At 45.9% G+C, this 144,179-nt stretch overlaps 1 protein-coding gene across 1 annotated transcript; it reads right to left on the bottom strand.

Annotated features, from left to right (window-relative positions):
* Positions 1-33,545: 33,545 nt before the first annotated feature.
* Positions 33,546-110,883, bottom strand: hivep3b (HIVEP zinc finger 3b). Its single transcript, XM_078237954.1, is given in 8 exon segments — positions 33,546-34,735; positions 40,249-41,375; positions 54,804-54,902; positions 63,441-63,616; positions 102,580-102,725; positions 105,298-107,854; positions 107,856-107,925; positions 107,928-110,883. Coding segments are annotated over 8 exon segments (7,812 nt in total). The 5' UTR covers positions 110,587-110,883; the 3' UTR covers positions 33,546-33,757.
* Between the last annotated feature and the right edge of the window lie 33,296 nt (positions 110,884-144,179).

The raw sequence follows: 144,179 nt of genomic DNA, 5'->3' as shown, positions 1-144,179 counted from the left end.
CCATTACACTACATAACAGATAGCATAGCATAGCATCCCTACAGTACAGAAGGAGGCCATTTTGCCCATCGAGTTTGTACCGACCACAATCCCACCCAGGCACTATTCCCTGTCATCCCACACATTTACCTTGCTCATCCCCCCGATACTGGGGTCAATTTAGTATGGCCAGTCAACCTAACCCACACACCTTTGGACTGTGCGAGGAAACCAGAGCACCCGGAGGAAAGCCACGCAGACATGGGGAGAAAGTGCAAACTCCACATAGACAGTGACCGAGGCCAGAATTGAACCTGGGTCCCTGGTGCTGTGAGGCAGCAGTGCTAACTAACCACTGTGTCACTGTGTCTCCCAAATATAAACAGTATCTTTAAAAATGGAGTTCTCCGTGAACTGTAATATTGATCATCTAACCTCAGGGAGGGGAAATGGCTGCACACATTGTGATAATGTGAAGCAATATAAAGACATGGAAGGAATACAATTAATCGTGAAAGTCAATCAAATGCTGCACAAAATAGAAACTGAACCTTCAAAATGATGAAGTGTAAAGTTGTACAAGTCCAGTAGGTGGCAGTCGAAGATTGACATTCATCACAGTTTGAGGAAGCCAGTCGATTGAGTTGAATTATTGCTCTTGCAGTAATCCCAGCCACAGACCAGGTCCTGTAATAAGTTCGGGTGAGGAACTTCACAGTCAAGAAGCAAAGTCACCACAGTACTCGCCATGTGGAATATTACTCATCTCTAGTTGAGTGGCAATCACACAGGCGAGACTGGGTAAGGGAATGGGGTTCACTTCCTTGTCTTGACCCAACTAGTCTCGAATAGCAATCCTAGCTTTCATGCTTGTGTTGGTCAATAAATTATCAGATTTATTACATTCAATTTCACAACTTGTTACACCAGAAATTGAATTCCTAACCCCTGGGTCAGCAGGACAATATCACAGTCACTAAGTTAGCATTTCAGTAAAGGGACAGGTGTTAAGGATTAGGGTCCCTCAGAGCAGTTGGCACAATAAATGAGACACCAACCATTCACCTCAAGGATCCGAGTTCCAATTCAGCCCAGACTGGTCCCTTTCTCTCTGTCTTGGTTTTAAGGTTTCAATCTGGAGAAAGATCAGATAGTTTCACTCCAGTTCTCAATGAGCATGAACTGACATCACAGATCCAGTATCAAGAGCTGTGTCACGAAGTCAGGCCCCAGGTCTCTCGCTATGACACATCCCTCACTATAAAGTAACAAGTTCCTCATTATAACATGTCCCTCAGTATAATTGTGTTGCTCGCAATGACACATCCCTCAGTATAACACATCCTTCACTATAAAATGTCCCTCAGTATAAGACATCCCACACTTTAGCACACCCCTCAGAATAAATGAGTCCCTTAGTATAACATATCCTTCATTATAATTGTGTTGCTTGCTATAAGACATCACTCACTATAAGACATCCCTCACTATAACACATCCCTCAGTATAAGACGTCCTTCACTATAACACGTCCCTCAGTACAACACATCCCTCAGTATAAGACGTCCTTCACTATAACACGTCCCTCAGTACAAGACATCCCTCAGTATAACACATCCATCACTATAAGATGTCCCTCACTATAAGACATCCCTCACTATAACATGTCCCTCACTATAACACGACCCTCAGTATAAGACGTCCCTCAGTATAAGACATCCCTCACTATATGACGTCCCTCACTATAACTCATCCTTCGCTACATAACATCCCTCACTATAACAGGCCCCTCACTATAATACATCCCTCAAAATAAATGCGTCCCTTGCTATAACACAGCCCTTACTATATCACAGCCCTCGCTATATCATGGTCCTCACAATATCATGTCCCTCAGTATAAACACTTCCCTCACGATAACACTTTCCTCGCTATAACTCTGTCCTTCACTATAAATGTGGCCCTTGCTATAACATGTCCCTCGCTATAACAGTTCCTCACTTAACATGTCCCTCCCTATAAATGCGCCCCTTACAATAACACATCCCTCATTATAACATATCCCTCACTATAAATGCTTCCCTCACTATAACACATCCCTTGTCATAACTCTGCAGTTCACTCTTAACGTGTCCCTCGCTATAGCGCATCCCTTGCTATTTATACACCCCTCACTATAACACATTCCTCAATGTAACAAGCTTTCACTTTCAGAAACTTTCCTCACAATATACAAGCCTCTCACTGTAATAAGTTCTGTTTAACAGATCATTCACTATCTCCTCCCACAGTATAACACACTCTTCATTATAACACACCCCTCAGTACGGTACACTATTCATGATAGTGCAACCCGCTCTATATCAATCATGTGTCCAGCATGCCACCCAAAGTTCATGCTGCAGACATAGTTTCACATGCTTAACCTTAATGTGAAGGTGGTGAATCAGTGTATAGTTTTGCCTCTTATTGTGCGATAGTTTGTTAGGTAAGATAAATCTGCCCGTAATAGCTGATTCAAAGGTGAAAATGTACCACAAGAGAATTTTGCAAGTGATTTTGCTGACATGATGATATCTATGATCAGAAATAAAAAGGGTAAATTAGCCTGTACAGGATCAGAGACTATGATTTTTGAATCTCCTGGAGGAGGAGGAGGAGATGACTTTGACAGAAATGATTTAGACAGGCAGTGACCTCAGAATGTCATAGAATCATAGAATCCCTACAATGCAGAAGGAGACCATTTGGCCCATTGCGCCTGCACTGACAACTATCCCACTCAGGCCCAATCTCCGTAACCCCATGTATTTACCCTGCTAATCCCCCCGACATAAAGAGACAATTTAGCATGGCCAATCCACCTAACCCCCACATCTTTGAACTGTGGGAGGAAACCGGAGCACCTGGAGGAAACCCATGCAGACATGGGGAGTACGTGCAATGTCCTGGAATGCATTGAGACAGTTTCACACATTAACAAATTACTGCCTTTTGAACCTATTACACTTATGGATCAAACACCTGTCTCAGATAAGATTAGGAGAACTGAGCAAGTGTCCAATAATCAATGATTGTGCCTTAGGAAGCCAAATTCCGATACAATGTTGTATTTTCATTCAAAGCAGAGGTCATTTGCCAGAGAAAATGTGAAGGGAACTCTTCCTTGAAGTAATTTATTCCTCACTGGGCTACTGGTCCATGTGGAGTGATTACCATTTAATGCTTTGAGATTATGTTTATGTGTGAGTCTTAAGAAAAAGTGGACATGGGTAGGTGAGGAGCTGAATTTAAAATAGTGCCCAGTCCTGTTATCCCCTTTTCCCAGGAAATACGTGTTTATTTATTAATTGGCCTGTATGTGTTGTCCATTCCTATTTGCCCTTCTAAAGTTGGTGGTTAGTTTTCTTGAACTGTTGTGGTCCATTTAGCAAGATACACCTAGAGAGCTTCAGTGTCCCTATGTCCTGGAACAAATATTTACCCTGTAACTAATATCACAAAAACAGATTATCTGGTCATTTCAATAATGCTATTTGTGGGAGCTTGCTAGGCGTGAATTGATCTTCCCTACATTACAAGTGTGATTGCACTTCAAGAGTATATCAATGACTATTCATGTGCATTGAAGTGCCCTGAGGTCATGAAAGGTGCCATATAAATGCAAGACTCTCTCTTTACGTATGTTCCAGATTCTAGTGCATAGACATTCCAAAACGAGATAAGAACCATTCTTTATTCACAACAGCTGATTCTGAGTTTTTTATAATAAGAACATAAGAACTAGGAGCAGGAGTAGGCCATCTGGCCCGTCGAGCCTGCTCAGCCATTCAATAAGATCATGGTTGATCCTTCCATGGACTCAACTCCACTTACCCGCCCGCTCATCATAACCCTTAATTCCTTTACTGTTCAAAAATGTATCTATCCTTGCCTTAAAAACATCCAATGAGGTAGCCTCAACTGCTTCACTGGGCAGGGAATTCCACAGATTTACAACCCTTTGGGTGAAGAAGTTCCTCCTCAACTCAGTCCTAAATCTGCTCCCTCTTAGTTTGAGGCCATGCCCCCATAGTTCTAGTTTCATCTGCCAGTGGAAACAACTTCCCTGCTTCTATCTTGTCTATTCCCTTCATAATCTTATATGTTTCTATAAGATCTCCCCTCATTCGTCTGAATTCCAATGAGTATATCCCTAGTCTACTCAGTCTCTCCTCATAAACCAACCCTCTCAACTCCGGAATCAACCTAGTGAATCTCTGCACCCCCTCCAGTGCCAGTATATCCTTTCTCAAGTAAGGAGACCAAAACTGTACACAGTACTCCAGGTGTGGCCTCACCAGCACTTTATACAGCTGCAACATAACCTCGCTATTTTTAAACTCCATCCCTCTAGCAATGAAGGACAAAATTCCATTTGCCTTCTTAATTACCTGCTGCATCTGCAAACCAATTCCTTGTGATTCTTGCACAAGGACACCCAAGTCCCTCTGCACAGCAGCATGCTGCAATTTTTTACCATTTAAATAATAGTCTATAATTGCTGATTGACTGGGAAAGTAAAATAAAAAGACTCTTCCTGACTTATTTGGCCTTGTTACGCATTTCCAGTCCTTCCACATGAATATTTCAAAAGGTCTATTCTGTGAACACAGGGAACTTGGCAGACACCTATCCTGTAGTAATCTCTGAAGAACTAGTCTCTGATTTACTTTTGATGAATATAAGGTTTCTTCCATGAGACATATGCCTGACCTACAGAGAGGTATCATTTTAAAATTGATGGTATTCTCAAAGTGAAATAATACCTAAATCTAGGATACAGGGCGGCATGGTGGGCACAGTGGTTAGCACTACTCTCTCGCAGCGCCAGAGACCCAGGTTCAATTCTGGCCTCAGGTCACTGTCTGCGTGGAGTTTGCATTTTCTCCCCATGTCTGTGTGGGTTTCCTCCGGGTACTCCGGTTTCCTCCCACAGTCCAAAGATGTGCGGGTTAGGTTGATGGGCCATGCTAAATTTATCCTAGGATTAGCAGGGTAAATGTGTGAGGTTACGGGAATAGAGCCTGGGTGGGATTGTGGTTGGTACAGATTTGATGGACCGAATGGCTTCCTTTTGTGTGGTAGGGATTCTATGATAACACTTGAGTGCAGCTTGCAGAGCGTGTTGCACTGTGGGAAGCTGTCTTTTGGAAAAAATATTAGTAAATTGAGACACCCCATCTGGTGAATGTAAAAGATCTCTTGACACCATTTCGAACAATTGCAGGGAGGTCTAATATCTGTCCCTCAAGCAAAACCTGAAATAACAGATTATTTGGTCATTATCACGTTGTTGTTTTGGGGATCTTGATCTCTGCTGCACAAATTTCTGCTGCACTTCTGAAATTACAACGGTGGTTACACTTTGAAAGTGCTTCAGCGGCTGTTAAATTGTTTTGGGATGCCCAGAGGTCATGAAAGGTACTATAAATGCAAGTCTTTCTTCATTCTGTGCAATGCTGGCCATACCAATGTGCCTGGATTGAAGCCCTGGTAGCCTTTGATCCCAAGTTAATCGAGTTATAGAGTCTCTGAAGGTCATATGGTGGCTTCATTTCAGCCACACAGCTGGAATTGTGTTTTCCAAATCCTGTCAGGTAATGAGAATTATTCTAACTGTGGAGGCGCAGACATCACTGAGATTCATTTCCTGCCCCAGTAAATGGATAATTTTCCAAAATGTAGATGTGGGTTAAAGTGGAACCTTCGAAGAGACTGCTTTGATATTGGAGAAAAGACACCCATGCAAAAATCAGGGAGAGTTTTGTTGGCTCCACTGCCAACAGCTGCCGGGTGCCAGGGGAAGATCCAAAAGTAATCATCTGCCTAATCCACTGCACCTCCCTCTCCTCCATCAAGACCCTCCTTCAAACTGCCCTCTTTGGCCATCTCTCCTGATGCTTCCTTCTTTGTGTGGGCACCCTTTGTTTCCTGATGATGTCTCTATGATGAGCTTTGGTGGAGTGGAGTGGAGGGAGCATAGAGCACTCCCCAGATTGGAAGAACTGAGTATGGTGGTGAGATATAGGGCTGAAGTTGATTCCACAGGTTATGAAAGGTCCAATCATGAGGAGTCTGGATAGACCAGATAGGGAGAAACTGTTTCCATTGTCAGAATGGTCAAGAACCAGAAGACACTAATTTAATCATAGAATCCTACAGCGCAGAAGGAGGCCATTCGGCCCATCGTGTCTGCACAGACCACAATCCCACTCAGGCCCTATCCCCATAACCCCATGCATTTACCCTAGCTAGTCCCCCTGACATGAAGGGTCAATTTATCATGGCCAATCCACCTAACGCGCACATCTTTGGAGTGTGGGAGGAAACCGGAGCACCCGGAGGAAACCCACGCGGACACGGGGAGAATGTACAAACTCCACACAGACAGTGACTTAGCCAGGAATCGAACCCAGGTCCCTGACCCTGTGAGGCAGCAGTGCTAACCACTGTGCCACCGTGTTGTTGATTGTTAACAGAAACAATCTCATGACACGTTACATTTGAGGGGCAAATAAAACATTTTAAAAATTATATATGGAGAAAAATATTCTTAAGTTTCTATTGTTCGGTAACCCAAATAAGGTTATCGAACAATAGAACAGCACGGCAGCACAGTGGTTAGCACTGCTGTCTTACAGCTCCAGGGACCCGGGTTCAATTCCAGCCTTGGATCACTGTCTGTGCGGAGTTTGCACATTGTCTGCATGGGTTTCCTCCGGGTGCTCTGGTTTCTCCCTACAGTCCAAAGATGTGTGGGTTAGGTTGATTGACCATGCTAAATTGCCCCCTAGTGTCAGGGGGACTAGCAGGGTAAATACGTGGGATTGCGGGGATAGGGCCTAGGTGGGATTGGGCCAAATGGCCTCCTTCTGCGTAGTAGGGATTCTAAGGTAAAATCAATTATTTCTGGTGATGTTTCTCATGCCAGTCTTCCTGACAGGCTTTCAAGTGCAGTGGGTTTCATTATATTTTTGGTGGGTCCTTTAGCCTGAGAAGCTACATTGGGCACTGGGTGCCTTATTCCCAGAGTGAAAAGCTGCAGCCTCACCTTGTGCTAAACACCAGTGGTAGTGGGAGGAGACCCTTAAGCGGCCATTAAATCGGCCACTGAAGGGTCTCCAGTGGGAAGCATGGGAAGGTAGACCGACACACCTACCTGGTCACTGTAAAATACCAACAGAGGTTGATGGGTAATGATCACAATGCCACTGCCATGCCACCCAATTTACCTTAACCCCCCCACCTGCCCACTTGCACCCAGGGGGTGGGAGAGATGCATAAAATTCCACCCCAAAATTGTAACATTGGCTGGTTTCTTTCCCCTCCCCAGATCGCAGATTTAGGCGGCACGGTAGCACAGTGGCTAGCACTGCTGCTTCACAGCTCCAGGGTCTCGCGTTCGATTCCCGGCTCGGGTCACTGTCTGTGTGGAGTTTGCACATTCTCCTCGTGTCTGCGTGGGTTTCCTCCGGGTGCTCCGGTTTCCTCCCACAGTCCAAAGATGTGCGGGTTAGGTTGATTGGCCAGGTTAAAAAAATTGCCCCTTAGAGTCCTGGGGTGCGTAGGTTAGAGGGATTAGTGGGTAAGATATGTGGGGGTAGGGCCTGGGTGGGATTGTGGTCGGTGCAGACTCGATGGGCCGAATGGCCTCCTTCTGCACTGTAGGGTTTGTATGATGTCTATGACAAGTACACTTACAGAACTCCCGAACAGCTGAGACAGGGACAGCTCAGGTGGGGGAAATTCAGCTGGGAACCTTCTTGCTCTGTCTTGCTTCCTCACATCGCTCTATTGCTGACCATTTTCCATTGGCTCTTGACCTGGAGGGGGGGGGGGAAGAAAAGCAACTGACCAATCACAATGGGATCCCTTGTTGCCAGGCAGGAAGTTTGTTTACCAGCCAATGAAAAAAAGAAACATGCTGATGATACACACTCCATTCAATGCTGATTAGCCGACTTCCATCCAACACATCCATCAGGTCATGGCTCCACAAACTGTATTGTGAAACACATCGACTGGATTCTAATAAGGTTGAAGTGGAGAAAATTGGGTTGTTGATGAATACAATCTTTAGCCCAGAAGTTCATTGAGAATAGGATCCTATCTTTTTCATAAAAAATATTTCCAGGAAATCATTATCTAATGTTCTGCCGGATAGGAATTTCCTGCAGAGGACCAGGCAAGGTGCCAGGAGACTGCAGAATAAACCTGTGGTAAACATCTGCAAAAATGCGAGTTTTTGCGAGTTGAAAACTGCCAAATATTCACCTCACACAAGGCGACGCCGCTTCCCAATGAACTCCATACACTTCATGGAAAGAGTGACATCACTGCGATGGAGATCCAGCAGGTATCTGACAGGAAGCCATGGACTCCATTCCATTTTGTGTGCATCAAGGCTATAGGCCAAGTGCTGGTAAATGGGATTAGGTAGGAAGTCAGAGTGTTTCTCCCGTGTCGAATCGGGGCAGGAATTCTTTGTTGGCCTGAGGTGGGATTTTAGGAGCCTCACTTGAGCAAGGTCATAAAATACCGGCCTATGACTCTATGTTGGTGGGGAGGGGCATTCTGTTTAATATGGTACTTGCTACAGTAACCTGCGCAATTTCTTTTCCCCAAAATTGTGGATCTTGACATGATCCACTTCAGGCTCTCGATGTCAAATGCATAGGCATCCAAGATGATTAAAGGACCAATGAGGTAGATAGAGAAAAATCATTTCCTCTGGCGAGTGGATTCCCGGAACAAAAGAGAACACAATTTTAAAATCATAGTTTGACGATCCAGGATTGATGTTGTGAGGCATTTTTTCACACAAAGTGTAGTGGAAATGGGGAACTATCGTCGCCCCTCCCACCCTCAAAAACTGCTGAGTCTGTGGGGAGGGATCAGTTGAGAATTTTGAAACTGAGATTGACAGATTTTGGTTGGGTGACGGTATTAAGAATGATGGAACCAAGCTGGAGTTAAGATACAGGTCAGCAACGGCGAACAGGATTGAGTGGCTGAAATAACAGAAAAAGCTGGAAAAACTCAGCAGGTCCGGCAGCAACTGTGAAGAGAAGCGGTTAACATTTTGAGTCAGCATGTCTCTCCTTGAGACGTTGGATTGCCTATTCCTGTTCCTATGTTCAGCGCTCCCAAGTAAGATTTTGCCTGAGGAGATGCACTTTCGCTTTGCCTCAGTCACTACGATTCATGCCTAACTTCATCAGAGTTCCCCCCCTGCACCAGTACGACAACCTTCCATTGCCAACGCTGGTCAGTACAGCATAGAATTCCTACAATGCAGAAGGAGGCCATTCGGCCTTCCGGGTCTGCACCAACACTTTGATGGAGTTTCTTACCCAAGCCCTATCCCTGTAACCCCACATATTTACCCCACTGATCCCCCGAACCCTTACACATCTCGGAACACGAAGGGACAATATAGCATGGCCAATTCACCTAACCTGTACATCTCTGGGCTGTGGGAGGAAACCGGAGCACTCAGAGGACACCCACACGGACACAGGGAGAACGGGCAAACTCCACACAGACAGTCTCGGGTCCCTGGCACTGTGAAGCAGCAGAGTTAACATTGAGCCAGTGGCCTGCTGAAAGGTGCGAAGTTGGAGACAGAGTTTGCTATTTGCCAGCACATGGAAGGAATTTGTCCCATCAGACTGGGCTGGGGTTGCCCACCCTGGGTGAATGTTGTTCCTCGATGTTTGATCAAATGACCTCTGAGCCTTCAACACCCTCTCTAGTCTGACAGCCTTTTCCTCTCACTGAAATTGTTTCACAACTAGTAAGTACAAGATTTCAAAGGAGATTTAAAGAAAACCACTTTATTTTCACATTTTTCTACAGGTTTGGCTCACAGCTGTCTCCTATTTAATTCTGGGAGACTCCAGTACTATCCAGTAGGGTTGGTAACCTGTAGACTGAATTTGACTCATTATCTTCATGGTGAAAAACCAATGATTAACTGATGATGCCATTGTGTTTACCATTGGGCATGTTAAAGCTGGTTGGAAGTTAAAGAGGAACATTAACATGGGGTAAGTATGAGAACTGAGCAAACTTACATATAGATTACTGCCAGTTAATGTTTTATTTCATAAGACCATAAGACCATGAGACCATAAGACATAGGAGCAGAATTAGGCCACTCGGCCCATCGAATCTGCGCCACCATTCAATCATGGCTGATTTTGTTTCTCATCCCCATTCTCCTGCCTTTTCCCCATAACTCTTGATCCCTTTATTAATCAAGAACCTATCTATCTCTGTCTTAAAGACACTCATTTCAATTATCCTAGTCCAATTTTATCCTATCTCCAATTTTCTCTGCTCATACCTTGAATGTACAGACTGAGGTGTCCAAGTCCAATTGGATGGATTCCAGGAGATTTCATCACATGACCATCCCCTTCAGTTGCCCCATATGTTAAATAATCTTTCCCCATTGCCTCTAATAAATAAAAGTCCTCAAATTAAATGAGAAAGAACACATTTTGCCTCAACAACCCAATGATTTTTCTCCCAGGTTTTCTGTGGCCAAGAGATTATCTTTAATTCGTGGGGACATCAGGACAACCCTGGACAGTTGGCGACTGTAACATGGACTCAGACTGGACACTCCATCTGGGGCTCTGATGTTTCACCCCAATGGCCAGTTCTTGGACGTGATCCAACACAACTTGGGTTGCCAGACTTTTTGACCACAGGATGGGATGGGGGGGAAGATGGGATGAGGAGGGAAATTCGAATCCCAGGCATTCCCACACCCCCACCCATCCCCATTGCAACTTGCAACTGAGTCATAAATGGTTCCAGGGCTTTTGATTTCATCACCCCTGTCCAATCTCAATTCCAAATGATAAAATCATAGGTTACAATAAAGCAGCACAGATGGAGGCCAAAGGCTCATCATGTCTGTGCTGCCTCTTTGAAAGTTTGTTTTTTATTCATTCATGGGATATGGGGCATCGCTGGCTGCCCAGGATTTATTGCCCATCTCTAGTTGCCCTTGGAAGGCAGTTGAGAGTCAACCATATTGCTGTGGCTCTGAAGTCACAAGTAGGCCAGACCAGGTAAGGACGGCAGACTTCCTTTGCTAAAGAGTGAACACAATGAGTTTTTCCGACAATCGACAATGGTTTCATGGTCATCAGAAGATCCTTGATTCCAGATATTTTTCATTGAATTTAAATTCTGCCATATGCTGTGGCGGGATTCGAACCCAGGTCCCCAAAACATTAGCTGAGTTTCTGGATTAATAATCTCACGATAATACTACTAGGCCATCACCTCTCCTTGTGTGCTATCCAATTAGTCTCACTCCTTTGCACTTTCTACATGGCCCTGCAAATTTTTACTTTTCAAGTATTTATCCAATTCCCCTTTGAAGTTTACTGTTGAATCCATTTCCACTGCCCTTTCAGAGAGTGTATTCCGGATCATAACAAATCTCCGTGTAAAATAACATCCTCATCTCCACTGACACGACCAACACTCTTAGTGTGAAGAGTTTCCTGGCATGGATCCTAAACACTGTTACGATCTCTCAACGAAAGGCCGAAATTTGCTAAATATTTAATATTTACACACATACTCAGCTGATAACGATGAATGCCAAGTAATTCTGGATCCATTTCATTCAATAATTTTGTTCCTCTAATATGAACTGTCGAGAGATTTTCAGATATGCAACCTACAGCACAGACCCATGAAAACAGGATACACTCTCAAATTATGTCTCGGAAACCATTATCTGACACTTGACGGATAATGCTTTCTTGCAGACACCCAGGCACACTGCCAGGGAATTGGAGTGAAATCTTGGAATTCCGTTCGAACCTTCAGCTTCCAGTACAAAACACAGAGGCAGCATGGGATCCAAAGGAAATGGAATGATGCAGGAGACAACCCGGTTACTGGAACAGTAAATGGAAGATATCATAACAATGCAGGACACAGTAGACTATAAGACCATAAGACATAGGAGCAGAAGTAGGCCACTTGGCCCATCGAGTCTGATATGCCCTCCATTCAATAAGACCATGACTGACCTGATATAATCCTCAACTCCACTCTCCTTCCTTATCTCCATAACCCTTGATTCCCTTACTGATTAAAAATTTGTCTATCTCAGCCTCAAACATATGTAACGACCCAGTCCTTACAACCCTCTGCAGTAAAGAATGCCACAGATTCACTACCCTCTGTGAGAAAAACTTCCTCCTGATCTCTGTCTTAAATGGGCAACCCATTACTCTGAGATTATGTCCTCTGGTCCTGGACTCTCCCACAAGTATCTTGGAATTCCTACAGTTCCAGAGGAGGCAATTCAGCCCATCGGTCCCGCACCGACTCAGTATCTTACCCTGACCTGTAACCCCATATTTACCCTACTAATTTCCCCTAACCTGCACATCTTTGGACTGTGGGAGGAAACCGGAGCACCTGGAGGAAACCCATGCAGACATGGGGAGAACATGCAAACTCCAGACAGACAGTGACCCAAGGCCGGAATTGAACCCAGGTCACTGGTGCTGTGAGGCAGCAGTGCTAACCACTGTGCCACCATGCAGCCCTTGAGTATTGGTGCATTTGTGCTTGCAGCTTGCAGTATTGGGTTCAATTTGGAGAATGCCCTATTTGCACTGCCTGGCTGGAGGTCTACTTGTCCTGCCCTGGAGAGAGAGGTCTCTCTGTGCCTGGTGACTTGTTGGCGCAGGATATATCTAACAGCATTGAAAATAATGTTCAGAGCAGTGTGAGAGGGGAGTCCCCACGAACAATTTAAATGAAAGAACAGGAGAAACTTTTTTGGAGGGCCGAAGGGCCTGTTTCCTGTGCTGTACTGTTCTTTGCATTTTCTAATGTGCCTGTCACAATCCCCAAATGTTCCAAAGCAGTTTACAGCCAATTAAGTACTTTTAGAAATGCAGTCAGTTTTGTAAAATAGGAAACGCGGCAGAGATACTTTACATAGCAACATCCCAAAAGAGCAATGTGATAATGATAGGATGATTACCTGCTTTTAGTGATGGTAGCTGTGGAGTAAATATTGGCCCAGAGGAGAATTTCCCTGTTCAACATGAAATTGAGCATTGCTTTGTACCATGTGACCCACATCACAGTATTCTTATACCCAGGGTGACCAACTTCTACAAAATAAAACAAGGCCCTTTGACAAGTATTGGGGAAGAATGGTAGGATAAAGTTTACCAAATGAATGGGGGAGGTCCACTGGCGAACATAGGAGCAGAGTTGGAGTGCTGCAGGGGGAGGAGGGGTGAGGGTGGCTGGGGGGAGGGGTTCTTGTGATCATAAGAGTGGGGTATCAGAGTGTTATTATCTCTGCTGGCTGTCTCACAAACTTGCAGTCCTGCTCATATCACTCAACTGGGTCTCAATCTCCAACAGGTTGTCCTAAAAGTGTTGGGCAAAACTCATCCCTGAAGAGGCATGGGACAGTCAAAATAAGGGGCAATCCCTTAAAGTATGGGACAGTTGATTATCCTGCCTACACTATGTGACCCATATCACAGTGCAATTATGGAGGATCATCAGGATTTGGTGAGGCGATGGCCTAGTGGTATTATCACTAGACTATTAATCCAGAAACTCAGCTAATGTTCTGAGGATCTGGATTCGAATCCCGCCACAGCAGATGGTGGAATTTGAATTCAATAAACAATATCTGGAATTAAGAATCTACTGATGACCATGAAACCATTGTCGGTTGTCGGAAAAACCCATCTGGTTCACTAATGCCCTTTAGGGAAGGAAATCTGCAGCCCTTACCTGGTCTGACCTACATGTGACTCCAGAGCCACAGCAATGTGGTTGACTCTCAACTACCCTCCAAGGACAACTAGGGATGGGCAATAAATGCTGGCCAGCCAGCGACGCCCTTGTCCCAAGGACAAATAAAAAAAAAGTCTCATTTTACGGAGCATTGCATTTTGCGAAATTCGACAAAGTAAAATTAGCAATATTCCAATCACTGCAGCTACACATTAACAAGGAGGGATAAGCTCCAAACCCCATGACTCATGACCATGTGACAATGAAGTGTGAGGATGTAGAATTTGAGCATACTCATTGTCCTGAAGAGTTGAGGTTCAGCCCGCAGTGTACTGTTCAGGGTTGCAGCTCAGATTCAAACTGCTGGGAAAGCTGAACTGCTGTGGAGGTTGAACTCAAATTGTGGCTGACGTAAGAAGGTTGTTCAAACCAAACTGGATGCTCACCTAACCATACAGGTGGCGAACAAAGACTAAGGGTGAGGATGGGAGCACAGATACTTTCTCTCTGGCACTGCTCACACAATGACTCCAAATTCCCTTCCTTTATAATTCCCAGTAATTACATTAACTTTTGTGATTATTTCCAGAAAGTGGCGTGCCTTGGGAATATATCGCTGGCTGATGGGTCAGGAATTATTTCCGCCATGTCTTCAAGAGGCAATTGGACTGCCTCTTGACTGGGGTAGTCCTACCGAAGGTAGGGTACTCAACTGTCCCATACTTTAAGGGATTGCCCCTTATTTTGACTGTTTGTCCCATGTCCCTTCAGGAATGAGTTTTGCCCCACACTTTTGGGACAACCTGTTGGAGATTGAGACCCAGTTGAGTGATTCGAGCAGGACTGCAAATTTGTGAGACAGCAAGCAGAGATAATAATACTCTGACTACCGCACTCATATGCTCTCCTTCCAGATAACACTTGGTCCCCCTGATCTCTTGGAATGCCTTGATTGCCTGAAGGGGGTCAACAAGAGATTTTCCAGAGTATTTTTCCCTTGTTTCAGAATCACAGAATCCCTACAGTGCAGAAGGAGGCCATCAAGCCTGCACCAACAACAATCCCACCCAGGCCCTATCCCCGCAACTGCATGCATTTTTCACCTGCTAATTCCCCTGACACTAAGAGGTAATTTAGCATGGCCTATCAACCTAATGTGCACATCTTTGGAGTGTGGGAGGAAACTGGAGCACCTGGAGGAAACCCACACAAACACGGGGAAGACGCGGAAACTCCACACAGTCAATCGCTGGAGGCTGGAATTGAGCTGGGGTCCCTAGCGTTGTGAGGCAGCAGTACTAACCACTGTATTACCGTCCTGCTAGATTCATCCTGAGATATTTCTGTGTTTTTTATTCCACTCCGAGGGGATTACAGGGCTGTGGGAAGGGGTGAGTTGGGAGTTGGAGAGGGTGGGGCAGCATGGAGAGGGGAGGGGAGTGGGGTGGAGAGGAATGGAATTAGGAGGGAAGGAGTATTCAGTCATGATACTCCAGCCGTCCTGGTGTGTGAGGTATGCCTGATGGATCAGCAGATCTTGTCCTGCCTGTCAATTTCATATGAATATATGAAAAAGTATTGAATAAAACAGTATGCAGGAATATATTTCACATCTGGGAGAAAGAACAAATAACATTTATGAATCTCTGAGCCTTCCTGTCAGCACGATGACTCTCTCTGATGCCTTGATGTGTGACAACCTTCAGACATAGAATCACAGAATCTCTACAGTGCAGAAGAGGCCATTCAGCCCATCAAGTATGCAATGACTCTCTGACAGAGCATCTTAATCAGTCCCTATTCCCCACCTATCTCTGTAACCTCACACACTTACCATGGCGAATCCATCTAACCTACACATCTTTGGACACTAAGGGGCAATTTAGCATGGCCAATTCACCTAACCTGCACATCTTTGGACATTAAGAGGCAATTTAGCATGGCCAATCCACCTAACCTGCACATCTTTGGACACTAAGGAGCAATTTAGCATGGTCAATCCACCTAACCTGCACATCTTTGGACACTAAGGGGCAACTTAGCATGGCCAATCCACCTAACCTGCACATCTTTGGACACTAAGGGGCAATTTAACATGGCCAATCCACCTAACCTGCACATCTTTGGACACTAAGGAGCAATTTAGCATGGCCAATCCACCTAACCTGCACATCTTTGGACACTAAGGGGCAACTTAGCATGGCCAATCCACCTAACCTGCACATCTTTGGACACTAAGGGGCAATTTAGTATGGCCAATCCACATAACCTGCACATCTTTGGACATTAAGGGGCAATTTAGCATGGTCAATCCACCAAACCTGCACATCTTTGGAGTGTGGGAGGAAACCGGAGCACTCGGAAAAACCCATGCAGACATGGGAAGAACGTGGAAACTCCACACAGACAGTTACTTGGGTCCCCGGCGCTGTGAGGCAGCAGTGCTAACCACTGTGCCACCGTGCCGCCCTCCTTTAGCTCTCCTTTCCTGCATATCATTGGAGTGGCACTGCTTCATTCACAATTTTCCCCTCAAGTTAATAATCAGGTTGTTGCTATTGAAATGAATGAAACAGTAGGTGGTGCTAGTAATTGTTTGCCATTCACAGTCACATCCTCGATGTAACCAGTTTTAACAGCGGAAGGCCCCGAGCTGTTTATAATGACCTGTTAATTACACAGAAATTATTGTTCTTAACTGCGATACATGCAGATGGTTAAAGGCAATCGGAGCAAGCATCTCATTCTGATCAGGCAGCTGACAGATTGATGTTTTGACACTCACTGCATCAGTAACAAGTTTGTGACAAAAATAATTTCCAATTGTAACGTCAAGTGATGAAACAACAATGAATGGAGAGGATGAATGAATGGATGAATGAATGAAGAGGAGTCCAGAACTCGTGACGGTTTGTGTAGATGGGGAGCTTTATGCGCCCCAGCACAGCGAGACTTTCAGTTTCTAGAAGTGATTCCCCAGCCTTTTCCTGTGAATATGACCGCCCTTTTCACCCATTCAAAGCATCAAGTTCCCACCCAGACTAAAACAAAAGCCCATTTACCAAGTCTCAGTACTTTCATGTGATATTTCTGCTATAGCTACTTTAATGGAAATATTCATCTATTTAACACCCACATTGATATAGCACTGGCCCACCTTCATCATGAAGTTTTAACCGAAGAGTTCACTTACTGACTCGTACTGTTGTTGGTTTGCTGTCGAAAGATCTTCGGGGAGTCGCTGCAGTGCTTCTTGTAGAGGGTGAGTTGAAGCGTGTTTTTCAATCAGGTCAATGCCAGTGTGGCAGAGGGAGCCACCAACCAGTGTCATCCATCATTGTCCATCCATCATTGGCGAGCAGAGAGGTGAGATCTCATCTCAGAATGGCAAGCAAGGCAGCTGCCGTTCCTGTGAACTCCTCTCATGGAGCCCCAGACGAAGGCATCAGCTCCTCCTTCTCTCGTTGCCAGTCTCCGCTCCATCCCAGGAGTCCGCATCGGCCATGTCATCGAATGGACCCTCCCTAGCGATGCCTGCTCAACCCTGATGACCGGAGGACAACCGCCAAGGTCATCTGTGCCAATGTCCACGAGGGGGGCAACTAGACATGGCACCCGAAAATGTAAGCTGAGGACACACTAGGTATATACAGGGATCTGCACTGGGTGCTGTTGACTGATTCAAAATCAAAATGTTCTGTTGTGATCCGGATGGATCTCCCTTCCTTTTGTATCTTTCTGAATTTATTGCCTTAAATATCATTATCCATTCAAGCCAGATGTGTCCCGTGTGCCGCACTGGTGTCAAACTAATCGCTGCCTGATCCAAAATGTCCAGGGTATCACGCTTTATTGGTGGGAGCATCCTCATGCAATAGATGAGTGTTATGTGTCTGGGAAGGTGATATTGCCCACTGGCGTTGCAGGAAGGAAAGGGATGCCACCCTATCAGAAGAAATACTGAATCAGTGTGTTCCTGGTGTTCCTGTTGCATTGCATCTTCCTCGTCCTCATTTCTAGCTGCTTGGCATCATCATCAGAGTCCTCCTCAGTGTCCATGTCTGAGGCTAGAGCTGGTGTATTGTCCTCCCCGTGCTCAGGAGGGTTCCCTCCTGGAGAGAGCGAGATTGAGGAGAGGGCAGCAGATTACCACGATGAGTGACGCTCGCTGGAGCGGGTACTGCAGGGTGCCCCCAGATTGGTCGAGACATTTGAACCTTATCTTCAGAAGTCCAATGATCCACCACCCTTGTTGATGCACAGCAACAGTTGTATCTCTCCTCAGCGTCTGTCCTTGGCCACCTGATAAGCATCAGGTATAGGTTGTGAGGCCGTAGATTTAAAATTGGGATGAGGAGGAATTACTTCTCGCAGAGGGTGGTGAATTTGTGGAACTCGCTGCCCCATAGCGCAGTGGAGTCTGAATAATTGAATGGTTTCAAGAGGATAGATATATTTCTAATAAAAAAAAGGGAAAGAGGGATATGGAGAACAGGTGGGGAGGTGGATTTGAGATCAGGGAGAGATCAGCCATGATCTGATTGAATGGCGGAGCAGGCTCGAAGGGCTGAATTTACCTACTTCTGCTCCTAATTCCTATGTTCTTATCATCAGCCACCATTTTAGTGGATAACCCTTGTCTCCAATCAACTGCCTGTCTAGACGAGCTGCAGTTGCGAAGAGCCTGGGCATTTCCGAGTGGCGAAGAGTGTATGCATCGTGCGAGCTGCCCGGGTACCTCACACACACCTGGGTCCTGTGGTCTCACACACAATCGGAACATTCTTCATCCTGTGAAGGCCCTTCCTGCTCTCAAAGGCTCCTGGCTGGCCAGCTGGAGCCTTGATGACCACATGGGTACAATCAGTGGCACTCTGGATACAGGGTTCCCTGCAAGAGGGGAGGCAATGGCCTAGTGGTATTATCACTAGACTATTAATCCAGAAAATCAGCTAATGTTCTGGGGACCCCGGTTCGAATCCCACCACGTCAGATGGTGGAGTTTGAATTCAATAAAAAATATCTGGAATTAAGAATCTACTGATGACCATGAAAAATTGTCAGTAAAACCTATCTGGTTCACTAATGTCCTTTAGGGAAGGAAATCTGCCATCCTTACCTGGTCTGGCCTATATGTGACTCCAGAGCCACAGTAATGTGGTTGACTCTTAAATGCCCTTGGGCAGCTAAGGATGGGCAATTAAATGCTGGCCAGCCAGCGATGCCCACACCCATAAATGAACAACAAAATGGCTACCCTCTCAGCCTGGCTGACCTGGTCTGTCCTGAAATGAATGAATCTACTCACACTCTTGAACAGGCATCAGCTCAGCCTGACACAGCTGTGTGCAGCTGGCTGAGACACTCCACATAGATCACCCACAGCGCCCTGGAGCCATCTGGAGGCAAAAAGATTGGTATCCCAATGATCTTCAGAGCCACAGGCATTGGGTATCCCCCCAGACAGTTTGAGGCTATCTTTGACCCAGTCATCTGGCAGATACTCATCACAGTTTCCCTTGAAAACTGGAGCCTCCTGTGCCACTAGATCTCAGTCATGTGAAGGTAGCTTGATCGCTGGTTGTGCACCCTGGCAGCTGGGTACTGTGTCTTCTCTGAGGGTGGGTTTCCTTGCTCTCTCTGCTGGACCTGGACCTGATCACCCTGTGCCTGGATCTCTGCGTAAGGTGGGATGTCTGTGACCCCCCCAGGCCTCCCTAATCTTTGTTCCCTCCCCTCAGAGTAGGAGGTGCTTCTTGCTGAGTAGACAATACCCATCTTCAGGTTGGCAAATGGGGTTTACCCACGTGCAAAGGGTGACAGAGGGACCCAAATCTCTGACACCAGAGGACAAAAATCTCAGCTGAGCTCCACACTGTGATGTATCCAACACAGAAAACACTCCATCAACACTCCAAAACACCACCTCACCTCATCCCTGCTAATACCTAACTCCTCAGCCAACGTTTGCAGAAGGAGCTTCTTATCCCACATTTGAATGAAAAAAGATCAATTCTGGTTGGTCTGCCTTCCCATGTTGCCCATGCAATGAATTTTAAATCGCACAGCCTGATCTGCGCCCAGCAAAATATCACGTGATTGTGCAATGATGTCAGAATGCATGCCTGACATCATTACGCGCTATTTCATGGGCTTCCAAGTTGGAGGCATGCCAACTTTGCCAGCGTAAAATTCTACCCCTGATGACCTTTGGCAGATTGAGGTGGGATGTCGGGTAGTCATGGAATATTATTTATCATCATTCAATGGTACAAGTGGTAGAACTATCCAAAACAAAAAACAGATGAGATAAGGGGAGTGTTTTTACGTGCGGTAAATTGTTGCGATCTGGAACGGTCTGCCAGAAAGTAACTTGCAACACCACAACGGATAAAAGGGGAAAGCATTTGTGAATCTTCGGGGAAAGGTGGGTGGGAGGAGGACAAATTGGAAAGCTCATTCATTGAGCTGGCATGAGCACGATGGCCGAATAGCCTCATCCCATGTTGTATCATTTTATTATTTTGTGAAGTGCATTGTGCAGGGGTTGGTGGGGGGGGGGGGGGGGTAAGTGGTTAAGCTGGCATAGCTACTTGTTCTTCCCGAGGGTTTGGTCTCTCTCACTGGCTGCCCTCGTGAGATGAATGGCTGACGGGGCAGGCAAGTCCCAGACACTTTTGGTAGCTTTCCAGCTTCCATGTAAGGCCATGCAACACCCACTCCCAAGTGGCAGATGAAAGGCACTTGAATGAATGCTGGAAAAGCTTGTGCTCAGCAGAGGGCTGTCACTTTGCTAAATGAGCAGAGAAATGTGGGTTAAAAGCCAAGTTGACTCTTGGAAAAAAAAAGCTGCCATTGAACATTAGCTGTGAGAACTGTCAAACAGTTATTAGTGAGGCTTTCCTGCTCTGTTACAATCCAAAGGCTCCTTGTCACCAAGAGGAAACTAATAGGGTTTGTTTGTATATAGAATACCATACCAATGAACTGGAAAATTGGTCTTTGGCCCAAACCGCTGGGCGATGAGGCCATGATTATGTAAAGGGTGGTGACAAGGTCTTCAATTAATAGCCTGTGAGGGGGTGGAGAGAGAGGATTCACACTGAGGGACAGATGCTCAGAAGAGGCTGATTACTGTCCAAGCACAGCTGCCGTTGTTTTTCTCTTCTTAAATAGTATTGTCTGTTGGATTGTCAATGAAAACTTGGCTGAATTTCATCATTAATTTAGAATCGGATACTGATTCAGCAGCAGAGGCCGTTTAGCCAACTGTGCCTGTGCTGACTCTTTGGAAAACCTCTCCAATTAGACCCTCTCCCTTGCCCTTTTCCTGTTGCCCCTTACAAATGTTTCCCTGTTTCAAGTGTGTGTCCCTCAAAGGAACAGAAAATCGTCTTTTTAAACTGAAATAAAAGCAATAATTGCTGGGAAAACTTAGCTAGTCCGGCAGCCCTTGTGGAGAGACACAGTTAACTCTTCATACAGTCGTACAATGCAGAAAGATCCCTTCAGCCCATCGAGTCTGCCCTGACAATAACTACCACGAAAGGCGCACTAATCCCATTTTCCAGCGCTTGTTTCATATCCTTGAATGTCATATTTCAAGTTCTCATCCAAATATTTTTTTAAAGGTTGTAAGGTTCCCGGCCTCCACTACCTTCCAGGCAGCGCATTCCAAATTCTCACCACCCTCCGAGTGATTTTTTTTTCTCAAATCCCCACTCAATCTGCTGCCCCTTACCCTAAAACCATGCCCCCTCGTGATTGATCCTCCCAACCAAAGGGAACAGCTGCTCCCTACTCACCCTGTCCATTCCCCTCATAATCTTATACACCTACATCATGTCCCCTCTCAGTCTTCTCTGCTCTAAAGAAGACAATTCAAGCCTATCTAGTCTCTCCTTATAGCTCACATGCTACATCCCAGGAATCATCCTGGTGAAACTCCTCTGGATCCCTTGTAGTGTAATTACATCCTTCTTATAGTGAGGTGAACAGAACTGCACACAGTATTCCAGCTGTGGCCTAACCAATGTTCTGTACAGCTCAAACATAACCTCCTTACTCTTATACTCCATGCCACGACTGATAAAAGCAAGTGTCCCATATGCCTTTTTAACTACCCTATTCACCTGTTCTGTCACCTTTAGGGATCTGTGAATAAGTACCCCAAGATCCATCTGTTCCTCTGAGCTTTCTGGTGTCCTGCCATTCATTAAATACTCCCTTGTCTTGTTACTTCTTCCAAAGTGCATCACCTCACACTTATCAGGGTTAAATACCATCTGCCACTGCTCTGCCCATTTGGCCAACCCATCTATATCTTCCTCTAACCTACAACTTTCTTCACCACTAACCACCTTACCAATCTTATCATTGCCCCCACATTATCATCTATATCATTTATGTATATAAGGGACCCATTACGTCACTGGACACTGGCCTCCAGCCACGCAAACCACCTTCCACCACCAGCCTTTGGGTGGCATTTTGTGGCTGCGCTCACCCCAAGGCTGGAAAATCCCACCCGAGGTCAAACGGAGCTTTGTATGGTCCATGTCCCACCCGCTACGATTCCTGCGGTGGGTGGGATGGGAAAATTCCACCCTTTGTGTCCTATTATTGAGCCAGTTTCGGATCCATCTCGCCAAGTTCATTAATTAACCTTCTCAATCAGTCCGTATGGCTCTTCTTCAGCGTGAACTCCGTTTCTCTCTCCACAGATGCTGCCAGACGTGTTGAGTTTTCCCAACCTTTTCTGTTTTTATTTCAGATTTCCAGCCTCTGGAGTGTTTTACTTTTATTTTAGTTTTATACACTATATGCTGGACTTTTAATGTCAAAAACAGCTTGGTCCATTTGCATTCATATAAGGCCTGTTATTCACGTACATTACCTTAATTTGAAGTGCAGTGACTGTGGTTACACTGGTAAATGTTGCAGTTGTATTGGTTAATTGGTTAGTATATTGGTTAATCCAAGGCAGCAATGTATCTTCATGACATTTACATTTTTCAAAACTGCGAATCTATTCAAAAATTGTACGTATCATGATCAATAAAAAATAAAGTCTTGGTTAGCAAAGTTATTGCAAGAATGATATATATATTGAAAAGTAGGCTCAACTTAAATAATAAATATCAGCGATTACATTACCAATTCTGATTATTAACAAATGTATTTGTCTGTACAGGCATCACCTCCTGCACTCCCACCCCTCTGCCCCCCACGATTCCCATTTGGAGTTTTTAAAAACACTGCAGCCAAACACTTCCCAAACATTAAGTGGATCTGCGTCACAGACAGTGGGTCACCTGCTTTGATCGCAGGTCCCAGCTCTGTCTGCCAATCCGGTCCAGCTGCTGGGATGGACCAAACCTTGTCAGCTCTGGCTTGGAGTGTCAAGTGACAGCTGTTTCCACCTTGTCTCCTCCCCCTCCCCCCCCCCCCCCCCCCCCCCCGTGGTAAACCACTGTTAGCTTATTGCCTCTGTGTGTGTGTGACATGCCTGGGCATGTCCCTGCCGGCCTTGCCTGAGACTCCTCCACCCCGGTCCAGGTATAAAGGTGACTGCTCCCAACCCCCCTGCCTCAGTCTATAACCAGTTCAGTAGCATGGGTGTGCTCCAAGTCTTTTGCAAATAAAAGCCTATTTGTTCTTGCATACAAACTAGTCTTTGCTTGATTGATAGTGCATCACTCCCGCCCCCCCCCATCACTGCATCATCTTGCAGAGCGAAATCAAAGCTCGCATCAATTTACCCCTGACTGAACAGAAACTGCCTTGCATGGACTGCCAAAGAGATAAGAGAGAGATCACGGGGAAGCTTGCAAACTCTGCTATCTGCACAGCAATGGACACCAGCAGTGGGCAGAGAGTTTGTTTGTACATTCGGTGTAAAGGAGGTTGGGTTCAAAACAAAAATACATGACACACTTTTTTAATGGGGGCTTTACTGGACCATCATATCATCTAAACTATTTAGGTCACTCCCTAGAATTCCTCTTAGAGTCAACAGTAGTGGGCTTAACTTAATATTAAACATGAAACTGCAGTGGGAAATAATCTTTTACTCTCTCTGATTTTGTTTAACAGGAACATAGGAAGAGGAGTAGGTCATTCACTCCCCTGTCAAGAACAAAAGGAATAGGAGCAGGGCGATCTGTGTCCTAACTCCATTAACCAGCCTTGGCTCCATATCCTTTTAGATCCTTGTCCAGTAAAAATCTCTTGCAGGTTTAAAATGAAGAGTTAAGCTAACATCTACTCTTTTGCTGGGAGAGAGTTCCACATTTCTCCCACCCTTTGCATGAAGCCTTTCCGATATTCTCTCCTCAGTGACCCCATTGCCGATTTTAGGTTATGTCCCTTTGTCGTAGACTCAACCCCACAAGCTGAAAAAAAATCATTCCTCTCTATCTACCCTGTCAATTCCATTCAAAATTCTTAAAAGACCTCAATCAAACCACCCCTTAATCTTCCACGGTCCAAGAAACACAAGCCTGTGTTATGTAATCCCTTATGTAAAGCAGCTCAAATCACAGTCCTTCCTCCAGTCCAGATGATCTCTGCCATTCAGCCAATATTATGTGCTTGGGTCACTCTACATCCAGACGGTATTCCCTACCGCCTGCAGCAACGCACCCCTATCCCTGCCACATGTCCACCCACTTTGTACTGACTCCCAGTAACACACAACTTCCAAACCTCCTTGCAAAGATAGCTATTGGCAGATCACAGCGAGGTGGGACCATCTGTATGCATGAACCCTTGTTCCATTAATCAAAGGATAAAGGCATTCAATCCCACAGCACAGAAGGAGGCCATTTGGCCCATCATGCTTGTGCTGGGTCTTTGAAAAAGCAACCAATTTGTCTCACTTACCTGCACATTTCCCAGAGCCTGGCTAATTATATCCTGTTTAAGTAGATATCCAATTCGCTTTTGAAAGTTGAATCTTTTCCACCATCCTTTCAGGTAGTGTATTCCAGATCATAACTACTCGCTGCGTAGAACAGTTTCTCCTTATCTCCCCTTTGCCAATTATCTTGCACCTGCATCCTCTGGATAACAATTGTTCTGCCAATGGAAGCAGTTTGGGTTGGATTTTCTGGCTGCGTTCGCCCCAAGGTCGGAAAATCCTTCCTGAGGTCAACGGACCTTTCGTGGTCCATGTCCTGCCCGCTACGATTCCCGTGGGCGTGGGGTGGTAAAATTTCGGTCTTTGTCTCTATCTATCAAACCCAAATAATTTTGAACGCAATTCAAAATCGTTCTCCCGAAAGTTTACTTCATCAACGGGTTGCTTTAGGCAGACACTTAAAGAGAAAATGAGCAACCAACCTTTCAAGAAGTCAAATTAGGGAATTGTACAGCAAAATAATGTGGTGTGAAAGAAGTACCATTTAACTCATGTGACCTATATTCCACAGACTATGTACAATCTATCCCATCGGTCTCTACTCTGGCCATTTAGTCTCCAGAGCTGATGAGTTCACCTTCGTGTTCTGGCTAATATTTATTCATCAATCAAAAACAGATTATCTGGTCACATTTGCTTCTTCTGGGATCTTGCTGTACTCAAATTGGTTTCCTTGTTTGTTGTAGCACAGCAGCGACTACAGGTGGGATTTTCCCACCCTAAAACCGACGGGCATCGTCACAGGCAGGACAGGAAACTTTGGAGAATCGCTAAAAGTTAACAGCTCTCCATATGTTCCCGTCCTGCCGATGACATTGCTGGACGGTGTGTGGGATAGGAAAATCCCGCCCTACATTTCAAGAATATATTATTGGCTGTAAAACAACTTTAGGACATTGTAAAATGTGTTAAATAATGCAAGACTTTCATTTCAAATGGGTGGCCATTCACCAACTTGAGTTGGGAGACTCCAAAAATGAGAGAAATTGTTGTGTTTTCAATTTTGAGACTTTCCAATTCATCCCATCAAAATACATCCCTTCAATAAAGCAACTCTCACAGACCACACCAACAATCTCAAACATAGTTGGCTATTTCAAATATTTTGTTGTGTTACCTTATCATAATGTTTACACCCTTGACATCATTGCAAGTGAGGAGAAGATGGGGAGAGCCCAGCTAAATAAACTCGCTTTGGATCCCAATCCACTGCTTCACAGTGCATGAAATTGAATGTTGAATGCGGACAGTGTAACATTCTGAGAGAGCTCGATAGTATAGATGTTGCAAGGTTACTTTCCCTGGCTGGAGAGTCGAGAACTTGAGGTCACAACTTCAGGATGGGGAGTTGTTCATTTAAATCTGAGATGAGGAGATCTCCCCGAGGATTGTGAATCTTTGGAACTCACTATTCCAGAGGGCTGACCAGATTCAAGGCTGAGATCAATGGATTTAGAATACTAGATTTAAGTTTATTTATCAGTGTCACAAGTAGGCTTACATTAACACTGCAATGAAGTCACTGTTAAAATGTTATAGTCACCACACTCCGGCACCTGTTCGGGTACACTGAGGGACAATTTAGCATGTCTCTCAGACTATGGGAGGAAACCAGAGCACCCGGAGGAAACCCACGCAGACACGGGGAGAACGTGCAGATTCAGCACAGACAGTGACCCAAGCCGGGAATCGAATCTGGGTCCCTGGCACTGTGAGGCAGCAGTGGCACCGAGCCGCCCTAAGGGAGTTGAAGAATATGGCGATAGTATGGGCCAATGGAATTGAGGTAAAAGATCAACCATGGTCTTATTGAATGATGGAGCAGGTTCAAGGAGCGTTCTGGCCAGCTCCTGCTCTTATTTGTAATGTTTAATTATTTGAAACCAGCCTCAGCTGTGAGATTCTCCATGATTAAAGAGCTTGGGGAGAACCAGGCCAAGTGGTGGCATGGTGGCACAGTGGTTAGCACTGCTGCCTCACAGCGCCAGGGACCTGGATTCGATTCCGACCTCAGGTCACCGTCTGTATGGAGTTCACATGTTCTCCCCGTGTCTGCGTGGGTTTCCTCCAGGTGCTCCAGTTTCTCCCACAGTCCGAATGATGTGCGGGTTAGGTGCATTGGCCATGCTAAATTGCCCCTGGTGTCAGGGGGACTAGGAGGGTAAATACGTGGGGTTACAGGGATAGGGCCTGGGTGGGATTGTTGTCGGTGCAGGCTCAATGGGCCGAATGGCCTCCTTCTGTACTGTAGGAATTCTATGATTCTAAGTAGTTAGAGGGAAAAGATGGGGGCAGTCAAATAGAGGAGTGAACTTGTCTACTCCTTTCCCACAGTGACCTAGCTGCCATTTTAAATTGCAGGGTGCCATGACACCTGCCTCACTCCACTAAGGTCTCCTTGAAATATGCAGATTAATCTCCAATGATATAATTGAGGCTCAATCTGCCATTTTAAATGGAGGCCTGAGGTGGAGAAAGAGTGCCATTAGCAGGATATTGAGCCAGAAGAGGCCCAAATTCTTAGGGCAGGGTTTGTCTAGGCCCATGTGGAAAACCTGGAGCCTTTCCTGATGACCACCCCCCACCATCCCTTGATTCTCATTGCTCCCTGAGCACACCCTTCCCCTTCCTACCACATACCTGACTTCCAGGGATCATTTCCCTGGGTCTCTGGCGGCGGCCTCTACTGCCCAAAGTTCCTCAGCCTCCTCCACTCTTCAGGTAGACATTGCTGCTGGCCTGGATTAGGGGCTGAATAGGGAAATGAGGTCCTGAAGTTAAAATTCCTTTTGGCATCAATAAGATGAATCTGTTGCTCACTCAGCCAGTCACACAGAACGATGCTAGCCCACAATCAAATCAAAGCCTGAATCTGCAGATACACATACAATGGCCTCTTGACTGAGGTACTAGAAGCCATCCCCTACATACTGTAATAAGGGCCAGTGGTGTCACAAGGAAGAGGAAAGGAAAGTAGCTATAGAAACAAGGGAGTTATCCTTGCTACTCAGGCCACATTATACCTCAACAAACATCACTAAAGCAGATGAACTGGACTTCTGCTGTTTGTGGATCATTGCTCTGCACAAATGGCTGCTTAATTCCGACCTTACCACATTGACTACATTTCAGATATCCAACACTGGCAGTGAGGCATTTGAGAAGTTCTAAGCTTGTGAAGAAGGTGCTAAAATACACAATGTTCGAAAAATTAAAGCAAGCTGTATCCTACAAACTAAATTATCAAACATTTCAGCTTAAATTGCCATCAAAGTAACCAGTGACAATTGGAATAATTGAACATATGGGTCCGGATATGTGGGAGGGTTGTCTTGTGAAAGCTGTGCTCAGGCTCACAATAGTTCTGGTGATAAGAATTCATATAATTGCTTTGGTCTACACCTCCCGGGTCCAGTTGGATTGATGTAATATTGGTTGTGGTCGTTGTCCTTTCCTGTGTATCAGTGGATGACCATTGTTGGTTTACTTCCACATTCATTTTAGAATCATTGAATGGCATCGCAGATGAAGGCCATTCGGCCCATTGTGTCTTCAAGAACAACTCATCTAGTCCACTTCCCCAGCCTATGCTCTGTAACCTTGATTTTTTTCCAGGTAGAGCTCAGATAATTAGGGGAGGCAGTTGCGTAGTGGTATTGGCACTGGACGAGTAATCCTGAGACACAGGGTTTGAATCCCACCATGCCAGATGGTGAAATTTGAATTTAATAAAAAAAAATCTGGAATTAAAAGTTAACTGATGACCATGAAACCATTGTCGATTGTTGAAAAAACCCATTTGGTTTATTAATGTCCTTGAGGGAAGGAATTCTGCTACCCTTACCTAGTCTGGCCTACATGCGACTTCAAATCCACAGTAATATGGTTGACTCTTAATTGCCTTCAGGGATGGGTAATAAATATTGGCCCAACCAGTGGAACCCCAATCCCATGAATGAGTATAAAAAAGAGATCCAATTTTCTTTTGGAAGTCTCAATTGGAACAGCCTCCACCAGACTCCAGGTAATGCTGTCCAAATCCTAACCACTTGCTGCATAGAAGTGGCTCTTTGGTCATGTTGCTGTTTTTTCTTTTGCCAATCACCTTAAATCGCTGTCCTCTGGTTCTCAACCCTTCCACCAAAGGGGACAGTTTCTCCCCAAGTACTCTGCCCAGACTCCTCATGTTTTTGAACAGTTCGATCAAATCCCCTCTTAGTCTTCTGTTCTCCCAGGAAAACAGAATCACAGAATCAGCCTCAGCTTCTAGTTTTCTTTCTATTGGAGGTGACTTAAGTGTTCGGAAAGGCAACTCAAAGCACCCCGTCACCGCCAGCGACCCCCCCCCCCAAACCCGGCAGACTGCTTGATATTTTCCCAATTCCGGATGGAAACTAAATGCCACATCTTTGGATTGGGATATGTCCCTTAGACAAGTCTTCACTCAGCCAATAGGGATGGAGCAGGAGCTGGAACGAATTGCAACAGTAACACTTCATAATGGCCCATTGGTTGTGCGAAGGGCTTTGGGACGTCCTGAAGTCATGATTGGTGCTATACAGATCCAAGTTATTTCTTCCTCTTGCAGCTACCGGGGTGGGGGTTAGTGGCCAGTTGTTTTGATGCAAAGGGAGCATTGGATGCAGTTAACTTCATCTTCCTGTAAGCAGGACCAGGTCACTGATCCAATCGATAACTAAAAAGTCTGGTCCTAATCTTTGTATTTTCCCAGGTGCCCATCATCCAGATCAATGTGTGCACGTGACCAAAATATTCACCAAAGTGTGGTGCTGGCAGCAACTCTCCAGGAAATATCCAGCGCAGAGAGGAAATATTTCTGGAGAGTGTTGGGGCAGAGGAGAGGTTGAGGGGAAATCACTTCATGTTGAAATTTGTGCAGAGTCGTTGCGCTCTGGAGCTGATGGCATTGGTTATAAGATATAACCTGACCCTTTGGAGAGGAGTCCAGTTGGCCTAGAGACCTCCTTTGTACATCAGGCTCTGAAGCTGGTTAAGGCAAATGCTCCCTGCTGTGTTTAATAGACCAGAAAACTGTTCAATAACTTAGATCAATTTGGTATGTGCATCATTAACAACCAACCTTCTCTGAAGAAAGGAAAGATCAGACTTGCATTTATGACCTTTTCACAACCTCGGGACATCCCAGAGTGTTTTTCAGCCAATTTGAAGCACTTTTTGTCTTGAAGTTGCAATGTAGGAAACGCTGTGGCCAAAATCGCTAAGTCCCACAGACAGAAATGACTGGATCATCTGTTTTCTGTGATGCTGGTTGAGGAATAAATATTGGCAGATACACCATAAAGAACTCTCTTGTTCATCTTTGAATAATGCCGTGGGATCTTTCGCAACTGGCTGAGAGGGTAGATGGAGCCTCACAGGTTAATGGCACCTTCGCTAAGTGCAACACTCCCTCGATACTGCACCCGAGTCTGAGCCGAGGCTATGTTTTCATTAATAAGTGCAAAGTGGAGTGGGACTTCAGTTAGAAGATATTTTGGATCATTAGGTTATCTACTTGGAGATCTGATTTGGTTTGCCTTAATCAGATCAGTAGTGACACTCTACAGGGCAGTTTCTGTTGCACGCCTTCCTTACACTTGAGACACGAGAGGTGCAATCTTACCACCCGTTCGCGCCACGCTCCCGCTGTAGCGAGGTCGGAGAATTTGGCGGCCAGCCAAATCTCCATTCGCTGTGGCGGGATGGGAAAATCTGGCCAACGTAAGCAGTGGTAAGATTCCAGCCTGGGTCTTCGGCATCCGCTTTTGGGATGTGTACTAAGCACATTGTGTGACATCCATTTGGTCTCATTCCCAACGGGTCTCACAAGGCACGATTTACAAATTGATGTACGTACAGGGGGAGGGAGAGGGAGCAGTAAGAAATCGGAAATTTGTAGACTTGAATCCTTTGTCACTCAAGAGTTTCCGTGGATCAACAAAAAAAGTTTAAGATAGCTCTTCAAAACATTCTGATATATTAGGGGGAAAAAAACAAGTAATGGAGCATTCAACGAGCAACACGCGGGGAGAGGGCAATGAGACAACCCTGGAAACACATCGAGTTTGTAAAATTTATTCCAACATGCTTTTTAAAAAATATGCCCAACTCCTTTACCAACTTTGAAACGTGGTAAAGACAAATAGAATACCTGTGAAAAACATTTTCATTCACAGTACAGATGTGTAGGTGTACAATAGGATTCACAGACATCAAATACTGACTTCTAGGTTTTTTTCTTCCATTTTTCTTTTTTTTTGCTCTTTCTTCCTTTTTATTTTAAAATTGCTTTTCTTTTACTTCACAATGAGCTCTGTGCTTTTGTTACCTGCATTTATGTACGGTTTTACCCCATACAAGTGTGGCAAGGTGCAGTACTAGAAATTGGTGTTTCAAAGTAATTACAGGCAAGTGTACCAATTACATAGTAGAACTATATGTATTTACAGTTGTCTTTTTTGGAATGTATTGCCTTTTTCTCTTAACAAAAAATGTATATAAACTTTTTTTTCTTTAGAACAGACAACATTATTACACATAACCTCTGAAAAGGAGAACGATCAGTATTCTTGAAAAATATCAAATTTAACAAGATGAATTTCACGTTAACACTACAGGAATTAAAGTGGGATTAAGTGCCAAACTGCTGATATCATGCAAGTGTACATTTTAAGATCTTGCTTTTTTTTTTCTCCCATTAAAAAGTCTCTAAGACCACCAAAATATATTGGCATCAAATTGATTTTTACTTTTAAAGAGACAGTGTCCCTTTCCACCAGCTCATTGCAGGCTTAGTTCTGAGGTTTACTTAAATGAAAATAGCGCTAATTTCAAAATGCACCCTTTTCTTTAGTTTTGAAAAATATTAACAGTCAGTAATATATTACATAAATTCATTCAAAAAGTCAGTCGGCTGGCTTTAAGCAGTAACGTTATACTGCAGTGTTCGAACTCACATCGAAGCCTGAATGAGACAGCACGGAAACTTCTGTTAGTTCTGAAACAGGAATCCTGTCTCTTTGAATTCATCACACACAGTGGAATGAGGTTTCCCTGGCTGTGAAAGAGCAGTTGCCAAGTAAAAACTCGTCGAGTACAAAGTAAGATTATGGACGGGATTTTCCGGCCGTGCTAGCCCCCAAGGCTGGAAAATCCCGCCCGAGGTTAGCACGGTCCTTGTCCTGCCCGCTACGATTCCCGTGGCGGGTGGGACAGGAAAATTCCGCCCTATGTTTCAATGCTAAAAGTGATTAAAGGGACAACATTTTCAAAGTGGGAAGCAGTTAGCGGCGAAAAGTGACGACATGTGTCGTTGGTAATAGAACAAGGACCCAGGTAAACCTTCAGACCACTGTAGTTTGATGGGGAACTTTTAAGTTTACAATAGCTAGCTAAATGTAAAATAATACTATGTTTAAGCATTTAAGTGCAGCCAAAATGATGGAATGTCATAGAGCAAATATAAAACTTAAGAACTCTTTCACATCACCTATATTTCACTTGAAAGTGTCTGAAATGCTTTTAAGTGCTTTTTATGTACATTACATTTACTTCTAAAATTACATTCAATAGAACGGATCAAAGTATTGCAGACTGCGGACAATTCTTTTTTCAATCGAGACAAAGGTACTAAAAAAAAAGACACAGCTGATAGGACAGTCCACCAGTAACTGTCCTCAGCTTCTAAACCCCCCCCCAACCCACCCCAACCCCAACCTCGCCCACCACACCCAAAAAAAGGCCACAGCGCACATCAAAAATAAACAAAAGTCGGAGGTTCTCCAAAAGCATCTTTGGACTTGGGAACTGTGCATCCTATAACTCATTCTGAAAAACTTCCGTGCCTCAAGGTTTCTTAACATTGCAAGACAACAAAAAAAAAAATCACAGTTCTTCTAGTTGACCTACGACCATCCTTGGTAGTTGCCCGATAATGGAGTTGTTGACTAATTGCGGCCTTCAATCTCATTTCGCTCAGTCTAGCCGGACATGATTCCAAAATAGTCTGTAGTGCTGGGCAGCTTTGGGAACCGTAGGTCTAAGATTACCCGTTCCTCCCAGGCATTAAGTAGCAGATTATTCACGGGGGTGCTGACGTGATTTGCAGGTCACAAAGTAGATGGTTGATCTGTTGGGTCAGTGTTTGATTAAAAACCTATATTCCAAAAAAGAAAACAAAGGACTACTGGACCCTCAGAGAACGGATTCTTGCTGCTGATCCTGGTGCTGCTATGCTGCAGAATTCATTTTGGTTGCTGTCTTCAAAGATGAGAAAGTCCATTTTGTCCAGACAAATCAAAGGCGTTACATGTGAAAGAATCCTTAGCAGGGTAGCCTAAGAGCCAAGAGTCAATCCTTGCAAAAGGGTAAACATAACCATGGTCAAAATAAAGCAATTCTTTATCGTGATAATTTCTGCTTAAGAAGCTTTAAAAAGCGCACAGAAAGACCACCAAGATGCTGGGAAAAATGTAGCCATTTATAAACAATTAAATACAGAATACAATAAATATGCTTCATAGAATTATTTCTGTACACAAGAGCTGTTTACATTTTCTCAATATAAAAATAAGTCTTCAGTGCATCATCACACCAATGTTTTAATCCCTTTTGTTTCATGTCATTTGACGCAATGTAATTCCAAATGAAAAAAAAGACAGCTACTCTGAATCCATTACATTGCTCTTAAAAATATTCACAGCCTCAATATTTTTTTCTCTCCCCCCCCACCCCGCCCCCACCTCCCCACTCTCCCATACATTTGGAGCCACAAAATAAAAGAGAAAGGCACAAGTAACTGTGTATGTTTAAATAATACTGGACTTGGATAATTTTAAACAGGAATTCTCTGATGATTTTGGTCATGTTTACAATATATATATGCGAATGTTTTGTTCAACCAACATTCATGAATATGATGAAGAAAAACTAGTGTTGACAAATGCCCGTCGCCTATTCTTCAAAGGTGGATCTGCATGGCTGTGGATGCTATGAACTTCCTGTCTCATTGTCCTTTTGCGTATCAAGGTGCACAATGCCTTCACCCTTAAGCTCAGGGCTGCTCCCCCTTTGCGTTCTAACTGGGTGACACTGTCCACTTGAAGCAGTCCTGCGAGCACCGGTTTGGAAAGAGTGGGAAGGGCTTGAAGACTCTGACGAGCTACTGCGGCTGCTTCCTTGTAAAGGATGTGTAGGTTGCTTGGTGGTTAAAGTGCGAGCTGACTCGTAGTAGGTGTCTGCAGACCCAAGCTGCTTCTTGCTCGACCCCTTTGAGGTTCCTTCCCCACTTGTCGAAGGCTTTGGAGAGTGCTCGTGGCTGGTGCTGGGGCTGTCCAGTCTGGCTGAGCCAGCATCTTTCCCCGTGTGGCTCAGAGCAGCGCTAGTGCTGGGTTCAGAATAAATTGGTACCCTGTATTCCTCCTGTTTGTATGCTTCCTCTTCTTCTAACTCAACTGTCTCTGTCCTCTGTAAAGTAACACTTGGTTTGCTACTTCTAGCAAGAGAAGGTACCGTCACAACAGGGGCTGCAGGACCTGAAGGTAGCGGTAAAGATAAAGATTTTGAAGTTGTTGCTTCAGCTGATTTGGGCCTCAGTGAAATCTGTTCTTCTAAATAGACTGTGGCTTCTGTCTTAGTTGCACTAAGGGGACATGGCACAGTTAGATTTACAGGAAACCCTGACTGTAGAGAGACTATTGGAGAAGGCACCAAGCCTGAATGACAGCCTGGCCTAGACTGAACCATCTGAATACCACCGATTGGAATCATGGGATAGGGCGTCCTAACCAGCTGTTGCGAATGCAGAGGAAGATGACTGAAAACGTAATCTTGTGCGGTCCCAGTCAGCCCACTGTAACTTTGTCCTTCCAGTGCAGTTTGAGTATGTCTCGAAGAAAAAAAATGCAAGGCTTGGGACGGTGTACTTGGTTCTTCATGTATCCTATGGTATCCCATTCTAGACATCTTCTGTACAGCAAAGAAAGAAGAGGAAATTACACATCCTTCTGTCTTACACTATGAAGTTAGTTCTTATGATCCAGTTATTACTGATCTCTGTACTCCTCCAATTCTGATTTTTTGGTATCTTAATTTTAATCACTTCACCACTGGCAGCAGTGCCCTCAATGATCTAGATCTTAAGTCCTGCAATTCCCCCCATTCACCTCTCTGCCTCTTTATCCATATTTAAGATATTCCTTAAAGCTTAACCCTTGACCAAGCTTTTGGTCATTGGTCCCCTATTCTCCTTATACCGCTGTGCCAATTTTCTGTTTGATAATGTTCCTATGAAGTGCCTTGAACTATCTCACATGTCAATGGTGAATACAAGTTTAAATGTTAGGTTGCTGAATTACACTCATGGGGAGGCCATTCACAAAACCCGAGAGCACTGTAAAATGTTATTAACCATGTTAACCAAATTGCAATTCTTGGCAGGAATTCTCCCAAAAGAATTTTAAGTGTCGAATTTGCGTGAAAACTGGAGAAATTCACGCTGGTTTTCTCAGTGGGAGTTCAGAGAAGAATCTCTCATACTCTGTGCACTGCAGAGGACACCAGCGCGAATATCATTCAATTTCAGGAGCGGGCCTATTCCCACTGGAGAGGCTGAAATCAGTGCACTGAGCGGGCCACTAAGCACGCGCCGATCTGTCAGTGCTGAGATTGGCGCACATGCAGTGGCCCCGCGCTGATGGCCTCCCAACTGCTGGCCAGCCCTGCGACTCCCGCAATACCGGCTTTCCGCTTCCATATGGCCCGATCGCTGGCCCCCCAACCATTCCCCAGCCCAGACCCAAGCCCCTCCTCCCAGCCTGCCGTGATCTCTCGCACCCCACCTGAAGTAACCCCTGACCCCCCCCGCAGTGCCGACTCCCCCCACGCCCCCGCAGCAGGTGACCAGATGGGCAATGCCAAGGTGCCACCTGGGCATTGGCACTTTGCCCCTTGGGTAGTGACAGGGGGCACAGGCTGCCACTGCCAGGGTGCCAATGCCCAAAGGGCACACACCCCGCCCTGGCACCTCACCCTCTGGGGGGCCCCAATTGCCCACCTCTCCATTCCAGTGGGATCGGGCCGCTACTTCCCCGAAAGTGGGAAGCTACTGTAAAACCCGCTGGAGTGAAATACTCCTGGCTGGGGGGTGTGGCGGGGGGTGCGGGGCGTGGTGGGGGGTGGTGGTGGTGAAGAGGCTAGTGGGCCTAGACACCTCAGTCCCGGGCTCACTAATTGCGTTTAAATTATATTAAAATGAGATTTAAACTACTTACGGCGCTTCCCCGCCTATTTCTGGCGTGAAGCAGATGCGTGAATCCCGCGTATCACCCGTCGTGGGATTCTCCCAGCCTGCTGCACTAAAGATTTAGCACAGCAGGTGGGAGAATCGCCCGCCCCTTATGTTTGACTTTTAATCCCATCATGGCATCATCCTTGCCTTTCTCTGCAACCTTCTCCCCATCTTCTTTAAAGATCCTTCTCAGAATTCACCACTTTAATTAAAGTTCTTGGTCACCACCCCACCACCCCTTGGTGTTTCCTTCTTGATGTTCTGTTTTCCCTGTGGAGTACCTTGGGATGTCTTCTACATCACGTTGCTATATAAATGCAAACTGCGCAGTCATTATATGTAACAAACTAAGTGGAAGCTCAGAACTGGAGGCCACAAATGCAAGGCAGTCACTACCAAATCCAAATGGAATTCGGGATAATCTTCTTTACCAGGGAGTAGTGAGATTGTGGAAATAGCTACCCCAGGGAGTGGTTGAGACAAACAGCATTGATCAGTGATGCCCAAAGTGTGGGTCGTGACCCTCCCCATGGGGTTGTAGAGGTCACAATTGGGGTCATGATGTGGAGTTGCCGGTGTTGGACTGGGGTAGACACAGTAAATAGTCTCACAACACCAGGTTAAAGTCCAACAGGTATATTTGGTAGCACAAGCTTTCGGAGCATTGCCCCTTCATCGGGTGAGTCACCTGATGAAGGAGCAGCGCTCCAAAGCTCGTGCTACCAAATAAAACTGTTGGACTTTAACCTGGCGTTATGAGACTACTTACTGTACATTTGGGGTCAAGAGCAACCCCCTCCTCTCAGCAACAATAGGACTGTGAAGAGGAGACCACCCAGTATGGATGCTGTGATGTGACAGTCCTGGACCAACTAGATTAATGCAACCAAACAGCAAAAGGCCCGATAGTTAGCTCTTTAGTTTCAGAAAACACATCTGGCAGCAAGTGGCGGGCAGGCCCGGGCTGTCTGTGCTCCAACCTGGCACAGAGGCTAGTGAGTGAAATTCAGTCACTGACTGAGCCAGGGAAGGGAGTGGCAGCTTCAAAATTGAGTGTTTTCCAATGCTAAACTACCTAACCTACACATCTTTGGACTCTGAGGGGCAATTTAGCATGGCCAATCCCCCCTAACCTACACATCTTTGGATACTAAGGGGCAATTTAGCATGGCCAATCCATCGAACGTGCACATCCTTGTACAGTGGGAGGAAACTGAAGCATAGAATCCCTACAGTGCAGAAGGAGGCCATTCGGCCCATTGAGCTTGCACTGACAACAATGTCACCCAGGCTCTATCCCTGTAACTCCACATATTTACCCTGCTAATCTCACCAACACTAAGGTCAATTGAGCATGGCCAATCAAACTAACCAGCACATCTTTGGATGGTGGGAGGAAACTGGAACATCCGGAGGAAACCCATGCAGAGACGGGGAGAACATGCAAACTTCACATGGACAGTTACCCGGGTATCTGTGCAGCCCTGCACCCAAAGGAAATCCACGTGGACACAGGGAGAATGTGCAAACCGCACACAAAAAACAGTGTATGTGTGTGTGTGTGTGGTGTGTGTGTGTGTGTGCGTGTGTGTGTGTATGTGTGTGTGTATGTGTGTGTGTGCGATTACAATGCATATATGGGGTTTGTGGGAGTGGGGCCTCACTGAGTCTTTTGTCACCAGGGATTATGGAGAGCTTGATTGAAAGCTACATGAGTACACAAAATAACAAAGTACTTTAAAAATTGGTGTTCATATTTCCATGATGTATTATTATATCTTAATGTATAATGTGCAAACCGTAATGATAATAGACTGAATGTTACTGGGCCCTTTTCTTGCTGTTTTCTGTTTGCTGATGTTTGGGGTCATGTTAATTTTCAAGTGTTAAAATGAAATTAAGTTTTGGGAAGCACTAGCCATGAATGCTTTCGAGGGGAAACTGGAAAAGCGCATGAAGGAGAAAGGAATAAGAAGGATGCGTGGATGGGGTTGGGAAGAGGTTTGTGTGGAGCATGAAACCGGAATGGGCCTATTGAGCGAAATGGCCTGTTTTTGCGTAAATAATCTATAATGCTGTGTAATGCCGGCATTCTGAGGGAAAGAAGCACTTTTCCAATTCCGAGAGACCATTGTCATTTTCCTGACTCCCAGATCAGGCACAGCACATCTAGATGCAGAGTTCAGCTCCCGTTACACACTGACAATAATGCAGCACTGCCCAGTGCCCCCAGTGGAAGCACGACGATGCTCTTCTGGGGCAATCGCTCTCTGAGTTACATTAAGCGCCTAAGGCCAAGCTATGGCAATTTTGCGGAAAATCAATAGGGAGCAAAAGGAGCAAAGTGAAATGGGCAAGAAGGAAAGGACAAACAGAGGAGAAATATTTTTTAAAAAAGAGGAGGAAGAGAAAGGAACAAGGGAAAGATGCAGAAACACACATGCATGTGACCACACTGAAATAAAGCAGGACAAGGAGAACGTGAATCGACATCAGAATGATCATCTCATGTGTACGGTTATCAGTGTGAAACTTGCTGAATGCCCAGAAAAAAAAAATCAGCAGCTGATTCCAACACAGACAAGAGGACGTAGAAAAATAATTGAAGCAGGAAACTTGGCTGTTTGCAGAAAGTGAAAGCTGCATAGGTCAAAATTTATCTGGGTTCTCGGCAATACAGCCTCGAATGGCACCAAGGTGGGAGCTGGCAAGGTTGCGGTGGCAGAGTGCTTACTGGACTAACAATCTGGAAGACAAGTTCAAACCCCACAGTTTGAGAACTTGAATCTGAAGAAGAAGCCACGAGCGATAAAAGACGACCACAAAGCTGTTGGAATGTTGTAAACAGCCAACCAGTTTGCCGATGTCCTTTAGGGAACCAACCTGCATTTGACTCCAGTTCCACTCCCACATGATTGGCTCTCAACTACCCAATGAAATGCCTAGCATACTACTCAGTTATATCAAGACACTGCAATGCAGCGGCACAGGAGAGTAACAGAAGCTGGGTTAAAAACACCAGTCTTTTCAATGCTGCCGACATCTTAAGAATGATTAGGCAAGGGCTGCAAATTTTTTGCTCACACGTTCACTTTTGGCCATCTTTTAGTTTTTAGTTATTTATCATTTATGAGTGTCACAACTAGGTTTACATTAACACAGCAACAAAGTTACCGTGAAAATCCCCTACTCACCACACACTGGCGCTTGTTTGGGTACACTGAGGGAGAATTTAGCATGGCCAATGCACTTAACCAGCACTTTCGGACTGCGGGAGGAAACCGGAGCACCTGGAGGAAACCCATGCAGACATAGGGAGAACATGCAGACTCCGCATTGACAGTGACCCAAGCCACGAATCGAACCAGATTTTTAAAAATTATGGCCAGCATTTATTGCCCATTCCCTAGTTGCCCGAGGCAATTGAGAGTCAAGCACATTGCTGTGGCTCTGGAGTCACAGACCAGATAAGGATGGCAGATTTTGTTCTCTAAAGGATATTAGTGAACCAGATGGGGTTTTTTTCCCGACAATCAACAACGGTTTCATGGTTATCAGTAGATTCTTAATTCCAGATTTTTAAAAATTGAATTTAAATTCCACCATCTGCCCTGGCGGGATTCGAACCCAGGTCCCCAGAACATTAGCTGGGTTTCCAGATTAAGAGTTTAGCAATAATACCACTTGGCCATCACCTCCGTGGCACTATGAGGCAGCAGTGCTAACCACTGTGCCTAGTTGTCCTTGAGAGGGTGAATACAATTGAGCACCTTACTAAGTCATCTCAGAGGATGTGAAGAGTCAATCACATGGCTTTGGGCCTGGAGTCATATGTAGGCCAGACTCGGTAATAATGGCAAATATCCTTCCCTAAAGGACATTAATAAACCAGATGGGTTTTTACAACAATCCAGTAGGCTTATGCTCATCATTTCTGATTTATTTAATACATTGAATTTAAATTCCCCAGTTGCTGTGGTCGGATTTGAACTTCCTCAGATATTTAGTCCAGACCTCAGGGTTACTAATGCTCCAGATTAACCACTTTTCTACTATTCCCCGCAGGATTGTTTGGAAGGCAGAGAAAGAATTCCACAGCTGAACTAGAATTGCCCAAAACTAGCAGTGGTTAAAGCAGTTCATCATCGCTGGGAAAACCATGAACATTATGAAGTACCTTTATCATGCTTACCAGTTTAGATTCAGATTGTTCCAACTCTTTGCTAGATATCCTTGGAGGTAGACCCAATGAAGATGAGCCACTGTGCTGTGCAGGGAAAGAGGAGCCTTGGGCGCTTTGCCAAGTTGGTGTCAGGCATCTACTTGGTGATTCGTCTTTTACCGGGGACAAGTGTCTTAGAGGTGACTCTTTTCGCACTGGTGACAATTGTCTCCTTGGAGAGACATCTCTTGCTGGAGACAGGTACCGTGAAGACAACATTTTCAAACCTGGTGACAACGTTCTCCCAGGTGATACTTCTCTTTCTGGTGACAAGTGCGTTCCAGGTGAAACTCTCCCAGGTGGCACTTCTATCCTTGGTGATAAACATCTCTCAGGTGACACCTCTCTTCCTGGAGACAAATGTCTCCTTGGTGACATGCCTTTCCCTGGCGACAGGCATCTCCTGGATGATAACTCCCTTCCTGGTGAGAAATGTCTCCCAGGTGACATCTCTTTTCTTGGAGACATGTGCTCTTGAACCGATGCCTGTCTCTCTGGCGATGAGTGTTTCCCCGATTGGGTGTCCCCTGCTGGGTATAAAAGACTACTGGGCGATGCTTCTCTCTTTGGAGACCATGGCCTTCTAGGCGATGTATCTCTTGATGGTGAAATATCTGCACTGAGCGCAGTCTGCCTTTTCATCACAGGATCTCGAGTCATTAAAAAATGCTCAGTGGATGTCAGTGATGGCATTGAAATGTTTCCTTCGAGTTGTGCCTGTGAGACACCACGACACACAGGAACCATGCTTGACTCTGAGGATTTCGTTGGCTGTGTGGCTTGAAGTTGAGATGATGACACTGGGTAACTTGTCAATGAATACTGACTGGTAAAACTAGACCCCTGCTTTGAGGTGGTCTCTAACGATGTGACTGCAGTTACTCCTCTGAATGGTGTTGAGGCAGTCCCCGCTGTTTGCTGATCGGTATTTGCAAACTCTGAAGACTTCACAAATTGTTCCTCTTCCTCCTCTTCTTCGTCATCGTCATCGTTGTCATCATCATCGTCTGATTCTTCAACATCCGAAAACTGATGCTCCTCTGCTGGGTCTGTGCCCTCACTTTCTTCCGCTTTCTTCAACTTTTCTTCACTGGTTCCTAAATCAGAGAAATGGGGAAAAACATTAAAACGAAGGATATGAACACCTCTTTGTTCCATCTTTTGCTGGAAACAAATTCACACATTCACCCCGCTCGTAAAAACAACATGCAAAAACACTCAAAGAGCTCAGAAAGTTTTCATTTTAATGGGGACTAAATCCAAGGTGACTGATCCAATATTGCACCAGTTTTTAGAAGCATGCCAATACTTACAGAAGGTCCCTTGGGACTGTATCAATTTCTGCAAAGAGTCTCTCCCCACCACCACCATCCCCCTTTCTCCCCTTTGCTATCCATAGATATTTGAAAACCACTGCTCTTTGTCAAAATAGTTAGAACACAATTGACAGAATGTTAAAACGTTCTGACCATTTCTGAAATCTTGCTCTGAACTTAGTCCATCCTCTTCGAGTTTTACTGAACAATCACTCATGCCTTTTCGCCCAAGCATAGCATTCTGAATCACGGCCTGTAATGTATTGCAGGACCGCTGAGGGAAAACTGACGAGGACTTTTTTTTATTCATTCGTGGGACATGGGCGTCGCTGGCTGGCCAGGATTTAATGCCCATTCTTAGTTGCCCTTGTTCAGAGGGCAGTTGAGAGTCAACTACATTGCTGTGGCTCTGGAATCACATGTAGACCAGGCTAGGTAAGGGTGGCAGATTTCCTTCACTAAAAGACATTAGTGAACCAGAGGAGTTTTTACAACAATCAACAATGGTTTCATGGTCATCAGTAGATTCTTAATTTCAGATTTTTTTTTTACAGAATTCAAATTCCACCATCTGCCATGGCTGGATTCGGACGCAGGTCCCCAGAACATTAGCTGAGTTTCTGGATTAATAGTTCAGCGATAATACCACTAGGTCATCGCCTCATATTTTCTGCCTCTTGGTAGCATTCTCTGGCTGGGCACAGGACCTCAAAGGCAGAGAGTGTGCACTGCAGTTCATGCAGGAAACAAAATGCAATCTCGAGCTGTTACTGGAAGGTTCTTTCCAAACATAATGCTGTAATAGTGGATGACAGCTTTTCAGTCCAGATGAGGCAGGCTTCAAGGGAGGAAGAGGGAGGAATTTCAGAATAATATGTGTTGGTTGGGCCAGTGGGTAAGTCCCACACTTCTCACCTCCTCGTGGTCTTACCAGAAGTGGCTCAGCATTGTCAGAGGCTACCCATCCAGCAGGCAAGGTAACCAATTTCTATAACTACACGCTCATTTGTGGGCTGATTGGTTAAGCTGCTTGACAGACGTCCCCCCCAATTGAGGGCAAGTCTGGCTGGTGCCTGGAGCTGGTGGTCACCCCCGGGGGCCCACGAGACCTCCTCTAAGCCCACCCACCCCACCGGAGCCGTGGCCACCCTCTGGAGACATTCCCCCCTCCACAGGGCTGGCTTCACGGCTGCGGCCACCATTCATTGCATTGAATTTCAACCTCTTCAGAGGGTAACTCAAAATTGAGGTGCCTTCCCGCGTCCCCTCCAAAAGTGGCAAAGCCCACCTCTGGGGAGTGAGGTGCAAACATAGGAATATAGGACCTAGGAGGAGGTGTGAGCCATTCGGACCATTGAGACTGGTCCGCCATTTGATAAGATCATGGTTGATCTGATTGTTGTCTCAACTCTACTTTCCCATCTGCTCCCCATAAACCATGATTTCCTTATCTCGCAAAAATTGATCTAACTCAGCTTTGAATAAAATCAATGCTTTGTGGGGAAGAGAATTCCACAGCCTGATGATTCCAAGAGAAAAAAATTCTCCTCATCACTGTCGTAACAGGGAGACCTCTTATTCTTATACTGTGTCCCCTAGTTCTAGTTTTGCCCACAAAGGGAAACATCCTCTGGGTATCCATCCTATCAGGATCTTATACCTTTCAATAAAATCACCTCTCATTCTTGTACACTCCAGTGGGTACAGGCCCAAACTGATCAATCTTTCTTCATAAGATAAGCCCTTCATCCCAGGAATGAATCGAGTGAACCTTCTCTGAACTGCCTCGAATGCAATTATACCTTTTTTTCAAATAAACATTTAACTGATTTATTTGAGGAAGTAACTAGCAAGGGAGATGAAGGGGAACCTGTAGATGTAATGGACTTGAATTTCCAAATGGCGTTTGATAATGTACCATATCAAAGGTTACACAAAACAAGAGCTCATGGTGTACGGCATAACATATTAGCACGGATAAAGGATTGGTTAGTCAACAAGAAGCAGAGAGACAGGATTAATGGGTCTCTTTCAGGTTGGCAAGTTGTAACTAGTGGAGTGCCACAGAGATCAGTATTGGGGACTCAACTATTTACAATCCATATCAAGAACTTGAACAAAGAAACCGAATGTATGGTAGCTAAATTTGCTGGTGACAACAAGATAGGTAGAAAAGTAAATTGTCAAGAGGAAGTATAGAGTACGCAAAGCGATATAGATAGGTTAAGTGAGGTTTCAAAAGATTCGGCCGGTCAAGTACAAGGTTGGAAATGTGTGGTTCCCAGCTTTGGCAACAAGAAGAGTGAAGCACTATGCTATTTAAACATCGAGAGATTGCAGAACTCAGTGGTACAGAAGGATCTGGGCATCCTGGTACAGGAACCACAGGAAGTTAGTATGCAGGTGCAGCAAGTGGTTAGGAAGGCAAGTGGAATGTTGACGTTTGTTGCAGGAGGAATGGAATATAAAAGTAGGGAAGTTTTATTGCAACTGTACAGGGCCTTTGGTTAGGCCACATCAGAAGACCTGGAAATAATCCTGACTCACACTCATATTCTAAGAGCACAAGATTCGGCCTGTGGTGTCAGATCACTGAATCTTCCTTTCCTCATACTGGCTACATTATATGCCCAGTCCAGCGTTGCTTCTGAGAAAATGGAATAAAAGATGGGGGTCAAGTGATGAAAGGAAATAATTTATTCATTATGTTAAAGTTTATACGAGACACTGACAGAAAGCAGAGCAGCTCAGGAAGAGCCAGATACATTCCAAAGCTGCGTCGCTTGTCCAAAAGCAACAAACCTTTTTTTATTCTGTCAGGGAAATGAATGTGTTCTTTGAAGCCTTCTTTTCTGCTGTCAAACGCATAATAGGAAACTCACAGCCAGTTTCAGACCGTCCCTTTATTCCTAAATGCCTATTTATAACTCTTAATGTCACAGCACTTCCCTAGAATCTTTGGGCTGGCGCGGCAGACACTCTCTACTCAAGAAGCTCAACACCAGACAAGACAAAGCGGCCTGCTTCATCAGTACCCCCGCCCACCACCATAACCATTCATTCCTCCATCATTGGCACATCGTGCCTACAGTGCTCAGTATCTACAAGGCGCACTGCAATAATTCATCAAAGCTTCTTCAACAGTGCCTCCCAATACAGTGCAAGGGTAGCAGGCATGTGGGACCATCACCACCTGAAAGTTCCCCTCCCAGCCACATGCCATCCTGACTTGGAAGTGTATCGCTGTTCTTTCACTGTCGACGGATGAAAAGCCTGGAACTTCCTCCCTAACAGCACTGTGGACGTACCTACGTGACATGGACTGCAGCGGTTTAAGGTGGCTCACCACCACCTTCTCAAGTGCAGTTAAGAGTGATGGACAATAAATGCTGGCCTTGCCAGCACTCCCACCTCCTTAGAATGAATGAATGAAAAAGGTTACACAAAATTGACAGCGCAGAAACAGATCATTTTGTCCAACAGGCCCAAACCACTCTTTCTCATTCACGCAAGCTTTTTCCCACATCTCTTCATCTAACTGCACTGACGTCTCCTTCCATTCCATTCTCCCTCAAGCATTTAGTTAACATCTTCTTAAATGCACAGATACTATTTGCCCCAAACATACCTTGTGATAGCAAATTCCACATTCTAATCACTCTCGGTAAAAAACATTTCTCCTGAATTCCAGAGTAGATTTATTAGTGATTAGCTTATATGTATGGCCCACAAATATTGTGGTGCATTTTAACTTTCGCTGAGAGTGTAGAACAATAGTTAATGTAATATTTATGAGAGGACACAAGTTAAAAGTGAGGGGTGGGAGTTTTAGGGGGGATTTGAGGAAAAACGTTTTTACTCAGAGGGTGGGACGGTCTGGAATGCGCTGCCTGGGAGGGTGGTGGAGGCGGGATGCCTCACATCCTTTAAAAAGTAGCTGGATGAATACTTGGCACATCATTACATTCAAGGCTATGGGCCAAGTGCTGGCAAGTGGGATTAGGTGGGCAGATCAGGGCCTTTTGAGCATCGGTGCAGACTCGATGGGCCGAAGGGCCTCTTCTGCACTGTAGGATTTTGTGATTCTATGAATATTGTGAAACAGAAGCATCGGAACAGGAGTACGTTACCCAGCTTTGGACCCCAATTAGAGTAAATCATAGCTGATCTGAACCACCTTAGCTGAGATCCCTTGAAATCTTTGGATAATAAAAATCTGTCAATTCCATTCTTCAATTTTCCACAGCACTTTTCCCATTACTCTCTGTGCAAAGATGCTTCCTGATCTCACTCCTGGATGGTGCAGCTCTCATTTCATGAATATGTCTCTTAGTGATGGATTTCCCCCACCAAAGGAAATGGTTTATTTGTATCATCCCTGTCAAATCCCTCTAACAGTTCAAACATGTCGCTGAGGTCCACCTCTTCTACACTCATTGAAACGCAAGCCAAGTTTATGCACCCGTCCTCATAATTATTGTGTCTCTGTACCGTAACCCCTCCAAGAGCAACGTAACTTTCCTAACTAAAAGCAAAACACTGCGGACTCTGAAAATCGGAAATAAAACCAGGAAAAGCTGGATAAACTCAGCAAGTCTTGCAATGTCTGTGGAGGGAAACAGAGTTAACTTTTTGGATCCAAAGGATCACTTAGATCTGAAACACAGGCCGGAATTTTACTGCTGTGCCCGCCATGGGAATCGGAGCAGGCGAGGGGCGGGGCATGGGAAGGTCCATTGACCTCGGGCGGGATTTTACAGTTTCGGGATGAGTGAGGCCGTAATGTCCTGCCCGTTAACTTTGTTTCTCTCCACGGACGCTGCCAGACCCAAGTTTAGCCAGCATTTTCGGTTTTAATATCTTTCCTGACTGGTGTATTCCAGATGGAGTCTGAACAACACTCTGTACAACTGAAGTAGAGCTCCCTCCCCTCTATATTCCAGCCTCCTTACAATAAAAGCTAACATACATTTGGCCTCTCGAATTGCTTTATTCACGCACCTATTCGAGTTGTCCATGTGGGTACTCAAATTCACCACGGTTCCTAGACTTTTACCAGTAAGAAAATATTCCAATTTGAATTTTTTGGATCCAGAGTGAATGACCTGCACTTCCAAATCCCTTGATGTGTCATCGCAACACGTTCCTTAATCCTAATACATTATATTAGCCTGCGAAGGAATTTCACCAGATCCATTGCACTGTCACAGAAAAAGAACTGCCAACATAGTAAGGAAATTCATTTCAGAGACTCCTCCGGGCAATTCGAGCAGCTCCGCACAGTGAAGTACCTGCTAAAACCGAATACCGATTCACTGATCTCTCAAACTCCCTCACCTCTGATGGGCGAAGCTGCCTCTCGAGGAACTGCCTGGCCCCTCTGGCTCTCAGCCCTGTGCCTCAGCACAGATGTTCAGCAGCCAAAAGAAGCTTTGGTTTCACCGCTTGGAAATGCAATCCGTTTTACAATTCACGACCATGTGGGGTTGGTGTCCCAATGAGCCCTCCCATTGGACTGCTCCCCACTTGGGCTGAGTTCCTGAAACCAAGTCTATTGTCAGTTTTTGAGTTTTTAACCATGCAAAGATGAGACACGGGGTATACGGGGTCCTTGCATTGTTTCGTGAGCATTTGTCATCCGTGCGATAACCCTTGCATCATTGTGTCAAATGGCCGCCCCCAGATAGTGGTTGGAATGTGGAACTCTCTATTGCATGGAATGGTTGATGTGAATGGTGTACAGGCATTTAAGGGGAAGTGAGATAAGTACATCACATCACTGTGTGGAGCTGGAGGAGTCTCTGAATGAATTTCCTTACGTTAGTAGTTCCATTTTTCTGACAATGCAATGGATCCGTTGAAATCCCAGGAATCGAAGGTTATTCTAATCTTCTCAAAACATGTAAGGGGGTTTTGGTAGTATAGATACCAGGAGGATGTTTCCACTTGTGGGAAAGATTAAAACCGGGGCGGCACAATTTAGGAATAAGAGATCTACCATTTGACGTGGAAATGTTTTCCCTCAAAGAGTCACCAGTCTGTGGAATTCTCTTCCCCAGAGAGCAGTGGGGGCTGGGTCACTGAATTTGTTCGAGGCAAAGTCAGACAGGTTTTGGATAGACAAGAGGGTCATGGGTTATGAGGGGGTGGGGGGGAGGTTGGTGGTGGTGGGGCACAGACAGCAAAGTGGAGTTGAGACCACAACCACATCAGCTTCAGTCTTACTGAATGGTGGAACAGGTTTGAGGGGCTGAGTGGCCTACTCCTGTTCTTAATTCCTAATAGAATTAGATGAGGTGTGATGGTGGTTAGTATGGAGCATAAGTGTAGACATGGACCAGTTCGCCCAGATGGCCTGTTTCTGTGCTGTGCATTCTATGTCATTCTATGGTACCATTATGATCACTGACAGTCCATAGATACTCACTGATGACCGACTGCCATGCACAACTCTGACAAAAGGCTCCATTTATATTTGTCTCTTCAGTAATAGCAGAGCGCTCTTCAGAATAACTGCTCAATTCTGACAATTTCCATGCCTCCGGCTGAGAGGAAGTTACCTTTCCATAGCTGCCAGGGGTGGTCATTCTGGTACAGGTGCTCAATTCAGCTTATCTGCAGTTACAGTAATGAAAAACTCTGCAGCAAAGCATTAACCTCGCGCACACATCACTCCTGTTAATGGATCAGATACACTCCGAACGGCCAGTGTTTTATTAAATCAGTAAGTAGAACATAGAACATAGAACAGTACAGCACAGAACAGGCCCTTCGGCCCACGATGTTGTGCCGACCTTCATCTGAAACCAAGATCAAGCTATCCCACTCCCTACCATCCTGGTGTGCTCCATGTGCCTATCCAATAACCGCTTAAATGTTCCTAAAGTGTCTGACTCCACTATCACTGCAGGCAGTCCATTCCACACCCCAACCACTCTCTGCGTGAAGAACCTACCTCTGATATCCTTCCTATATCTCCCACCATGAACCCTATAGTTATGCCCCCTCGTAATAGCTCCATCCACCCGAGGAAATAGTCTTTGAACGTTCACTCGATCTATCCCCTTCATCATTTTATAAACCTCTATTAAGTCTCCCCTCAATCTCCTCCGCTCCAGAGAGAACAGCCCCAGCTCCCTCAACCTTTCCTCATAAGACCGACACTCCAAACCAGGCAGCATCCTGGTAAATCTCCTCTGCACTCTTTCCAGCGCTTCCACATCCTTCTTATAGTGAGGTGACCAGAACTGCACGCAATATTCCAAATGCGGTCTCACCAAGGTCCTGTACAGTTGCAGCATAACCCCACGGCTCTTAAACTCCAACCCCCTGTTAATAAAAGCTAACACACTATATGCCTTCTTCACAGCTCTATCCACTTGAGTGGCAACCTTTAGAGATCTGTGGATATGGACCCCAAGATCTCTCTGTTCCTCCACAGTCTTCAGAACCCTACCTTTGACCCTGTAATCCACATTTAAATTAGTCCTACCAAAATGAATCACCTCACATTTATCAGGGTTAAACTCCATTTGCCATTTTTCAGCCCAGCTTTGCATCCTATCTATGTCTCTTTGCAGCCTACAACACCCCTCCACCTCATCCACTACTCCACCAATCTTGGTGTCATCAGCAAATTTACTGATCCACCCTTCAGCCCCCTCCTCTAAGTCATTAATAAAAATCACAAAGAGCAGAGGACCAAGCACCGATCCCTGCGGCACTCCGCTAGCAACCTGCCTCCAGTCCGAAAATTTTCCATCCACCACCACCCTCTGTCTTCGATCAGACAGCCAGTTACCTATCCAATCGGCCAACTTTCCCTCTATCCCACACCTCCTTACTTTCATCATAAGCCGACCATGGGGGACCTTATCAAACGCCTTACTAAAATCCATGTATATGACATCAACCGCCCTACCTTCATCAACACACCTAGTTACCTCCTCAAAAAATTCTATCAAATTTGTGAGGCACGATTTGCCCTTCACAAATCCGTGCTGACTATCCCGGATTAATCCGCATCTTTCTAAATGGTCGTAAATCCCATCCCTAAGGACCTTTTCCATCAATTTACAGGTTTATTTGGCAGCACGAGCTTTCAGAGTGTTCCTCCTTCTTCACTCAACTGAAGAAGGAGCGATGCTCCGAAAGCTTGTGCTACCAAATAAACCTTTTGGACTTTAACGTGGTGTTGTGAGACTTCTTACTGTGTTTACTCCAGTCCAACGCTGGCATCTCCACATCATTATTAAATCAGCACAGCGTAGGATTGACTCTCCCTGTCTCTGTAATCTCCTCCAGCCCCACAACTCTTCGAGAACTCTGCATTCCTCCAATTCTGCTTCTCATGTGTCCCCCACTCTCGTTGCCCCATGATTGCCGAGTTTGTCTTCAGCCGTTGAGACCCTAACCTCTGGACCACCCATCCTCAACCTTGTTGCTTTTCCTTTCTTCTTTTAAATGCTCCCTTCTGTCACCTGTACTGATGTTTGCTCCGTGTCGGAATCTATCTGATACCATTCCTGTGAAGCACCTGGGGATGATTTACTACATTAAAGGTGTTACATAAATACAAGTCATTCACTGAAATATCCCTACCTTTCACGCCGGCGGGATCATACGGTCCTGTCGACAGCGCACCCCCGCCGCAGGTTTCCCGGTGGCAAGGGATGCAGTTAACGGGAAACCCCATTGACAATGGCGAGACCATAAGATTCTGCCACAAGCGAGCAGCATACTGCCTTCCACTGCCGGCAAACTTACCACAGAGCGGGGAGAAAAATGCTGCCCATTGTTCTTGATCTAAACCCACAACCCAGTCTTTGTAAATCTCTGCCTCCACTCAATTATCTCCCCCTACTCTCCCAAAGGCAGTGCGTCCTGCTGGGATAAACTGCTCTTTCAGTCTCTGGCTAGAATCATAGAACCCCGACAGTGAGTAGGAGGCCCTTCGGCCCATCAAGTCTGCACTGACCACAATCCCACCCAGGCCCTATCCCCGTGACCCCACACATTTACCCTGCTAATTCCCCCTGACACTAGGGGTAATTTAGCATGGCCAATCAACCTAACCTGCACATCTTTGGACTGTGGGAGGAAACCGGAGCACCTGGAGGAAACTCATGCAGACATGGGGAAAATGTGCAAACTCCACATAGACAGTCATCCAAGGCTGGAATTGAACCTGGGTCCCTGGCGCTGTGAGGCTGCAGTGCTAACCATTGTGCTGCTACATGACTGCATTCATAGATACTATATAACTATCCTATAATACGAACAGCTGCTAAAGATATTGGGTGTCAGCTCCTCCAGTTTGACCTCAGGATGTCCCAGAGTGCTTTATGACCAATTTTCTGAAGTATCATCGCTGTTCCCATGTTGGGAAATATGAAGGCTAATGTATGCACAGCAAGATCCCACAAACAGCCATGTGACAATGACCAGATAACCTGTTTTAATGATGGTGGCCATGTTGTGGAGATGCCAGTGTTGGACTGAGGTAAGCACGGTAAGGAGTCTCACAACGCCAGGTTAAAGTCCAGCTTGTGCTACCAAATAAATCTGTTGGAGTTTAACCTGGTGTTGTGAGACTTCTTAATGATGGTGGTCAGGGGTTATATATTGACCAGGACACCACAGCCAGCTCTCTTGTTTTACGCCCCTTAGAGGGCGGGCAGACAGAGCCTTTCTCTGACATGTCATTCAAATGAACGCACCCCAGCGCGCAGCGTTCTCTCTGTACTGCACTGATGTGTCAGTCTGGATTCGACGCTCGTCTGGAGAGGGATTCTTATTGAAAGTCTACTCATTGTTTTGTTGTATTTGCCTCAGATGCAGGTTTTTAAATGAGTCAGCAACTTGCATCACTCATTTTGATCTCAGATCTCACCGCGAACATTTGCTTAATGAGGACATCTTTGAACTTCGCTGCAGAACACATCTGATAACAGAAGGTTCTGGGCTTGTTGGAGCAACGCTGAATTCCTTATAAGAACATAATGTTCTTTACTCCAAATAGACTTTGTTTACTGCAGAATAAACTGCTGCAAATTCTGTCATAAACCTGCCCATGCCCCCCGCCACACCCCTCCCCACCCCCCCCCCCCCCCCCCCCCCCGCCCCAACTCTTTGACTGGGTAATGGTGCCAATGAACTTTGTTTAGTTTGTTCTTGTGCTTGGCGCCGAGCAGATTCCCTGGATGTAGTGATCAGGGAGTTCTGGTACTGGGAAGCAGAGCTCATAATGGAGCCAGCCTGATTTTCCTGTTTTCCCTGGTAACCCAATACCAGTAACCCAAAGTTCTGCACTTTGACCTTTCACTTGAGAGGGGCCATGACGCCTCCGCCAGCTATTCCATTTCAACCCAAATTTACGATCTGCCGATTCCAAATGAATCTTCAAAGTTTTAGTTCCTTGTCTTTAGGCATTCCAAAATAAAGAATAGCTAACCAGTGATAGAGTACAAGAGTCAGGATGTCATGTTGCAGCTTTATAAAACTTTGGTTAGGCCGCACTTGTGTTCAATGCTGGTCACCACATTACAGGAAGGAGGTGGAGGCTTTGGAAAGGGTGCAGAAGAGGTTTACCGGAATGCTGTCTGGATTAGAGGGTATGAACTATAAGGAGAGGCTGGACAAACTAAGGTTGTTTTCTCTGGAGCGGCGGAGGCTGAGGGGAGACCTGATAGAAGTCTATAAAATGGTGAGAGGCATAGATGGGGTTGACAGTCAGAATCATTTGCCCCAGTATTGAAATGTCTAATACCAGGGGGCATGCATTTAGGGTGAGAGGGGGCAAGTTCAAAAGAGATGTGAGGGGCAAGTTCTTTTACTCAGAGAGTGGTAGGTGTCTGGAATGCGCTGACAGGGGAGGTGGTGGAGGAAGATATGATAGGGGCGTTTAAGGGGCTTTTAGATAAACACATGAATATGCAAGGAATAGAGGGATATGGACCAAGGGCAGGCAAAAAGGATTAGTTTAATTTGGCGTCATGTTTGGCACAACATCGTGGGCCGAAGGACTTGTTCTTGTGCTGTACTGTTCTATGTTCTATGGAAGTGGGGAAAAAGTAATCCTTAGACTTTGTGACTGTTAATCCCCACTCATGACAAAATGGGTTACCTCATCAACCAAGAGTGGCAACTGTTCAAAAGCAGCTGAAATATTTCTGGCATACTTGAGAATTTTCAGTCATCCATCAAATATTTCTCTTCCAGCACAAGCTCACTCAGCCGATGATTAACATGAGAGAGAAATTTCTGGGACGCGAGCATTCTGGGAGTTTATTTAATGGGCAGGTGGCCTCTGTTGGAATTGTGGGCAGGTCTCCAAATGACATGTGGTACCCTGGGTGCCAACAGCAAGCATCAAGTGTTGCTTTAGTGGTGTTGATATCAGCACAGATTTCTCATGCATGTGAACTATGCAACCCGTTCGCAGGGAGAGCAGATCCAAAGAATAAAACACATAACATTCATTTATATAGCACCTCTAACCTAGCAAAATATCCCAAGATTCTTCACAGGAGCAAAATCAGATGGAAATGGATAGAGCGCCATATGAGCTATTAAGACTAAGTAAAGAGGAAGGTCTACCGGGTTAAGGGTAACGGGCGGCATGGTGGCACAGTGGTTAGCACTGTTGCCTCACAGCGCCAGGGACCTGGGTTCAATTCCCACCTCGGGTGACTGTCTATGTGGAGTTTGTACATTCTCCCTGTGTCTGTGTGGGTTTCCTCCGGGTGCTCCAGTTTCCTCCCATTGTCCAAAGATGTGCGGGTTAGGTTGATTGGCCATGCTAAATTGCCCTTTAGTATCAGGGGGATTAGCTAGGGTAAATATGTGGGGTTACGGGGTTAGGGCCTGGGTGGAATTGTGGTCGGTGCAGATTTGATGGGCCAAATGGCCTCCTTCTGCATTGTAGGGGTTCTATGATACCTGTCCCTCGTTTTCCTCCTAGAAGCTGCTCCTTAAGACATACCTCTTTGTCCACGCCACTGGTCACCTGTCCTAATATCTTCTTATTGTCTCAGTGTCAAACCTTGTCTGATTACACGCCTTGTGAAGTACCTTGGGACATTTTACTAAGTTAAAGAGGCTTAATAAATGCCAGTGATTTGTCAACGACGTGTTGAGTTTCATTTTGTCCAGCAACAGTTTAGGCTTAAGAACTTCCTTGGCTGTACTTCCTCTTAAATTACACTGTCCCCAAAAGATTGAACTGAGTATCCCGCTGGAAATGTCAAGAGGCAGCATTTTTACGCTGGGGGAGAAGATCACTCAGCCGCCTCCTGACACATCCTGCATTACATGCTTCCAGTCTGCACCTCAGGTTTGTTTGTTTTGCATCTTCACACGCACTTTTCTTCCCCTTTAGGGAATAGAGGGGAGTTAGCAACAAGTTATCAACCTGTTGCAATGATGTGATGAATGCACCTTCAATGGCCAACAAGTTCCGGAGTGAGACTTGAACTCTTGCGTTTCTGGTGCAGGGGTGCTACCGACTGAGCCACAGGACCCCCCCTCCATTTAAGGTCGATGGAGTAGGAGCGTGTACGTTTACACACTGTCTGTACATGGCAAGGAGCGGCATGGCAAGGGGAGGCACGGTGGTACAGTGGTTAGCACTGCTGCCTCGCAGCGCCAGGGACCAGGGTTCAATTCCGCCCTCGGGTCAGTGTGTGTGGAGTTTGCACGTTCTCCCCATGTCTGCGTGTGTTTCCTCCGGGTGTTCCGGTTTCCTTCCACAGTCCAAAAATGTGCAGGTTAGGTTGATTGGCCATGCTAAATTAACCCTAGTGTCAGGGGATTAGGAGTGTAAATATGTGGGGTTACGAGAAGAGGGCTTGGGTGGGATTGTGGTCAGTGCAGATTTGATGGGCCGAATGACCTCCTTCTGCACTGTGATTCTATGAAGGAGGGCACTTTGGCTCCCAGGCATGACAAATACTGCAGACAAGTGCAGTTATTCCTACTGTTATCTTCCAACAGACTGGGAATCCAATGGTAACAACCTTCAGTCCTTTGGGGTTTGCCCTTTTGAAATGGTCTATGAATGCGCACAAACCAAAGAACTGGTTACCCCCGTTCTGCCCAAGAACAGTAAGCCCTGTTGTTAGATCGAAGGCTGCAGGGAAGCAACAGTTCTAAAGAAAATCAATAAATATTCCCGCTGCGATTAAGTGACACAACATGCCCGATTGATACCTTCTTCAGATTCCACGTCTTCCATTAATGCAACAGTCACTCCCATCTCCTGGCACTTCTTACTGTGAGCCTTTGACTTCATGTGTTTTGTCAAGTTCCCTGAAGAACACAAACAGTGATGAGTTTAGCTGGGTCGACGGAGTAAATCACACATTCAGCTACTGCTTGGCTGCAAATGGCCCGTTGCTGCAGTATTAACGTCCCAGTGAGGCTAACCTGATTCCTTGGGCAATCTCCTTCCAAAACGTCATAAATCAAAATCATGATACTGGGGTCTATTGTGGCTGGGCACTGGCTGGGTGAAGGGGCCAGCCCATTCATCACACCCAGTGACAGCAGCATTGTGAGCTGGTGATTCCAATGTTACAATTGGTTTTCCGGTTTTACATTTCACAGTGCACCTTTCATCGAGTGGGGAGATTTCTGCAATCGGTCTCTGACAATGCAGCTCCTGTGTCAGCCAAACACTGAGAGTTGACAGTTTTGTGTGCTCTATGTGTGAATGAATTTTCAGCACGCTGGCGGAGCGGAGGGGAGGGGAGGGTCAATAAACGTACTGCGTGATGTGCCGATGATCCATTCAGGCACAAGGATCCAGGTTCAGTTCCCATTCTATGCTTCAATTGTTTCATTTTTCTCGTACAGTAACGGAAAAGAAAGGAGTTGCATTTATATAGCACCTTTCCCAACTGCAGGACGTCCCAAAGCATTTTACAACCAATATAGAGTAACTTAAGCTTCAGTTACATAAACAGCAATGAAATAGTGGCCAGATTGACTGATGTTAGTGTTGTTGGTTCAGGGATCAATGCAGGACACTGAAGAGAACTCCCCTGTTCGTCTTTGAAATAGTGTCGCAGGATCTCTCACGTCCAGCTCTGAGAGCAGGAAGGACCTCCGTTTAACATCTTGTCTGAGAAGCAGAGCGTGGAACAGCTTGGCAACTGTCAGCTTGAATTTGGTGCTCAGGTGTCTGGAGAGAGATGCAAACTGACAACCATCTGATTCGGAGGTGAGAGTGCTATGGTCTGAACCACAGCTGACACCTCAGTCAGCTTTGCTTTGGTGCCAGAGTTAGCAGAGAACAGAATGCACACACGCGCACACGCACACACACAGGCAAGTGGGCAACAATCTTTGGTGTAATACAGATGGATTGCTGTGCTGGAGTAGGTCATGCTTTGCCTGTGCGCCCAGTGAGAACATCCTCAACATGCATCAAGGCAGCTGGGGCTCATGAAAAGAGGTAACTTGTAAGGGCGGCATGGTGGCACAGTGGTTAGCACTGCTGCCTCACTGCGCCAGGGACCCGGGTTCAGTTCCGGCCTCGGGTGATAGTGTGGAATTTGCACATTCTCCCCGTGTCTGTGTGTGTGCTCTAATTTCCTCCCACAGTCCGAAGATGTGCAGGTTAGGTTGATTGGCTATGCTCAATTGACCCGTAATATCAGGGGGTCTAGCAGAGTAAATAAGTGAGGTTACAGGGATAGTGCCTGGGTCGGATTGTTGTTGGTGCAGGCTTGATGGGCCGAATGGCCTCCTCGTGCACTGCAGGGATTCTATTCTAAATTTCACTCTGAGTTCCTCTGCCACCTAACCCAAATTCAAACCAGTCTTTCACACATCTTCAACTCTTATTGCAGTTTGACTTCCAGTTCCATTCCTTCACTAAAGGTCTGAGGAAAAGGTTTACTAATTTAACTTTCATACCAATAGAGCTCACTGAAATGCTGGTGATATTAACTGCTGCTGAAATTCCACTGCTATGTCCAATAAGTAACTGCTGAAGAGTTAAGGCTCAGTGAGTTTAATTATCATTACAGTTGTTTAAATTTGCATAAAATAGCAATACGTTAACAGGCACCCTAGAATTTGCAAGTAGAGGGAATTAACCTTGGCTCCATTTCTCACTCAACAGATGCTGCCAGATCTGATCAATATTTCTTGCACTTTGTATATTTATTTCAGTCTTCCATTGAGTTTTCTTTGCTTTCTGCTGAACATGGTACAAGCTCAGAAATCGTACGACTTTCCCGCTATCAGGTTATTATCAGAGGGGTGGCGCATCTTCTAATCCTTCACCTCAGTACGCTGGATAGGCCAACAGTGTACATCTTACACTGCTAGCCTTTTGTCTTCTTTTCTGAATTAATTCTTTCACAGAATGTGGCCATTAGGGACAAGGCCAGCATGTGCTGCCCAACCCCAGCTGCCCTTGAACTGAGTGGCTCGCTGGGCCATTTCAGAGGGCAGTTCAGGGTCAACCACATTGCTGTGGATCTGGAGCCATAGGCAAGCCGCACCAGGTAAGGATTGCAGATTTAATTCCCTAAAGTGCATTAGTGAACCTGGTGGGCTTTTGTAACAATCAAAGATCATTGTCATGGTTGCCATTACTCAGACTAATTTTCCATTCCAGATTTATTATTGGAATTTAAATTCCACCAGCTGTCATGGTGAGATTTGAACCTGTGCCCCTAACGGATTAGCACGGGATTCTGGGTTGCTAGTCCGGTGACATTACCACAACATCACCATCACTCCCTGCTAGGCACTCGGGGATGTCCAAAGCTAGAAAGATAAAGAGTGCGTAAAAGCAAATTAGTGCGGATGCTGGAATCTGAAATCAAAAGAGAAGATGCTGGAAAATCTCAGCAGGTCTGGCAGCATCTGTAAGGAGCTTTGACAAAGGGTCATCTGGACTTGAAACGCCAGCTCTTTTCTCTCCTTACAGGTGCTGCCAGACCTGCTGAGATTTTCCAAGATAAAGAGTGCGACTTTTCAAATTCTCCGCAGACATAAAACTAGTGGTGTGAAGAAAAGAAAGACTGTCACTTATACATGACTGAGAAAGCACTTTACAGCCAGTGCAGTACATTGTGAAATTTAGTCACTGTTGTAATGCGGTAACCCAATTTACACACAGCAAGCTCTCATAAACAGCAACATCACAGTGACCAGGTGTCGATTAAGGGATAAATATCGGCCCCGGACACTGGGTAGAATGCACCCGCGTTGAAATGGTGGCAGTGTGGGATCTTTCATGTGCACTTGCGAGAGCAGACAGGGTCTCGGTCTAACGCCACACCTGACTATACCTCAGACAGCCTTTCCCACATTGCCTGTCTTTTGTCCCAACAAATTTGAAAGTTGCGGGAAAAGGCATGAAGCCAATGGCAATGGCACGATTGCTCCAATTTTGCTGAGTGGGTTCAGAATCCTCCCCACCTCCCCCCTCCCATCACCCCCCCCCCCTCCCATCACCCCCCCCCCCCTCCCAATCTCCATTTCTAAGTGGAGCTGGTGTTGGGGGTACTGGCCACTTTTCATCAACTGCACTCCCACAATGGAAGAGCATCTTACTTCAGCCGGAATGATCCCAGGGATGTGGGACTTCAGTAACGTGGGGAGGTTAGAGAGGCTGAGTTTGTTCGCCCCAGAGAGTACAAACAGATTTAATAGCATTGTCTCAAATCATGAACAGTATTGATAGAACAAACAATCGAGGAGGCGATGGCCTAGTGGTATTATTGCTAGACTATTAATCCAGAAACTCAGCTAATGTTCTGGAGACCCAGTTCAAATCCCATCACGGCAGATGGTGGAATTTGCAATTTGGTGGAAGGGAATCTGCATTCCTTACCTGTTCTGGTCTACATGTGACTCCAGAGCCACGGCAAAGACTCTCAACTGCTCTCCAAGGGCAACTAGTGATGGGCAACAAATGCTGTAAGAAGTCTCACAACACCAGGTTAAAGTCCAACAGGTTTATTTGGTAGCAAAAGCCACTAGCTTTCGGAGCACTGCTCCTTCATCAGGTAAGTGGGAGTTCTGTTCACAAACAGGGCATATAAAGACACAAACTCTGAAAGCTAGTGGCTTTTGCTACCAAATAAACCTGTTGGACTTTAACCTGGTGTTGTTAAACTTCTTACTGTGTTTACCCCAGTCCAACGCCGGCATCTCCACATCATAACAAATGCTGGCCAGTCAGCATGGGTGGAAGCAGGTTCAATAATAGCTTTCAAAAGATATTGGGGTTAAAAACATGAAGTGACAAAAATTGTAGAGCTTTGGTATAAGAATGGAGGCACCAATTGGGTGGCTCCTTAAAGAGCTAGAACAGGCATGATGGGCTGAATGTCCTCCTTTTCTGCTGCTTCAGTCTATGAGTCTCATATCAGATGTCTTCAAGGAGGCAAGGTGTTCAACATAACACATACTGCTTAAGTTACTGAGTAACACACTTTTAGATTATGCTATGTTAAGTCGCTCCACGTTAACATCATGGATATAATGGGGCCAGTCTGCACACTTAGCGTTGAGATTTCCATTGTCGTGTTGTTGCCAATGTGGCATCTTGTGACCCGACTGGCAGCATTTTGGAGGAACTATTCCCGCTCACCACCTCTCCCACTGCCTGCTTCTCCCGCTGGCAGCCCATCCAGATCTCCCGCTCACCACCACTCCTGTTCTCTGATCCTCCTGCTCACCACCCCTCCTGTTCTCCGATCTCCCTGCTTACCGCCTCTCCTGCTCCTTGACTCCCTCCCTCCAGCTCGCTGCTCCCCTCCCAACCCTCCCACTTGCAGTTCCTCTCCCTCACTCGCTTCCTCCCGCTGCCCCAGCAAGGAATCAGGAGGTAGAAGCGGTGAATGGGAGAGGGATACAGTGAGCGGTAGAGAGAGGTGGGGAGTGGGAGTATTGGCAAATGGGTCAGGGAGAGGGAGGAGGGTGAGTAGGAGGTAAGTAGAAAGAGTTAACATACTTCTTTTTTATATTTTTAAAGTTACTTTATTTTAGAAGTTACTTAATTTATGAAAATAAGAATTTAGGGACATGTGGTATTTCAACTTAAAGGATCTAATGTTTTCATGTTTTTTTTTCTAATGTGTAAAGTCCTACAGAACCTAACTACAACTTTTACATTGGTTGTAATGGGAAAGTCTGATTCACTTAACATTGTCTCAATTAAAGTTGCACTTCTCAAGAATACATCTACGATGTTAAGTGAGGACTTACTGTAACTGCTTTTCACCCAAAGACATCATTGTGTGCTCACAGAGCAACCATGACATAGAGTTGGTACCAGTTAATAAATGGTTCTGATGAAAGGTGATCAAACTGAAACATTAACTGTGTTTCTCCTCCACAGACATTGTTTGACCTGCTCAGTATTACTCCAACATGCTCTCTTTCTATTTAGGAAAAGAAGGTCTCACTAATAACACGTGAAGCCAAGGACAACGTTAAGACACAGCTGTGATGTCTCAATCTCCTGACAATCCCTCTGGCACAGAATCAAAGGCCGGGATTGTCAAATTATCACTCAATTTGAGGTTGTTCTTATCCTGTGACTGTGGCACTCAGCTCTTTGGAAACCTAATTTGAGACTGTCAGAACTAATTTAGCTTGTGACCATGACCATCACTTTGAGAGAAAGGGCTGTCTCATCCTGTATTTTCATTGAATACAAGCCAGTCTTTGTGCTGAACACTGGTGCCAATTTCTCCTGCTAAAACGGGCAGCACGGTGGCACAGTGGTTAGCACTGCTGCCTCTCAGTGCCAGGGATCTCAGATCGATTCCGACCTTGGGTAACTGTCTGTGTGGAGTTTGCACCTTCTCCCCATGTTTGCATGGGTTTCCTCTGGGTGCTCCTGTGAGGGGCAGCACGGTGGCCCGGCGGTTAGCACTGCTGCCTCACTGCGTCAGGCACCCAGGTTCAATTCCCAGTTTGGGTCACTGTCGGTGCAGAGTCTGCACGTTCTCTCCGTGTCTGCGTGGGTTTCCTCCGGGTGCTCCGGTTTCCTCTCACAGTCTGAAAGACATGCTGACTAGGTGCATTGGCCTTGCTACATTCTTCCTCAGTGTACCCAAACAGGTGCTGGAGTGTGGCGACTAGGGGATTTTCACAGTAACTTCATTGCAGTGTTAATGTAAGCCGACTTGTGACACTAAATAAAAGACACTAAGCACTGTGCTACTGTGCCGCCCTAATTTAAGAAGGGTATTCCAGGGGATGGAACAAAAGTGACTGGGAGGGGGCAGGAGGTGCTGGGTGGCAAATAGAAGGGAAGGGAGATGCAAAGGTATATGGAAGGCACCTGGAGAGACACAAAGATGGGGCTTCCACCTGAAAGGAGTCTCCTGCTGAGCTACCGTGAGAAATCTGACTAGCATTCAGACACAGGTGACTGAGCCTACACGCACTGTGTCACAGGGGGCACCAATGCACCTGGGTGAGGGCACCTCTTGGGGTGTACTTTGCAAAAACTGCACCCAAATCCCAATCTGCAGTGTAAAGACACAGGTAAACTGCTCTTTAATGTGAGGGAAATAGTTGCCTGCAAGTGAGTTAGACGGAGTCAGAATGCTCCCTTGATATTGCTCCAGGTCTGCTGTCTCCCAGCATGCAGCTGGTGGCAATCCCAAATGACATGAGCCAGATTTGAGCTGATGCCACTGGGCTCAGTGGGGCCTTTGGGATTCCAGTGTTAATACAATACAAAGTACCTTTCAAGATTGTCAGGCCCTGGCTCAATGGTAGCACTCTTGCTTCTGAGGTACCAGTTGTTGAGCTGAAGCCCCACTCCTGAGATTAGAGTTGTAATAGAACATACAGCACAGGAACAGAGTCTTTGGCCCACAATTTTGTTCTGAACATGACGCCAAATTAAACTAATCGCTTCTGCCTGCCCTTGGTCCATATCCCTCTATTCCCTGCATATTCATGTGCTTATCTAAAAGCCCCTTAAACGCCCCGATCGTATCTGCCTGCACCAACACTCCGAGCAGTGCGTTCCAGACACCTACCCCTCTCTGTGTAATAAACTTTCCCTTCACATCTCCTTTGAACTTTTCCCTTCTCACCTGAAGTGCATGCCCCCTAGTATTAGACATTTCAACTGTGGGGAAAAGATTCTGACTGTCAGCCCTATCTATGCCGTTCATAGTTTTATAGACTTCTATCAGGTCTCCCCTCAGTGTCCGCCGCTCCAAAGGAAACAATCCTAGTTTGTCCAGCCTCTCCTTGTAGCTGACACTCCCAGTGCAGTGGCAAGGGAGAGCCACACTGTTGGGGGTGCTGGGTGAGACATTAAACCCGTCTGTCCTTGCAGGTGGACCCAGAAATCCCACATAATTGTAAAGATGGTCAGGGTGTCCTCCCCAGTTGCCTGACCGTTATATATCCCTCAATCAACCTCAGCAAAACATCAAGAACACATGCTGCTTGTGGTAGATTGGTATGTGCAAATTGGCTACAACATTTTCTACATTACAACCGTGACTACAATTCAAAAGTAATTTGTTGCCATGCAACGTGCTTTGGGTTATCCTGAGGTCACGAAAGGCACTATATAAATGCAGGTCTCCCTTTCCTTTCTGTTGTTGTTTATGTTGTCGCTGGAACCCCAGCCGTGACTGCTTATTCATTCTCCGACATTGCCACAGCAAAATATATTGACCAGGACGGAAATGGCAATGACATAATCACCTGTGAATGCAGGGAAAATGTTCCCTGCAGCAGCCTAGATGGAAACTTGCATTGGTAAGAAAGTTACACCAGGCTAATAATTTGTGCTAATTTCTGGGAAAACGCACATCAATAGAGGAGGGCAGTTCTGTGTGCACCACCCACAAGACAGATGGAGCTGCCAAAAAAAAAAAATTACTTCGCTAGAAAGGTCAGGTGGGCCTCTCAGTTAACAAAACAGTACAAAATACCATGTATTAGAACAGCAAGTGCCTTCAGGTTAAAGACCAAATTCCCTGAAACAGCTGCTTGGGTTTCGTTTCCAGTCTTCCAAAAAAGGACTATCAACTGGAAACTCAATATTTACTTTTCAAAATATATTCCGAAATTCTCAATGTATTGCTTTATGGCACGATACTAATCCCCCTGTGGTAGCCAGCTACGTAAACTTCGGTCAAGCAACACTGCTCTCAAGCTAAGAAGGAGTTTTTCACTGGAAAGACGGAGGCTGAGGGGAGACCTGATAGAGGTCTGAAAAATTGTGAGAGGCATAGACAGGGTGGATAGTCAGAGGCTTTTTCCTACGATGGAAGTGTCAATTACAAGGGGGCACAGGTTCAAGATGAGAGGGAGAAAGTTTAAGGGAGATGTGTGGGGGACGTTTTTCATGCAGAGAGTGGTGGGTGCCTGGAACACGCTGCCAGAGGAGGTGGTGGAAGCAGGCACATTAGCAACATTTAAGAGGCATCTGGAAGGGTACTTGAATAGGGAGGGAATAGAGGGATATGGACTGAGTGAGGGCAGAAAGTTTTTTAATTTAGTTAGGGCATCATGATCTGCACAGGCTTGGAGGGCCAAAGGGCCTGTTCTTGCGCTGTACTTTTCCTTGTGCTTTGTCCTTTGAGTGGATCCGATTGATGGGAATAGAGGAACAGGGGTTGCCCATTTGGCCCATCATGCCTTTCAGTGAGATCATGGCTGTACTGTAACTTTAAGTCCATGCACCTGCCTTAGGCCTGTGCGATGAAACCCTGAACCAGGCAATTAAGGTTCCCGAACGACCACATGGGATTTGGGGCGGGGGGCAGGAGGTTGGGAAGGGGGGGGGGTGGGGGGCGACTCCAGGTTTTGAGGCGAAAGAAAGAGAAAAGACTTTCTCACCTTTGGTTTTGAAGGCAAAGTTACAATAGTTGCAGACGTATGGCCGGAGGTCGGTGTGTGTGCGAATGTGTTTCTTCAGCATGCTGGGTTTCTTACAACGAATTCCACATTCCTCGCACACATACTTTCCCCTTCCCCGCCCTCGCACATAAACATAATCTTCGTTGGACTTATACCTACAAAAAAAATATACAAGAGCAAAACGAGTTAATGAACCTTCCTGAGAAAACTCAAAAGAGGCGAGTGGCAGGTGGCGGGGGCTGACGGTGAGGGGGTAGGCTGGGGGGTAGTATGATACTGGGGTAGAGAATGGGGGTGCTGGGGGGGAGAGAGAGAGGGCGGGATGCAGGAAACAAGGGGCACATCGTGGGGTCAGAGTCTTCGAAAAGTATCACCCTGTCGAGGGCGACCGATTTGTTAAAGTACGACTGTGATGGATAGGAAAGAAAATTGGATGCATGTGGTACAACAACCACTGTTCAAAAGGTAAGCTGCCATGGACCCAGTCCGGGCTTACACTAGCACTTTGTTGGGTAGATCGTTCAGTCCATTTCAAAGAAAAAACTAAAGCTGTTCTTTGCCAGCTGATCCAAGAACAGCGTCTGATGTAAACCCCGGCTAGCCTTTCTCTCCTCCCCTTACACTTGAGTTGGGCAATTAGAAAGACTTACATTTTTATAGCATCTTTCATGACCATCGACTGTCTCAAATGTTTTACAGCTCATGAGGTTCTTTTTCAAGCGTAGTCACTGTTGTAATGTAGATGGGTGGCAGCCAATGTGCGCACAGCAAGATCCCACAAGCAGCAAGATGGAAAATGTGCTATTTGTCTGCTTTTGTGATGGTGATTAAGATATAATTATTGGCCGGGGCACAGGGATAACTCCCCTGCTCTTCTTCACAATTTGATTTGATTTATTATTGTCACATGTATTGGGATACAGTGAAAAGTATTGTTTCTTGTGTGCCATACAGACAAAGCATACCGTTCTTAGAGTACACAGGGGAGAAGGAAAGGAGAGAGTGCAGAACATAATGTTGCAGTTACAGATAGGGTGAAGAGCAAGATCAACTTAATATAGATGTTCTTGAGTCGGTTGGTACGTATTCTCAGACTTTTGTATCTTTTTCCCGGCGGAAGAAGGTGGAAGAGTGTGTGTCCAGGGTGCATGGGGTCCTTGATTATGCTGGCTGCTTTCCGAGGCAGCGGGAAGTGTAGACAGAGTCGATGGATGGGAGGCTAGTTTGCATGATACATTGCGCCACAGAATCTTTTAGATCCACTGGGCAGGCAGGCAGGTAGAAGCCGCAGTTAAGCAAAAGATAGTACCTCCGACAATGCACCACCCCCTCAGTGCTGGAGTATCAGCCTTGGGTTTATGAGGTCAAGCAGTAGACTGGGATTTAAATTCCGAACATTAGGGCACAGAGGGAAGAGTGCTACGAATTGAACCAAACTGAGGTGATTCAACAGGTTATCAGCCAGGAAAATGGAAGTGAGCAGTAAAGGAAAGGATAACCGGGAGATCAGTGATAAATTGATTGGGCGGAGTTGTTGAAAGGTCCATCACAAACTTTTACATCTGTCGCTTCTTCCCCTTCTGATAAAAAGTCATTGCCCAGAAACAGAGACACTGGGCGGTATTTTGTGGCCTTGCTTGAGCGAGACCGGAAATTCTCTCTGGAGGTCAACGGACATTTCCATTGTCTGCCCCTTGCCCGCTCCGATTCTGTGGCGGGTTAGGTGGTAGAATTCTGGTGACCGTTTCTCTCCTGATAAACGTTCCTGAGTGTTCCTAACAAGCACCCCATGCCTTCACACTTGCCTCTTGCTGTGGCAAGGCCGCAGTAACGCCTTGGGGGAAAGCAACAACACCCTCTCTTCTGATAGCCCCACGCCCACCAACACACGCATGTGCACAGATGCATGCACGCACACACATGCACATGCATGCACAAATAATAGGAACATAGAAATAGGAGGAGACCATTTAACCCGCCCTCACAAACCTCACGGAACCTGTTCCATCATTCAGTGAAATCGTGAGTGATCTGTGGCCTAGCTCCACATGCGCGCCTTTTCCCCATGTCCCTTAACACTTTTGATTATTAACAAAACTAAAACAATCTTAGATTTAAAATTAACATTGATCTAGCATCAATCGTTATTTGTGGAAGGGACTTCCAAACTTCTTATCACCCTCTGTGTGTCAAAATGAATCCCAAGCTCACTTCTGAAAGGACTGCTTTAAATATTTAGACGATGCTCTTTAATCCTCAACTTGCCAAGTCACAAAAATAATTTCTCTCAATCTATCCTCTCTATTCTCCTTCATATCTTGAAAAACTTTGATTAAGTCACCCATTAACTTTCTAATTTCCAGGAAATCCATCTCAATTCTGTGTAATCTCCTTGTTATTGAACCTTTGGGATCCAGGCATCATTCTGTAAATCTATGCCATATTCCCTTTAATGCCAATGTATCCTTTCTCAGGTTGGGTTGTCAGAACTGCTCACAATAAAGTTGCCACAGTCCCAGATGACCATCAGCTGCTCTTCCCTTTGAGGGCTGGTGATTTAACCTGAGGATCACCACACCTCAGGTGAGGTTGAGAAGGCAGAACCTTCATGAATAACTTCAGCCGGTATGGGAATTGAACCCGCACTGTTGGTGTTGCTCCGTATTATCAACCAGCTGTCCAAGCCAACTGAACTAACCTTTCTTGGGTCTAGCTGCCAGAATTGCTCACAATACTTCAGTTATACAAATGCAATAGGCATTTGTATAACTGAAACATGACTTCGACCCTTTCGTGTTCTCATCGCCTCGAGATAAATGTTAGCCTTCCAAAAGCCTTTTTGGACATTTTCTGTCCCTGATCATGACATTTTGATGACCTCTTTACTACCCCCAAGTCTCTTTAAAGTTCTGTTTGTATGAGCTTTTCACCATTTAGAAAGCATCATGCTTCATTCTTTTCAGGTCCAAGGTTTGCCTCATATTTGCCTATATTGAACTCTATTTGCCAAAGTTATTCCCATTCATTCGATCTATTAATATCTCACTAACTTTATGCTTCCATCTACACTGCTTTTAGTGCTGCCTCTCCTTGTGCATGTTAGTTGGGAGTTCAGATGTTTCTCACATGTCGGGGCAGAATTGATGATTCTATGATTCTACAAATATGGAAAAGTTTTCTATCTTATCGAACACAAATCCTTGAGGGGCATCACCAGTCACATCCTACCGATTAGAGTATATGCCCATTTCCCTACTCTCTGCCTCCTACCATTCAGTCAATTTCCTAAGTGTGTCAATAAAACACCCACATCCTGCACTGCTCCCATGCGTCCGACATCCATTACCCACACGCGCGCCTCTCTCACACCCCACATCCACTCCGCACCCACTCCACACACCCACACCCTACATCCAACATCTCCCCACACACTCGCTCTACAGACACCTGTCACCTCACATTATCCACAATGGGAGCACTGACGACTTAACCCAGCATTTAGCGTGTTGTGCCCTCTCATCCAAATGCTGCAGCGTGGCAGCATACACCAGTAATTTAACAGCTCCCAAGCTAACCTGTCAGATACTAAACCACCTTGTGGTATGGGTGCTGAAAATTAGATAACTCTGGCTGCGAGCGAAGGGCGTGCTTGGCAGCTCAGTCGAGTTATGTTTGGCTGAACACACCACGTTTCGCCCAGATGCCCGTTTTCTCATCTGAGTTTATTTTGAGTTTATTCGTCTCCTAAATTTTTACAAGTCCTCGCTGGATAAGAAATAATTTTGTTTGTTCAGACTGCGCTCCCCCGCTGGCACCGCAGCATGCACTCATACACCGGATGGCAAGCAGATGGTAGGGCCGCAATGTGGGCACATTCTCCCTGCCCCACCAGAAAAATATTAGCTGGTGAGGGAGGGGTTTAAACAAGCCTGGAGCATTCTACTCAAAACAGCTTATAGTGCAAACAGAAGCACTGCCTGTGAAACTAGTGAATGCTTCCCCTGAAACATTTCCCTTTCTCTTTGGGCGTTGGGCCAGTACTCTTCGGTGTAACCGTAAGTACAAAACTCTTTCTTGAATGAGATCTTACTGCTCACAAGGGCAACAGATGCAGCCGTGAAGCTATTTTCTCTTGGGTTACAGTTCTAATATTTTCATATCATTTGCATCAGGCAAACAAACGCGATGACACAAGGTTCTTTATTTGAGCTCTGGGCTGTACAAAGGGGGTTTACAGTACGGCACACCATCTGTATCTGTGCTCTGCTTTTGAGTCAGCAAATTAGATATGCATCGGCAGACAGCGACTGTTCTAACTGGCAACACAGTGATCATTGTCAACTGAGCTCCAAGCATTTTTAACATACTTCACTCTGAACTGAGGCGCTCCTGACCTCTGCTCGCGAGGATTTTTCATATGGGGTTGTATTTTTTTTTCATTGGTTCAGGGGACGTGGGCACCGCTGGCTAGGCCACAGCGTTTATTGCCCTTCCCTAAATGCCCTGAGAAGGTTGTGGCGACCGATCTTCTTGGATTGCCACAGTCCATGTGGTGTAAGTATATCCATAGAGCTGTTAGGCAGGGAGTTCCAGCATTCTGACCCATCAACAGTGAAGGAACAGCAATACATTTCCAAATCAGGACGAGGTGTGACTTGGAGGGGAACTTGCAGGTGGGTGGTGTTCCCATGCATCTGCTGCCCATGGCCTTCTTGGTAATAGAGGTTGTGAGTATGGAATGAGCTAGGAGAGTGCATAATGTGGGGTATTTGCATGGTTTATCAGAGGAGGCGGGCTGGGAGATGAGATTAAGTAACTTATTTCTTGCTTATGCAAACTCATTAATTTATCAATGTCTCTTCCCATTCTACTGAATATGTCAAGATACAGTTCCATAGACATCTATAGTCATGTTCTATCTTGCCCATTGTCCATGCAATTTGTTAGGGGGCCAATTTATTATGGACTTAATTTGCCCAAGGCAATTTTGGTAACTGAACCATGGGTAGGGTGTGGGGCAAGTGTTATTCATTGGTTTCAATGGACAAAATGCATTGAGTAGTGGCTCTTTCAGAGTATCACCTTGTGATGCATGCTCACAGTCATTACAAATGATTGTTTGCAGAGAGTGATGGCAATTAGTAAGACCTTAAAAAGGATCAATGCCATTGATAAAAGCAAGGCTCACAAATAGTGGATGGCACAGTGGTTAGCATGGCTGCCTCACAGCACCAGGGACCTGGGTTTGATTCCTGGCTTGGGTGACTGTCTGTGTGGAGTCTGCACATTCTCCCCGTGTCTGCGTGGGTTCCTCTGGGTGCTCCAGTTTCCTCCCACAATGCGAAAGACGTGCTGGTTAGGTGCATTGGCCATGCTAAACTCTCCCTAGTGTACCCGAACAGGTGCTGGAATGTGACGACTAAGGGGTTTTCACAGTAACTTCATTGCAGTGTTAATGTAAGCCTACTTGTGACACTAATAAATAAATTTTAAAATCATCTTAAAAACTTAATGATGAACTGAGTGAGAGAGGAATGTTGGGCCTGAACAAGTTTATTCCCTTCTTCAGTAAACAGCCAGTGGGTCAGATAGACAAGGCCCAAGCTGAATGTTTCATCCAAAGAATAATACATCCAATAACTGATTGTTCCTTCAACATTAGGGTCGGCATGGCACAATGATTAGCACTGCCGCCTCACAGCGCCAGGGACCTGGGTTCAATTCCAGCCTTGGGTCACTGTCCGTGTGGAGTCTCCACGTTCTCCTCGTGTCTGTATGGGTTTCCTCCCACAGTCCAAATATGTACGGGTTAGGTTGATTGGCCATGCTAAATTGCCACTTAGTCAGGGGATTAGGAAGGTAAATATGTGGGGTTATGGGGATGGGACCTGGGTGGGATTGTTGTTGGTGCAGACTCGATGGGCCAAATGGCCTCCTGCTCTCTGTAGATGCTATGAACATTGCACTGGAACCCCAGTAGAGATTCCATGCTGAAGCTCTCAAGATACTTAGAGGGCAGAGTGTCACAAACTGGAGCAAAATGATGACACCAACAGATAAAATAAGGTTGAGATTTTGATATTCAAACAGGTGATTCTTGCTTTCCCTTTTCTGGAGACATACACCCTCCCTAGTGGACAGGTTGCATCTCTCTTGCGCCCACTGAAACCAGTCTTTTGGAAACGTGAGAAGATTTTCCTCTAATTTTTCTTCAATTCTCACAGGGAAGCAGTTGGGGGGGAAGCGTGGAGAGTGAACAGGCATGATTCAGCTTTACACCATGCTTCTTTGTCACACACTGGTGCCATAGGACAGTTAGCACAATGCTAACTGACTGACATTCATCTGGGGTGAATACATTAAGTACTTGCCTGGGCTACCATCTCAAAACCAATTAAAACCTAACCCAGTGACGAGATATTCAACATCTTGTAAAATCTTAACTGGGCAGCAGAGATTTACACTTGATTAGTCTCAAGTGCAGCCTGACTGTGTTACACAGAATCTTTTATCATCGATGTGTTCAGGGCTGCACTTGCCTTCTTCCCTGGACTGCACGGTCACTAATTTTATAACAAGCTGTCGCCCTGTTTGTGTGTTTATGTCTTCATCGCAATTTACAATCGACTTCCTTCTCCTGCAAAGTAACTACAAAGGGTGAATGAATGTGAGGTTTCTGCCAGCCCCAATCCTGGGGTGGGGGCTGAGGGCTCGGTGGGGCGGGAGTGGGGGGGGGGGGGGGTGCTGGGGGGGAGGAGGGGGTGGTATTGGTGGTGTTGAGGGCAGCATTGTCATAAAGCAATATTTCAAAACACTGATTGCTCTCATTTTCAACACTTGTTGTGTGGAATCTCACAGACACCTGTAATGACAACTTGTGGTTACATAATTAATGGCCCAACTCTCAACTCTGGTTAGCACTGCTGCCTCACAGTGCCAGGGACCTGGGTTCAAATCCCGGTTTGGGTCACTGTCTGGGTAGAGTTTGCACATTCTCCCCTTGCCTGCGGGGTTTCCTCCGGGTGCTCCGGTTTCCGCCCACAGTTCAAAGATGTGCGGGTTAGGTGCATTGTCCATGCTAAATTGCCCCTTAGTGTCAGGGTAAATGCATGGAGTTATGGGGATAGGGCCTGGGTGGGATTGTGGTCGGTGCAGACTCGATGGGCCGAATGGCCTCCTTCTGCACTGTAGAATCCTATGCTTCAATCGCTTGGGAATGGGATTCACATCACGTCTCATCTCTGTGAAGTGAGTTTCATAACATTTCTTGCGGAGTGTCCGACGTTGACTGTCCAGCTGAGTGGGTTTATGTCACAAGTGACATGGTTTCTATAGTCCCTTGTACAATTGTACTTATTGCCCATGATGCAGTCTGCCCTACACTGGGGAGACCACAGGCAGATTAGGTGTTTATTTTGATGATATTATGAGCACAATCTTCCAGCCCTTCACGCCAACAGGATCTTCTATCCAGGATCTTCAACAGGATCTTCTATACAGTGAACCCCGCCACATGTTTCCCGGCGGTGTGTGGTGGAATCAATACAAAATCCCATTGACAGCAAAGGTCCCGCCCCTGGCCAACAGTGTGGCACCTCCCATCACCAAGAAAAATGCCGCAGGGCAGGGGGAGGGGGTGCAGAGAATCCGGGCAATCACATATACATTGCAGCAGAATTGGGAGGAGATAGTGACAGATCGGTCATGTCACAAAACTAGTAACCCAGAGGCCTAGCTGAATACATTAAGTGACTTTGCCTCCACAGCATTCTGTCGTAGAGAATTCCACTATCCTTTGAGTGAAGAAACTTTTTCTCATCTCAGTCCTACCTTGTATCCTGAGGCTGTATCCCCTGGTTCTACATTTCCCAACAACGGAAAACATTCTCCCTGCATTTAGTCTGTCCAGTCCTATTCGAATTTTATCCATTTCAATCAGATCTCCTCTCATCCTATTAAACTCTCGTGAACACAGGCCCATTCGAACTAATCTCTCCCCATAGGACAGTCCCGCCAACCCTTCTATCAGCCCAGTGAACCTCTGCTGTATTCCCTCTATGGCAAGTATATCCTTTCTTAGATAGAGAGGCTATAGCTGCATGCAATACTCCAGGTTTGGTCTCACCAAGGCCCTGTTTAACTGCAGCAAGACATTCCTACTTCTGAACTCAAGTCCTTTTGCAATGAAGGCCAACATACATTTGCTTCCTAATTACTTGCTGCACCTGTCACTCCACTTCCATTGACTGGTATGCAAGTACAATGAGATCCCTTTGTACATCCACACTTCCCAATATATCACCTTTTTAAATAATACTCTTTCTTTATCGCAACAAAGTGTTATAACTTCACATTTAGCCATGTTATACTGCACCTGCCATGTGTTTACCCAGCCACTCTACTTGTCTAAATCACCTTGAAGCCTCCATGCATCCTCCTCACAACTCACAATTCCGCCTAGTTTGGTTTTGCCAGCAAACTTGGAAATGTTACATTTGGTTCCCTCATCCAGGTCATTTATATCTATCCTGAACAGCTGGGACCCAAACACTGATCCCTGTAGTATCCCGCTAGTTACTGCCTGCCACTCAGAAAAAGACTCATTTATTCCCACTCTGTTTCCAGTCAATCAATTCTAATGTATTGGTAATGCCAATACATTATCCTCTAACCAATGTGTTCTAATTTTGCCCACTAATCTCTTATGAGGAACCTTCTCAAAAACCCTCTGAATGTCCAAATACACCACATATGCTGGTTCTCCCTTATCTATTCTACTAGTTATATCCTCAAAAATCTCCAGTAGATTTTTTAAGCATGATTTGCCTTTCAGGAACCTATGTTGGCTTTGTCCAATCCCGTCAATGTTTTCCAAACGTTCTGTTATCACATATTTTATAATAGACTCCAGCATCTTCCCACTAATAATGTCAGGCTAACTGGTCTGTGATTCTCCCTTTTTTCTCTCCCTCCTTTTTGGGTTACATTTGCCACCCTCCAATGTGTAGGAGCTGCTCCAGAGTCTATAGAATTTTGGAAGATGACCACCAATGCATCTCTGGAGACATGGGTTCAAATGTGATGCTGACCATGACAACTATCAGTGATTGTTGTAAAAACCCATCTGGTTCACTAATGTCCTTTAGGGAAGGAAATCTGCCATCCTTACCTGGTCTGACCTACACGTGACTCCAGACCCACAGCAATGTGGTTGACTCTTAACTGCCCTCTGAAATGACCGAGCAAGCCACTCCGTTCAAGGGCAGTTAAGGATGGGCAACAAATACTGGCTTTACCAGCGACTAAAGAAATAAAATGATATATGAGAAACATTATTTGCTTGATGAAGTTATCTTTTGAAGATGCCTCCTTTGTTTTTGCAGGTCTTGATATCGAAAGCACCAAAGGTGGTTCTAGATCTACACCTCCTCCCCCAGGGACCACACTGAAATCAGTCAATAAACGGTCTGGGACAAGATCCTGGATAGAGACATCATGGTGTGCTGAACCACTGGTCTTATTCCAGAGTCTCCATCACTTACTGCTTCGTAACCTGAATATATTGCTTAATATTCAGGTTTTGATTTACACAGGAACAGTGCAGCTGACTAATCCTTAGATCATTCGATAACAGTGTCAAAAATAAATCTGGTAAAGATTCACTAGCACTTACTGAATTGAACATTACTTTTGAGATCGTAAGTGAAGAAGGTGCAATAGCCCTGTATACTAAACCACTTTCTAACTGGCTACTGACATTGGGTGATTGTGGAAGGGGACTATGGAAGGGGTAGTGTACGATATTCTAATTCTGAAGGTTTGCTGCATGTACACGTATGAACAAAGAGCGGGAGGAGGCCATTCAGCCCCTCGAGCCTGCTCCATCATTTAATAAAATCTTGGCTGATCTGATAGTAATTGCAAATCTGCACCCTGCCTACCCTTGATAACCTATCACCCCCTTGCTTACCATAAATCTATCCACCTCTGCCTTAAAAATATTCAAAGACTCTGCTTCCACTGCCTTTCCAGGAAGAGAGTTCCAAAGACTCATAAGCCTTTTAAAAATAGTTTTAACTAGGCCATAGTTTCCTGCTTTCTGTCTCCCTATTTGAATAATTGTTATTTTTGCTATTTTGGGACCGTCCCTCAATCGAGGAAGTTTTGGAAAATTAAAACCAAGGCATCAACTTTCCCATTGGACACTTATTTTAAGACCCAAGGATGAAGTCAATCAGGACCCAAGCTCCTGTCAGCCGCAGCTCCAACAATTTACTCAGCATCGGGGGGCACGGTAGCACAGTGGTTAGCACTGCTGCTTCACAGCTCCAGGATCCTAGCTCCTGTCAGCCGCAGCTCCAACAATTTACTCAGCATCGGGGGGCACGGTAGCACAGTGGTTAGCACTGCTGCTTCACAGCTCCAGGATCCTAGCTCCTGTCAGCCGCAGCTCCAACAATTTACTCAGCATCGGGGGGCACGGTAGCACAGTGGTTAGCACTGCTGCTTCACAGCTCCAGGGTCCCGGGTTCGATTCCCGGCTCGGGTCACTGTCTGTGTGGAGTTTGCACATTCTCCTCGTGTCTGCGTGGGTTTCCTCCGGGTGCTCCGGTTTCCTCCCACAATCCAAAGATGTGCGAGTTAGGTTAATTGGCCAGGTTTAAAAAATTGCCCCTTAGAGTCCTGGGATGCGTAGGTTAGAGGGATTAGTGGGTAAAATATGTGGGGGTAGGGCCTGGATGGGATTGTGGTCGGTGCAGACTCGATGGGCCGAATGGCCTCCTTCTGCACTGTAGGGTTTCTATGATTCTATGATCACTTCTCTGGTGATTGTAATTTTCCTGAGTTCCTCCTTCCCTTCTATTTCCTGGTTTACACCTGCTTCTGGGATGTTACTTGTATCCGCCAAGACTGATGCAAATACCTGTTTAATTCATCTGCCACCTCCCTGTTGTCCATTATCATTTCTCCTGACTCACTTTCTATCGGACTAACACTCACTTTATTTACTTTTCTTTTTAAAATATTTATAGAAGCTCTTAGTATCTGTTTTTATATTTCTGTCATCTTTCTTTCGTACTCTAATTTCTTCCTCCTTATTAATCTTTTAGTCATCCTCTGCTGTTTCTTATATTCTACCCAATCTTCTGACCTTCCATCCACCTTTGCACAATTATATGCTTTTTCTTTTAAGTTTCATACGATCTTTAACCTTTCTAGTGAACCATGGATGATGTGTCCGTTCCTTGGACTTTTTCTTACTTGTTGTATTGCATTCTGTGTATTCTTATAAATTTGCCACTGAATCTCTATTGACCAATCCCTGAATTGCCAGTTCACCTTAGCCAGCTCAGCTTGCTCATGCCGTCATAATTGCCATTATTTAAGTTTAAAAACATTGTCAGAGACCCACTCCTCTCTCCCTCAAACTGAATGCAAAATTCAATTGTATTATGGTCGCTGCTACCTAGGGTCTCCTTCACTATGAGATCATTAATTAATCCCATTTTGTTGCACAATACCAGGTCTAGTATAGCCTGCTCTCTGGTTTGCTTCAAAATATGCTGTTCTAAGAATCAACCCCAGGAACATTCTACAAACTCCTCATCTACCTTTGCCCATTTGACTTTTGTTGATCTGTCTCTACACTCTAGCTAAGACTGTAACACTACATTCTGCACTCTCTTGTTTTCTTCTCTATAAACGGTATGGTTTGTCTGTATGGCATGAGAGAAACAATACTTTTCACTGTATGCTAATACATGTGACAAATAATAAATCAAATCAAAATCACTTTTCCAGTCCTTATGTAGATTAAAATCTCCCATGATTATCGCCGTGCCTTTCTGACAACCTCCTTGTCCTTTTTCCACCTTACCATGTAGTTCGTGTTAGGGGGCCTGTACATGACTCCTACAAGTGATTTCTTCCCTTTGCCATTTCTCTCCTCTGTCCAAACAGTTTCCACATCCTGGCCGTCTGAATTTAAGTTATCTCTCGCTATTGTGTTCATACCATCATTAGTTAACAGAGCCACCCCTCCACCTTCCTATATATCGTGCACCCTTCAATATTCAATCTATGTCCTCTTGCAGCCATGTCTCTGTGATGGCAATCAAATTGTACTTACTTATTTCAATGTGCATTCTCAGTTCATCTGTTTTATTTTGAATGCTTCATGCATTCACTTATAGAATCTTTAGTTTTATCCTTTTATTCTTTTTGTACTCTTTAGTCTCATCTGTTGATTTACTGTTTGATTTGTACCCTTCCTGTCATGGTCTGATTTATTCAGTCCCCATATTAATACCTTTATTTCATGCCTTGCTTCTAATCTTTCATTTATCACATCTTCCCACATTTGATCCCTTGCCTTCACGATTTACTTTAAAACCTTCTCTACTTCCCTTGTGTAGGCTCGTAAGAATACTGGTCCCCAACATGGTTCGGATCTCACTTTCCCCAGTACTGGTGCTAGTGCCCCAATAACCAAAACCCACTTCTCCCACACCAGTCTGTTATCCATATATTCATCTCCCTAATCTGATTTGTCATATTCTAATTTGCCTGTGGCTCAGGTAATAATCCAGAGATTATGACCTTTGAGGTTCTGCTTCCTAATTTGGTGCCTAGCTCCTCATGTTGATGATGCAGAACTTTGTCCTGCCTATGTTGTTAATACCTACATGTGTCATGATGACGAGGTCCTCCTCTTCCCACTGCAAATTCCTCTCCAGCCCTGAGCAGATGTCTCGAAACCTGGCACAAGGCCGACAACACAGCCATCTGGACTCATGCTCCTTGCTACAGAGAACAGTGTCAATCCCTCTGACTATACTGTTTCCTACTATCACTACATTCCTTACAACTCCCCTTCTTGTCCCTTGCATGAATAGCTCTTCCACCCTGCATGAACTACTGCACTGTACAACATTAGTAGCACAGGTCAAGAAGGAACATAAGGAACAGGGGGAGACCATTCAGCTCTGCCATTCAATTAGATCATAGTTGAGCAGTACATCAACTCCATTTATCCAGCTTAGCGCTATCTCCTTCCAGGACAAAAATCTCAGTCCTGAAACGTTCAAAAGTACCAGCTTGTTGACTGTTCCAAATTTCCCCCACCATCTGAATACTCTGCCCACGATTTTCTGGACAATAATTGTAATTAATCATGGTTTCCAACTGCCATGGATGAGGCTGTTACGCAAAGTTGCAAAACCAGCCCTGGAATTTCCCTCGGTCACCTCTGCAACATCAAGTTCAAAATCCACCCTTGACTTGAACTCTCGCTTTGAGGTGCAGGAAGGAGCGAGATCCCACGGAACAAAACCTTTCTGGAACTGGCGCTGATTCAAGAATTCCAGACAAATTCGCCTCGTGCTTTAAAGAGCAGCGAACCAGACAAGTGGGGTTGGACGCATCTGCAGCTGCCATTGACGTATGCACTTAGCAAAGTGACAGGGATTTAGTGGCAATGAAAACTTGGAGCAGTTGTTGAATGGAGAGTTTAAGTTTACTTACTAGTGTCACAAGTAGGCTTACATTAACACTGCAGTGAAGTTACTGTGAAAATCCCCTAGTCGCCACACACCGGCACCTGTTCGGGTACACTGAAGGAGAATTTAGCATGGCTAATGCACCTAACCAGCATGTCTTCTGTCCTGTGGGAGGAAACCGGATCACCCGGAGGAAACCCATGGGGAGAACATGCAGATTCCGCACAGACAGTGACCGAAGCTGGGAAACGAACCCGGGTCCCTGGCACTGTGAGGCAGCAGTGCTAACCACTGTGCCACAGCGGGTTAAGCTCAGGCGTTGTCTTTTTTAAAAGAATCACTCAATGAATTAAAAAGATTGATTGTGTTCTGTAGTGTAAGAACTGAAGGAAGGAGCAGTCACTTTAGGCTATGCTCAGACTGAAATTTAATTTATCCATTGCATGGTAGATGCATTGGTTGGTTAATAACTAGTCTGGAAAACTATATAGGATTCCTTCATCTATTATTTTAACAGAGATGTTAAATTGTCAAAAACAATTTTGCTAGCTCATGAAGATAGGCATTTGGAGCCTCAGCTAGTAGCACCCTTGCTTCTGTACCAGATGGTCATGGATTCAAGACCTTCTCCAGTACATCAGCCACACAATCTCGGCTGACTCTCAGTGCAGTACTGAGGGAGATGCCATCTTTTGGATGAGAAGTTAAATCACGGCCCTGTCAGCTCTTCAGACATTTGCCAGGTCATTTGTGGACAAATTGACTGCTGTGTTTCGCTATATGTTACTCTGCCATATTACAACATTGCAAAAGTATCTCAGCAGCTGCCAAGTGCTTTGGGATGTCCGGATTTAGTGAAAGGTGCTCGACAAATTTAAAATTTCCACTGGATACCAACACGGGAAGTAGTTCGATTCAACAAGGCCAACACAGAGTACGAAGAAACCTCACAATCAACAGGGGGGAACTAAACCCAGACACATAAGTTTTCCATGGACTAACTCCCGTTAAATCATTGTCACAGTGTAAATATGCAATTATAGCAGAATAACAGATCCGCTGTCTTTTGTGATAGTAGAATAAATATAAAAGGGAAGATGGGCAATGTGCACTTAGATAGCCCTTTACCATATACAGAAGGCCCCAAATTGCTTTGTGGAGGTCCAATCAGAACAAAATGGAGACCAATTCAAAGAAGGAACTATTAAGAAGGTTTATTAAAAACCTAGTCAAAGAGGTGGGCTTGAAGGAGGGTCTTGAAGGAGGAGCAGGAGGTGCAGGGAATTAGGGAGCATCAGGTCTAGGTGGCTGAAGGATGTCTTCCAGAGGTGGGGCAAATGGAGGAGAGGATTAATTTGTCCAGAGTCGTATGAACGGAAAGTTATGGGGCGTAGCTAGCTCAAGTATCAGAGTTAAGAAAGAGCAAGGCTTTGAACAGATTTAAACCTGATGAAGGGAGTGCAGACTGTAGAATTGGGTGACTAGAAGCGCAGGTAAGTCAGCAAAGATACCAGTGCTGGGTGACTGGAACTTGCTGTGGGATTGGACATAAATAGCAGAGTTTGGATGGGCTGAAGTTTACAGAGAATGGAAGATCAAAGGTCAGCCAGGGGAGCATCAATGGGGATGAAGTGGAAATGGTTGAGAGCTTCAAGTTTCTAGGTGTCCAGGTCATCAACAACCTGAACTGGTCCCTTCACGCTGATGCTATAGTTAAGAAAGCCCACCAACGCCTCTCCTTTCTCAAGAGGCTAAGGAAATTCGGCATGTCTGCTAAGCCTCTCACCAATTTTTATAGATATATCACAGCTTGATATGGCTCCTGCTCTGACCAAGGCTGCAAGAAACTACAAAGGGTTGTGAACAAAGCCCAGTCCATTAGGCAAACCAGCCTTCCATACATTGCCTCCGTCTATACTTCCCGCTGCCTCGGAAAAGCAGCCAGCATAATCAAGGACCTCATGCATCCCGGACGTACTCTTTTTCACCTTCTTTCATCGGGAAAAAGATACAAAAGTCTGAGATCGTGTATCAACCGACTCAAGAACAGCTTCTTCCCTGCTGCCATCAGACTTTTGAATGGACGCATCTTATATTCAGCTGATCTTTCTCTACACTCTAGCTATGACTGTAACACGACACTCTGCACCCTCTCCTTTCCTTCTCCCCATGTACTCTATGAATGGTATGCTTTGTCTGTATAGCGCGCAAGAAACAATACTTTTCACTGTATCCCAATGCATGTGACAATAAACAATAAATCAATTCAAATCAAAAGCACTGGAAAGCTGTGTTTGGAAGCTGCAAAAGCATGGATGAGTTTATCTGCATCTATCGGTCTGACACGGGGACAGAGGGGGGCAAAATTCCAGGATTGGATGCTGGTGGCTTTCATGATGCAGAGGATATGGAGTTAGCCACTCAGCTCAGGGTCAGCAAGATTATGCACAGTCTTGTCACAGTGGTGGGGGAGGGGGTTGTTCAGGATCAGTGTGATGGGACAGTGGTGGGGGAGGGGGTTGTTCAGGATCAGTGTGATGGGACAGTAGATTCCTTGTGAGATATAGCAAACTTAAATGTTCCTTGTTCAAATTAAAAATAAGGAAAAGTGGTTTGCGCTTCAAATCAAAGGCTGTTAGAACGATATGGGAGGAGGTCATTCAGTTGTATTGTCTCTTTGCAATGACTATCCAATTAGACCCCACACCCCTGCTCTTTTCACAAAGTAGTACAAATTCCTCCTTTTCAAATATTTACCCAATTTTTGAATGCTATTATTCAATCCGCTCCCACCATTAGGCAGCGCATTGTTATTAGGTAGCCAAATTTGGCAGCCATTTTGGAACATTCTACAAACGGCAGTGAGATGATTTACTTGCTAAATCTGCTTATTTGGTTCTGTTTGTTGAGTGAGGAGCGGGGGGCCAGAACTCCTTGCTCTTTGAATTGTGCCACTCAATGCTTAACAGCCACACAAGCAGACACACAAGGCCTTGGTTTAACATCTTGTCCTAAAGACAGCTAGCACAGCACTCATTCCACACCAGGCTGCAGTGTCAGATTTCATTATAAGCCCAATCCCCAGAGTGGAATGTATTATTAATAACCAGAGTTTATCCTCCACATGATTTTCCTCCCCCTCTACTTCATCCAACCTTATCAGTATAACCTTCTCTCGCTGTATCCCTCACATACTTATCTAGCTTCCCGTTAATTTACCAGTCTCTCCACCTTCGCTTTTGACCTCATCTATTCCATGTGGCAGGAAGTTCCACATTCTCAGCACTCCCTGGGTGAAGAAGTTTCTCCTGAATTCCTTATTGAATTTATGAGAGTTATATTTGTAGTGTGATATTTATGACTTCCAGTTTTGGTCTCCCCTACAAGTGGAGAGATCTGCATCTACTTTCTCAAACCCCATTCATAATGATGAAAACCTCTATAGGGCTAGATCTCAGCCTACTCTTTTCTGGATAAAAGGCCCCAAGCTGTTGAATGATTCCTGGTGTTATACTGATCTGTGATCATAGAATCATAAAATCCCTACAGTGAAGAAGGAATCCATTCGGCCCATCGCATCTGCACAGACTCTCCAAGAGGGCATCTTACCCAGGCCCACCCCCAATCCTATCCCCATATCCCCTCGCATTTACCCCACTAAGCTACACATCTTTGGACCTAAGGGACAATTTAGAAGAGAATTATAAGTCCATTTGTACCTTCCCAATTCAAAGATCCTTCATCAATCACACTCTTTAAAAAAAATCAGGTCTTGGAACTTCTGTACCCTTGAGAGTCTGACAAATAAGAAGATTTGCAGCCCAGTATTTTGTTATTGGCCCAAACTTGGACTTACCAAATGTTCTTATTCCGTTTCACAGAATTTGGAGAACTGAGCAAAAGGGCGAGGGAAGCTGGGTGACTATTTTTGCCTTTGGTATAGATGCTGAGTTTTAATGAAGTTTAATTGGTTTGGACCTTAGGAGCAACACTCTGGGCCTACTTTGGCTGCTGTTTCCTCCATTAGACTGCGATGAAGAGCCAGAAACTGTCTATCCCTCCTCTTACTTGTAAAGAAAAAGCCTGCTCTAATATATATAGTTGAACATATAGTTGAATTATACACCAATGGAGATGCCCACAGAGGCTCTTTGAAGGTCCTGTCCAATTAGTTCCACCCCACCCCCTCCCACTCTTTCTCCATTGATCTGTAAACATTTCCCCACAAATATTCATCAAACCCCACTTGAAAGTCATCGTACGTTTTCGCCACCCTTTCAGGGTGCACATTCGAGATTATACCAGCGAGCTAGCTGTACCTCCAGTTGGTGTTAATTTATTTTGAAAAATTGTTCTTAAAAGTAAATTTATTTTGTAGATGAAGTCGTTCATCTGAAGTTTGTATGGTTACAAATGCAGTCCAAAGCCACAATCCATGAGCTCAACCTGTTTCCTGGTGTCACCTATTTCAGTGCAGAGTCGAAGGAGCAGTGCTATTGGGTCACGGAATTGAATCATGCAATGGTTACAGCACAGGAGGCCATTTGGCCCATTGAATCCACATTGACTCTCTACAAGAGCAATTTCCCCTGGTGTTTCCCCGCAAATCTCTGATCTTTAAGTACTTATCTAATGCCCTTTCGATTGCCATAATTAAATCTATCTCTACCACCCACTCTCTCGGGGAGTGCACTGGCTGAGATGTCAAGCTTAATGTGCCCGTGTAGATGTGAAAACTCTCATTGTGCGATCAAAAAAGCAGGGGACCGTTTCCAATGTTCTGCCCACATTCACCCCTCAGTCACCACCATCATGATTGAGAGCTTCAAGTTTTTATGTGTCCAGATCGTCAACAACCTGTCCTGGTCCCTCCATGCTGACGCTATAGTTAAGAAAGCCCACCATCACCTCTACTTTTTCAGAAGACTAAGGAAATTTGGCATGTCTACTACAGCTCTCACCAACTTTTACAGATGCACCATAGAAAGCATTCTTTCTGGTTGTATCACAGCTTGGTATGGCTCCTGCTCTGTCCAAGACTGCAAGAAACTACAAAGGGTCATGAATGAAACCCAGTCCATCACTCAAACCAGCCTCCCATCCATTGACTCTGTCTACACTGCCGCTGCTTCGGAAAAGCAGCCAGCATAATTAAGAACAACATGCACCCGGGCATACTCTCTTCCACCTTTTTCTGTCGGGAAAAAGATACAAAAATTTGAGGACATGTTCCAACCAACTCAAGAACAGCTTCTTTTCTGCTGCCATCAGACTTTTGAATGGACCTACCTAACATTAAGTTGATCTTTCTCTACACCCTAGGTATGATTGTAACACTACATTCTGCACCCTCTTCTTTGCTTCTCTATGAATGGTATGATTTGTCTGTATAGCGTGCAAGAAACAATACTTTTCACTGTATACTAATACATGTGACAATAATAAATCAAATCAAATCAAAAATGATTACCTGGCCATTACAGTTTGCTGTGTGTATGTTTTAAGTTAAGTTTATTTATTATTGTCACAAGTAGGCTTACATAAACACTGCAATGAAGTTACTGTGAAAATCCCCTAGTTGCCACACTCTGGCGCCTGTTCGGGCACACTGAGACAGAATTTAGCATGGCCAATGCACCTAACCAGCACACCTTTCGAACTGTGGGAGGAAACCAGAGCACCCGGAAGAAACCCATGCAGACACGGGGAGAATGTGCAGACTCCGCACAGGCAGTGACCCAAGCTGGGAATTAAACCCGGGTTCCCTGCCGCTGTGAGGCCGCAGTGCTAGCCACTATGCCACTGTGCTTGCCGACATAACGATACATGTGACAAGAAATTAATTAGCTGAGATTTTTAAAAAATGTCAGGTATTTATCAAGAACAAAACAAGTCAAAATGACCTTCTGCAGAGGGCACAGGGGTATATGTACAAATCCTGATTTTATCCAGCAAATTTAGCTTCGAAGTAGAGGGTGCCTGGGGGTTAGGTAATGTTTGCTTAGTGATGTGTTGTGTTCAGCCTTAGTCTCCTGCTACTTGTGGGTTCAGGGAAGGAGTTTCTCTTGTTCTGCATAATGTAAGAGTCAGAAATTCACAAATATTTCTTGGAATTCGTATTAAAGCATAAGCAATGATTGCCTGGGCTGGAACTGTTTTTGTATTCTGACTTCCAAGATTTGGCTCGATACACAGCTATGAATGGCAGAGTCATTTATGGCACAGAAGGCAGTCATTCGGCCCATGAAATCAAAGCCAGCTCTCCCGTAGAGCGGATCAGTCAGTCCCATTGTCCTGTTCTATCCCTATCGCCCTGCAGGGCTATTGCCTTCAAGTGGCCATCCAATTCCCTTTTGAAATTGTTGATTGTTTCTTCTTCCCCCGCCATGGTGCACGGTGAATTCCAAGCCATTACCGCTCGCTTTGTAAATGAGGCTGGAATTCTCCAGACACCCTGCCACCACTGCCAGTGAGAATGGAGAATTTCTTCATTCACTGCAGTGGGACTGGAGAATCCCAACCGTGGGCGAGGTTGGAGAATTCCAGCCTAAGTTCTTCCTCACATCCCTTCCCGCTTCTCCTGTCCACAACCTTAAATCTGTGCCCCCTCATCCCAGTATCATCAGCGAAGGGGAACAGTTTTTCCTTGTCCACCTTATCCAAACCTGCGACCCCCTCCCGCTCCATTCCCCCTACCATCAAACCTCCCATTAATCGCAGAAAATCTCAACAAGTCTGACAGCATTTGTGGAGAGAGAATAGAGTCAATGTTTCGAGTCTGGATGACCCTTGGAAAGGTCATCCAGACTCAAAACATTGGCTCTATTCTCTCTCCACAAATGCTGTCAGACTTGCTGAGATTTTCCAGCATTTTCTGTTTTTGTTTCAGATTCCAGCATCTGCAGTATTTTGCCTTTACCTCCCCTTCATCTCCTTTGCTCCAAGGAAAACAAACCCAGTTTCTCCTGATCTCCAAAATCAAAATCTGATTTTGTAACTAAAATCTCCCAGCTGTGGAACCATGCCGGCAAATCTCCTCTGCCCTCTCTCAGGGACCCTCATCTTCTCTGTTCTCCCTAAAGTGTGAGGACCAGATTTAGATACGCCGTGAACGAACAGAATGGCAGAACGGATTTGAGGGGCTGAATGGCCAACTTCTGTCCTTGAATGTTCTTCCATTCCAAAATGGTGACCTACTTGGATATCTCGTTTTTTTAAAATAAGCACGGCTCCATCTGTTTAAAGGGTTTGTAAGTTGGCCTCACTCGCTTTGAATACAAATCTCACTCTTGTGCTGATCATTTCAGCTGCATCTTCATTCATATTAAAATGATTGGAATTGGCTAACTTGCAAATCAAAATTCCTGTGTTGGAGCAAGGTCACATTTCATTAAATATTCACAGGCTCTATCACTGCCTATTGCTTCCTGTGTTGTGGCTGGTTATTGTGGCTGAGGTGGCACGGTGGCACAGTGGTTAGCATTGCTGCCTCACAGCGCCAGGGATCTGGGTTCGATCCCCGGCTTGGGTCACTGTCTGTGTGGAGTCTGCACATTTTCCCTGTCTCTGTGTGGGCTTCCTCCGGGTGCTCCGGTTTCCTCCCACAGTCCGAAAATGTGCGGGTTAGGTGGATTGGCCATGGTAAATTGCCCCTTAGTGTCAGGGGGACTAGCTCGGGTAAATGCATGGGGTTGTGGGGATAGGGCCTGGGTGGGATTGTGGTCGGTGCAGACTCGATGGGCCTTCTGCACTGTAGAGAGTCTATGAAGTGGGATTGGAACTATGCACAAAAAAAGGCATTTGTTTTGCTATTTTATATTTATTGGCTGGGATTGTACCGGCTCACCCCGTCCATCGATGGGCGGAGCGAGTCGGTAAAATCACACGAGAGCCGAGAAATCAGGATCAAGGCCGATTTCCCGACTCCTGCGATCCTATTAGATTTCCAGTGACTTCAGCCTCTCGTTCTAATTTTAATTTACATGTGTTTAGTGATCTTGGTGCTGAATCGTCCGGGCTCACTTGCCTTTATGGCCTTGCTGGGAGAGGTTCTCTCCGGTGAGGAAAACACCTGCTCCCCATGTACGGAGAACAGTCGTGTTGCCCTTGCCGGTGGAACCGCAGGCAATTGAGGCCCCCTGGAGAGGCCGAGAGCTGGGGGTGGGGGGTGTCCCTTGGGCAGTCCCAGCCTGGCAGTCTCACTCTGGCACCTTGGCACCGCCCACTGGGCAAGTGCAGAATCAGAGTTCTGCAAATGCCCAATAGCTCCTCCTGCAGGATGGCTGGTGAGTTAAGCCTCGCCCACTGCTTGCGGCAGCTAGAAATGGTCTAGTTCATATTTTCAATGTCCAAGTATGTAAGATTGGGTGTGAAAACGCGTCAAAAAAATGGATTGGGAACACTCCCATTTTCACGCCAGCTGGACACTTTGAATAATTCTCGTAAAATTCTGCCCATTGTCCCCTTCCTGTGCTTTCCCTTGCTCTCTTTATATCTCCCTCCCTTTCCTCCTTCTCACAAAAAGTGTCCCACCTAATCACCTAACTCAATCGTCACATTTTGATTCGCCTCACGATTAATTTTAACATCCTTGGTTAAAATGGGGGCCGGGTGCTTCCAAATCTGGGTCACGCCCAGCACCATTTTACCTGCTAGATTTTCAGAAACTTGAACCGCAATCCTGACCGACACGCCAATCCGGTCCTGAGGCTGCACCGCCTTTCACGTGAGTTGTTACACCCGAGGCCCCACCTGCCCTTTTCAGGCGGATGTAGTAGGTCACACATCCATCATGTTGAAGAAGGGCAGGGGGAGGTTCTCCCTATTGCTCCGGCCAATATTTATCCCTCAATCAAGAAGGCAAAAGAAACCAACTGATCTGGGTGTTATCACATTGCTGCTTGTGGAAGCTTGCTGTGCACAAGTTGGCTGCCCACATTTAACAGCGACTACACTTCAAAAGTCCTTCGTTGACCGCAAAGCACTCCTGCCACACTCAAATGCTTTATAAATACAAGTTCATGCATTTTGTCTACTGTAGCCAGACCTTGCTTTTTCACTACATTTGATTTTTTAAATTTATTCTTTCACTGCATATGGGCATCACTGGCAAGGTCCAGCATTTATTGCCCATCCCTATTTGCCCTTGAGAAGGTGGTGGTGAGCTTCCTTCTTAAACCGCTGCAGTTCCTGTGGTGTAGGTACACCCAGAATGCTGTTAGGAAAGGAATTCCAGGATTTTGACCCAGTGACAGCGAAGGAACGGTGACATAGTCCAAGCCAGGATAATGTGCGGCTTGGAGGTAATCTTGCAGGTGGTGGTGTTCCTTTGCAACTGCCCTTGTTAGGGTTGCCAACTCTGACAGGACATGTTCCAGAAGATGTCAGTAAGTTTAAAGTTTATTTATTATTGTCACAAGTAGGCTTAGATTAACACTGCAGTGAAGTTGCTGTAAAATCCCCTAGTCACCACACTCCGGAACATGTTCGGATACACTGAGGGAGAATTTAGCATGGCCAATGCACCTAACCAGCACGTCTTTCAGACTGTGGGAAACCGGAGCACCCAGAGGAAACCCACGCAGACAAGGGGAGAACACGCAGACTCCGCAAAGGCAGTGACCCAAGCCAGGAATCGAACCCAGGTCCCTGACGCTGTGAGGCAGCAGTGCTAAGGACTGTGCCACCGTGTCACCCTGTGCCATCATGCCACCCCAAGTAGGAAGGACATCTCAGAAAGCTGCTGGCCTCGCACACTTGGGGGAATGTCTTCACTTCTCATCCACCCCTCCACCTCACCCCCCTTCGCTTGGCCGCTGTCCCCGACACAGCTTTATGACATTCATTTCACTTTTTGGTTTTTCCTTTGCAACAATCACTTTGGGGTCTTTTAAATGTTTAATTCTGGCTTCCAACGTGATTTGTTTTCAACCTCCCCAAGTTCAGAGGAAAACAAATAAAGCAACACTGTGTTAAAAGTCAACCACACTCCCTGTCTACTGTCTCTTCAGGACTGAGGTAACGCACTCGAACCTTAACGACCGATACAGGTGCAGGAAAGGCCCAGGCTTTTAGCAGGGCCGAGGCTGTCAGGTCCTCCTCCACCACTGCCATTTCACCGCAATCCCAGCACCTGACAATCATAGAATTATAGAATCCCTGCAGTGCCAGAAGGAGGCCATTCAGCCCATCGACTCTGCATGGACTCTCTGACAGAATATCTTACCCAAGCCCTCAGCCCTGCCCTATCCCATACCCCACACATTTCCCATGGCTAATCCATCTAACCTACACATCTTTGGAGTGTGGGAGGAAACGGGAGCACCCACAAGGAACGTACGCAGACATGGGAGAACGTGCAAACTCCACACAGTCACCCAAAGGCCGGGAATTGAACTCTGGTCCCTGGAGCTATGAGGCAGCAGTGCTAACCACTGTGCCACTAAGTTGTTAAATTAGCAGCTGTGCCGATCACACTGTCATTAGACATGATCCTTTAACCAAAGTAATTTTTCTAGGCCGCAGTGCTCCCTCTTACCTCGAGTCACAGGACTTTCAGCCACATCTCGAGGTCGACTCAAGGTTTAGGCAGCAGCCCATGGGAAAAATAATCAGGCAGTAGCGACATTTGTGAGTGTAGTTTGCGTGTGCGGACATATTGGCTACCTCTATGCTATCATGCTATAACCTACATGGCTGCCTCAAACACAATCATCAACAGTCATGAATGGACTGTGGCTACGGTCTAGCAGTTACAGAATGGAATGGCAGAATTATCATTTTCAAATCTCCCAGATTGCTTTTAATAGCTGCCGGGAGACTGATAGCGAACCCAGTAGACTTCCGACCATTCTGGGAGGGTTGGCAATGCTAGCCCTTGTCCTTCCAGGTGGTAGAGGCTGCAGGTTTGGAAGGTGCTGTGGAAGGGGGCTTACTGAGTCGCTGCAGTGCAGCTTGCGGATGGTACAAACTGCTGCTACTGTGCATCGGTGATGGAAGAAGTGAATGCTTAATGTGGTAGATGGGGTGCCAATCAAGCGGGCTGCTCTGTCCTGGATGGAGTCGAGCTTCATGAGTGTTTTTGAAGCTGCACCCATCCAGGCAAGTATGGAGAGGCCAGGATGGAGAACATTCCATCATACGTCTGACCCGTGCCTTGTCAGACTTACTTGGCCACAGAATTCCCAGCCTCTGACCTGCTCTTGTAGCCGCAATGGTGTCACTGTTTCCTTGTGCATGAACTGTGACTACCGGAGCTCCTAGCTACCTAAGATCTGATTCATGTTTTTTCTGCGTCCTTCCGTTTTAAGGCACCTTACCATCACACCCCCACACCCGCCTCCTTCCCACACCCGCCTCCCTCCAACAATCCCCCCTCGAGGAATCTCCCAGAGCAACCCAAGAGAAAAACTACCTGGCCTGTAAATGATTGTGCCTTACAAAATAGTCTTTGAAGACTTTGTTTATTGGTTATAAAAATACCGGGAATGGGATAAAAGGCTGTTGCCTGACAGTGAAAGGTAATCTAATGAAGTTGTGGGGAATCTATTCACTTTTCAATGGGTGGTGGGTAGCTAGGGGAATCGGAGGGGACGGGGGTGGGGTGTCCACATGGATGGACAGATTGGCCAATCAATGGCACAAGTGTGCCAAAGATGTGCAGGTTAGGTTGACTGGCCGTGCTAAATTGCCCCTCGTGTCAAGGGGAACTAGCAGGGTAAACGCGTGGGGTTGCGGAGATAGGGCCTGAGTGGGATCATTGTCAGTGCAGGCTCAATGGACCGAATGACCTGCTTCTGCACTGTAGGGATTCTATGATTCTATGAAGTGTGGGGGCAGGGACAGAAGGCCATGTGATGGCAGCTCCAGACCACAAATTGAAACATTACAGCGATCGTTAAAGATAGAGATGCAGGTTCAAAAAGAACATATTGCAAAGTAAACAAAGGGCATGGTTCATTTCTAGAGGGATAGAAATGAAAAGTCGGGCCATTGCAAAGAACCTTGATGTGATCGCATTTGGAATACTGCAAACAGCTTGGGCCTCCAGATTATATAAAGCATTAAAGAGGCACTGGAGACAATGTAAAAAAGATCTAACCGAGTGATATTTAAACTTGATGCAAAAAGTTTCATATTGAAACTTGAGGTGTGATACTTATCAGGAAAGACTGAACAGGATGGCACTCTTTTTCGAGTAAAAAGACTGAGGGGTGACCTGGTCAAAGTTTTTAATGTTATGAAATGGTTTGCTGGGGTCAACGCAGGGAAGATGTGTCCACCTGTGGCCAAGACCAGTATCAGGGCCATAGATACCAGACAGTCATTCATAAATCCAATCAGGAATTCAGGGAAAACTTCCTTATCCAGGGAGTGGCCAAGTTGTGGAACCTACGACTTCAGGGAGTACAGGTGAACTAGGGGGGCTAGCAGGGCAAATACATGGGGCGACGGGGATAGGGGCTGGGTGGGATTGTGGTCAGTGCAGACTCAGTGGGCCGAATGGCCTCCTTCTGCACTGTAGGGATTCTATGATTCTAGATGAAGGGGAAGTGGGTAAAGGTGAGGGAGAAATTTGGAAGAATATATGCTGATGGGATTTGATATTAGGAGGGGTTGGAGGAGGCTTGTGTGGAGCATTGACACTGGTGTGGATCTGTTTGGTGCTTCTGCACTATAAATATTTTGAATATCTTCGACCAGCGCTGGTGAACCTGGCTGTCACAGACTGCTGGTGGGATGCACGAGTCATGAGGACTGATGGTGTCGGTGGAATTGGTTTTCCATCTGGAGTTGCTCCCTTCAGGCAAGGAAGAGAGAAAATAGGGGATAGAAATCAGCTCACCCTATCAGTATATTCCAATAAATACGGTAGTTGTAAGGCCTGCTGCCTGATGTGCCGTTGGGAGACTCTACATGGTATGCCTGTAACTGTGGAATGCTTTTAAACAAACTCTCACTGTAAGCCCATCTGCAAGTAATCATTTCCTATCCAAAGACTATGCACTTTCAAGAAAAAGTACTTACGCTGCACACAACAAATTCAACATGGTCTTTTGAACAAGAATCTTGCCAGCAATTAATAAAGGTTCCCTTGTGGAAGCGAGCTCAGTACTTTCATTCTGTGCTCCTCGATTACACCATGGCCCCAGCAGAGCCCCCTCTGATTACACAGACCATGAGCCAAAGGTCTGGTTTTGTGCATCCATGCTGAATCCCAAATAAGTCACCAGATCTGCCCGAGATTTGCATCAGCCTCATTTACTTAGTGCTGATGAAGTTAACCCCACCCGATTCTCTGAATCACTCTCTGACTTTTTTCAGAGAAAGAACTTGGCAGTTATAAAGATGGAAGGGTAGGTTTCAAAACACTGTTCGAAGAATTGCTGTAATTCCCCCGTGCCCTGGTTAACATTTATCCAATGAGGTTATCTCGTCATTAACACATTTCTATTTGTGGGTCCTTGCTTTATATAGCCCCTTTCACAACCTCCAAAATGTTCTGAAGTGTTTTCTAACCCATGAAATATAGAACAAGTGGAGTCACTGGTGTAATGTAAGAACTTAGCTGGGTGCTAATTGGCTGCTGAGTTCTCTACATTATACCAGTGACTACACTTCTAAAATACTTCACGGCTTAGAAAGCACGTTGGGACGGCCTGAGGCTGTGAAAAGAACTTGTTACAACGATGAGGTTTATAAGATTGTTATCTCTTGTGATTATGGGCAGAATTTTACTGGCATATCCGCCCAGAAGTTCTTACGATCCTGCCCGAGCCCAATGGAGAATGCCATTCTCCGAGCCTCGCCCACCCCCGGAATCGGGGGGGGGGGGGGGGGAACGCACCGGTAAAATTCCAGCCTATATCTTTAAACTAAGGTAAAATAAAAGCTGGGGGGAGAGGGGGGTTGGTGTTGGGGCCAGGTAGTGTATAACCTGATCTGAAGTCTCCCTGACAGCAAGCCTAAGCAGTTCGATTGTTAAAGATTAAAGGGGACCCACATTGTTTTAATGGGAAGAAGGTGCAAGGTGCTTATACTTGGAGGCAATGGCAACGGCCTGTGTGCTAACTGGATAGATTGTGAGTCTCCAAAGTCCTATAAAAGTGTTGAGAATGGCGGGCTGTAAACAGTTGTGCTTTAAACTGTCCGCTTACTTGCAAGATAAAAGAGGGGTTGGGGGGGTCTCCGGGATGGCTAATCAGCATGTCTACCTGGATACAAGGCCCTTGTGCTTCATGCTGCTATAGAGATGGGCTTTGAGAGGGGAAGGGCCGAAGATATTCTTGAAACTCACAGACAAGGTTGGTGTGCCAGGAACTGGAAGAGGAAGATCAGCTAGGCAGCGAGATTCTATGGTTCACTATGCAGGAATGCAGGTAGGAGGTCGCGCTTAGATTAAAGAGACTGAATTTAGATGGACTTCAAACGAGCCTGGAAAATTCACCCAGCCTACGCTAGAGGAAAATTCTCTGGGGAGAAAAACCTCACTCTGAGATTAAAGGTTACCCGGCTGAGGAAGGAAAAGAACATAAGCAAACCTTTGGGAGGTAAGAACCACCTGGGATTGGTTCTGGGAGAATTGACCACTTCAAGGACAGTGTAAAGTAGATCTGTGAAATGTGTTTTCAATTGTGCTAAAAGGAAAAGAGAATTATTCTGTTCTGCCATTTAAGAGTGTGACCTGACAATCTGTCACACCCACATGATTGAGACTGAGAGCTAACTATTGGCCAGGATACCAGGAAGAACTTGTCCACTTTTCATCAAATAATGCCTTGCAGTCCTTAGCGTCTACCTGAGAGGTACACAAGGCCTTGTTTCACAATATCTTATTCAAAAACATGGCACCTCTGGCAGTGCAGCACTCCCTCAGTACAAATCTTGTGCTTAAGAGTCAGGAGCAGGAGTTCTCAAATTCCATCTGAAACTCTTTGGTTGCGTCATGCTGTCAACAAGTCTCTAATAGCACTTCCAGAAAGAATGTAATTACAGTGAGGCCCGTTTATCGGCAGATTAGGATGTGGCTGGTGTCTCCCACTGCCGTAATACAGTGGACTATTTATAGAACACACAAGGGATTACCCGAGACAGCTGATATTTATTCCGTCGCTGACTTTACCACAGGGTAAAAACTCATTTGTAGAAAAATGTTTGCAGATGTGGTGCATTTGCAACCATGAAGGCATGAAGTAAATTATTTGCTGACGTTTAGGCTGGCTACGCTTCTACCTTCAAATGTGATCTGCTCCAAATGAATGTTCCTGTTTCACCTGTTCCCTCCACACTGTGGAACACGTAGCTCTCTCCAGGGGTGAGAACGACCAAGGAACTGAATGCAGCTTTCCTCCCAGCTGTGCCAGGAAGCCTGGCCTCCACTCGGCAGTTAACCAATCAGCTGAGTTAGATGATGGATACAGCATGGGGAGGATTAGGCTTGCCTTCCATCCACCGTGACACTATGTATTGGTGGGTGACTGTTTAGGGTCACTCATTGCAAGGTGGTTGAATGGCACCAAAGGCAAAGGCACAATGGGCCGAATGGCCTCCTTCTGCTTATGGTCTATCCAATTAGTCCCACCCCTCTTGCTCTTTCTACATTGCCCCCAGATTTCTCCTTTTCAACCATTTATCCAATTCCCTTTCAAAAGCTGCTGCCACGCTTTCAGGCTGTGCATTGCTGATCATAACACACAATGTAAAATAAATTCTCATCTCCAACATACCCCACGCTCCCACCACTCCTGATTCCTTGGTCAATCCATTTTGATTCTTCCTATTGCATGCACCAGGTCACTGGGCTCGACTGGGCTCCAGGCAGGTAGGCCGTATACAATCTGTCCCGCCGATGCCAAATGGCATGGCCATGGGAGGATATCGGGCACGCCGTCCGTGCCTCCCACACCAGTTTGCCAGCCGTCCTGCCTCCCAGGCTGCAAAAAGACCAAGGTGTATGTTTAACATATTTATTACGTGAGCAAAGGAGCGGCGGGCATTTTTCTAATAAATGCTTTAAAAAATCTATAATAAACACAGAATATGCTGTAATTATTCACCAGGTCAGGTTGCATCCATGGACAGAAAATATAAAACTGTATCTGAGAGACGGCACCTCCTACAGTGCAGCACTCCCTCAGTACTACACTGGAGTGTTGGCCGAGATTTGTGTGCTCAGGTCTCTGGTTTGGGACTTTGAACCCAAGGTCTTCTAACTTTGAAGCTATGAATCAGCTGATGAATTATATATTTTGATCTTACTCAGGGACACTAGTCAATGAGAGGTTATCTCAGTGGACAGTCCCCAGCTGCCTTAGCATTGACTTCATTTCAATTCCCAGAGGAATTAGCAGATCAGAAAGGTATTAATAAACGTAACAGCTCATTGCAGGTGGGTTAATTTTGGATAGCTTCTCCCTTGCTTCTTACTAAGGGTGCACTGGATAAAAAACAAGCGTGGCTCTTACAATGAAGTTAGACGGCATGCATCACAGATTAATTTGGTAACAGGTTTGAAACCCTTCTAAGAATAAGCAAATCGCAAAGTCAACATAAACCAAAGGTTTGCAAAACACCAAAACCACATCTAATCGCGCTTCGGTCAGTTGCTGTTAGTTCATCATGCGTCACTACAAAGGACAACACTAACTGGAAGTGTTCCAACTGGCTTTGGCTCAGCTCAAGCAGCCGTTGGCATTAGCTGCCTGTATTATATGACAAGGTCGCCTTCAATAATGCGCAATGAGGCCAGAGATGGCCCCAGCACTACAAACAATCCAGTGGTCTTGCGGCTGGAAGTGCTCACACATTGCTTCAACAGCTGACTTTGACTGGTGCCTCTTGCAGGGGTGCACAGGAGCAGTGCTGACATTACCAAGTGAGGATTCGCCAACCTGGAACCCAGGTCAGGCTACGCCAAGCCTGAGCACGTCACTGATCTGTATGGGGTGGCCACATGCCTCCCACATGACTGAACACTGACTTTGATGAAAATCCCACAGCCACACTGACAATCTAGATGCTAGCTGCCCAGGTGCCAGTGCCGTGCCCTCCTCCCGCATGGTAATGAAGGACATGTTAAGATATGATAGCAACTGGGTCCATTACTGAAGTGGTTTTGGCAACTGCATGATGCTTGATGATAAATCTGCGCAGAAAAAAAGAGACAGCAGACTGGGAATGGAGGAGTGAAAATAGTCGCTGTTAAGAACATGCCTCTCTGAAATGTGCAGCAGGACAGCTCATTATGTTAAGAAATTATGTCAAATTTCCTGTTGGTTCTTGCTTGACGGGAACAAGGGTTGGAGACAGGGCTGTAGCAATGCAGAGCCAATTCTGCGATTTGCCCGCTAGCCTGGTGAGACTCCAAGCTGCGAGTTCACCCATAAATCATTCTTTTAATTATCTGCTGATCCCATCCTGGAGCAGAAAGAGCTTCTGCAACTAGCAGAGCCCTCGCTGCAAAGAAACCTTTTCTTTTAAATCAGAACTGCTAACCCCGAAAGCCCGTTCCTGTCACTAGTTAAACAGGAAAAGAACAAACTGCAGACAGACACTTTTGGATTTTCCCTTCACAATCTAGTGTTTCCCTCTCTGACACTGTGGTTTTGCCAAAAGCCCTGTCATGGTGCTGTGGGCAGATTTCCCTGCCTCAGTGACGTACACTGTGCACTCAGTACAGTGCACAAACAACCACCTCAGTCCTTGAGTCAGAAAATGATCAAAGCATCATGTCATCTGGATTTCTGACTGGTTACTCTGCAAACCATTCCTTTTCAATCTAGTTTTAAAAATCTGAGCTTTTCCAATGTTTTAACATATATTTCCAACACTATTCCCACCTAAGGAGGAGGCCAGAACAAGGGGCCATAAAATGAAGAAAGGGCGGCACGGTAGCACAGTGGTTAGCACTGCTGCTTCACAGCTCCAGGGACCTGGGTTCGATTCCTGGCTTGGGTCACTGTCTGTGTGGAGTTTGCACATTCTCCTCGTGTCTGCGTGGGTTTCCTCCGGGTGCTCCGGTTTCCTCCCACAGTCCAAAGATGTGCGGGTTAGGTTGATAGGCCATGCTAAAAATTGCCCCTTAGTGTCCTGAGATGTGTAGGTTAGAGGGATTAGTGGGTAAAATATGTAGGGATATGGGGGTAGGGCCTGGGTGGGATTGTGGTCGGTGCAGACTCGATGGGCCGAATGGCCTCTTTCTGTACTGTAGGGTTTCTATGATTTCTATGAAGATGGTCACCAATATATCCAGTAAGGATATAAAAGACACTTCTCTGCCTCAGGGAATATATCAATAGTTCACAGGTCCAGTGAAATGCTTTACACGATTATTTACTCTGAAAGTAACTCCCCAGAAATTGTATATCCATTGGTGGAAATTTTCCAAAATTCTTTGGACTCTGGAATAGTTCCTACTGATGGGGAGGGTAGCTAATGTAAGCCCGCTTTTCAAAAAGGGAAGTAGAGAAAAAACAGGAAAATATAGACCAGTGAGCCTGATGTCCGTAGTAGGGAAATTGCTCGAGTCCATTATTTCATAGCACAGCATTTGGAAAGCAGTGTTGTAATCAGACAAAGTCAGCATCGAGCTAAGAAAGGGAAATCATGCTTGACAAACCTACTGGAACTCTTATAATATGCAACTCGTAGAGTTGACCGAGGAGTACTGGTGGATGTGGTTTATTTAGACTTTCGGAAGGTTTTTGACAAGGTCTCACATAGCAGATTACTATGTAAAGTTAAGGAGCGTGGGATTGTGACTAGTATCTTGAGATGGATAGAAAGCTGGTTAGCAGACAGGAAGCAAAGAGTTGGAATATTTTTTTCCGATTGGCAGACCGTGACGAGTGGGTTATCACAGAGCTCTGTGCTAGGACCCCAACTGTACACATTATATATTAATGATTTGAACAAGGGAAGTAAATGCATTATCTCCAAATTTGCAGATGATACAGAATTGGGTGAGAGGGCGAGCTGTGAGGAGGATACAGAGATGCTTCAGCGTGATTTGGACAGGCTGAGTGTGTGGGCAGATGCAGTGTAATATGGATAAATGTGAGGTTATCCACTTTGATCGCAAAAATAGGAAGGCAGATTATTATTTGAATGGGTGTAAATTGAGAGAGGTGGATACTCAGCGAGACCATGATGTCCTCGTGCATCACTTGCTGAAAGTAAGCACGCAAGTACAGCAAGTAGTAAAGAAGGCAAATGGTATGTTGGCCTTCATAGCGAGAGGATTTGAGTACAGGAATAGGGATGTTTTACTGCAATTATATAGGGCATTGGTGAGGCCACACCTGGAGTATTGTGTGCAGTTTTAGTGTCCTTAGTTGAGGAATGATGTTCTTACTATAGAGTGAGTGCAACAAAGGTTTACCAGGCTGATTCCTGGGTTGGCAGGACTGTCATATGAGGAGAGATTGAGTTGGTTAGGATTATATTCATTGGAGTTTAGAAGAGTGAGAGGGGATCTCATAGAAACTTATAAAATTGTAACAGGGTTAGACAGGGTAGATTCAGAAAGAATGTGCCTGATGGTGGGAGAGTCCAGAACTAGTTTGAGGATAAGAGGTAAATCTTTTAGGACTGTGTTGAGGAGAAATTTGTTCACCCAGAGGGTGGTGAATGTGTGGAATTCACTATCACAGAAAGTAGTTGAGGCCAAAATGTTGGATTTCAAGAGGACAGCACCATCCAAATCCACGACCATTACTATCTAGAGGGACAAGGGCAACAGATACCTGGGAACGCCACCACCTGGATGTTCCCCTCTAAGTCACTCCCCATCCTGACTTGGAAATATTTTGCCGTTCCTTCACTGTCACTGGGTAAAACTCCAGGAATTCCCTCCCGAACAACACTGGGCATGCCTACACCTCAGGGACTGCAGTGGTTCAAAAATGGCAGCTCACCACCATCTTCTGAAGGGCAACAATGGATGGGCAATAAATGCTGGCAAGTCACATCCCATAAATGAATTTTTAAAAATGTCAGGCTTCCTCTTATGGGCTAGATTTCCAACCCCGAGGCAGGTAGCAGAAGTTGGGAAAGTTTCTGGCTCACCCCACTCAGCTGGGGAGAAAGCGTCCGCAGGGATGATATGTTCATTGTGGTGGCGGGGCGTGGGGGGGGGAGGTGGCGATGGCGATGGTGGGTGCAGGCTGCCATCAGGCCCACTGACCTTGGAAAAGGTTTGGAGGCAGGTGCAGAGGCCTACCTCAGTGCTGTGGGACCTCCTCCCAGTTAATATAAAGAAATAGAAAGCCCCTCCAGCCCTCAACCCTCACAGCTCTTTATCTCCACACACTCCCCCTGCCTCATCCATCCCACTGCATGCTCCTCCTTCCACCACTGCCCCCCTCGCACCCCATAGCCCCTCATGGCACCCAAGCCATTTTTCTCCCAAACAACCCCAATGCGTTCCTCCCCCCCACGACTGAACTGGCTGCACAGTAATAAACAGAGCAGGTGGATGAATAACCTATCAATCTTTTATGCAAATTTTCCATGCAAATAAATCAGTTATCAAATTAGCAATGGCCTTTAATGGCAATGGTTCAAGTCCATGCCAATTGTCGCTACAGCTGGTGTTACACTTCACCGACTGAAGTAAATATTTATCTTCAGTCCATCTAATGTTACTTTTGCGGATGCCCTAATCTATTTTAACAGTGGGAAACCTGCCTTTTCCACCCAGGAAACAGGTTGCACTCTTATGAAAAAGATTGCAACATTTTGTGCTACAATACTCCAAGCTCCTTAAAATCCGAATTAACCCAGCACATTAAACACAGCATCGTCTCTGACATTCAAACAAATCCTTCTGAACTATCATTAGCGACATGACCTTTAAAGGTTATCTGCATCCTCCTAACTACTGTGATGTGTTTGTTCAGTGGGAGATAGTGTGGGCCTATTACGTATGCACGCACACACACGCAAATGCACACTTTGTGCACATTGACACATTACACAGTCACAACACGCACACATTACGCACATACACACACACACAGAATAGTTACTTGAACTTTCACAGTGGCTCAACATCTCCAAACCAGGGGCCCCCCTCCAGGTCATCGCTCTGAGCAATTCCATCAGTGATGTGTGTTCTCACCCAGAAAGAAATGGGACAAACCCAAGCTCTCCCCAATGTTGCTTACTTGGTGAGTGATGCACAAGTGCGGAGAATGTAACAGTCCTTCATGAAATCCTAACATAGAATGAAGGCTGCCAAGATTCTCTCTCCAATAATCACTTAAATGGACAGCAAGTGAACTTGCAATTTCCTGGAGTATATGGCCAAGGAGGGTGGATAACACGCATTCACACAAATCAGCTGAGCTTACAGTCTTCATTCTAATGTAGTTACTGTCCTCTTGTGACGTTGTTCACTGATGGACCAGGGCCTAAAGCACAGATGAGTTTGATCTGATTACAAATCTGTTTTTTCTGCTCAAGGCCACTGCTTGAAATAGCGCAATCACAGTGGCTTCTGAATGAGCGAGGGCAATCAAAGGGCAGTTATAACTGTTTGTAAATGACAGACTCCAGCTGAGTGATTGGCTGTCTTTGTCGTTTTACTGCATTTTTCCCTTCTAACATTAACCACTGAGCAATGTGCCCTCAAAATGCGCCAGTGCAGCCATGCACCAGTCCCTCAAGTACCGCACACTAATTATTCTCACTGCACACATCCCGATGCACGAATGAGGTTTACTGCCACTCTAGCCCTTGAGCAAATAAGCTGTAGACTCCCCAGGACAGGAAATTAGTGGACGAGTGCCAAGCGTGACATGATTAATCAGGTGGAATTAACAGTTGACATTCACTCTTGTCAGTTCCTGGATCCCAAAGTTATCACTTAGCACCCGTCTTTCCTGTGACCTTCTCGTCACTTCTGTCTCCTGACCCTCCCACTTGCAGCCTCTCTCTTGCTGTCCTCTCCCAAGCCTTCACTCACAGCAATGGGTTCAGGGGAGGGGAACAGCGAGTCAAGAGAAGGGGTGAGCAGGTGATAAGCTCAAAGAGTTGGTAAGTTATGAAGTGTTAGTTGTAAGTTAGCAAGTTGTTAAGTTACTAAAAGTTAGAGGATTTTTGGGTCAGTTAATAGTCACATTACTGCAGGTGGGTTTTGTAGAATTTTAAAATATTGATTCCAAAGACATACAACACAGTATAAGGGCATTTCTAGGGAGTTTGTGATTTGGATTCCTTGTCCAGATCACCAAATGTTAACGCAAAGCTTCTTGAAAGGTTATCTTGTGGGACACTTGTAACTGTGCATATTTCCAAATATCACTCTCCTCAAATTCACTTTTACATGTACTGTGAGAGACAGGTTACTTTCAAAATGGTGAACCAGTTTATGACTTCGCAATTAAAAGATCTTTAATCTTAAAAAGAACTGTAGGTGGAATAAATGCCTCTGGTTCCCCCAAAACCATCTCAGCAGTCACTGTCCCTCCTGGGATTCCATTGTATCAGCTTGCACAGTTAGGGATGGGCCTCTTGACGGATGGTGTCAAATGTTCTCTCCCACGGATTGAGTGGTGGGTTTGGATATTAAGGCAACCTGCGGAAGAAATTCGCAGGCTGCAAAATTCAATAAGATGTGAAAACAGACGCAGAGACTGCGATGCGCAATTAACTCATGCCCATTGCTTCCAAGCATGCAGAATGCAAATATTGTTTGGTGCTGAGTGCATCTGTGCAAGGGTTTAAATTCATGAGAGACTAGCACCAATTGAAATTGGCCTGCACTATTTAAAGCTGCCCTGTACTGTTAAAGGGGAAGCCACATGCTGACTGAAACATGTGCTGGAACAGGTTGCAGAAGAGAATGTGAGCAAGAAAAAACACAGAGTTCTTGCACAACCTGGCAAAGAGAGAGCTGCAAGGTTTTCAGACAAAGCACTGGAGGAGTTGGTTGAGGAGGTGCAAGGGAGAGACGCTACCTAACCGCAGGGGGTCAGAAGACCCTTAGGACAAATGCCCAGAGGACAGTGGGAGTAGGTAACTGTGGCGGGTAATGCCAGGCATTTAGCCCTGAGAATCTCTGTGCAGCACCACAAGAGGCTCAATGATTTCACATGAGTGGTCAAGGTCAGTAAATGTTAAATGTCATGCACATCAAGTGTTCAATTAGCATCACAAACTGCTCAATGCATCATACACACATTTCTCACCTATCAACAGTCTCTATCAATCCTGACTCACGCTATTCAGAGCTTCACCTCACCCTCATTGCTGGGAGCCTCACAACCACATCTCACAATTAAACAATTATCAGGAGGAGGAGAAACATTCTTAATAACCTGGGGAGCCTAGCTCGTTAATGCAAATAGCAAAGCTGAAGCATCTGTAAACACCTCCAGCCAGAGGTAGTGAGTGGCTGTTCTATCTCAGCCTGAGGTCCCATTTGATTCACTTTACGTGATGTCAAGAAACAGCTGAGGGCGCTGGATCCTGCAAAGGCTGTGGGCCCTGACAACTTCCCTGCATCATGCGGAAGGCTTGTGCTTCAGAACTAGCTGTGCCCCGAGCCAAGCTGTTCCAGTACAGCTACAACACTGGCATCTAGCTGGCAATGTGGAACATTGCCCAGATATGTCCTTTTCACAAGAAAAAATACAATCTGGACAATTCAGTCTATTCTCCATCAAAAGCAAAGTGATGAAAGATGTTGCTGTCAAGTGGCACTTACACAGCAATAACCTGCCTACTGATGCCCAGTTTGCATTACACCAGGGCCATTCAGTTCTAGACCTCATTACAACCCTGGTCCAAGCGTGAACAAAAGTGGAGGTGAGAGAGTGACTGCTGTTGACATCAAGCCGGCATTTGGCTGAGTGTGGCACCAAGGAGTATTGGCAAAATTGAAGTCATTGGCAATCAAGGTGAAAACTCTCCACCGCTTTGAGTCATGCCCGGAACAAAGGAAGATGCCTGTGATTGTTAGAGGAGGGTCGTGGGTGCAACGATCTTAAGCTGGTTCATCAATGACCTTCCTTCCATCCTAATATCAAAGGTGGAGATGTTCATTATCATTTGTGACCCCTCAGGTATTGAAGCAGTCCATTCCTGCACGCAACAAGACGTGGATGACATTCAGGTTTGCACTATTAAGTGGCAAGTAAAATTTGTGCCACACAAGTGCAATGTCCGTCTTCCACAAGAGAGAATTTCGCCACCTCCTGTTGACATTCACCAGCATTACCATTGCTGAATCCCCCATCCTGGAGGGTCAGCATTGACCAGAAACTGAACTGGACTAGCTGTATAAATACCATGGCTACAAGAGCAGGTCAGATGCTAAGCATCCTGTGGCGAGTAACTTACCGTCTGACTCTGAAAAGCCTGTCCACCATCTACAAGGCACAAGTCAGGCACAAGTGATGGAATACTCTCCACTTGCCTGGGCTCCAATAACACTCGAGAAGTGCGACATCACCCATGACAAAGCAGCTTGCTAGGTTAGCACTCCTTCCGCCACCAGTGCACAGGCAGCAAAATCTACAATGTACAAAATGCGCTGCAGTAACTTGAAAAAACTCCTTTGACAGCGTCTTTCAAATACGCTACCTCTACCTGGCAGCAGGCACATGGGTCCACGACCACCTTCACAAATCCCTCCAAGTCACACACCATTTTAAGTTGAAGCTATATTGCCATTCCTTCGCTGTGGCTGGGTCAAAATCCAGGAACTCCCTCCCTAACAGCACTGTGGGTGTACCTACACCATATAGACCACAGTGGTTCAAGAAGGTGGTCACCACCACCTTTTCAAGGGTAATCAGGGATGGGCAATAAACGCTGGTCTGGCCAATGATCCCGTGAACAAATAAGGAAAGAACTTGGGGGAAAAGGTGACTTTATGTTTGGATAAAGTTGTCCTTTGGTGCCTGGTTTAATTTTTTATAAATGTCCAGACATGCTGCCTAAAAGACAACACAGTTGCTGAAACAAGACCGTCAACATTTGAATTGAGGGAAATGTGGGTAACATTGCTCCATAACATTGACGATCGTTTGTGCTGGTCAAGCTGCAGGCAGGACCATGACATCTTAGCTGGAAAACTTGGTATGCAATGTGATGGATGGTCCCAATGAGAGTCAACAGTTTGCAAATGCCTCATTTTGAACCTGTGCTTATCAAGCACAGGCTGTGAAGGGGCAAACCTAACCCACAGTTTTTAATGCCGTGTCTCAGTCAGTTTTGTTCCTGTTCTGGTAACACAGTATTTAATAATCAGAAACATTCCTAAAACAGACAAAAGGGCCCATGTTTCACCATGTCACCATTTTGCTTCCAGAAACATAGTTGGGTACATTCCCCCACCCACCCATCATTTTAAGTATCGTTGCTGGCAATTTGCACTTTGGATCAGAGAAAAAAAAAAGCCTAAACCTTTAAGTCCTCTTTGAACCATGGCGGGGGGAAGTTTGTCTCAAGCCTGCGATATGCTAAAAAGTCTGTCATGTAACCATTCTAATGTCACTTGTCGGCTGCAGTGTTAAATCCCCACGGCAAATATTCTTCACTGCAAAGGTCACGCACTTCAGAGCAAAACCACCATCACTCCGCAATACGCAAATGTGTTGAAACACTGCCCTTACCCTCCTTCAAAGATCTTAACTCTAGTTGGCTCCACTCTCTTGGGCGTTGAGGTGTCTTCTTCATGCTTCTCCCTTCTATCTTCTTCCTTTTCTGTTTTGCAGACTTCTTTTCTACCATCAGCATGAAGCAGGGAAGGACTATGAATCTGTGCAGGAACATTTGAATTGAGTCGTTAGTACTATTCTGGGCAATACACTTCCCCCCCTCATGCCTCATTTCCTTCTACAACCTGCACGTGTTCCAAAAGAAAGGGATCATCAAAAGGGATCTGGGATGAATAACAGACTCGCAATGGTCAATGGTCCAGACAAATGAGTAAAGCAATCAACATAAGCTTATAGCATTTTGGCAATTATGGTCAGAATAGTAGAATACCAGTCGCCAGAAGTTACGCATTTAAGTGCAACAAAAACAGAAAATGCTGGAAAATCTCAGCAGGCCAGACAGTATGAAGAGAGAATAGAGCCAATGTTTCGCCACAGATGCTGTCAGACCTGCTAAGATTTCCCTGCATTTTCTGTTTTTGTTTCAGATTCCAGCACCCGCAGTGTTTTACCTTTATCTCATTTAAGTGCATTTGGTCAGTCCTCGCTTGGAGCACTGTGCACAATACTGAACATCCAGCCACAAGAAAAAAAGATATGTGTGCATAAGGGAGGTTCTAGGTTTTGTGTTGGGGAGAGTCTGAGTTGCATAGGACTTTGAGGTTGTGGAAAAGCCAACTCATGTTTGAGTAATGGTCGGGAAGCAGGCGTTGGGTCTGCAGTGAGGGTACGGCGTCTGAGGGACAAGACAATGGGTTTGCCTTTACCCATGTTTAACTGGAGGATATGGTGGCTTATCCAAACCTGGATCTTGGAGGAGTCATTGGACAGCACGCGGACACTGAGAGTGTCAGGATGATGGAGATTGGAGCTTGGTCTAATCAGTGCACATGGAGAAGCTGATTGCTTCTTTATTTGTGGATGATGTTGCCAAAGGCAGCATGTGGATGAGGATGATGGGCAAGGTTTAAATCCTTGAGGTTGTGCAGCGAAGGGGAAATGTCATTGGGAAAAGTACTCTGGCTAAATAACAGAGGAAGAACAAGGAAAGATTTGCATTTCTATAGCACCCTATTCACTATTTCAGGGCACCCGAAAGCACTTGACACCCAAATTTGGTCACTGTTGTAACTTTGGGAAATGCCATGGCTGATTTGAGCACAGTAGGATCCCACAAACACCAATGTATTGATGTAATAAGAGATGGCTAAATCCTCTTTTTTTGGTGTTGCTTAAGGGGTAAGTAATGACCAGGAGAATACAGGTGAAAGCTCCTGTGCCCTTCTTCAAAAACGTGCCACAGAGTCTTTCACATCCGCTTGAGAAGGCAAATGGGCCCTCAGTTAAACGTCGTACCTGGCAGTACTGCACTCCTTTAGCACTGCACTGAAACACTGGCCGAGACTTTCCCCAGAGGTCTCCTCAGTGGGACTCGAACCCACAACCTTCTGACTCAGAAGTAAGACTTGCTGCTCACTGAGCCACAGCAGACTGAACCAAGTAAAGGGAGACCTGTGTGGAGTTTGCATGTTCTCCCCGTGTCTGCGAGGGTTTCCTTCGGGTGCTCCGGTTTCCTCCCACAGTCCAAAGATGTACGGGTTAGGTGGATTGGCTATGCTAAATTGCCCCTAGTGTCGGGGGTTTAGCTGGGTAAGTGTGCCGGGCTATGGAAATAGGGCCTGGGTTGTACAGACTTGATGGGCCGAATAGTTCCTTCTGTACTGTAGGGATTCTATGATTCTACAAAACTGGACAATGGAAGAGAAGGTATTGGAAGGGGATGATGTGATGATTCATAGAAACAATCTCTGCTCCAGTAAAGCCATGTTTCAGCATTTTGAACCACAGCCATCCTGTGAGAGGTCTTTCTGCATTACACTGGCAATCGAAGGCTGGCTTTTTGCTGAGGTCTCACAACACCAGGTTAAAGTCCAACAGGTTTGTTTGGTAGCAAACGCCACTAGCTTTCGGAGCGCTGCTCCTTCGTCAGGTGAGTGGGAGATCTGGTCTCCCACTCACCTGACGAAGGAGCAGCGCTCCGAAAGTTAGTGGCGTTTGCTACCAAATAAACCTGTTGGACTTTAACCTGGTGTTGTGAGACTTCTTACTGTGTTTACCCCAGTCCAATGCCGGCATCTCCACATCATTTTTGCTGAGGGACAGGCTTAGACTGGCAAAACTCAATTCATGTTAGGCAGAGGCCATCTGTAACAGTTGCTCAAATACAGTTCTGTCTTGTACACAGAGATAATTACCCATTAGTGAAACTTACTTAGAACTGTATCAATAAAGTTTACAAAGGGGTATTTGGCAGAACACGTGAGAAAAAATAAATAAATAAAATGCTCAAGCTCAGGGCTTCTTATTTTTAGGTCTCTGCACACGATGTGGTTTATGTTTTAACATTTATCGAATATTTATGTCTATTCCCCTTATTGGAGTTTATATTTGTCTGAAGGCCCAGGATGCTGCGGATAGATAAATTTTTGAACAGTAAAGGAATTAAGGGTTATGGTGAGCGGGCGGGTAAGTGGAGATTGGTCCATGAAAAGATCAGCCATGATCTTATTGAATGGCGGAGCGGGCTCGAGGGGCCCGATGGCCTACTCCTGCTCCTAGTTCTTACGTTCTAAACCGTGTTAAAATCAAAGCCGTATCTCATTACAGCCTTACCTCACTAACTCTGAGTTTCCTTGTGCTCGATGGGACCAGTTTACCAGTCTCTCGCTGTGGGACTGCTGCCATGGTGTAGATTTCCTTGCTGGTCTTCTGCTTCGATCTCAGAAGTGCGAGGCTTAACTTGGTTGACATGCCGGGTAGGTTGGGGTTGTACAAGCTGATGCACCAACCAGCATACACGGAAGATCTTGGGTCAGTTTGCTGCATGGGATTTGGCTTGGTGTACTTCAGATAGCACCAACTGACATTAGTGGTTGTGTGAAGACTCGGGAAGTGTAGTACCTGTTGGGTATCGCTAACCTCTGTGGGAAGGGCACTGGACTTTGCAGGGCTGGGACTGACGGGCGGCGGCGGCTCAGGTAAAGTGCTGGCGGTGAGCTGCTGAAGCTCTGGCATGTGCAGAGGGCCTCTCTCTTGGATCATCTCCTGGGAATCTTCCTTCTTCACTGGCCCTAAAGGCGGTTTATTCCTGTACTGATGCCCGGGCCAGAGTTTGTATTTCTCTGAAGGCCCCGGATGCTGCGGGGAGGACTGCAGGAAGGACAAAGTTGGCTTTGAGCTGGAATCCCACTCTTGGGAGGTTTGAGTAGATGAGGCCTTCGATTCAGCTGGATGTTGCCTTGGTGGCTGAGGTTTCTGCAGCCTCGTGGCGTCTTCTGCCCTCGAATGCATCGCACTTAGATGTTTAACGAGTTCGGTGCTCTCTTCCGATTCCTCTTCAATCTCTTCCTCCTTCACGCGCTTCTGTTGCTGGGTTTCCATGGTCAGTTCTAAGCTCCCTGCTGGAGATAACATTCGTTTACTCCCACCAATGGTAGATGGATAACTCTCTGTTCCACATGTACCCTCTGTTGGTGAAGTAAGTGGTATGTAACCCTTTCTTTCCGTCATGGGTAATGGTATTCTTAAGTATGATGTTTGGAAGAAGTCCCGGTGGTGCCCGGTAATGACCTGTGCCAAGTCGAGCCCTATGCCGTGCATCGCTGCAGTACGTACAAGGCTGCCTTTGGGCCTGCTGTCTTCCACTCTGCAAATAACCACTGCGGAAGGGCTTTCGACAGACTGTGTCACCAACATCTGCGACAGAGTCGTGTACATCACGCTGCCGTAGGTGGGCATGTGGGTCTGGACCCTAACGGGCACCACTACGGAGACCACAGGCTGCAGAGGCTCAGGATATTCAATGACTGAGGGCTGCGATGCTGAGAGCGAAACGGTGCCGGGGGACGAGACGGCCGAAGAGAGGGCGGCGCTGGCTGAACTGTACTCGGGCGGCGGGTGGAAGGGTGGCGAGTGAGAGGGGACGCGGATCGGGGGAGAGAGATGGGACGGAGGCTTCTGTTCTCGGAAGTGAGCGCCAGCTTCTGCCTGCAGCTGGAAGGCGAGCTGTGAGCGCCGTTGCAGGAAGGCAGCCTGCGAAGGGGACGTGGGCGCCGGCCGCTGCACGTGCGCCAGCGAAGATGGATGAACCGGCAGCTCGACGGGCTGTTGGAGAAGCGGTTGCGCAGCCTGGAGTTGGGCCTGTCTAATGGGTTGCTGCGGCGTTGGGAACAGGGGATAGGGGACATGAGGCAGAGCAACGGGAGTCGAAAGCACCTCGGGTGAGGAAAGCTGAAGGTGGTGCTGGCCTGGAAAAGGGGAGAGCTGCGGCTGCAGGTATTGCTTCTGTTGTGGCACTGGTTGTGGTAATGGCTGCTGGAATGGTGGGAAGGCCTCGGTTGGTGGCTGGCTGTAGAACGCTTGGGCAGTATCAGACTGTAGCTGTGAAACACTGGGCTGGCAGCAGAGAGGCAATGGAGGAGTGGGGGGAGAATGATAATGAGAACTTGGACCGTGAGCAAAGGATTTAGCGACAGCATGCACTTGCTCGTGCTTCTCCAGCTTTGACAGGGATTTGGCCTCTTGCTCAGATTCTGCGTATCCGCTCAGTGAAGTCTGGCGAACCAGGAAACATCTCCTCCGCTCCTTCAAAGGGGAGGGCAGCTTAGAGCCGGAGGACGATTCAGAAGACAGGCTCCCGTAATCAAAAGACTTGCTGCGTGCTTCAGACGCTTCGGCAGGGTGTTGCCCGCTGGACGCTTGTTCCGAAGAGGACCGCCTCATCTCACGCTGGTGGTGGTAGTGAGCGGGTACAGTCAGCATGTGAGAGCCCGGAGGCCTAGCGTGGACCTCAGACAGCTGCCCGGCAAGTTCCTTTAAAGAGGCGGCTTCCGGCTTGCAATGCTCTTCCCTCTCGAATGACGCCGAGTGACTGGAAGTGTGGGAGACGCTGCTTTCCTGACTTGGGCTTCTCGCCAGCGTGACAGACTCGAAGCTCGACTCGCCTGAAGACTGCGACATTTCCGCCAAGCGCAATCTCTTCTTTTTCGGTGGCAGTTTCTCGGTTGGGAACTGCGAAAGCGTTTGACTCCTCTGGGGCCACTGAAATTCCTCGGGTGCTTTCTCCGGCTCTTTGGCGCCAGTTTCCTTTTCCCTGTCCGATTTCTCCGGCTCCTCCGTTACCAGGATCTCGGGGACCTGGATTTTGCGTTGGCGGACTAATCGGGCCTGCAGGGGGTGATGGTGATGATGGTGATGATGATGATGATGATGATGCCGAGGATGTTGGGAGACCGGCTGCCAAGATACTGTTGGTTCCACCTTTGCGGCTTGTGAAGGGTACTCGACTGGCAGGCTTTCCTGGGAACTCACGCTGCCTGGGAGCTCTTGAGGTTCTGACTTTTCAAAAGAACTGGGCCTGCTTAACGCGTTGGTGTGCTGAATGACAGAGATTTCCTTCCCCGTTGTTCTTTTGCTGCCGCCGTCTGAACTCAGGGCCTGAGAGAGGTTTTCGGTTGACGGGGGCCTGGTTCTGATTGCCGGGTCCAAGCTTGCCTCCGCGGCCTGCGTCGATTCACTTTTGGCTACAGGCAGGGTCAGTACCGTCGGGCCGCCGGCGGTCTGAGATAACAGCGGCACCGAGGGCTGACTTGCTCCAGCACCAGATGATGCGCTTGGCACCGCAACAGAAGAGGAGGTGGACCTGCTGCTGTAGTCACTCGGGGCTTCCTCATCATCTCCAAGGCTCTTCTCTTTCCTCCTCTTCCTCGCCGGTGTGAGCTCCAGTGACGGACGCAGCTTGTAGTGCACTATCTGTGGTTGCATATCATGAGGTAGAGCTCGATGTTCTGCTTCCCGGGGGACGTGTGCCAGGTAGGGCCGGGATCTTGGCGCGTGCAGTTCCGAGCAGTAATATTTCTTGTGGGTTTCGTAGTTGTTTCGTTTCCGGTAGCGCGCCCCGCAGATGTCACACTCGTACATCAGTCCTTTCACCCGTGGGCCCTTCTTGGTCTTTTTGCTGGGGTCAGTCTCAGCGGATTCCTGCTCCTCGCCAGGTCTGCTCGGCAGTGGCTGCATCTCTTTCCCCAGATAACCGCCTTCCTCCGTCTGATACTCCATCCCCGAAGGCAGCTCAATGGCCTTTTGCCTCTTCAGCATGCGGTGGTGGGATATCAGCCCATGGCCATGGCTGAAAACTTGCTCCGGGTCCGCCATCCGATCGTCAAAGGAGTAGCTTCCCTTGAACGCTGGCGGGAAACAGGCGCTACTTGCCGAAGGCATGGAGTTGCTTCTCGTCAGAGGCACAGTTTCGGTGGCACTGTGGGCGCGGCGCGCTGCTGAGAAGGCGTGCCTGCTTGGGTCTGAGCCCAAGCTACTGGAGCCCAGCGACTTCAGGTCGAACTGAAAGGATTCTCTCGAGGTACATGGCTTTGGAGACTCAATGCTGCCGCGTCTGGACAATGAGGTCCTCCGAGGCTTGACACTGTCGATCTGACTGGTGTCCACCACTGCTTCGTTGATGGTGATGAGTTTTGTGATGTGTTCAATAACGTTCTGTTCCATCTGGGCTTTAGGCATGGAAAATGAAAGTGCACTAGGCTTGTCTTCCGGCTGGGTCCTCTGCGTTGCGCTCGCCGCGATCATGGACGTTTTCTGACCGTATCGGCCGTACTTTCCCAGAATAATCTCAGCGTAAGACTTTGCACTGGTCTGGGGAGGGCTGATTTGCAGCTCCGCACTTTCTGAGCGAGAGAAGTAACCCGACTCGGTGCTGCCTTTGCTCCCGGGGCTCAGGAAAGTCTGGGACTGTTCATCAGCGAGCGCCTTCCTCCTCTCACTTAACCGCAGCGCTAGCTTTTGCTTGATAGTGTGAGAGTCTTCGGGCTTGTGGCTGAAGGAGAGGTCGAGGGAGGACTCGGAGATCTGGGAGCCTTCTTCAAGGCTGGGCGTTTCGCTTTGCTGAGCTAACGTGAAGGCCGCCTGCCTTGGACTCAGCTCCTGTGTGCCAAATGAGCTGGAGCCTGGAATGTGCTTATGCTTGGACGGCAGGTCAAGCGACTGACCTGACATCCCAGACGTCTCGTCCTCCGAGTCTGTGCTTTCGTCTCCTTCTGTCTGCTCCTCAGCCTCCTCCCCGCTCAGCTTCTCAATCTCCAAGCCGGAGGTGCTTGTAAACATCTCTCCTTTTGTGCCCGTTACCAGCCCTGCTTTGAGTTTATGAGCGTGAGATTTCCTATGTTTGTACAAATTGCTTTTGGTCTTGAATGAGAAGCCGCAAGAATGGCAAGGGTAAGGGCGCTCCCCTGTGTGTGACCTGATGTGTTTCTGGAGCACGCTGGGCTTTGCGCAAGGCCGACCGCAGAACTGGCAAATGTACTTGCCGGGCTTCTGAGGCTTCTTGTCCTTTCTGGGCGCCTCCTCGGGTTTCAGTGAAACCTGCGGGGCATGGTGGCCGTAAACAGGTTGGACAGGCTGAGCCTCCTCTTTAGGAATGATGGCGGAACGGGAGGGGAGAAGGTGCCCGTGGGAGTGTAGCCCGGTGTGGATGAAAGGCCCCGAGGCCACGGGCCCCCGAGGGTCAAACAGCTGCCAGGAGCGCCTCTCCAGACCCAGCTCGGGTTTGACCGGGGCCATGAATGCTGGTGGCATGGGTTGTTGCAGAAGCTGTGGAGAGGCGAGGTGCGACTGCTCATAGGGGTAAGCGCTGGTGTGCTTTGGCTGCTCCGGTGCTGGGGCTTGTTGGTGAGGGCGCTCCGAGGGAAGCTGCAGCGATCCCGGGAAACGCGGCTGAGGTGGGACAATGTCACTGCTGAGGCTTCCTTGAGGATGAAGCTGGACTGGCTGATAGGCAACGGTTGACCTTACACTTGAGGGAGAAGCTTCGCCTCTGCTCGACTTCCTGCCTGGACTCTGATCAGACCTTCCTGTACTTTTCTGGCGTGCAGTGCTTGGCTCAGGCTCCATGACCCAGCAAAAGGCTTCAAGTACTGTTGCGTTGGAGTTTGGCAGGATTCATTTGCTAAACTTTGTGTCTTTTTAGAAAATCCCTTTGCAGCTCACATTTGCTGAGAATATGTTCCCCTGCTCCAACTGTTTATGAAAATCCGTAGAAAGTATTCCTGCTGGATACTGATGCAAAGAAAAGGGACATTTATTTAAAGTTCACTTCATGGTGAGTTCCTTTGAAGGCAATTATCAATCACATACAACTTCAAGATTGTCATTCCAAACAGTTTCTCCGGAACCTTCTTCACAGCTCCTCTCTCCTTCCATTGTAATCTGGCGTCGACAGTGTTCCTTCAAGATAAAAAAAAACACACAAACGACAGGTCAATTTTTTTTTCATTTGCGTGACATCTTCCAATACAACAACTTACATTTGAACTGCGCCTCCACTGTCGTAAAACATACCAACGCATTTTGCACACATTTGACTTTTCCCCAAGGCTTACAATGAAAGGTTTCTGGAATTCACTGCTTAAGGTACTTGGATCTGCACCTGAAGTGCAGTAACCCACAAGGCTAGGGACCAGGTGTTAGAAAATTGGGATTAAAATGAGCGTCTGGTTTCTTTATTTTCGGCCAGTGCAGACACAGTGGGCTGGATGGCCTCTTTCTGCACTGCAACCTTTCTATGGTTCTATGATAGAATCATAGAAACCCGACAGTGCAGAAAGAGGCCATTGGGCCCATCGAGTCTGCACCGACCACAATCCCACCCAGGCCCTACCCCCACATCCCCACATATTTACCCACTAATCCCTCTAATCTACGTATCTCAGGACACTAAGGGGCAATTTTACCATGGCCAATCCACCTAACCCGCACATCTTTGGACTGTGCGAGGAAACCGGAGCACTCGGAGGAAACCCACGCAGACACGAGGAGAATGTGCAAACTCCACACAGACAGTGACTCAAGCCGGGAATCGAACCCAGGTCCCTGGAGCTGTGAAGCAGCAGTGCTAACCACTGTGCTATCGTGCCGCCCGCATTAGGGCTGGTGGCCAAAAGCTAAGTAGGTAGGTTTTAAATGAACATCCTAAGGGTGGCATGGCGTCACAGTGGTTAGCACTGCTGCCTCACAGTGCCGGGGACCTGGGTTCGATTCCAGCTTCGGGTGACTGTCTGTGTGGAGTTTGCACATTCTCCCCGTGTCTGTGTGGGTTTCCTCCAGGTGCTCCGGTTTCCTCCCACAGTCTAAAGATGTGCAGGTTAGGTTGATTGACCATGTTAAATTGCCCCTTAGGAGGGGGAATAGCAGGGTAAATATGCAGGTTATGGGGATAGGGCCTGGGTGGGATTGTCGCTGCAGGCTCGATGGGCCAAATGGCCTCCTTCTGTACTGTAGGGATTCTACTTGATCTTAAAAGGAGGATGAGGTTCACAGAAGAAACTCTTGAGTTAGGAGGCCAGGCAGCTGAAGCCATGGTCGCGGTGAAGCGATGGATGCTGGAGATGCTCAAGAGTTCAGAATAGCTTTTTGCAAGTCTCAGCAACCCTGCCACTTCCAAGTAATTTTAAAAAACCTGCCAAGATTTGCCACCTTGGGTTTTCTAAATTGTTTAAATTTGGAAGGTGGTTTTGCCCTGCAGATATTACCAAAGAATGGAAATGGGAAGCAAATCAGTGATTCACACCAATGTATTTGACCTTAGCTCTTGTTCACTGCGTCAGTTTTAAAAGAAAATATCAGACACCAGTGGGTAGATTTTCCAGTCGCGCCAGCCCCGAGACTGGAAATCCCCACCTGAGGTCAATGTACCTTTCAACGGTTTGTTAAATTTTTCCGGTCACGCCCGCAACGATTCTCATGGCGGGCGAAACTGGAAAATTTGCCCCCATTGTTTTCTGGTCCTTGGGGTCAAGGTGCCTGCACGTGACTCCAGTCCCACAGGGAGTGTTTGCCCCTTGAAGTGGAATGATACTTAAGAAAGTCGCCGTCAACTCCTCAGGACCACCGGGTTTGGCAGTAAGTGTGGCTGTGCCCATATTCCAAGAACAAATGTTTTTTTTTAAAGTCCAAGTCCTCCAATCCTTTACATCAATATTGAAGTGCTTTTATGTATAAGTCTTAGTAGTCCTGTTAGTTTATTTGATTGGTTGCTGAGATCATTTCACAGGAGGTGAAATGATCTCAGCAACCAATCAAATAAGCTAACTGGACTATAAACAGGAAAGGCTGCAAATACTGAGTAGGTCAGGCAGTGCTGATGGACAGAGAAACAAGATTCATGTTATAGCCTTTCATCAGAACCAGAACAAGTTTGAGATTATAGAGTCATAGAGGTTTACAGCATAGAAACAGGCCCTTCGCCCCAACTTGTCCATACCGTCCTTTTTTTTTAAACCACTAAGCTAGTCCCAATTGCCCACATTTGGCCCAGATCCCTCTATACCCATCTTACCAAAGTAAGTGTCTAAATGCTTTATAAAAGACAAAATTGTACCCGCCTCTGCTACTACCGCTGGCAGCTTACAGATTTTAAGCAAGTGCAGTACCAGAGAAAAGGAGGAGTGGAGGAACAAAGAAAAAGGACAGTGAAAGGAATCATAGAATCCCTACAGTGCAGAAGGAGGCCATTCAGCCCATCGAGCCTGCACCGGCAACAATCCACCCAGGCCCTATCATCGTAACCTCCATATATTTGCCCTGCTAATCCCCCGACACTAATGGACAATTTACCAAGGCTAATCAACCCGCATATCTTTGGAGTGTGGGAGGAATCGGAGCACCTGGAGGAAACCCACGCAGACACAGGGAGAATGTGCAAACTCCACGCAGACAGTCACCCAAGGCTGGAATCGAACCCGGGTCCCTGGCGCTGTGAGGCAGCAGTGCCAACCACTGTGCCACCCCACGGTGTGTTTAAACGATTAAAGAGATGCTGGTGCAAACACAACAGAGTTTGAAAAGGATAAGAAAGAAAAGAGGGGGAGTAATACTGGAAAACCCAGCAGGTCAGGTGAGGCCTGGGCTGGCAGCATCCATGGAGACAGGAACGGAATTAATGTTTCAGGTTAATGACCTCTCATCACAATCGAATCATTCAGTTCCAAGGAAAAGTCGATTTCTTTCTCCACAGATGCTGCCCGACCTGCTGAGTGTTTGCAGTATTTTCTGTATTCATTTCAGATTTCCAGTATCCAGAGTTTGTACTGGAGAAATGATTGATCTGGAGGTGCTGTTAATGGCAACAGCAGCCTCTACTCGCTGGCTGAAAGAATGTGAGCGGTCATTATGATCTGAGGTCACTGAAGTCACCATTGAGTCGGGAAACCTCACTGAAAATTGTCTGAGTGTCCATCGCGTTTCATTTCAGCAGCCTATGAGGCAGTGAGCAGACAGGTCAGATTGGGAGATGGCCGGAGAAAGCAACCAAAGGTTCAAGGTTACAGCTGCGGACTGAAAGGGAGTTTTCAGCAAAGCCATCATCCAATCAGTTAACTACAGAGCAGCAAGCCAGCTTGGAAATAAAAGCAAATTACTGCGGATTCTGGAATCTGAAACCAAAAGAGAAAACGCTGGAAAATCTCAGCAGGTCTGGCAGCATCTGTAAGGAGAGAAAAGGGCTGATGTTTCGAGTTCTGATGACCCTTTGTCAAAGCTAGGACAGATTCCTGGTTGAAAATTTGAATCAGCTACAGGTGGGGGATTGGATATAGACTTGAAAAAGTCAAATGTGCAGAGTGAAGGGGAGACAGCTGGGATGAATCAAACTAGTTAAGTCGATCTTTCCCCTTCTGGGAGAGTCGAGGACCAAGGGGCAGAATCCCAGGCATCGCCCATTTAAATCAGAGATGAAGAGGAATTTCTTCTCTCAGAGGGTAGTGAATCTGTGGAATTCTTTACTGCAGAGGCTGGGTCGTTAAGCATGTTCAAGGCTGAGGGGTAGACATTTTTAATCAGTAAGGGAATCAAGGGTTATGGGTAAGTGGAGTTAAGGATTAACATATCAGGTCATCGAATGGCAGAGTACAGTCGACAGGATGAATGGCCTGTTTCTGCTCCTGTATCTTATTGTCTTATGGAATTAGGTCATAGAAAATTGGATTATTTCTGCAATAATCTTAATAGCTTAAATCAGTATACTGAGCCAGGAAGCATGTTCTTGATGTTAATTAAATCCTGCTGGTTAAAATAGATGACATTGAAGCTTCAACACAAATTGGCAAGCGGGGGTGATTATGATCTGTTGCCAGGTCATAAAAAAGTCAGGACATAGTCATTTTTCCTTATTACCCTTTTTCAATACCTGTTGGCCGCGAAAGCTTATTGTATAACTGGCAATGCTGCTTCTCATCCACCATTTTGGTACAAAACAGGGACCCGGGTTTGATTCCAGCCTCGGGTGACTTGTCCAAGTGTCGGGGGATTGAATGCTTTAATTTCAAGGCAGGTGCCTGGCTCAACAAGTTTTGCTGAGGAGGATGTTGTTGTTGTGAGGAGGATACAAAGATGTCAGCAAAAGGATAGAGTTTGGTTCAGTGAATAGGTTTACAAGATTATGAGTGGCATGGACAGAGTGGATAGTCAGATGCTCTTTCCTAGGGTAGAAAAACCAAGTACTAGGGGACATAGCTTTAAGATGCGTGGAGAAAAGTTAGAGGAGATGTGCAAGGCAAATATTTTTACACAGAGGATGGTGAATATCTGGAATATGCTACCCGGTGAGGTGGTGGGAGCAGACAGCGGCATTTAAGGGGCAAATAGATGAATACATGAATAGGCTGGGAATGGAAGGATACAGACTCTAAGTGCATACATTTTTAGTTTAGGCAGGCATCATGATCGGCGCAGACTTGGAGGGCCGAAGGGCCTGTTCCCGTGCTGTACTGTTCTTCGATTATTTAAATGGAGAAAAACTACTGAATGCTGGAGTACAGAGGGATCTGGGTGTCCTTGTGCATGAATCACAAGACGTTAGCATGCAGGTACAGCAGGCAATTAGGAAGCAAATGGCATGTTGGTCCTTATTGCAACGGAGGACAGAATATAAAAGAAGGGGAGTCTTGCTATAACTGTACAGGATATTAGTGAGACTATGTTGAGAGTATTGCGTACAATTTTGGTCTCCTTAATTAACAAGCAATAGATTTGCACTGGAAACAGTTCAAAGAAGGTTTACTAGGCTGATTCCTGGGATCAAGGGGTTGTTTTATGAAGAAAGGTTGGGCCTATGCTCATTGGAGATTAGAAGAATGATAAATTTCTAGGGCCAAAAGAGAAAATGCTCGAAAATTTCAACAGGTCTGGCAGCATCTGTAAGGAGAGAAAAGAGCCGATGTTTCAAATCCAGATGACCCTTTGTCAAAGCTAAAAGGCATAGAAAGTGGGAAATATTTATACTGCAGGGTAAGAGAATGAGTCATAGATACAGAAACCAGGAGAAAAGACTGCTAATGGCAGTCCCATCGGAAAGCATCTGATTCTGGGGGCTTGGCAGGGTGGATGCTGAAAGGATGTTCCCCTTGTGGCGGAATCTGGAACTAGGAGACACATTTTAATAATAAGGGGGTCTCCCATTTATGACAGAGTTGAGCAGGTGTTTCTTCTCTGAGGGTGGTTAGTCTATGGAATTGTCTTCCTTAGAGAGCAGTGGAGACTGAATCATTTAATACATTCAAAACTGTGTTAGATTGATTTTTGATCAACAAGGGAATTAAGGAATATAGGGGCAAAGTGGAGTTAAGGCCGCATACAGATCAGTCATGGTCTTATTGAATGATGGAGAAAGCTCGAGGAGCTGAATGGCCGACTCCTGCTCCTATTTCTTATGATCTTATGAAGTTGCTAAATGGTATGACAGTCAACCACAGATTCCTATAGAACATAAGAACATAAGAAATAGGAGCAGGAGTAGGCCATCTTGCCCCTCGAGCCTGCCCCGCCATTCAATAAGATTGTGGCTGATCTGAAGTGGATCAGTTCCACTTACCGGCCTGATCCCTATAACCCCTAATTCCCTTACCGATCAGGAATCCATCTATCCGTGATTTAAACATATTCAACGAGGTAGCCTCCACCACTTCAGTGGGCAGAGAATTCCAGAGATTCACCACCCTCTGAGAGAAGAAGTTCCTCCTCAACTCTGTCCTAAACTGACCCCCCTTTATTTTGAGGCTGTGCCCTCTAGTTCTAGTTTCCTTTCTAAGTGGAAAGAATCTCTCCACCTCTACCCTATCCAGCCCCTCCATTATCTTATAGGTCTTGAAGGGGCTGGATAGGGTAGAGGTGGAGAGATATAGCTGTAGGTGTTCACACACTTCAAGCTAACTGGAAAATATTTGGCCCTTTGCCAACCGTACTCAAAATAAAAAGATTATTTTGCTGTTTGTGGGATCTTGCTGTGCTTAATTGGCTGCAAATTGCTTTGGATTGTTCTGTAGTCATGTCTTAGATCTCACTTCCTGCGGCACAGTGGCACAATGGTTAGCACTGCTGCCTCACAGTGATGGGAACCCGGGTTCGATTCCCGGCTTGGGTCGCTGTCTGTGTGGAGTCTGCACTTTCTCCCCGTGTCTGCGTGGGTTTCCTCCGGGTGTTCCAGTTTCCTCCCACAGTCCGAAAGTTGTGCTGGTTAGGTGCATCGGCCATGCTAAATTCTCCCTCAATGTACCCAAACAGATGCCGGCGTGTGGCGACTAGGGGATTTTCACAGTAACTTCATTGCAGTGTTAATGTAAGTCTACTTGTGACACTAATAAAAAAAAACTTTAAACTTTAAAACTTGAGAGACAAATGTTGATCAGGACATCAGGAGGACTCTCTTTTCCCCCTCCAAATGGGAATGTTTACCTCCACCAGAGAGGGAAGATGAAAAAAAGCACCACTGACAGTGTAGCCTTCCCTCCGTACTGCACTGAGATTTCAGTTGGATTATGTGTTCAAGTCTGTGAAACAAGATTTGAACCCATGACCTTCTGTCTCTGAGTCAGGAATGCTGCCAACAGAGCCCGGGAAGATGTTCAAATTCGCTGCTCAGATTGGCTAAGTCTCCTGTTCACTGGGATGAACTGATTCGCAAAGGAGAGAAAAGTGGATTCACAAACTAAATATAAAAGCAAAATACTGCGGATGCTGGAAGCTGAAACAAAAACAGAAAATGCTGGAAAATCTCATCAGGTCTGACAGCATCAGGGAATAGAGCCAATGTTTCGAGTCTGGATGACCCGTCATTTTGTGAAATTGAGAACAAGTTACAACGCTTAAGGTTTGCAATGTTCCAACTCTGATGCATTGTAAGCTGTGCTGGTCTCTACTGAGTCCAATGTTGCTGAAAAAGCCTAACAGCTACCCTCATGATCAAAAGTATTGAGAGGGGCAGGGTGGGCAGGAGTTGGAAGGGACAGTGGAGGTGACGCCCGCATAGGTCGGTGGGTGGGAGAGCTGTGAGAGGAGACATCACACAGAAAATCAGATCTAATTAAAGGAATTTTGTGGAGCAAACAGGAATAAAATGAACTAATACAAAACTGTCATCACTCATGGATTATGCTCATAATAGATCTTATCATGCCAAATTATGGGCAGCACGGTGGCACAGTGGTTAGCACTGCTGCCTCACAGCACCAGGAACCTGTGTTCAATTCCCAGATTGGGCCACTGCCTGTGTGGAGTTTGCACGTTGTCCCTGTGTCTGCATGGGTTTCTTCTGGGTGCTCCGATTTCCTCCCACAGTCCAAAAGATGTGCTGGATAGGTGCATTGGCTATGCTAAATTCTCCCTCAGTGTACCCGAAAAGGCACCGGAGTGTGGCGATTAGGGGATTTTCACAGTAACTTCATTGCAGTGTTAATGTAAGTCTACTTGTGACACTAATAAATAAACTTAGACTTAAGTATATTAAATGTTTAAGCAAACAACTTACGGATGGGGAGGAGAGATAAACTGAAACCCTCAATTCCTTTCCCTTCTGTCTGTGATCAGTATGGTTTACTTTTGAAAATGTAGATGTGCGTGTTTTTAAATCTTGTTATTGTGTGATCAGTTTATTAGTATCAGCAGCGGGTTTAAACAAAACGATTATTTATTCACACACTCACCCTGAAATATCAATGCTACGTCAGTCACACACCTCACGCTCAAGAAATATACAATTAAAGAAGTTGGTACACTTCCACAAATATAAACCAAAAGAATAGTTAACAGTTTGAGTGTCTTTGCCTCTCCAGCGAAGAATGAATTTTTTCCACTCTTAAATTGTAATTCAGGTAAGGTCAGATGGCTGGGGCGTCAGATGTCATGATTACTGCAGGATTCCTTCAAAGAGAAGAATGTTCAGCAGGTCATGAAGTCAGGCATTCATGGCTGTTGTTTCAGGAGGTCCCATTATTTTACAGGTACACCTGGAAATTTGGGATCAGACTGGGAGGCTTTTAAAGAGACATTTAAGTCTTTTATGTTCTGAAAAGGCAAAGGCGGCATTGCCCTCTTCTGCAGCTGTCATCTTGTCCGTGTTATTCTGCAGATTGCCCCCAGGTTTCTTCTGAGTTTTGGGATGAAAGGATTTCAGTATCACAGAACCAGTTTCAGTCACATGGTCACCAGCCATTGATACACAATAGAAGGTAAATGGTGGTCTATCAGGATCAGAGAACCAATTGCAGTCACATGGTCAATGGCCGTTGGTGTACAATAGGAGGTCATTCACTATCAGAGAACAAAAATCAGTCACTTGATCAACAGCCACTGACATACAACAGAAGGTAAATGGCGATCTTCCACACTTAACTTGTGGATAACTAGTCTCGTCAGCTTTCCTTTGTTACATTGCAAACCTGGAAACATGCAGTCCAAAGTCCATTAACTTTGTGTTTCTGAGTAAGCTTCAAACAATGGCAGGTGTGAATTCCACAAAGGAGTACCATCTAGGCATGTCCATTCAAGGGAAAGACCCCCAACCAGTATGATTCAATTCAGAACTTTCGGAAAGCTTGGACAGTCTGGGTTGAAATTGTAGAGATACCTGACACCCCCTCCCCCCCACCTTAACAGTTCCCCATTTCCATTTTTGGATAAAAGCAGTTCCGGAAGCTTCCATGTGAGCACAGTCAATGTCCATGAATATGACATGCCTTTTACTGAGCATGACACAACATTAAGCAATTTCAAACCAGCACAAGTCAAACCTCATGCTTCGCTCCATTCAATTGAAGATTTCCAATTCCCTGTGAGGATTCCAGGATGAGTATACAACTCATCCTCTATCCATGTGATATTTGATTTCCTTTCACAAAATGCCAACACCTCATTCAACATGATTCACCCAGAAAAGCAACTATTCAACACTTGGTCTTCTAATGGGCAGCACGGTGGCACAATGGTTAATCCTGCTGCCTCACAGCGCCAAGGCCCCGGGTTCAATTCCAGTCTCGAGTCACTGTCTGTGTGGAGTTTGCACGTTCTCCCCATGTCTGCATGGGTTTCCTCCCACAGTCCAAAGATGTGCGGGTTAGGTTAATTGGCCATGCTAAATTAACCCTAGTGTCAGGGGGATTAGCAGGGTAAATATGCGGGGTTACGGGAATAGGGCCTGGGTGGGATTGTGGTCGGGGCAGACTCGATAGGCTGAATGGCCTCCTTCTGCAATGTGCGAATTCTATGATTCTAAGGTAGACTTGCCATTCTGTACTAATTGACTTCTGTGTAAACACAATACCAATGGTCAGGTTATTTATTTAGTAATAGAACTGGGTCTCAGCTGCTGAGACTGAACTTTTATGGCTGCCTCCCCTCTGGTTCACCCTAGGATTATTCTTGTTTGAATTTATAGAATTGAACCGGCTACTTGGTTCAATGTTTTAAGCCCATGTTTATGCTTTGCCCCTACTTCCTCTAACCCTATCAGCATCACCTTCTTTCTCCTTCGCAATACTTATCTAACTTCTCCTCAATCGCGTCTATGCTGTTTGCCTCAACTACGTCATGTGGTAGCAAGTTTCGCATTTTCACCACTACATATCTGACCACATATAAAGCAAGTGAGCACCTGCATCTCAATCATTAAGGTAAATAGATTGGAAATCACCAGGTGGAAGCACAATGTAATCTTCAAATTACATGCCAGTTACAGGTATTATTCAGAAATTATTCCTCAGTACCCTGCTAAACCCAATCTGCCTATAATGTGTTGAGAGTTCTCGTGTGCAGCCTGCCCTTTGGGTAAGTGTCGCACCTACATCCTGCCAAATGTTCCCCATTGCATTCTCGATGTTTGTTCAAAAGCAGCAAACGTGCTGACAGTGAGAAAACCCCATGGCAGCTAACCTCGTTCAATAAGCACATCAAAGAATTCCAATGCATCGAATTGTACAGCTCAGAAATAGATCACTAGGTTCAAAGTGTCCAAGTTAATCTGTTTGCTCAACATGCAGCAATGCTCCTTTATCTAACCCTATCCTTCTATTTCTTTCACCCGAATACAGATAGCAAGTCGGAGGGAGCAAGAAAGACATTTCAGATTGAGGCTGGTAATGGTAATTAGCCATAATCCATGAGGAGCCATAGGTATGAGCCTCTGTGTAAGAGAGAGAGAGAGAAGTGGTTATAGCTGCAGGTGCAACACATGAAGCATTGGGCAAAGCAAAGAGGCAGTCCAGCGAGAACTACCACACCCAGTCTGGGGATTGAACCCGAATGGTTGCCATCAATTTGCACCACATTCTAGCCATCTAGTCAACTGAGCTCACCAATCCCCACAGGCTGTGACTAATGGCCAACAGCCGTAACCTGTTTAGCTCCAAGCGCAGGTATCAGATTCTTAATGTATTCCTGAATGCAAGCGTTCGGATCAATCGCAGAGCCTGTCAGTGTGTACATTTCTTGGGCATTGTGATAACCTCCATGAGGAATCACTGATTGATCTCCTTGGGGGGCTCGTTGGGTATGAGATTCCCTGGTAACGGGCAGTGGCCTACCCAGCTGGGACTCATTACCTGAGCCATTTATAAGGCAGGCCCAGGACTGGGCCTGCTGAACAGTATTCTCAAGCAGGACAATGTGTATACCACTGTCGTGGTTTTACTTGTATTCTATGATGAACTATGTTCTTTTCCAGTCAGGCTTCCTGAGTCATACAGGTCCGTATACAGAACTCCATTTGCTATGAGGCTAGCTTTTGTTCCGAGAACATGGGTAGTCATGATCATAGAATCCTTAGAGGCAGAAGGAAGTCATTTGGCCCAATTACAACAAATTGCGTGTAGATAGTCCATCTAACACAGTAAAAAAATACCCAAGATACTTCGTGGGAACATTTTATCAAACTAAGTTTGAAACTGAGCCCTGTTAAGGAGATAAACGAAAGGGTGACCGAAAGCTTGATCTAAAGAGTAAGTTTGACAAACATAGAATCCTTACAATGCAGAAGGAGGCCATTTGGCCCATTGAGTCTGCACCGACTCTCTGATGGATCATCTTACCCAGGCTCTCACCCCTGCCCTATCCCCATATCTCTGCACATTTAGCATGGCTAATCTACCTAACCTACACCTCTTTGGATAGCAAAGGGCAATTTGGCATGGCCAATCCACCTAATCTGCATGTAATTGGAGTGTGGCAGGAAACCGGAGCCACTGGAGGAAACCCACGCAGACATGGGGAGAATGTGCAAACTCCACACAGTCAACCAAGGCTCGAATCAAATCCGGGTCCCTGACGCTGTGAGGCAGCAGTGCTAATCACTGTGACACTGTGCCACCCATGGGTCTGACTTATGGGTCTGATTGGAGCCCGGCCCTCCAGGTAACTGTTATGTGGATCCACAATAAAGAGTGTGATCCAGTGGGAAGGCAGGACACCGTTAGGCCGGACATGTCGGCTGACCAGTGGCAGGAGTGTGGAGGTGGCCGGTTGGAGGTCACCTGATGAAACCTCCAGGAATACGTCCAACCTGAGCTGGCAACCCTGATCTCAGCAATTCCGGGTACTTTCCTTCTGTCTGCACTTGTATTTTGCATTTGATGCTCTGTCCTGAATGAGTTCTGCAAGGCCGGGAGATAATTCTTCAACTGATTTCAGATATTTGTGATTACAATTTGGTTCAAACACTAGGTATGAAAATTTATCAATTAATTTCATCCTAGCCATATGGTTACTGTCCATCAGCCATGCTCCATCAGCTGTATGCTATATCATGTATTCCACAAAGCAACGCATCACAAGGGTTTATCCATTCTCAAACATACAAGTCATTTGGCTAATGTGCTCATGTTGATGCATTACTACGATCATGTCCCAAAACCAGTCAATACCACTTAAGACTAAAGGGATTATTCAATTAAAAGGGAATCAATTGTAGATTGACTCTGATTGCTATAGACAATGAGAATTTTGTTGGATTCTTTCATACAAACATGGTCAATACAGACATGTTCAGCCTAATCTGCAGAGTGATAGCTGCCCATTTTTTAGCACGTTTAGTCTAGAGGGTGTTTTAATTTTTTTTTCTCCCTTTTCATTCAGACCTGTACACAATCTTTTTAAAATGATTCAGTGCTGATCCCCAATCACCAGCTCCGTCCAACTGCAGAGTAAGGTGCAAAAAGCACCTTTAAAAAAAGCTTCAGCTTTTTGTTGTTAATAATGAGCATTGTCCTCACTGTCTACAGGAGCTGTGCTTTGGGAGACAACAAATTATCGTAGAGATTTACAGCACAAAAAGAGGCCCTTCGGCCCATCATGTCTGCGCTGAGCATCAAGGACCTATCTATTCTAATCCCATTTTCCAGCATTTGGTCCATAGACTTGTATGCTATGGTGTTTCAAGTGCTCATCTAAATGCTTCTTAAATGTTGTGAGGGTTCCCGCCTCTACCACCCTTTTACACAGTGAGTTCCACATTCTCAGCACCCTCTGGGTGAGAAGGTCTTTCCTCAATTCCCCTCTAAATCTCTTGCCCCTTAACTTAAATCTAGGACCCTATGCACCCCGGACACACTCTCTTCCACCTTCTTCCATTGGGAAAAAGATACAAAAGTCTCAGGTCATGTACCAACCAACTTAAGAACAGCTTCTTCCCTGCTGTCATCAGACTTTTGAATAGACCTACCTGCCACTAAGTTGATCTTTCTCTAAACCCTAACTATGACTGTAACACTACATTCTGCATTCTCTCCTTTCCTTCTCATAGAAATCATAGAAACCCTACAGTACAGAAAGAGGCCATTCAGCCCATCGAGTCTGCACTGACCACAATCCCACCCAGACCCTACTCCCATAGCCCTACATATTTTACCCACTAATCCCTCTAACCTACGCACCTCAGGACACTAAGGGGCAATTTTAACATGGCCAATCAACCTAACCTGCACATCTTTGGACTGTGGGAGGAAACCGGAGCACCCGGAGGAAACCCACGCAGACACGAGGAGAATGTGCAAACTCCACACAGACAGTGACCCAAGCCGGGAATCGAACCCAGGTCCCTGGAGCTGTGAAGCAGCAGTGCTAACCACCGTGCTACCATGCCGCCAATCTCAATGAACAGTATGCCTTGTCTGTATAGCGTGCAAGAAACAGTATTTTTCACTGTGTCCCAATACATGTGACAATAATAAATCAAATCAAATCAAATTCAATTGTTGTAAAAACCCATCTGACTCAGGGGAGGAAATCTGCCATCCTCACTCAGTCTGGCCTACATGTGACTCTCGACCCACAGCAATGTGGTTGACTCTGAAATGGCCCTAACAAACCACTCAGTTCAAGGGCAATTAGGGATGAGCAACAAGTGCCGGCCCAGCCATCAGTACCTACATCCCGTGAAAGAATAAAAGAAAGAACTCAGACCGTTCTGAGTTAGAACTGCGGGACTATGCAGCTTCCTGCCACAGATTTTCTGTTCAATGTTCCACTAAAATCAGTCAGGTCTGAATTGAGTTCTGTGTCATCCTGTTTGTCATTTACCTTTGTGGAGAGTAGATTTTGGTCTGGGAATTCGATGGCATTGTACCTGTTCTACAGACGGTGGATCCAATAGTGTGAGTGCCACCCACTGTTATTGGTGATGGCTGTTCGGTTAGTGTCCAGTGTGTCCGCCTGAAACTAATATGAGACCCACTGGAAATTGGGTGCTGGAGCCTAATACCTGTTGCACGCCCATTTGCCAAACTGGCTCACAAATGGCTTCAGAACGTGCAAAGCCGTGACCAGTTTCTTCCAGTGCTTGGTGGAATGATCAGCCTTCATAGAAAAGACCAGTGGAGGGTGCTACCTACTTTAGCCCAGTTTGCCCATTTGTCCCTGGTTTCTTATGAGGCACTCTGGTGAGTTGCCAACCTAGGCCACAGCGAATGGCACCCTTAGCTTGCCGACGCTACCTTCATTAGGACAACCATTCCCTGGTTTGGCCCCATACCTCCTCGGGTCACTATCCCCAACACCTCACCTCCCATTTGGCTCATATTTTCTCATAATTTCTTTCCTTTGGCTGCATGAATAGGGCCTGGGTGGGATTGTGATTGGTGCAGACTCGATGGGCCGAATGGCCTCCTTCAGCACTGTAGAGTTTCTATGGATTCTACGAGGGAGCCTTGTTTTCCCTCAGTTTTTGGGAGCGCTGCATAGTTTGGAGTTGATCAGGCTGTTGAGTTGGATGACCATGATGAATGGCAGAGCAGGCTCGAAGGGCTGAATGGCCTCCACCTGCTCCTATTTTCTATGTTTCTGTGACTATCACACTAAAAATAAAACTGGGTGAGATGTGTATTCAATCTCCAGCATTATGACTGAGCCTGTTGGCCCACGGTTGATTGGTCTTGGTTACTGGTCTCAGTGAATGCTGATATTTCTTGGCCTCTGAAAGCTAACCTTGGGGGATAAAAAGGAATGCTCATTTCTTGCACCTTGGCTGGACTCAGTTCTGGACAGGTGCAACCTCTTTCTATAGTTTGCCAACAATGTGTCTCAATGTTAAACGCTGAGTGGCTGCAGCAAGACCGTTCCATTTCCTTGAAATGTGAGACTGCCCAAACAAATATTGAACTAGTCCACACTCTGCTGCAGATATTCGTCCATCAGAGCTGAACTGAGTGGGTCGAAACTCATTTCCCGTACGAGCACTGTCCTGCAGTCAGCTGGAAGGAGAGACTTTGCTAACGGTGAATTTTGGCTGAACCAAGGCTCTACCTTCTGACTCCACCAGTTCGGTGGGACTTGAATCTTTGAACCCAATCCGGACTAAATGAGGACCATGATTCTCTGTGAGAAATACAAATGGTCCAACGTAAACCAAGTGTTGCAAAGGATTGACGTTGGTCCCAGTCCAGCTCAGTAATCGGACATCAAATGGCTTTAATTCATATTAAAAGTAAAGTTTATTTATTAGTCAGAAGTAAGGCTTACATTAACACTGCAATGAAGTTACTGTGAAAGTCCCCTGTGAAAGTCGCCACACTCCGGCGTCTGTTCGGGTCAATGCACCTAACCAGCACGTCTTTCAGAATGTGGGAGGAAACCGGAGCACCCGGAGGAAACCCACGTAGACACGGGGAGAACGTGCAAACTCCACACAGACAGTGACCCAAGCTGGGAATCGAACCCAGGTCCCAGGCGCTGTGAAGCAGCAGTGCTAACCACTATGCTATCGTGCCTATTATCATACTATCATATGCGAGAGAAAGCATACATAGCAGAATTTTTATTTTTAATTCTTTACTCTATTTAAGTTACAAAATCAATGCACAGATAGGCGAACTCAAATCAACCTCCTTGCTTGCTCCAAAAACCAAATTCAAATTGAATCCAATTCATAGCCCCCACAAGAGGAACAAGCAAGATCCAAGCTGACAAGATAAGGCATTGCACCCCATCTTGGGCTTGATCCACCACATACACAGCAGAAATATCAGGCTAGTGGCATCATTCTAAAGAAAAGCATCTATATCGCACCTTTCTTGATCTCAGGGTAACCCAAAGCACTTTACAGTTAAGCTGTCACTGGTATTGATTGAAGGATTCATATTGGATAGGTATTGGAGAGGGCTCTTTGGTGAAAAAATGCTGTGAGACCTTTTGCATCCACCCGAGAGGGCAGACGGGCTCTCGGTTTAACAGCTCAACTATAACGGGTGCACATCTGATAGTGCAGCACTCCCTTGTTACCGTGTGTCAATCGAGTGTATGGGCTCAAGTCCCTCAAGTGGAACTCAAATCTTCGGAGACGATTGCGCTAACCAACCTGAGCTACTGGTTGATGCTATTCCGAACATTTGGATTTGGTACAAGGTCAGAACTGAGTGGGGGAGCAGACCTCTCTGATGTTGTACAAAAATGACACATTTGCAAAAGGGAAAAAATCAGAGGGGTCATTCGAATGTAGTAACTGCAATAGGTTGGGTACCGGCATTCCTTGTAATCTTGCATTGCAGAAGATAAAATACAACTTGGTGCTAAAAGTCCCTTTTATTGTAGTAACACTCGGGGCAAGATTTTCCAGCCACGCTCGCCCCAAGACTGGAAAATCCTGCCCAAGGTCAACAGACCTCAGCATAGTCCCGTCCAAAGACGCGCAGGTTCGGTTGATGGGCCGTGCTAAATTGACATTAGTGTCAGGGGCATTAGCAGGGTAAAAGTGTGGGGTTACGGGAATAGGGCCTGGATGGGATGTGGTCGGTACAGACTCAATGGGCCAAATGGCCTCCTTCTGTACTGTAGACATTCTATGATTATCTATCCCGCCCTCTGCGATTCCTGTGGCGGGTGGGACGGGAACATTACACCCTCAGATTGCCAACTCTGGCTGGATGTAACACGGGACGTTTCAGTGCATGTTCTCCTTTCCAATTGCACCACCCCACATTGGTTGCTCAACATGTTAACACTGCTTCCTGACATTCCACAGCCAATTGAAAAGTGACCTGACTCTTGGTTATCTCAGTAAGAGTTTTAACAACACCAGGTTAAAGTCCAACAGGTTTATTTGGTAGCAAACGCCAATAAACCTGTTGGACTCTAACTTGGTGTTGTTAAAACTCTTACTGTGTTTACCCCAGTCCAACGCCGGCATCTCCACATCATGGTTATCGGACAGGACGATTTTTGTCTGTGACCCAAAGAGCCTTTTCTTTCTGAACTAGTACAGGTATAGTATCTCAAAACCAGCAACCTCGGGACAAAGTGCATGCCAGATTTCTGTTCTTGCCTTCCAGGTCAGGCCAGGTTGGGTTGAGTTGAGACGGGTCAAAGGTCACCTGGACCCTCTGGATGGTGGGAAAAAACAGGTGCGTGAAGCCGATAACTATTTGGCGTACCACTACGCCAATTCAGCACCTAGTCTAGCAAGCCAGTAAGTTAGTTTACTTATCAAATAATCATAAAACCCTGTGCGTGACAGTGAAATAAGAAGTCCAGTTTTCGGACATCATCAGTTCTCGGATTTGAGGCACTGTGACCTGTGACAGTCACTAATAAAGAAATAATTTATTTTTAGTGCTCCTCTGATTTTTATCCTGGGTTTTATTTGTAACAGTGTCCTCGAGGTTAATCTTCAACTCCCGTAGGCTCCAGTGTAATCCTGGAGGTTTGGTAACCAGAACCAAGCTGCTCAAGTGATCTGAGGTCCAGGCTAATTTGAACTGAGCTTATTCTCACACTGGGAGAGGAAGAGAAAGAGGGAGAGAGAGAGTAGTTCATTTACCACCAGTCACCACACAGCCAATAGTAACAAAAAGAAAGTGGCAAAATAACTGATGGACAATTACAATCATGCACTATTACCATACATCAGATGAAAACTGCTCCTGTACCTGTTCTTCCCGAGCTCCTGTTTTAGTTATCGCTGCAAAAGGAAAACATAAATCTCGATCAGGGAAAATAGGAGAACCTTCTGACGGTTCACGTACTGGGACTATCGCAATGTGGAGATGCCGGCGTTGGACTGGGGTAGGCACAGTACTTACTTCGTGTTATTTACTGGGACTGTCGCAGCACAGAGCTACTTCAAGCCATTTATTTACTGTTAACATCACCTGGCACCTTCACCTTGCAGATTTGCCAACTCTGGTTCAAGTTTAAGTTTATTTGTTACTGTCACAAGTAGGCTTACATTAACACTGCAATGAAGTTACTGTGAAAACCCCCAAGTCGCCACACTCCGGCGCCTGTTCGAGCACACTGAGGGAGAATTTAGCATGGCCAATGCACCTAACCAGCACATCTTTCGGACTGTGGGAGGAAACCGGGGCACCCCAGGGAAACCCACGCAGACACAAGGAGAACGTGCATACTCCACACAGACAGAGACCCACGTTGGGACTCGAACCCAGGTCCCTGGCGCTGTGAGGCAGCAGTGGTAACCACTGCGCCACCGTGCCGCCCTTAGCGCAGGGAATTATGCAAGGCAGAACCTGGGAGGACGGCTGGCAGAGAGTGAAGATAGATAAAACTGCAGCTGACAAAATTGCAGACTCAATATCCAACTCCCAACTCACAGCCCCAACGCATTGGAGCTGGGTCCTTCCCAAGCCGGGAATTGAACCCGTGTCCCTGGTGCTGTGAGGCAGCAGTGCTAACTACTGTGCCATCATGCCGTCCAATGTAATGGCTCAACGTATTCCTGAGGGAGGGGGGGGGTAAAAAGAGGGGGGTGGGGGGAGGGGGTTTCACCACATGACCTCCTGCCGCCAACCAGCCCCTGTCCTCACCATGGGCCATCCCAACACGCCCCTCCTCAGGGTGCCCTGCCTTCCTGGCCAATTTTAAAGCTGGCAAACGCTTTGCTACTCAATTGGATGCTGTCTGACTGTCAGTCAAGCTGTTTAGCTTTCATCTCATTTCCAATATTTTTACGAGTAAGGGAAATTAAAGCAAAGATGCACAGTTTTAAAAAATGCTGCTGGAATGTTGCTGCGGGGGGGGGGCGGGGGGCGGCGGGAGGGACAGGGGGATGGAGGGGGGTGGGGGAGGAGGTTGATATCGCTTGCAGCAATGTTTTGGAGATTCATTTTCTATTAATGGTGACTTGAGGTCAATCTGGGAGTGTTGGCAACATTACGGCAGACGCTCCTCAATCCAGGAATTCCCCCCTCCCCCCTATTCCCCTCGCCATCCAATCAACCGTCAGTGGAAGAATAGTTTGAAAAAAAAACCCCCACAGTAATTGAGGAAGAAAAAGAGAGAGAAAATGAACTGCTACCAAAACATATCAATGCAAATATTTCCTGTTACTTCACCACAATAGTTATTTCAGCAATCATCCAGTCTGACAGCAGATGTGGCCAATACAAATAGCCATTCCAAAGCAAAGGGCCAATGAAAACAACTGTACCACTTTCAATTTACAACATTGTAGATTTAAATCAGTGATCCACAAAACAGAGTTATGCCTAAAAATGCACACCGACCACACAGCAACGTCACATGCAGCCTGCACCGAGACACCAATATCGCAATTATCTACTTGATATCTGTGAAAGAAGCACTTCCACATGCTCTTAGTTCTTGGAAGAGGGGCAGATGTTGAAGTCAGCTAATTTTGCTGCATTTTTTTTTCTTTTTCCCGTAAGTCTTTTCAAGCAAGCTGGAGTCGACTTTACTTGGCATACTTTTTCACAACTCTCGGCATGTAGTGTCTGATGTGTGAGGCAGAGAGGGAGGGAAGGGAAGAGGGTGAATCAAGAAATGAGAGAACATAGGAGGCGCAAAGAGAAACAAAAAAAAGCAAGCAGAAGTGTGCACGCCAACCCAGTTGAGTTGGGAACAGTAGGTCCTTGGAAAGTTAATGAGTTAATGGTGCGCACAATGGGTAAGGGACCAGTCATCTGGTCCATCACGATCAGGAATAATGGAATTGCTTTTCACTTCTCGGCCTTTTGGCAAAGTTCAAGCGTTGGATCAAGCCCAAGATTGGGTGCAATATCCTAGTTTGTCAGCTTGGATCTTGTTTGTCTCTCTTGTGAGGACCTTGGATTGGATTCAATTGGATCTTGAATTTGTTTTTTGGAGCAAGCAAGGAATGGATTTGGGGTTGCCTGGTCCACTCTGAGCATTGGCTTTGTAATTTTAAGGATGGAGTAAAGATTTTTTTTAAAAATGGATAACTAGACAAAAACAGAGCAAAGTCCATCTTTTTCACCTTCTACTGTCCTGGCAGTCACATGATACAACGGTAAAAGAGTTTTTGACCCAACACAATCAATTAGTCGGCGACATACCCAAACACGAGCTGTGGAAAAGCCCTAGTGGTGGAGAACTTTGGGAACCAGAGTTTCAAAGTTGCTTGTTCTTCCCACAAAATGCCACGTTTAGCACGCACCAAGTCTCGAATTACTCACACGCTGTTAACCAAAGTATCATTTTCTGGAAATAATCCACCTAATTTGCATTTCTGAACATTGAGCAGCTTTGCAACGTGAAAGTGATTGCCTTCCAACACCAACAAGAGTCTGGCTGGCGAAATTAGCACAGAAATACCCCAAAGACAATGAAACCACTAGATGTGATACAGTACGTGCTGGAGTGAGATTCCAGAGCATCGCTGTTTCCGGTGTGGACCTCCAAGGATGAGTGTCAAATGAGGACCATCAATCACGTCATCGTCAGTGACTGACAACATGAAGTATCAGCCCAAAATGGCCACGGCAGGAATAATTCGTAAATCCAGCAATCTCATCGTCAACATTCACTTCAACTGGGGAGTCTGATGGTGGGAGGGGTCTTTTCTGTCCTGGCTAAATATTTACCTGTCATGGACACCAATAAAATGGATGATACAGTTATTATCTCATTACTATTGGTGGGAGCTTGCTGTTTGCCAATTAGCTGCCATATTTCTCACATTATACAGAAAGATAGAAGGAAGAGTTGGCCATTTGGCTCTTCCAGTCTGCTTCGCAACAATTTTTGGCCTCAATTACTCTCTGTGGTGGCGAATTCCACAGGCTCACCACTCTCTTGGTGAAGATTTTTTTCTTCATCCTTGTCCTAAACTGTGACCCCTGGTTCTGGCCACCCCACCAGCGGGAACATCCTTCTTGAATCTACCCGGTCTAGTCCTGTTAGAATTTTATAGGTTACGACGAGTCCCCCCCCCCACTCATTCTTCCGAACTCCAGCGAATACGATCCTAACCTACGCAATCTCTCCCCATACTTCAGTCCTGCCATGCCAGGGATCAGTCTGTTAATTACAACAGTGACTACATTTCAAGCATATGTCAGTAGCTGTAATGTGAATCATAGAATCATATAGCACAGAAGAGGCCTTTCTACCCATCGGGTCTGCATCAACACATTAGAAACACCTGAACTCACACCTAATCCCATCTGCCAACACTTGGCCCATAGCCCTGAATGTTATGATGTGCCAAGTGCTCATCCAGATACTTTTTAAAGGATGTGAGGCAACCCACCTCTACCACGCTCCCAGGCAGCGCATTCCAGACTGTCGCCACCCTCTGGGTAAAAAAGTTTTTCATCACATTCCCTAAACCTCCTGCCCCTCACCTTGAACCTATGTCCCCTCATGACTGACCCTTCAACTAAGGGGAATAGCTGCTCCTTATCTACCCTGTCCATGCCTCTCATAATCTTGTACACCTCGATCGGGTCACCCCTCAGTCTTCTCTGCTCCAACGAAAACAACCCAAGCCTACCCAACCTCTTTTCATAACTTAAATGTTCCATCCCAAACAGCATTCTGGTAAATTTCCTCCACACCCCCTCCAGTGCAATCACATCCTTCTGATAATGTGGCGACCAGAACTGCACACAGTATTCTAGCAGTGGCCTCACCAGTCCATACAACTCCAACATGACTTCCCTGCTTTTGTAATCTATGCTTGGATTGATAAAGGCAAGTGTCCCATATGCCTTTTTCACCACCCTACTAACATGCCCTTCCGCTTTCAGAGATCTGTGGACGAACACACCAAGGTTCCTTTGTTCCACAGAACTTCCTAGTGTCCTACCATTCACTGAATACTTTCTTGTCAAATTACTCATTCCGTAGTGTATCACCTCACACTTTTCAGCGTTAAATTCCGTCTGCTACTTAACTGCTCATTTGACCATTCCATCTATATCTTCTTGTAGCCCAAGACACTCCGCCTCACTGTTAACCACCCATCCAATCTTTGTGTCAAGTGCAAACTTACTAATCTTCCCCCACATAGTCATCAATGTCATTTATATAAATGATGAATAATAGGGGGCCTAACATAGATCCCTGTGGTACGCCACTGGACATTGGCTTCCAGTCACTAAAGCAGCCTTCTGTCATCACCCTCTGTCTCCAACAACTGAGCCAATTTTGAATCCATTTTATCAACTTACTCTGTATCCCAAGTGAATTTACCTTCTTTTACAAGTCTTTCATGTGGGACCTTGTCAAAGGCTTTACTAAAAGCCATATAAACTACATCGACTGCACTACCCTCGTCTACACACGTGATCACCTCCTCAAAAAATTCAATCAAATTTCTTAGACATGTCCTCCCTCTGACGAAGCCATGCTGACTATCCCTGATCAAGCTTTGCCTCTCCAATTGGAGATAGATGCTCTCCTTCAGAAGTTTCCCTACCACTGATGTGAGATTCACTGGTCTGTAGTTCCCTGGTTTATCTCTACAACCCTTCTTAAATAGCAGAAACACATTAGCCGTTCTCCAGTCATCTGGTACCTCCCCTGTGACCAGAGAAAAATTGAAAATTTGGGTCAGAGCCCCTGCAATCTCCTCCCTTGCCTCCCACAGCAGCCTAGGGCACAATTCATCTGGGCCTGGAGATTTATCCACTTTTAAGGTTGTCAACACCTCCAATACCTTGTCCTTCCCAATGTCAATTTGCTCAAGAACCTCACAGTCTCTCTGCCTGAATTCCATACCATCATCCTCATTCTCCTGGGCGAAGACAGATATGACGTATTCATTCAACAATCTACCAATGTCCTCTGGCTCCACCCACAGATTGCCCCCTTTGTCCCCTAATGGGCTGTACTCTTTCCCTGGCCATCCTCTTCCCATTGATATACTTAGAGAATATCTGAGGAGTTTCCCTATTTTTACCAGCCAGAGCTTTCTCATATCCCCTCTTTGCATTCCCAATTGCTTTCTTAAGCTCCACCCTGCACTTTCTATACCTCTCTAATGCCTCCACAGATTTACTCCCCTTATACTTTTTAAAAACCTTTCTTTTCTTTCTCATTGTATCCTGAATATCTCTGGTCATCCATGGTTCTCTGGGCTTGTTATTCCATCTTGTTACCCTCGAGGGAACATGCTGAGCTTGCATCCTCCCCATTTCCTTTTTGAATGCCTCCCCCCCCCAGTGCTCTCTTGTAGATTTTCCCATTAGTAGCTGTTCCCAGTCTACCTTGGTCAGATCGTGTCTTACTTTAGTAAAATCCGCTCTTCCCCAATCCAAAACTTCTTTTTGCAGCTTGTCTATTTCCTTGTCCATAATAAATTAAAATTGTACCATGTTGTGATCACTATCACTAAAATGCTCCCCCACCACCACCTCAACCACCTGTCTGGCTTCATTCCTCAGAATCAGGTCCAGCACAGCTCTCTCCCTTGTTGGACCCTCCACATATTGATTCAAAAAGTTCTCCTGTACACATTTCAAGAGATCTACTCCATCCAAGCCTTTAACACTATGTATATCCCAGCTAATGTTGGGAAAGTTGAAATTACCCAACAATAATGACCCTATTGTTCTTACACACCTCCACACACTGAGCACATATTTGCTCCTCAATATCCCTCTGACTATCTGGGGGTCTATAATAAACACCTAACAATGTGGCTGCCCCTTTTTTATTCTTAAGTTCCCACTCACAAAGCTTCATTTGATGCCCCCTCCAATATATCATCTCTCCTTACTGCAGTAACTGACTCCTAATGCAATGCCTCCTCCTCTTTTACCTCCTCCCCGTCTCGCCTGAAGATTCTATATCCCGGAATGTTGAGTTGCCAATCATGTCCTTCCTTTAACCACACCTCTGTGATGGCGACTATATTGCACTTCCACGTGTCAATCATTGCCCTCAACTCATCCGTTTTACCTGCAGTACTCCTGGTGTTAGAATAGAGACCATCCAGCCTGGCCTTACTCCCTTGAAACTTAATACAGCTGCACTCCTCTGACTTGTTTGTTTTGTTGTATGTTTCTGTGCCCTTATTCTGCTGACAGTCTATGTCCCCTTCCCCTGCCAAATTAGTTTAAACTCTTAAGTGCTTTGGAATGTCCTGAATTTGTGAAAGGCACTATATGAATGCAGGTTATTTCTTCATTTCATTGAATAAATTTGATTTGATTTATTATATACAATGAAAAGTATTGTTTCTTGCGCACTATACAAAGCATATCTTCATAGAGAAGGAAAGGAGAGGGTGCAGAATGTAGTGTTTAGCTCAGGTGTAGAGACAGATCAACTTAATATAAGGTAGGTCCATTCAAAAGTCTGATGGCAGCAGAGAAGAAGCTGTTCTTGAGACAGTTGGTACACGATCTCAGACTTTTGTATTTTTTTCCTGACGGAAGAAGGTGGAAAAGTGTATGTCCAGGGTAAAAATAGGCAAATGGTAATTTGCAGAGAATCAGGATTCATGGTATATCTCTTTTACTCCACAAATTGCTGGGTTCTTTTTGTGCATTAATAGCGATGAGCACTATTAATGCATCAGTATAATTTGCGGAATTTCTAAACTTCTACATTGGCAATGCAGCAGAATTTGGGAAAGCAAAGGTGCTCCTCCCAGGTGTACCACCAGATGGCGCCAGGATGCTCATTCAACTTTTATCTACAGGCATACCATGTAGAATCCCTACAGTGCAGAAGGAGGCCATTTGGCCCATCGAGTCTGCACCGACCACCATTTCACCCAGGCCCTATCTCCTTAACTCCACCTATTTACCCTGCTCATCCCCCTGACACTATGGGACAATTTAGCATGGCCAATCAATCGAATCTGCGCATCTTTGGTGTGTGGGAGGAAACCGGAGCACCCGGGGGAAACCCACACAGACACGGGGAGAACATGCAAACTCCACACACACAGACAGTGACCCGAGGTCAGAATTGAACCCGGGTCGCTGGCACTGTGAGGCAGCAGTGCTAACTGCTCTGCCACCGTGCCATCCATATATGTTGCATATATCCAGTTAGCAATTGTAAACTCTTTGGAAACTCTTTACTTGTTAACTCTTTGGAAAATCTGTCACGCCATGGTTGGTGGACAGAAGCTGGGTGATATGGGGCTAGTAGCCTGCAAACAGCAAGAATGGCCCAAACATCAGTCAGTGGTGCACTTCCCATCTTCCAATGGAGGAACGCAGGTCAAGGGTCACACTGCAGGACAGCGCCCCACATGGTTAAAGAGAGGAGATTAGTTAGTGGCCAGGAGATATCGTAAGGTTTTCAACAGAATGCAGGTGGAAGAAGAATGTTGTTCCTCATGGTGTGTGTGTTTCAAAACTCAAATCCGTCCTTCTAAGGGGTTAATTCCACATATCCAACAGCCTGCCATCCCTCTGTGACATCATTATCATTCTCAAGGGGGCACCTCTCTTTCGTGCCTAACAACTGGCACAGAGCCACAGCCGTGAAAGTTCATCGATTGCCGGGAGATAAATAGAAATCTACCCCAGATGACAAAACAGCGATTCCCTGAGGCACCGTGTGTTCTTGTGATAAGATTCAAATTCCCCACAATGCGATGCTCGCTGAAAGATTGTCAGCAGAAACTGCTGAACGTTACCACTCCACCACTGTATGTTTTAACTCGCTGCCAGTCTATCTTTATGGCAGTGCCTCCTACAGGGGAATCTCACAACCTCGGGATGCCACTCTGCAGCCAATGAGGTATTTCTCTGAACTGCAGTCACTGTGTGTAAAGTAGGAAATGTGTCAGTCATAGAATCCATGCAATCCCTACATTGCAGAAAGAGGCCATCTGGTCCATCGAGTCTGCACCAACTCTCGGAAAGAGCATTCCACCCAGGCCCTCCCCTCTGTCCCCTAACCCCGTTCATTTACCATGGACCATCCACCAAAACTACACATAACTTTGGGAGGAGACCGGAGCACCCGGAGGAAACCCACACAGACACGGGGAGAACATGCAAACTCCACACAGTCACCCAAGACAGGAATCGAACTTGGATCCCTGGCGCTGTGAGCCAGCAGTGCCAGCCACTGTGCTGCCAGTTTGCACACGGGCAAGCTCCCAGGAATGTGATATCTGTCTTTAGGTAAATGCTTGTCGGGACACTGGGAAGAACATTGTTCTTTGAACAGTGTTGAACAGTAAAAGGGGACTTTTTACCTCCCCTGAGAGGGCAGATGAGCCTTCAGATTAAAAGCTCACGCCTCCTCCTACGGTGCAATGTTCTCCAGGTACTGTGTGGAAATGCCAGCCTAGAGCTTAAGAGTAAGGTTTGAACTCACAACTTTTGGACTTGAAGACACAGTGGCACAGTGAATTAGCACTACCGCCTCACAGGGCCATGGACCTTGGTTCGATTCCCGGCTTGGGTCACTGTCTGTGTGGAGTCTGCACATTCTCCCCATGTCTGCGTGGGTTCCCTCTGGGTGCACTGGTTTCCTCCCACAGTCCGAAAGATGTACAGGTTAGGTGGATTGCCCATAGTTAACGAGCGGGGTTATGGGAATAGAGCGGAAGGAAGGGACCGAGTGGGATGCTCTTTTGGAGAGTTGATGCAAACTCAAATGGGCTGAATAGCCTCCTTCTGCACTATAGGGATCCTAAGAGCCATGCCCGCCCCGGGCCACAGCTTGGCACGCAATCGAGAGCAGGAAACCCTGATTCAATTTTGTGCCCTGTAGCCCTGGGATGCTATAGTGTCTCAGTCTCCTAATCCAATCATTCTTTCCCTTTCTTTATTTCTCTTTCCATAACTGATTTGATCCCAATTCATCCCATTTCCTTCTCTGTCCTTCCTTCTCAATCCTTAGATCTTATTTGCTGAAGAGGTGAATTGTTTGTCCTGTCACTCACTAAGGTTTGAGTTGTCCTCGTTCTTAGCTCACACTTCCAGCAATTCACACCACAAAATTCTTGCAAGTTGCATGATTCAGGGGCATGCACTGTTCCAGAAAACTCTAGGCCAATACGTACTTTGGGCTGGCTAAACGCCAAATCTCTGGGCCCTTCCTTCCCTCATAGGTAACCAGTCATATTTCTGGGGAGTGGGTGGAATTTCCCTCCCTCCTCCACCCTGAAGGTCATTAGGTTTCAAGTCGGGAAAGTGAGCAGAAGAGCTGACAACTCCCCCAACACATTCATATTGAACTCCTCCATAATGTGACTGCTCAAGCCACCACAGTCCTGTGACAAACCACAGAGTTTGACCCGAGGTGAGTTGTAGTACAGACTTGATGATGACAAGCCAACTCATTTTCCAACAGTGCATGTATGCAGACTTCTTCAGAACATGCCATGACTGAATCATTGTTCCCGTACCTGCAATCAAAATGATCTTCTTGCAGAAACACAGACATCAAAAGATTGTCCTGCAATACCAAAATCAACAAGAACAGGCTATGGGAACCTGACTATGTATCTCCTGCTCACATGCACTCCGACCCCCACATCCCAGAGAGCGCATGCTTTACGTCACTATGTGAAAAATGAAGAGGTGGATGTGTCATTGAGAGACAAGGCGCGAGACAGCTCTGACGTTAGTCTGTTTTTTACTGAGAATCAGTATAGAGCACAGGGGCAGACCCATGCCAGTTACGTGCTCCTCACAAGCCTTCTCCCTCTCAATTTATCCATTTTACCCTATCAGCATATCCTTCTTCTTCCTGGGGCAGCATGGTGGCACAGTGGTTAGCACTGCTGTCTCACAGTGCCAGGGACCTGGGTTTGATTCCTGGCTTGGGTGACTGTCTGTGTGGAGTCTGTATGTCTGCGTGGGTTTGCTCCGGGTGCTCCGGTTTCCTCCCACAGTCCGAAAGATGTGCTGGTTAGGTGCATTGGCCATGCTAAATTCGCCCTCATTGTACCCGAACAGGTACCGGAGTGTGGCGACTAGGGGATTTTCACAGAAACTTCATTGCAGTGTGAATGTAAGCCTACTCGTGGCACTAATAAATAAACTTCAATTCATATTTTTATCCAACTTCCCTTAAATGCATCGATACTATTTGCCTCAACTGCTCCTTCTGGTAGTCAATGCCACATTCTAACTTCTCTGGGTAAATACATCACTCCCTGTTGAACATAAGAACAGAAGAAATAGGAGCAAGAGATGCCTACTTGGCCCTTTGAGTCTGCCCTCTCATTCAATAAAATCATAGCTGATCTTCTGGCTCAATGTCACCGTCCTGCACTACCCCATATCATTCAATGACGGAGCATCCACAGACCCCCAGGGTAGAGTTTTCCAAATATTAAAAAGCCTCTAACGGAAGAAATTCTCACCGTAGTTCAAACCCCTTATTCTGAGACCGTGGACCCACATTCTAGATTCCCCACCACCCAGTCTGTCACAAGCCCCTTTGGAAATTTGTTGTAATTAGATCAACTTTCATTCTTCAAAACTCCAGGGAATTTACACCTAGCCTACTCAATCTCTCTACGTAAGAATATCCGCCCATCTTAGGAATCAGTCCAGTGAATCTTTGGTGCACTCCCTCGAGGCAAACATGTCCTTTCTTAGGTGAGGATTTATTAGAGACTAACTTATAATTATTTGGCCCTTATTTATGGACTGGCGCACAAGTGGAAACATCACCTTACCATGTACCCCATCCAAAATGCTTCATAACGTCAATGAACTCGACCAGATCACCTCTTATCTTTCTCTTAAGAGCCCCAGTCTGTTCATTTTTACCCAGCATTTGTAACCTCTCAATTCTGATTTAATTCTTGTGAATCCTTTGTGTACTTTTCGATTTGATTTGATTTGATTTATTATTGTCACATGTATTAGTATGCTCCAGTGCTTCCATATCCTTTATGTAGTCTGGAGGCCAGACTATCCACTGTTCCCAAAGTGTGGTCAACCAACTTAGCTGGTTGGTTTAACAAATCAGATTTTTTTTTAAATAGAGTAAATACTGGAAATCTAACATGTTGGAACTTGACAGAAGGTTCATCACCAACTGAGGGATAGACACAAGAGGTTGATGTTTCAACCATCATCAAAAAGTCCAGATCCAAATCGTTGTGGAGAAATAAGTGGTGTAGTGATTATGTTAGTGATTATTCTAACAGAATTGTTATGGTGCAGAAGTAGGCCATTTGGCCCCATTGTGTTTGCACCAGCTCTCTAAACGCGCACATGACTCAGTGCCATTCTCCTGCCTTTTCCCTGCACAGTGTTTCTCTTCAAATGATCATCTAATGCCCCCTCTTGAACATCTCGATTAAACCTGCAGCCACTGCAATTCCAGGCAGTGCATTCCAGATTCCAACCACTCATTGTGTGAAGAAGTATTTTCTCACAATCCAGTTGCTTCTTTTGCAAATCACTTTAAACCTGTGCCCTCTTATTCTCAATCCTTTACGAGCTGGAATCATTTCTACCTACCTATTCTGTCCAGCTCCCTCATGATTTTGAACTTCTCTAACAAATTTCCTCTTAGTGGCACCCAGAACTGTACACAATAATGAAGTCTAAATAGTGTCTTGTATAAATTCAGCATAACCTCCTTGCCCTTGTACTCTATGCCCCTATTAATAAAACCCAGAATATTATATTATTTATTAACTTTTCTCTCCACCTGCCCTGCAACCTTTATTATTTATGCATATATACACCCAGGTCCCTCTACTCCTGCACAGTCTTTAGAGTTGCACTCCTTATTTTGTATTGTCTCTCCACGTTCTTCCAACGAAAATGCATCACCTCACATTGAACTTCATCTGCCACCTATCTGCCCACTCCACCAACTTGTCTATGTCCCTGTGAGGTTCCGCACTGTCCTCCTCACAGTTTACAGCTCTCAAGTTTTGTATCATGTGCAAACTTTGAAAATGTTCTCTGCACACCAAGATCTGGGTCATTAATATATATCAGGAAAGGCAAGGGTCCCAATACCAGCGCCTGGGGAACACCACCACAAAGCTTCCTCAAAATATATCCATTGACCAATATTCTGTGTTCCCTCTTAAAGGGCCAATTATGTATCCACTTTGCTCCTGTTCCTTTTACTCCATGAGCTACAACCTTACTCACGAGTCTGTTGTGGGGATTTATGTCGAATGCCTTTTGAAAGTCCATGTACACCACATCAACAGCATTACCCTCATCAACCCTCTTCCAAACACTCCAGCAAGTTAGCTGAACACAATTTCCCCTTAATAAATCCAATAATCCAGAGAAAAGGAGCTTAAATCCCAGCTGAGAATTTGAAGTCATGGTAGGAAAAGAATTGGACAATAAGAAGTTGACATCAGTGGGATTGTTAGAAAGAATTCCCAATGGTTGACCTCGGGCCATTCAGTAAAGGTAATCTGCCATCCTTACTTGATCTAGCCTGCATGTATACTGGATGAGAATATAGGAGGCATGCGTAGTAGGTTTGTAGATGACACCAAGATTGGTGGCATAGTGGACAGTGAAGAAAGTATCGCGGATTGCAACGGGATCTTGATCAATTGGGCCAATGGGCTGACGAATGGCAGATGGAGTTTAATTTAGATAAATGCAAGGTGATGCATTTTGGTAGATTGAACCAGAGCAGGACTTACTCAGTTAATGGTAGGGCATTGGGGAGAGTTACAGAACAAAGAGATCTAGGGGTACATGTTCATAGCTCCTTGAAAGTGGAGTCACAGGTGGACAGAGTGGTGAAGAAGGCATTCGGCATGCTTGGTTTCATTGGTCAAAATATTGAATACAGGAGTTGGGACATCTTGTTGAAGTTGTACAAGACATTGGTAAGGCCACACCTGGAATACTGTGTACAGTCCTGGTTACCTGATTATAGAAAGGATATTATTAAACTCGAAAGAGTGCAGAAAAGATTTACTAGGATGCTACCGGGACTTGATGATTTGAGTTATAAGGAGAGGCTGGATAGACTGGGACCTTTTTCTCTGCAGTGTAGAAGGCTGAGAGGTAACCTTATAGAGGTCTATAAAATAGTGGGGGGCATCGATCAGCTAGCTAGTCAGTTTCTTTTCCCAAAGGTAGGGGAGTCTAAAACTAGAGGCCAGAGGTTTAAGGTGAGAGGGGAGAGATACAAAAGTGTCCAGAGGGGCAATTTTTTCACACAGAGGGTGATAAGTGTCTGGAACGAGCTGCCAGAGGTAGTAGTAGAGGCGGGTACAATTTTGACTTTTAAAAAGCATTTAGACAGTTACATGGGTAAGATGGGTATAGAGGGATATGGGCCAAATGCAGGCAATTGGGACTCGCTTCGGGGTTTAAAGAAAGGGGCGACATGGACAAGTGAGGCCAAAGGGCTTGTTTCCATGCTGTAAACCTCTATAACTCTATGTTACTCCAGCCCCAAACAAATGTGGTTTAATAGTTAAAGTGTGGAGGCACAGATAGTGAACTGGGTGGGTGATACATACCAGCCATGCCCACATTACAAGAAAGAATAAAAAATAAACAAAAAGAACAACAGAAGGGTAGGTTATCGAGTCAATGGGTGAAATGAGGAAACTCCAGCTAATTGATTTGTTGAGTAACTTGTCTGGACCTCGTTCTGAACACCAGCCACCACTGATGTTGCCTTATTGAATGTAGGTCTCAGTACCATGAGGTCTTCCACGTCCTCTATGCTCTGAGGATGGAGAATAACGAACAATAGGTTTCCTGAAATACTACAGCAAGTGGGCGGATAATGATAGAATGCCTCAATGATTATTGAATCTCTTACTTTCTACAGGCATCACAGCTCATTGAAACAAATGCTGCTAGTTTTCTTGACCCTGGATAATAATCCCATTGAATTACTCAGCACCATGGCAGTGCTGGCCAGGAAGAACACATGGCAATTTCACATTGGAACTGCAATAGAAAGATTTTAGGCTTCTGCGAATGAATGTATATTAGGAAAATAAATAATTTATATTTATATAGCACCTCCTACGACCTCTGGACATCACAAAGCACCTCTGTCGCACTATAGTCGCTGTTGTCATGTAGGAAATGCACCAGCCAATTGCACACAGCAAAGTGATAAAGGATGAATCCATTGTTTTAATGATGTTGATTGAATGATAAATATTCGGCAAGATACCAGGGAGAACTGGCTTGCTCTGGAACATTTACACCAATTTAGGTGGGTAGATGTGAATTCGGTTTAACATCTCATCCAAGAGATAGAAACTCTGACCGCAGCACTCCCTTAGCTTAGGCTGATGCTGCTAGTGCTGTACCATGTGTTGAAGTCTCTGGTATAGGACTTGAACTCCTGACTTGTAGGCACTACCCATTGAGCCACAAGCAAAACCAGCAAACAAAATGTCATCGACAGGATCCAGCTAGCTGTCAATCTCAACAGTGGAGGCCGGAAACATGGAAAACAAGTCTAATTTCCATTGGTCCTTCAATGAGGGACCTTCCTGCATTGCTCTTGGGCAGCACCTTGCAGTGTTGTTCCATGATGGCTGCTCTCCTTCTCAGCACTGCTTCCCTGGACCACTAGCGGCATGACATGAACTCCACTGGATATAGACCAATCCTGCAGGCCACACACTATCCACTAAACTGCTTCTCATCTTCCTAACTTGCGTTGCTCAAGCAATAAGCCAGTGTAGACATGATGGGTCAAGTGGCGTCCTTCTGCATGTTGAACCTTTCTACATAAACCCAGGTTGTTATGGAGTCCCTTGTATCTCAAGTTGCTGGTTCGAATAGGTCCGAGTGTTGGGACTTAGCCACAACAAGGCAACATCACCAAAAATACCTGGGCTCAGGATGAACCAGTTAGTGAGAAATGCAAAGGCCAACAGGACTGAGTTGGTTGGTTTTGGTCATTGTTTGGAGGCCGTAGCATGAACCTCTCACTGTAGTAAGTGCATCACCTCAAGGTGACATTGTGATAGTGTCGTGCAGAATCGATGTGGGATAAGGCTATTTTAGAGTAGAAGCAAACAAGACATTTTCAAGTTGGCAGGCTGCAATCAGCGGAGTGGCATATGGTCAGTGCATCAGCTATTTACAATCTACATTATTGACTTAGATAGAGAGACAGAAAGTAACGTATCCAAGTTTGTGGATGATACAAAGCTAAGTGAGAATGTAAGCTGTGAGAAGAACACAAAGGGGTTGCAAAGAGATACAGACAAGTTAAGTGAGTGAACAACAAAGTGGACAGGTGGAAATGAGAGATTATTCACTTGGATAGTAAAATGAGAAAAACAGAATATTTTTTAAAAGGCGTGAAACTTGTAAATATTAATCGTCAGAGAGACTGGGATATACTAGTCCAAGGAACACAGAGAGTTAGCATGCAGGTACAGCACGCAATAAGGAAGGAAAGTGGTATGTTGGTCTTCAATTCAAAGATGTTGCAAGGAATAAGGAAGTCTTGCTACAATTGCACCAGGCATTGAAGAGATCATTACCGGAATACCCTGTGCTGTTTTGGTCTACACATTTAAGGGCAGATGTATTTGCATTAGAGGCAGT

Source organism: Mustelus asterias, chromosome 21, assembly GCF_964213995.1.
Source record: "Mustelus asterias chromosome 21, sMusAst1.hap1.1, whole genome shotgun sequence".
NCBI lineage: Eukaryota > Metazoa > Chordata > Chondrichthyes > Carcharhiniformes > Triakidae > Mustelus > Mustelus asterias.
Note: the sequence above shows the minus strand (reverse complement) of the source record. Positions and strands in the feature narration are given on the sequence as shown.